Here is a 144,179-nt window from a genome sequence, read left to right as displayed (position 1 = left end):
CACTGCCCTTATTGTGAGTTAGCATCCACATGTCAGAAAGAACAATTGGCCTTTGGTTCTTTGAGATTGGCTTATTTCATTTAACATGATACTCTCCAGCTCCATTCATTTACCTGCAAATGCCATAATTTAATTATTCTTTATGGCTGAGTAATATTCCATTGTGTATATGAACCATATTTCTTTTGTCCACTCATCTGTTGAAGGGAACCTAGGTTGATTCCATAGTTTAGCTATTGTGAATTGAGCTGCTATAAACATTGATGTGGCTGTGTCACTGTAGTATGCTTATTTTAAGTCCTTTGAATATATACCAAGGAGTGGCATAACTGGGCCAAATGGTAGTTCCATTCCAAGTTTTCTGAGGAATCTCCAAACTGCTTTCCATAGTGGTTGCACCAATTTGCAGTCCCACCAGCAATGTATGAGTGTACCTTTTTCCCTACATCCTCACCAATATTTATTGTTATTTGTATTCTTGATAATTGCCATTCTGACTGGAGTGAGATGGAATCTCAGAAATGAGATGGAATCTCATTTCTCTAATTACTAGAGATGATGAACATTTTTTCATATATTTGTTGAATGATCATATTTTTTCTTCTGTAAAGTGCCTGTTCAGTTCCTTAGCCCCTTTATTGAGTTATTTGGGTTTTTTTGTGTGTGTGTATGTGTTAAGTTTTTTGAGTTATTTATATATCCTGGAGATTAATGCTTTATCTGAGGTGCAGATAGCAAAGATTTCCTCCCGTTCCGTAGGCTCTCTCTTCAGGTTCTTGATTGTCTTCTTTGCTGACATGCATGACTTGTTTAGGTAAATGAATTACTTTGTAATGGTCACCTGATCACGCCCAGAGTTAAGTTAATTTTCTGTGTCTCAATGTCCCTCTGTGTAAATTCCTTATGCTTTCAACCTCAGGGTCATTTTGTTTAAGTGGTGGAAAAATAATAGCAAACTGTGGACCTCAGAATGTGACCTCAGAAACCATTAGCCCAACTATAGGGCCATGGCAAGAAAAAAATCTTACAGGCAATTCTACCAGGCTGTGAATGTTCATTCACCTTTCCTGGGTTTGCTAAGTGCCCACCCAGGCTGCTTTAATCATGGTACCAAGGCCTCCGTGGATATTGCTGACTTTACAGACTCAAAGCCACCCCCTTTCCTCGGAGGAGAACCTAGGAGCTGTTGGGTTAAGACCTGACCTATGGCCCCAGATGCTCACTAATGTCACAGTTGGGAGGATTCAGGGAGAATGAACTCGAGTAGCTGAGAAATGCTACTGACATTTGATAAAATTGCTGTCGACATTCTTAAGTGCCTGCAATTCATAGAATCACAGAAGTTTATGGCTGCAAACATCCTTTAAAGGTGACCTGCTTTCCTCCTACCGTGGAGGTAATTGAGACGCGGGTGAACTTTGCTCAAGGTCGGGCCATGAATGCTCATCCTGGACTAGGCGTCCTGCTTCCTTGCCCGGTGCCCTGTCTGCACACCTATTGTTTACTCTAATTTATTGCAGGTTCTATTACCACAGTCCCCTCTGATTGGTTTATGTTTGTGGACAGTCTCTTGAGGATAGGATTACACTTTTTTTTTTTTTTTTGGTATAATTTTCCACCATACTCCCTGCTTCCCAATGTCTCCGTGCTCTAGGGTCACAGTTGCTGAGATTCTGGCTGAAACCAGTCAGAGAGATCTTCTTGCCAAGTGACTTTTGCCCAGCCAGCAGGTCTGAGCAGCTGGGCGCCAACCAGAGTCTCAGTTTTATTTTTTTCTGATATGTGTTACACATCACCCTTGAGCTGATTTGCTCAGGCTCCAAAATGTGCCCCAGTTACTCTGCACACCCTCAGGGTCACACCGTATCAGGTCTGGAAGGAGATTTGGAGAGAATCTAGTCCTGTGGTTCCCTAACTGTGCTCTAAGGAACCCTAGAGAGAGTCTGGGGGTACCTTTCATTTGACCTGGAAGAACAGATGGACTAGGGCCCTGAGCAGACCCAGGTTGGGGTTTTGGTCCCCTGTCCTGAATTCTTTTATTTGAGTCTGGTTCTGTGTTAGATTTCTTGTGAAGAAAGGACTTTGATGCTAGAAAATGACTAACGGGCATGGATCTAGTGTGTGGTCTCGTTTTCAAGTCGAGAAAACAGAGGCTCAGAGCGAAGAGGGCCCTGTGATCAATATCCACACAACTGGGCACCTGGCGGGTGACAGAAGGCGGGCAGGGAACTGTCCACAGATGCCCCCTCACGACCCCACAGGGATGGCCTGGCCCTCCAAGAGGTGGTACCTGGCGCTTGATGGAGACTCGATCTTCAGAAACGAACTGTGTTTTCATCTGGGAAAGAAGAGGGACCAAGTCAACAGTGCTTGAGTGATTGCTGTTTGACAGCCATAGAAAATGTCTTCTCTGACTCGGGGCAGATTCGGTCCCTGCCTGTTGGGGACTTTCTTTCAGCCCCACGTGGGGCCTGCAGAAGCCATACCCTTTAGGAGAAGGGACTTACAGGGTAACACCACATCCAAGCTGACCACCGTGTCACTCCCAGCTGGCTCTGCGAAGACACGTTTTGTTTTTTTAAGGCTCAGGAAGCTGCCAGTTGCATGTAAGACTTCCAAAGAGTTGAACTCAATGAAAAACAAAAATGGAAAAAAACAAAAACAAAAAAACCTTGAATTTCCGTTTGTCCTGTTTGGAAAATGGCGGGGTCCTCACGGCCTGCTCTGGTGGGAGGTGGACATGTGGGACGTCTTCTCTCTCTGTTCGGGCTCTGGTGACTCACTCACATGCGACTTCAGCTCCGTCTCCAGCTCACAGTGGAAAATGCTGCTCATCTTGCCACTTGGCTGCAGGGTGGGTCTTGGAGCAGCTGTCCCTCGGGGGACATGGGTGAGGCAGAGCACTGTGTGTGTGAACGCCAGAGATGAGAGATAGCAAATGTGCCGCGGAGGGAGGGAGGGCTCATTCCCATGCACAAGGGACATCGTCACCTGACCTAGGCTTTCCAACGACATTGTGTCTCCGGACAGAGGCAGCAACTTCTGAAGCCATTTCAGGTCCTATTTGTTCATCACATTTGAGGTCCTTCCCTGGTGGGCTCTGCTCAGTTCCTGGTTATAAAAATAAAGATTCTTCACAAAGATCAGGAGTCATTTGGAATAAAAGGCACAGATACGGTGCTGGGAGGGGAAGACACTGTGGGAGGGAAGGGAAGGCTTCCAGGTAAATTGTTTGGGTGTCTGTGTCAGTTTCTGGGTCTCAGTACTGAGAAATAAGATGGCCGCGCCCTTTTGAATATTTGTGTCTTCAGCCCTAGCACCTAGGATCTTCCCTCTGGATCTTAGAGGATGGGAAGTTTAATGTAGGGAGGGTAACCTGGGCCTGGCCAGGAGGTCTGAAGACTAAGGCTTGTATTTGAGGCTTCCTTTTCCAGCTCAAGTTATAAACATTACTGTCCTTCAATTTTTAAAATCGAATCAACTCTTTTTGAAAATATTTGAACTTAAGTAGTAAGCTAAATAAATTACTTCAACTGAGCACAAAAATGATAAAGGGATTAAAACGACTGCATCATTTGGCATCTTTCTCATTGATTTTGAAGTTTTTAACTTTTGATCATATTCTTTTATGATAACTTTCTATATTACTTTTTTTGTGTGTGCGTGTGTGTGTGTGTCGGGGGGACGGTTACTGAGGATTAAACTCAGGGGCACTCGACCACTGAGCCCATCCCCAGGCTTGGTTTGTATTTTACTTAGAGCCAGGGTCTCACTGAGTTGCTGAGCACCTGGTTTTTGCTGAGGCTGGCTTTGAACTCACAATCCTCCTGCCTCAGCCTCCCCAGCTGCTGGGATTACAGGCATGGACCGCCACACTGGGCTCTGTATTACTTTTAAAGAAAAATGATATACTTTCTTCGCAGGCAGCTAAATATCTCATTCTTGGAATGAGAGAAAATATTTGCCAGATATCCACATAGAGGGTTAGTATCCAGAATGTATAAAAGACTTAAAACTTAACAAAACACAAGTAATTTAATTAAAAATTTGGGAAATGATCCTGAATAGATACTTTCCAAAGTAAAAATACAAATTGCCAACAGATATTTGAAAACTATGCTCACTATCAGTGACTAGGGAAATGCGAACCAAGACTACAGTGAGATTCCGTCACATCCCCGTTAGAATGGTTATCGTCAAAGAAACATAAAATAACAAATGCTGGGGAGGACGCAGAGAAAAGGGAACACTAATACTCTCTCGGTGGGAATAAAAATTAGTGCAGCCATCACAGAAAACAGTATGGAGTTTCCTCAAAAAATTAAGAACAGATCTACCATGAATCCAGGGATCCCACTCCTGGATATTTGTCCAAAGAAAATGAAGTCAGCTACAAAATACAGACCCGCATGCCCATGTTTATTGTGTCATTATTCACAATAGCCAAGACATGGAATCAGCCTGGGTGTCCATCAACAGATGGATGGATACAGAAACGATGGTATATAAATGCAATGGAGTATTATTAAGTCACGAAGAAGGATGGAGTCCTGTCATTGGCAGCAAAATGGATGGAACTAGAGGACTGCATGTCAAATGAAATAAGCCAGACACAGGAAAGCAAGCATTGCATGTTCTTTCTCATGTGTGGAAACTATTGAGTAAAATAAACAAGTAAAAAAAAGTTTCCTTGAAAGTAGAAGAGGGATTCCTAGGAACTTAGAAGAGTAAGGGGGAGAAATACTAAATTCCATTCATCTGTACAGTAAAACTAAAATAAACACTAAAAAGTAAATAGATGTTACTTTTTTTTTTTTTTTTTTTTTTGCTCCTTACCAAAGATGAGGCAGCCGTCGGCAAAGACTCTCTAGGAAAGATCAACATCAAAAATGAAGCCTGCGATGCAGCTCGGGCGCCACGGACACCAGAAGGTGGTTGGATCTGTTGTGTTTTTGGTGACAGAAGGGCCCCTGCACCCCCAATCTCATGTGAGCACACTCTCCTTTCCCCAGGGCTGCTCGATGACAGTGAGGACACACATACCCCAGGGCAGGGGTCAGCAGTCCTCCTGGCTTTCCGTGCGCAGAGGGCCGGTGGGGAGAAGGCCTGACCCAAACTCGCCACTGGTGGGCGGCTGTTGTGCCTAGGGGGGCTTCTGTGTGGGTTTCCTCATTTGAGGGTTCCCCGTGGAATCCCAGAGAGGACAGAACAGGTTGTCCCCCACCGGGGACAGATGCTAGCGTTGGTATTGATATTCACAGGCGATTTCTTCTGATTCTCCGTCCTTTTTAGTAATGGTTGTGAATTTTAATAATTCTGTGAAAGGTCGTCCTTGTTGGTTTTTAAGGAGAGGACATCTCTATTCTCAGGCCCCGTGCTTCTTCACTGCCTCCGTCTGTGGATTCCTTCTGTCTGAGCAAACCCCTTACCTCGCAGGACCGGGACTGTTGAAAGGGACACTCAGGAGCACCGGAATGGGCCAGCCCAGAGCTCTCAGGGTGACATTCCTGAGCTGAAGAGCTCAGAGGTTTGGAGCTGGTGGCAACTGGTAAAAATCTTCAGTGTTTGGTAAACCGCCAGCATCCGGAGCTGTGGGAACAGCCTTCTTTAGCTCTTTGTTTCAGTTTGGGGTTGGAGGCTCCCAAGAAATTGGTGCATGGGAGACAAATTAGCAAGCAGCGCTCGTCCACAGCTGGGCGGCCAAGTGGGCAACGCTGAAAGACTCAAGCTGACAGCAGAGAAGGGGGCCAACCAAACAGCCTTGGGCCAACCTTTAGAGGACATTTTTTTTTTTTCCACCCAACTGCTCTGCATCTGCCTGGACGTGGGCCAAGGATCTGTGCACACCACAGCTTGGTATGCTTTGGGTGAGGCTGGTGGCCATGGTAACAGGATGGGAGAGACCCAGGGCTCAGAGACAGATCAGGCAGGCGAGGGACACGGAGGGGAGGTCAAGGTCGAAGTTGGCTGAAGAATGGGGTCCTTTGATGGTTGTGGGCAGAGTGGCTACAGCCAGGGGCTGTGTGTGGTCCACCTCAGGCTCCTCCCCAACACCAGCTGCAGCTCCAGTGGGGACCTTCTTAGATCCAACCCTTGACTAGTTCCCATCAGACAGAGTAAATGAACGATCTCAGTTTGGATCACGGACCGCTAAACTACCATGGGCTCACCCTGGTTGAAATGTTGATGTGAAAGCCCATCGTGTCCCCAGAGCCTCTGTTTTTTATTTCCCTTGGCTAATTCTACAAGGAAGGAGAAAAGATGAAACCCTACCTCAGGGACCCAGAGGTTCTGTAGGTGGGACGGCTGCTGTCAGAGCCCCAGGCTCAGCTGGAGGCAAACTCTCATCCCAGCAATGGCAACGGCGTCCCACCCACAGTGTGACCTCTGTGCGCCTGCACTTCCTCATCCATAAAACAAAGGCGTTGGTGAGGCCATCTACGGGGCCTCTCCAGTCCTGACCTTCTGGGTCCACAGACTGTAGCATAAAAGGTTACAAGGCACGTTCACCGATGGAATCTTCTTTGTGTTCCATTTTCCTGAAGGCATCAGCTGGAGTTGAGGACAAGAAAAATGAGTGGATTTGATAAAGATAAAGACTTTAACGTTTCAGAGCAGCTGTAGGTTCACCGCCACGTGGAGAGAGGACACAGCGATTTGCCACGTGATCTCTGCCCCTGCACTGCATAGCCTCCCTCGTTGTCAACGTCTCCATTAGAGCGGCACCTTTGTTGGAGCACCTGCGTAGAGGCTTTATCAGCACCCCGAGGTCTTAGTGTACACTGGGGCTCTCTCTTGGTTTTGTACATTCTATGGGCCTGGGCAAACGCGTCAGGCTATGTATCAACCATGAAGGTATCAACAGGTGGAAGATGTCTACCTGTGTGAGCTTTTCGTCATGAGGACAGAATACCTGAGAAAAACCACTCAGAGGAGGAAGGTTGATTCTGGCTCACGGTTTCTGTCCTGAGGCTGGGGACAAGAGGTAGCCTTTCAGGGCACACCCCCAGTGACCTGCTTCCTCCCACTAGGACCCACCTGCTGAAGTTTCCACCGACTCCTGGCTCCTCCCTTCAGTTAGGGACCCAGGGATGGTCCATCCTCTGATCACCGCTGCGCTGGGCACCAGGCCTTTCACACACGGGTCTTTGGGGAACATTCCAGAATCAGACTGCAACACTGCCCTAACTATCCTCTGCTCCACCCACTCATTATCCCTCCTCCCTCCCCTCCTTGGTGACCACTGACTATTTTTTCCCTATCTCCATAGTTGGTGGTTGTTCTGTCAAGGCAGGCCCTTGTACCATGTCACTCAGCTCTTCTTCTGACCCGGTACCCTCCATCATGGTCTGGAACTCCGTAAAGCCTACCTAGACCCTCTGGCTCCTTCTCCTGCCCAGAACTGGCCATTCCTCAGAAGTGCCCACTGCCAAGCCCCACCCCTTTTTCTCCACGATGACCTTCACCACAGACCCAGCACTTAGCATTTGAAACTTTTCATCTGAGGCCATAATTCTCAACTATGCCTAGGTCATCGGATCAGGTGGGAAACCGAAAAGGAAATTAAAAAATTAATTAATTAACTAATTAATCCATGCCTGGAGAGTCTGATTTAACTGGCCTTGGATGGAGCCTGGGGCTTTGGTATCTTCTAGTTTCCCGTGTGATGTTAATGTGGGGTCACTCTGGAAGCCACTCCTAGAAGAAAGTACATCTCCTGTCATTGAACGGGTGACCTCTTTGCCATACGGCCACGGGGGCTATTTTCTTGCACTCTGGGGTGGCTGCTCTGTTGAGGCATGGCCCTTAGCTTCAAGATCACTCCCTGAGCTTGGTGACCTTGAAGAAGGCCCCATGTCATCCCCGATTCCTGGTATTCAGGGCCTTCATCCCCACAAGCCTGGGCAGCACCGAGTGGCTTACTTCTAACTAGTAGCACATGGCAGAAGGGATGGCAAGTCACTTCTGAGATTGGTTTTCAGAGTCTGTGACCTGTGTCCTGCCCTGCCTGTCTCCCTCCTGTCTCCCTCCCCTTCCAGAGCTCTTGCCCCCAGGGAGACAGGCTTCTAGTTGGGAGCAGGCCAATGGCAGAGGCTTGATGACCTGCATGTCAGTGAGGCCCCGAGGCCTGCTGACTCCCAGGTAAGTTCCTTAGGATGTGAAATGTCCCTGCAATGAAGCCTTGGGATGACTGCTGAAGATCTGATTTCAGCCTGTGTCAGAGTTCCCAGGTCGATTCCTGATCCACAGACACCACGAGATAATAAATATTTCTTGCTTTAAACCACCCAGTTTGGGAGTCACTTGTTACACAGCAAAGATGACTGACACACTCTTGAGAGAAAGAGGTGGCTCCTTTGAACAGGGAAGGACAGGATTTATTCTGATTTTGAAGAGGGGTGGGTCTAAGAGTGTGCTCCTGGGGGGTGGCTGTTAGGTAGGCAGGGCCCAATTTGCTGGGGTGGGAAGGAAGTGGCCAGTGACTGCATCCTGCTGACTGCACTGGCCTGGGGAGCCTGAAGATGCCAAGTGTGCTTCGGGTCTGGTGGGGCAGGGATTGCATAAGCTCCCAGGTGCTGCTGCTGCTGCTGTCACCTGTTAGGGGACAAGGGGCTATGCCCTTGGGAGCCTTTCTCTCCATGGCTACTTGCTTTGTAAATAGTCCTCTTTATTCCAACTCTGACTGACTTGGGCGTCAGGGAGACAGGATGTTGCCCTTTGCCCTCGGGGAGTTTGGAAGGTGGAGCAGCACCCCCTAGAGGTCACAGGGTGGAGGAGGTAGGAGGATGACAATCTAAGATCTGGGTGAATCACATGATGTAATCATTGACATGGTCAAATAGTGGCAGTTTCATGAGGTTTCGATTAGTAAGGGTTCAAAGTCTGTCTACCATCCCCACCAAGAGCTCCTTCCTTCGTGCCAGTCTTGGAGCATCTGTGTTTATTTGTATTTTTTTTTTTTTTTGGCTACTTGGGGATTGAATCTGGGGGCGCTTAACCACTGAGCCATACCCCCAGCCCTTTTTATTTTTAACTTTGAGACAGGGTCTCCCTAAGTTGCTTAGGATCTTACTAAGTTGCTGAGGCTAGCTTTAAACTTTTGATCCTCCTATCTCAGCCTTCCAATGGCTGGGATTACAGGTGTGTGCCTGGCTATTTGTATTTTTTTTTTTTTTTTTTTTTTTTGGGAGAGGGAACAAGGGACTGAACTCAGGGCATTTGATCACGGAGCCACATCCCCAGCCCCATTTTGTATTTTACTTAGAGACAGGGTCTCACCGAGTTGCTTAGCACCTCACTGTTGCTGAGGCTCCTGATCCTCCTGTCTCAGCCTCCGGAGCCGCTGGGATTACTGACACGTGCCACTGCACCCGGCTAACTATTTGTACTTTTAAAAGAAAGTGTTTCTTCCAACTCTTTCCCCCAAGCTGGTTTCACAACAGAGGGGCGGGAATCCTGGGAAAGGAAAATAAAAAAATCCTGGGAAGTCCTTTCTAAAGACTGCCCATCCATGTGAATCAGTGGACTGTGTCTACTGCAATATTAATCTGATTCCCTCCCTAACTATACAGACGGAACACGGCCCAGGAAGATGCACTTGGTCTCCTGGTGTGCACCGGGAAAACGCCTCACCGGGTTTGAGGAGGGAAGCTCAGTGGACACTCCACTCCCTCCGAGTCCGACTCTGGGGTTCCAGCTCACCCCCAAGGCCCTCTGCTTCTGCACCCTCCCTGGCCTCTGTTCCTGTCCCCACAGCCCATCAGCCCCAAGTGTGGGTTCAAGGTCAAGCATTGGGCCATGCTGTCACCACCCATGCCCCAGACCTCCCACTGCACACTCTGGAGAGACCCCACCCTCCTGGAGAAACCTCCTTCTGGTGAAGACCCCCTCCCCTGGAGAGCTTCCCTCCCTCACTGACCCCACCCTCTGGATTCTGCTCTGACCTCCAGCTGAGACTCCGCCCTCCAGGCCAGACTTCCTGTGTGACAGTTAGACCCACCACCGTTTCCTCTCCACGGGCTTCTGGGGAGCAGTTTTGCCATGAAAAAGTTTGTGATACACACACACACACACACACACACAGATGTGTGTGTATACATATGTATATGTGTGTATATTTACATGTTAGTGAGGATGCATATATATATATATATATATATATATATATATACACACACCCATATATATATTATATACATATATATGTAATATATATATATTAAGAAAAGAAAATCACACCTGAATATAGAAAAACTAGGAGATTCCCCTGGATTTCACCATTCCCAGCCTCTCGTGGGCACTCCCTGGGGGTCTTCAGTTCTTTCCCTCTTGACTTCTCCAGACTTTGCCTGATGACAAGTACATGGGGAGACCATCCTACTGACATAGATTTTTCCTCCCACCCAGTTCTACAAATTGCCAAGTGTGTGTGTGGGACGTTTGGGAATCCACACTCCCTGCTGGCAGCTCCTCTCCCAGGCGAGCTTGGGAAGCCAGCTGTGGCTCAGCCCAGGAAGCCCCATCCCAGACCCCGGGGCCATTAGGACCTCTGCAGCCCTGTCTCCCAGCACCTCCCAGCCAACTCCTCGCCTCTCTCCTTAGAAGATGAAGGCCATCTGCTCTCTGGTTCCTATGCTCCCACCCCCACCCTCGAAAATTCTTTCCCTTCTCTCCTTCTCTCCTCCTCTTAGGAAAGAAACATCTTCCCACGGCTGCCCTCTCTCCCTGGGTGTGTGTCCATCCCTGCCCGTCTCCTCTGGCCCGATGCCCTATTGACCCTCCCTCTTTCTACATTCATTCTTTCACCAAAGAATTTTTCAAAATTGGACTTTTTGTCTTCTCTTCCCTAAAAGAGCAAACATGTCACAGTAGCTTGGTTTCCCTCTCAAGCTACCAGCTCACCTCCCTCCTCCCCCTCCCTGGGCTCAGTCCGTGTGTTTGAGTCTTGCTCTCCCTTGCTCTCTTTGGTCTCATGTCGTGCTCTTCTGCAGGGCCTCTGAGTGAGCCTGGGTTAAGCGATGAGTAGGGTCCCATTGCAGCGTCATAAGGCAGCAGTTGTGGTTGGAGAGTTGAGGACGAGGGGCCGGGGTGCTGCTCAGTGATAGAATGTTTGCCCAGCATGTGTGAGCCCTGGGTCTGATACCCAGCATGTGGAAGAAAAAAGTTGAGCTCTGGGCTTGCTCTTGGCCTGGGCAGACACATGGATTTTATCTTCCTGGCACTGCTGTTTTGATGCAAGCTTACATCCTTGGTGCCTCCCTACAAATACACAGGGTTTATCTTTATGTGTTAGTCAGATCTCTGTTACTGTAACAAGATACCTGAGATAATCAACTTATAAGGAAGAAAGGTTTACTCTGACTCAGGGTTTCAGAGGTTTCAGTCCATGGCTAACCCATTGCCTTAACCCCGTTGCCTTAACCCCATTGCCTTTGAGCCTGTGACCAAGCAGCACATCATGGTGGGAAATGGCTGATGGTGACAGGGAAGTAAAGAGAGAGAGAGAGAGAGAGAGAGAGAAGGGGTCAAGATCTCAATATCCTTCAAGGGCACTTCACAATTGCCCTAAATTCCTTCATCAGGCCCCACTTCCTGAAGATTCCACCACCTCCCAATAGTGCCACAGGGTGGGGACCCAGCCCTCAACACAGGGACCTTTTGAGGGATGTTTATTCAAACTACAGCAGTGACCATAACTAAGGGGAGCCTATGGGGGACGAGAAGAGGACCTGCCTGCAGGGCTGCAGAGGACAGGAGGTTGCTGAGGCCTACAAGTGAGGCTCCTTGCTGTGGTGTGTGTCCCCAGGAAGGGCCACCGGGAGCTGTGGGGCATCTGAGCCAAATCCACTCCAGACCGGGCTCTGGGACCCAGTGCTTATCACGCTCAATCTCTCCTGTGCCCACCAATCTGTGGGCAATTCTCGATGTAAAAAAATGGGCGCTCAGCGTTGCTCACCAGCCTGGAGCTCAGTGCTTCCCACATCTTGCCTGACGGTGGGGACCTTGGGGATCGTGTGACCCAGGATGACAGACGGGCTGGAAAAGCCATGTTAGTGAGGACGCCTTGCTGATTCTGACCAGGACCAAAGATCACAGCCGGGAAAACCCATTGCTTTCGTCTCTCCCCTTCACGATCCTTCTGGAAGGCCTTGGTCTTCAGCAGTTCACTGTGACCCAGGAGGTGTGGTTGGGAGAATTCTTGGATAAAGACTTTTTTTTTCCTTTTCTTTTCTGAATTCAGATTCTGAAACTAGAACAGGCATCAAGGGAGGAGGTGGCTGACTGTTCTGTTCTTCTCTCTTGTGTCATTTTGCTGACTTCATAGTCCACGGTTGGGCCAGTCCGACTCAGGGGTCTCTTCTGTCTCCCCATGGGCAGCTTATGGAATCTTCCATCGATAAAGAGCTGATCAAAGAGGAGAAGAAGAAACTTGGATTTGGAGGACAGCCGAAAAGTCTCATTAAACGAGGCCATCAAAGGAGTTGGTGCTGTCCTTGTGGTCGGTCACCTTTGCCAGAGTCCCACTGGGAGCCTCCGGCAGGGCCATCACCGTGTGCTCCTCCATCACCCCTGTGTCTCTGTCACAGAACTCCTTGTTGACCTCTGTGATCTTGTGCACTGCTGCAAGTTTAGACAGAGTTTTATGGTCAGTGCCTTTTGTGCTTGATTCTTGTTTTCATCTGTGCTAGTCAGCTTTTGGGTTCTGTGCCCCCAAATACCTGATATGAACAACTTAAAGGAGAAAAGATTCACTTTGGCTTACAGTTACAGGGGTTTCCATCCATGGTCGGTTGGCTCCATTGCTTTGGGCCTGAGGGAGACGGAGCATCATGGTGGATGGGCGTGGTGGAGCAAGACTGCTCAGTGCATGGCAGCCGGAAGAGGGGAGTAAGAGAGACAGAGAGAAGAAGGAGGAGGAGGAGGAGGGAGAGGAAGAAGAGGAGAAGGGGGAGGAAAAGAGAGAGGAAGATACCAGGGAGAAGAAAAACCCTTCCGGGGCATGTCCCCAGGGACATGTCAACCTACATGATCAGGTCCTGTCACCCAAGTTCCTGCAGAGGAGACTTCGACTCAGGACAAGTGGAAAAGAATTTCAGCATGTGCCAGTCAGAGACGCAGACAAAGGTTATTTAGGCGAGCAGAGACACATTCAAGGGAGAGATGGACCATCCAGAACGTTAGGAGCCCCTGCTTGGCTTGGAGCTCCATTATTTATGGAGGGCAGTAGTCAGGGTTTGGACTGGAGGTGGAGCCAGGGTGGAGTAGTGCAACTTTATACCAGTTCTTCTAGCACTTGTGCATTTCCCAGGGTGACTTTCTGTAGGCAAGGCATGGGCCAAGGGTGTAGGCTGGATTGCTCTGGAGTTGCAAAGGTTCATGGGTGGTTTTTGCATTCCAATGGGTCAAGGGTATTTCCTTTGAGACTCAATATTTCTCTCTCTCTCTCTCTCTCTCTCTCTCTATATATATATATATATATATATATATATATATATATATATATATATATATTCCATATTTACCAAATCCCTACCTCCTTTTCCCATTCACGTCCAGGAATCATCTTTTCAAGGTCTTTGTTAATGATCCCGGTTAATTGTATGTCTCTCATGCAACATGACCATTACTCATGGTGCTGTGGCTCTTCCGTACTTGTTTGTGTTGAAACCACACAGGTCTTCTTGCCTCTGCAGCTTCCTAATACCAGGTATTTAACGGTGGTGACCTCATCACGCACGCGGCTGTCTTGTCCTGTGTGTGTCTGGGCTACTGGCTTCCCTTGTCTCTCTCAAAGCCGCTGCTGTGCTTCCTTAGTAACAGCCATCATAGGAGCAGAAAAAGGAAGAGTCCTTTCCTGTCCACCTTAAAGGGTCATGACTGACGTTCCTATAACAAAAGACAGGTTAAGAAGAAGCATAACAATTTATTTAGTCATAATTTTGTGTGACACAGGAGCCTTCCGGCTGAAGACTCAAAGACCCAGGGTGAAGTATCCGTTTTTATGCTCAGGTTCGTGAACCGTGGACAGCCACGTAGAGGCATTATGGGACCAGAAAGGAGATGACATAACAGGCACAGACTGCGGGAGAAGTTCAATAAAGTCTATCGGTTCAGATTCTTCTTGTTTTTCTCTGTTTGGCATTTTTCCCTTGGTAGAAGGCAGGACCTTTTCTGGGATGGATGGCTTATGACCTCAAATGAAATGAGGCAGATAGAAAATTTCTCCATGACTAGTGATTATTTAGAAAAAGTCGGGGAAACTTAGGGTCGTAGTTTTAGGTTTTTATGGTTGGCTTTGAAGAAAAGTGTTTCTAGTTTCTGTGACCCACCACTCTTCAGGCTCCTTTATGACAGAAGGCACTAGAGTTCATGTAGCCCTGAGGTGACACTCTGACGGAAAATTGAGTTCTATCCCACATGGATGCAAAACGTCTCTCATCCTCTTTTAATTGAAAAGCATGCATCTTCTGGGTCAATGGCTACACCCCATGTGCTCAGGGCCTTGTGAATCCGTTCTAGCACAGATACCATGTCAACTCATATGCAGTCAGGGCTACTACATTTTTAATCTTTCTATAGACTATAAGCATTCTCTAGGGTTTATCCAATTTCTGCAGGGGCCAGACTGGTGAACTCAAGTGGAGATATGATCACTGTTTTCACCCTGTATCCTTGAGGCCTTTAATGGTGGTACAAATATCTACTGTCTTCCTCAGAATGCAATATTGCTCATTATTCACTTCCACGAGGGATGGGGATATTTCCGGAGCCTTCTATTTGGTGATCTCCATAATAGGTCTTATATTGTGGGCCAGGGACCAGGTGTTGAAGCTCATCTAACTATCAGCATATTAATTCCAAATGTGCTGTTAGGACACAGGGAAATGTCCACCGTGTGTCACCAGCCCAACTGTGACTTGGGCATTATCCAGGACTCCACTTAGTTCCTGGCCCTGGGGGGGCCTCCGTTCTAATGGGCGAGAGCACACTGTCACAATGGGTGCCCATGTGTCGATGTCAACTTAGACTTTGTGTCCAGGAGTCTTTGAATGGTTGGGTCTTCTCCTTCCGCCAGTAATCAGTCACCTGAGCAAATGTCAAAGGTTCCTTTGGGTAAGGACTATTGTAGGTTGAATTGTGTCCCCAAAAGATGGTCCGTTGAAGTCCTAGCCCCCAGAGCCCGAGAATGGGACTTTGTTTAAAAACAGAGTCTTTCCCAGAATAGCAAAAACAATGCTAAGCAGGAAATGTGAATCAGGAGGTATAGCGATACCAGACTTCAAACTATATTACAGAGCAATAGTAACAAAAACAGCATGGTACTGGTACCAAAACAGGCGGGTGGACCAATGGTACAGAATAGAGGACACAGAAACCAATCCACAAAACTACAACTATCTTATATTTGATAAAGGGTCTAAAAGCATGCAATGGAGGAAGGATAGCATCTTCAACAAATGGTGCTGGGAAAACTGGAAATCCATATGCAACAAAATGAAACTGAATCCCTTTCTCTCGCCATGCACAAAAGTTAATTCAAAATGGATCAAGGAGCTTGATATCAAATCAGAGACACGCTGTCTGATAGAAGAAAAAGTTGGCTACGATCTACATACTGTGGGGTCGGGCTCCAAATTCCTCAATAGGACACCCATAGCACAAAAGTTGATAACAAAAATCAACAAATGGGACTTACTCAAACTAAAAAGTTTTTTCTCAGCAAAAGATACAATAAGAGAGGTAAATAGAGAGCCTACATCCTGGGAACAAATCTTTACTCCTCACACTTCAGATAGAGCCCTAATATCCAAAGTATACAAAGAACTCAAAAAATTAGACAATAAGAGAACAAACAACCCAATCAACAAATGGGCCAAGGACCTGAACAGACACTTCTCAGAGGAGGACATACAATCAATCAACAAGTACATGAAAAAATGCTCACCATCTCTAGCAGTCAGAGAAATGCAAATCAAAACCACCCTAAGATACCATCTCACTCCAGTTAGATTGGCAGCCATTATGAAGTCAAACAACAACAAGTGCTGGCGAGGATGTGGGGAAAAGGGTACACTTGTACATTGCTGGTGGGACTGCAAATTGGTGCAGCCAATTTGGAAAGCAGTATGGAGATTTCTTGGAAAGCTGGGAATGGAGCCACCATTTGACCCAGCTATTCCCCTTCTCGGTCTATTCCCTAAAGACCTAAAAAGAGCATGCTACAGGGACACTGCTACATCGATGTTCATAGCAGCACAATTCACAATAGCTAGACTGTGGAACCAACCTAGATGCCCTTCAATGGATGAATGGATAAAAAAAATGTGGCATTTATACACAATGGAGTATTACTCTGCATTAAAAAATGACAAAATCATAGAATTTACAGGGAAATGGATGGCATTAGAGCAGATTATGCTAAGTGAAGCTAGCCAATCCCTAAAAAACAAATGCCAAATGTCTTCTTTGATATAAGGAGAGTAACTAAGAACAGAGTAGGGTCGAAGAGCATGAGAAGAAGATTAACATTAAACAGGGATGAGAGGTGGGAGGGAAAGGGAGAGAGAAGGGAAAATGCATGGAAACGGAAGGAGACCCTCAGAGTTATACAAAAGTTCATACAAGAGGAAGTGAGGGGAAAGGGAAAAATAATACAAGGGGGACAAACGAATGTCAGTAGAGGGGGCAGAGAGAGAAGAGGGGAGGGGAGGGGAGGGGAGGGGTGATAGTAGAGGATAGGAAAGGCAGCAGAATACAACAGACACTAGTATGGCAATATGTAAATCAATGGATGTGTAACTGATGTGGTTCTGCAATCTGTATATGGGGTAAAAATGGGAGCTCATAACCCACTTGAATCAAATTGTGAAATATGATATATCAAGAACTATGTAATGTTTTGAACAGCCAACAATAAAAAATTAAAAAAAAAAAAAAAAAAAAAAAAAAAAACAGAGTCTTTGCAGATTTGACCAAGTGAAGATAAGGTCATCAGGGCGGATCCTCCTCCAGGGTGACTGGAGTCCTTATAAAATGGTGAAATTCGGACAGACTGTGCGGAAGCCACACGGAATGCATGAGACAATGCCCCGAATGTGAGTTCCACTGAGGATGGCGGGTGGCAAATGAGTGCCACTCCCCTTTCCAGGCGCAGGGCACTCTTCACAATGGCACTTTTCCTTTGTGGGGGGAGTGACTCAGCCCCTGACACATTCTCAAGACAGGAGAGCAAGTGGTCTCTGAAATGAAGTCTTATTCCCAAGCTAGGTAGGAGTCCGGCCCTCTGTCTCCAGAAAGCTCTTTGTTGGGAGCCCCGAGGCATTTCCAGGGCCGATTCGCTAACTGGCAGCTCTGTTTAATGAGTATTCTCTGTGACTTCCAGGTATTCTGTTCGGACGCGCTTATCCAAACAGTGCGAAGCAGAACCCCAGTTCACGGGACGACATTCATTTCCTTGGGTTCTTTGCCAGTTTTTGATTGAGGGAAGTGAAGGGCGGAGGCTTTGGTAACCATGGTGAAGAGAGGAGGGAGTTGTGTGTGGAGACAGAGGGTTGGGATGGTGGGGTGGGCAGTGGAGGGGCTGCTGTTCTAGGAGGTGAGGGACAAGACCTGTACTTCTCCGAGGGCCCCACAGGGTCACTGGTCCCTGTCAACTGAGTGAAGGCTAGGAAGTACTATATCACGGTGTTCAGTCCTGAGTTACCTGTTTTTAGGCACAGAGTGAAGATAGAGGGGAAGGGAAATTTCTGTCTGCTCCTTTCTCTTTTACTCTCTCCACCAACCAGACTAACCTCGGGAAGTTCTGGGTACAATGTAAGTAGATACTCTTCAGAGGAGTCTGTGTTGGGGTCTCTGAAGACAAATGCTCACACACACACATGCAATCGCCATGAACACCCGTGCACACACAGGTGCACCCCAGTGTTTTTAGTGGGGTTCCTACAACCGGTGTTGCAAAGAGCCCGGGAGTGTTTCCATGGTCAGAGAGGCCCCAGGCTGTGCAGGGTGGTATTAATAGTTCACCCGCTGGCCTGCATGCGCACGAGCACGCGGAATCTGATAACAACACCATCTTATTGTTTTATTTCAATATTTTTCTTTTGACCAAGGGAGGAAATGGACTATCTACTCTTTCCTGTCCCCTTCCCCCGAATTTGCTATTCACACACACATTTCCCTGTTTAACTCTTTAGTGTCAAGGAAAGGGAATTTCTATAATCTTGGGGCCTACACGCCTTCTGTGTCTAATGCCTGTTGACCTTGAAAAAATATCTGGCTTGTCTTCGACAGTCTCGGGAAAATCTCTTTTCCTAGTCCTGATCCTTCCTTCAGAAGAACAGTTTGTATCACGGATGCCTTCCTCAGTAGGGAATAGTTACTCAGTTAAAAATTGAGATTTGTATATTTTTCTCATGCTTCTCTTTCCTCCTTGTAGGATATCTTCATGATCTTGATTTCTTTGAATTATTTTATATAAAGGCCCTTCTGTATTTCAAGAGGTAGTAGTAATAGTAGTTGTTGTTATTGTTCTGTGTGTGTGTGTGTGTGTGTAATAAGGGGAAGGAAGGAAGGAGGGAGAGAAAGGGGAAGAAGGAGTTTGCTTACACCCCACTGGTCAGCAATTCCTTTCTTTTATTTTTCTCTCTTCCCACATTTTTCATATTGGTGCATTATAGTTGTGCATAATGATAGGCTTTGTTGTTACATCTTCATACACACACACACACACACACGGTATGACAAGATGATTTGCTCCAGCAATTTCTGCCAGCTTTATGGATAAAGTATCCTAGGAAGAGCTTCTTAAGGTAGTGCCGAGGTGGAATAGGCTGATGAGGATTTTGGCTGGGTTGGGGTGATCTGGGAAGGACAGAATTGGCAGGATAGGTTACCAGTTCCTGAGAAGTGCAGGATAAGAGGTTTGCATTTGATGGATGGTGAAGAGCAGTAGATGTTCACACGGGGAAGCCAGGCGCAGGCTGAACTAGTGTGGAGAGAGCCCAGGTGCAGGCCCACAGGGGGCAGCTGCTGGGGATCCTCAGGTAGAACTGCAGGGATGCAGGGGAATGCTATGTGCAGACAGATGGGAAGGACATTTCAGAGGCCTGTGACTCATTCCTGATGGGATCAGGAGTCCAGGAAGAAGGAATCAGCTCCCAGGAAGAAGGGTGAGGTTTGGAAAGGGGTGGGGCCTGAAAGGGAGACAAGAAGGTCAGGTAGAAGGAGCCATTCACCAGATGAGGGTAAATTCTGTCTCAGAGGTGGGGAGCGGAAGGTGCCCTGGCATGCCTGGGAGAAAATGTCCAGTCTGACACAGCAAATGTCATGATGACCTTCAGGAGCGAGTTTTGGGCTGAAGGTGTACCTAGGAGCATCTCCTCTCAGAGGTGAAAATTGGAACTGAAAATTGGAGATGAGATTTCTGAGGGATCACTAGTAAATAAAACATTTAGGACATGTTCATTGATTGGTTATGTATCTACGTATGCACATAAATACACACACACACATACATAATACATACATACATACGTGGTATATCTCTTACAGGCTCAATCGTGTTCCCCCCAAATTCATATGTTGAGGGCTCAACCTTCTGTACTTCAGAATATGACCATAATTGGAGATGAGGTCTTTAGGGAGGTCCCTAATGCAATCTGACTCGTAACCTTTATAAGAGGAGGAGATTTTGACAGACACAGAAGAAAGACTATATGAAGACTCAGGGAGAAGATGGCCAGGTACAAGCCAAGGTGAGAGACCTCAGGAGAAACCCACAACTTGGTCTCAGATTTCAGAACTGAAAGGAAATAAATCTGTTGGTCAAGCCACTGAGGCTGTGCTATTTTATGATAGCATCCCTGGGAAACCAATCCCATATGCATATCTACACCTGAATACATACACATAGGTATCCATAAACATGTACCCACACGTGCATACATACATGCATGTATGGGTATGTATTAATATTTTTGCCTATAGCAAAGCAAACAATGCCTAATGGTATCTTTCTGGAGGTGGTATTTAGGCAATCTGGGCTCCCAGGGACTGCCTGGAGGCAAGTGACCCAACAAAGACATCATATTAGCTGTGATGATTTCCGGAATATGAAGGTAATTTAGATGATTCATTTATAGTTTTCATGTTCAGGGGGTTTTCCAAAGCCGAACGCCCGTCCTTGGCAGGACTCACTCCCTTGGAATGTGCTTTTATGAAATTAGGCAGGGAAAAGGTATTGAGGACATCTGCTCACCATTCACACCAGACGCATCCCCAAGACGTCTGGATCTTTTGCAATGCTAAAGCAGAGGTGGCCATCTCCTCAAAAGGCCCTCATGACTGGGGCCAGCTGTATAAAAAGTGCATCTTAATCCTCACATTCAACCCTCCTTGGGAGCCTGTAATTATGGAAAGCAAGGATGGACCCAGTTCTGCGAATGCTGAGCAGCGCCTAAACCCATGCACAAGCTCCTGCTCTGCACATGCGCAGAAACCGAGTCCAAGGGCGCAGTCTCCTTGATCTACAAAGGCCTCGCTGGTGCTTCCCTTCCTAATGTTCCACCTGCACTTAGGTTATTGGAAGACGAGGCATTGTTGGAAAGGGGCTAGCACAGTACCCAGCATATAGATAAGCCATGGGTCACTGCTGGCATTAATCATTATAATGTTGCCATCTCTCGTTCCCCATGGCAAGCCTCATCAGGAAAAGATTCCTTCAACCTTGGGTTGCACCCCCTACACTAGTCTGTCATGGAAGGGTCTACAGCGTTTCAAAGGATTATAGAGTTTACTTTATGATGTCACAGTGTTAGTTTTTGCCTTTACAGTGTGGGACTGTAGCAGTGGCTATAGGAATTGAAACTGTATAAAGCAACTTTAAAAAGCAATGAGGAAAATTATGCATGAACTTCATGAAGAATAAAATAAAAATTGTGGTAATTTTCAAAATTTTGATAAAACATTAAACCTTTCTTACTGTTGATATAAGGAAATTAAAGAAACATTGATACTTATTTATTTATTAATTTTGCAGCACTGGGGATTGAACCCAGAGGCTCACACATGCTAGGCAAGTGCTCTACCACTGAGCAACATTCCCAGCTCTTATTATTTTTTAAAAAAATTTGTTGTTTTTTAAAGACACATGACTGTAGAGTGTATTTTGACATATTATACATATATGATCTTTTTGTTGTTTCAAAACAGGGGCTTGCTAACTTGCCCAGGCTGACATCAAACTTGAGATCCTCCTGCTTCAGCCTCCCAAGTAGCTGGAATGACAGGTGTGCACCACTGCACCCAGCTCAAAAACTAATATTTATTTAGCATGTTGTCATTTGAAACATTAGAGATATTGAGGAATAGTTTTACTTTATTTATTTTTAACGTTAAAAGTCAGCTTTATTTTTGAGAATAATATATTAGATAATGCAGCTATGGTATTGAACCAAGACCCCTTATATTTCTTTTCAATTCTGTCTCTTAGATGGTGTGCCTGGTGGAATGGTTGGAAATGCAGCACAGACAATTCCCCAAGGTGCTGCCTTATGCAAACATACTCGTCACATTGGGGAGACAGAGAGGACTGGCCTCCAGATCTAGAATCTAAAAAGTACGTTTGTGTAGAATCTGGAATGTATAACGTATGTTTATAATCTGGCAGGTATAATGTATATCTTGAATCAAGAATGTGTAGCTGGAATCTGGCTACATATCCTCAAAAATGGAATAAGAGCTGGAAATACATCCTACTCTCTGAACAGGCAGGTACATGATAGAGAAAGAAATGAATTGGGCCATCCGTATTCCGTTAGAATTTTTTTTTTCTAAATTTTCCCAACAGGTAAGTTACTTCTCAACCCCTATTGATAAGAATTTACAAAACTTGGGATTCCCTTTGAAGAATACTATTTTCTTTTTGATTGACATTTAATAGTTGTACATATTCATAGGTTACAGTGTGAAATGTCAACACAAGCATACAGCATGCAGGGTAATTAGCATTTCTGTCTCTTTTTCACTTCTCTGTGTTTGAAGCCTTTGTGTTCCTTTCTTCTAGATCTTCATAGACTGCAAAATAGGTTATTGTGAACTATGGTCATCCCACTGGGCTCTAGGACACCAGAAGTTATTCTTTCCATCTAACTGTGTTTCAGTACTGTTATATTTCTTTGTTAAAAAAAAAAAAAAAACTTATCAAGAGTGAATTGAACAGTGCTTGCCAGCTTCTTGTCAAAAAAAAAAAAAAATAGCAGCCAGGGACTGAGTGTCTTTTATATAACTTGGCAAACTGTAGCACTTGTTTCTAAATTTGGGTAAGTTTCTAACATTTTATCCTTCATACTTTCAATACCATGAAGTATCTCCAAGAGTTCCTTAATATGAAGTTTTTGTCAACATCTTTATCCTAAGTCAATCTGACTACATATCCAGAATCTCTCAAAGGACAGCAGCATCCACAATCCCCCAGGGGTTATTTCTTCTCTAAGTTCATCCCCATCTGATTCAACGTTTGTTTGTGTGTGTGTGTGTGTGTGTGTGTGTGTGTTGCTGAGGATTGAACCCAAGGCCTTGTGCATTCGAAGCAAACACTTGACCAACCAAGCTATATCCCCAGACCTGACTCAACTTTTACTTCCAGCATGCATTACCACATTTTTGTGTCTCTGTTGGCAAATTCCCTCTTTTGTAAACTGTCACATGGCTTAATCACTGGGAGCTGAGTAGGTAGCACAACTACACTTTTGGCTGTCTGTGCATGAACTGAAGACACAGGCACAGTGGCCAGTCACTCACTGATGGATTTTAAAGATTAGTCACTGATCATGATGTGCATGTGTCATTTGCAGAGTGATTTTGGGTTTGAAGAGCAAGCAGCGGTGTTTATACAATTGCTTTCTGTGAATGTGCCCTGGTAACTGAAATTGGAACCCTGGGGTTGGGGATCAATGTTAATTAATTTTAGTTACCACAAAGTCATGGAAATTCATGAATTTGGGAAATGTGCCATTGCCTGAGCATTCCATATGTGATGTGTGTCTGATAGATGTCACATATATTATCACTGAGGTTTTCCATGAATCTTAACCTGATATTTATAGTTCTTATGGATGGTATCAGGTTGTTCATATGTGAAAGAGCTTTATTCCTCCAAGAAATGGCATTCCTAATCCTCTTCCTTGAATCCCTTGTTCAAAAGATATGAATGAGAAAATTTTGTTTACCTGGCGTTTTCTATAGAAAAACTTTCCTGAAGCATCACCCAGAATGTGGTTTTACATGGTGAGTAAGCATGAAGAGCAAGCATTTGAGTTAAAGAAGATGTGGGCCTTTAAATAGACCACTGAAGCTCAAATATACACTATTTGTGCTTCCCTGAGACCTAACCTGTTCCTTAGATTCTGAATTACTATCATTTAAAAGGTGTTTGTGTTGGTTTTCCATCACCAAGACAAAATACCAGAGATTATCAACTTATAAAGAAAAAAGGTTTATTTGGGCTCACAGTTTTGGAGGTTTCAGTCCATGGTCCGTTGGGCCCATTGCTTTTGGGTCTGTGGCAGCACATCATGACGGAAGCATGTGGAAAAGGAAGGTGCTTACTTCATGGTGCCTGGAAGCAAAAAGAGAGAGAAAGGGGTTGGTACTCCAAGTCCCCTCCAACGGCATCCCCACCCAGTGACCTATTATCCTTCCACTAGACCCAAACCCTTTAAGGTTCCACTGCCTCCCAATAATGCCACAGGATGGCTACCAAACTTTAGGACATGGGCCTTTGGCGGTCACCTACCCAAACTATCGCGGTGCCTTTGCTTGCTAGGGCTTCCATAGTGAGTAGCGCACAGCGTGTGTCATAGATCACAGACACTCACTGCCTCCCGGTTCTGGGAGCTGGAAATCCAAGATCAAGATGGCGCAGGGGTGATTTCTCCCGAGGCCTCTCCTCTTGGCTTACAGGTAGTTACCTCCTATGGTACCCCATGGCCTTTCCTCTCTGTGCAAGCATCCTGGTGTCTCTTGGTCTATATTTCTTCTTCTTAGAACACCAGTCAGATTGGATTAGGGCCCACCGTCACACTTTTAACTTAATTACCTCTTTAAAGACTCTCAGGACCTTTAAAGACCCCGGGATCTTAGGCTCATTCTGAGGTCCTGGCAGTTAGGAGGCCAACATATGAATCTCGAGGGTGGACACAGTCCACTCTGTGATAGGCAGTGAGGAAACATGGCACACAGATTTTAAGACGAATCTGATTTCAGAAGCACTGAAGGTGGGGGAAAAGCGAGTGAGAGAATCAAGAAGATGCAGTAATATACACTATTTGTCAACTTCATTTGACTTATGATACACGTTTCACAAGTCATCTCGTGGAAGTGGCATTCTGTGGATCACACTTAATTCAAAATGTTGAAATGGCTGGAAAATAGAGAGTAGGAAAGAGCTTCACTATTTTTGTAAAATAGAGATAAAATATTTACTATAGTAAGGTTTTACTTGGGGTCTTGAGTGTCTAAATGTTTACCAGTGTTAGAACATAATAAGTCAAAACTCATGATCTAGGTGTGTAAACACAAGTTTTTTTTTTTTTAAAAAAGCTCCTTCTTAATTGTCAATTCCAAGATAATCCTCCCAGTGTGCATGGGTCCTGCCTTTTGTGTCCTTACTGTGTGGAGCTGCTTGGGTGAAACATCCACACTCCATTAGTCCAAATTCTTTGGGCATCACATGAAAAGATTCTGTCTTAGAACAGTAGGGGCAAAGAAGGAGATTCATTGACTGCATATTGGATAGCTTTTGGGACCTGATGTGGTTAGTCCCCTTTCCTTCACTGTGGCAAAATACTTGAGATAAACAACTTACGAAGCAGAAAGGTTCATTTCGGCTCACAGTTTTGGAGGTTTCAGACTGTGGTCCCTTGGCCTCATTACTTTTGGGCCTGGGGTGAGGCCGAACATCATGGTGGGAGCTCCCAGTGGAAGAGGCTGCTCACCTCATGGTGGTCAACAAGAATAAAAAGAGAGCCAAGAGGGGCTCAGGGTCCAACATCCTGTTCAAGGGCACACCCCCAAGGACAAGACTCCCTCCCTCTAGGCTCTACCTCCGAACAGTTCCACCATCTCCAAACAGTGCCACAGTCGGTGACCAAGCTTTGAACACTTGGGCCTTGGGGAACAGGCTGGATCCACACTGCAGCACCAGTCTTGCCTTTCTCCGATTCACCCTCATCTTAGCCTTGGCGTCACCACACTTTGTGCTGAGAGTTTTTCCCCTCAAGTGGGCTGCCTCTGGCTTCCTTCTGCAATTGTCCTAAATCCTGGGAGGAGTCCCCTCAAGGGGACTTTTCAAGAGAAAAGGGGGAAAAAAAAGACGCTGGCCTCTCAGGACCATGGCTCTGTGTCCATCATGTGGCAGCAGAGGGGAGACAAACCTGCATGGACCAAGGTGGGAGTGGGGGGAGGGGAGATAGTAGAGAAGGAGGAAGGGAGGGGGAGGGAGAGATGAATCATGCACCGTTTTTCTAAAGGACGTAGGTAATGGTGGAGACCAGACTCCTAGGGTCGTGGATGGGACTGGAGGTTTACCCACGGTTGTGGCCTAGGGATCTTTCATATTCCCTCCACGTGCCATCAGCACACAGAGGACAGTGGTCCTTCTCAGATTATTGATCCCCATAACGCACTTGTAGAGGAGGTAGCCCATCATTCCCATTATGGAGATGGGAAACCAAGGTGAAATCATTAGTCGACCTGTAAAGCCCTACAGCCAGTCTTGCTGATTCGGGGATTACACTTTGGGCCTCCTGCCCAGTGTGGTTGGACCACACCTTTTACTGGAACCAGCTCTTGGGAAGAAGGTCTGCTGGGTTTCCTGGAAGGCAGAGGTTTGCATCTGTATGCTGTGCACGGGGGCATTCTGCCTGGGTGCAGGAGAGAGTTGCAGCTCCGTGATGCTCAAAGAAAGCACAGGGTGGGGCGGGGAGCCTCAGAGCAAGCTGGACTGCGTCATCGCCCGTCTTCCCGTGACTGTACTTGCTCTGCGGAGGAAGAGCCTTAGACTCCATCCACGCACACCGTAGGGCAGGACTGGACTCATCTCAACAGATGTGAGTCATGTTCGCGTTCTCTTCTTAAAAAAGAATACTGTTTGTGGTTGGATGCAAAAGCAAAACAAAGCACAACAAAAGATGAAATAAAATAAAAATCACCCTCAGTGTTAAGCTGTTGTTTTGTATGTGTTGGTGAAAAATATAACCCTCAAGAGAATTGGTACCCACCTAGGAATCCCAGGGGGATACAGACAAGAACAGGTTTCAAAGTTGTTTCTTTGTCTTTCTTCTTAGGGGGTTTCTTTGCGGAAGAAGGTCTGCTGAGTTTTCCATACTGCATAGGGAGTGTGGGTATAATGGGGGCCTCACAATGTACTTGGTGTTCAATAATGGCCCAGCCTCCCTGGCTTCTTAACCCTACAGCATGGCTGACTCACCCTGCCCACTAGCCGGGGGTACTCTGGAGAGTCCACAGCAACAATAACCCCAAATCATGGGCTTCTCATTTTTTGGCTTCATGCATTATTTCCCCTAATTTTTATTATGAATGCCAGATTTCTCTCCTTTCCTAAAAGTTATCTTTGGATAACTGTAAATATACTCGTTGGAGATGAATGGATAAAGAAAATGTGGTACACATTCCATTCCACAATGGAATATTACTCAGCCTTAAAGAAAAATGAAATTATGGCATTTGCAGGCAAATGGATGGAACTAGAGGAAATTATGCTAAATGAAATAAGCCAATGCCCCCCAACCAAAAGCTGAATGTTTTCCTCTGATAAGCAGATGCTGATCCACAGGGGAGGGGATAGGGAAGAATGAAGGAACTGTGGATTGTATGAAGGGGAGTGGGGATGGGGTGTGGGGGGATGGGAAGGACGGCAGAATGAGGCAGACAACCCTATATACATGTGTGTTTACACTACTGGTGTGAGTCTGCACCATGTACAGCCAGGGGAATGAGAAACTGTGCTCCATTGTTGGACAATGTACCAGAATGCTTTCTACTGTCATACATAACTAAGCAAGAATAAATTAAAAAAGAAAGAGAAGGAAGACCAGTGGAATAGAAGAAGGGGATAGGGGGAGGGAGGAGGGAAAGAGGAGGTACAAGTGAACGAAATTGATCAAATCATACTGTTTTATTGTGTGCATGTATGAATATATTATAACAAATCTCTCTCTCTCTCTCTCTCTCTCTCTCTCACACACACACACACACACACACACAAACACACACACACACAATTGGCTTGTTTATAGCAGCACAACTCAAAATAGCCAAACTAAGGTGTCCACTAATGGATGAATGGACCAAAAAAAATGAGGTATATATACACATGGAGTTTTATTCAGTCATAAAGAAAAATGAAATGATGTTTTTTTGCAGGTAAATTCTTGGAACTAGAGACCATTATGTTAAGCAAAATAAGCCAAACTCAGAAGGCTAAGGGTGATCTGTTTTCTCTCCTATGTGGATGCTGGAGAGGAAAAAGGAAAAGAAAGGTGGGGGTGGGTGGGGGTCTCAGGAAAATCTAAGGGGAAAGAAATCAGCAGGGGGGAGGGGAAAGGAGGGGTAAGTGCGGGGGAGTGATATTGGCCAATTTTTTTTTTTTTTTTGGTTATATTGGCTTCAGGTCCCACCATTATGTGCAACTATAATGCACCCATAAAAAACATGGAAAGAAAAATATAATAAAAAAGTTGAAAATAAATAAATGTACGGGTTGGAGGGCTTCAAGGGATGAGCGGAGGCATGCGACAGTGGCGCTCTTGGTGATGCCTAGTGCCCTTATTTCATTGATTCTATCGGGAGTGCATGGAGGGCTCTCATCTCCAGGACTCACCTCGCTTTGGCGGGGCGGCCCTGTGACCTAGTCGGTGCGTCTCTGGGAGCATCCAAGACAACATCCCAGAGCAGACATCAGAGGCTTGGAGGGAATCCTGCCACAATCGTGGAGCAAGTTCCAAAGCAAGAGGGCCTCCCCCAGACTCCTGAGAAATCACTGGACAGCTCGGAGGGCAGTGTCAGGGAAGACTTGGATGCAAAAGACCCCGAGTCAAAGAGTCTACTCCAAGGGTCAGATCCTGAAGGCCAAAGCATTCTAGGCCGGAATCCATCGATTTACCGACTTTTCCCTTTCGCCCATGCAGAGGAGAGACTAGAAGAGAAGAAGTGGGTCCAGAAGAGCTCTTTGCATGGATCCAAAAGAAAAGTTCTGAGAGAGAGAGAACACGTGGGCACACGTACAGGGAGGGGATGGAGCTTCTCCTTTCTCGATCTTTCATTTCTCCATCCTGCCTCCAGCCCAGATGGAGTTCCAGAAAGCACGAAATGGTAATTTTTATGCCTTATGTTTCAATGGTGGTCAATCTGTTTCTAATACATTCGTGGCAAAACATGTGAGCCATCTTGCCACTAAACAATTTTTGAAATCTGGTGGAAGCCTGCCAATGTTTCTCAGTTAGCTAAGAAACTCACTTGCATGTGAGGGGAGACGTTCCAGTAGGGTAAGGCTGTATTTCTCAATTTATTTTGGATAGGAAGGTTTTTGTTGATCCTGCCATTGTCTAGAGCAAAATAAATAAATAAATAAATGAAAGGTAAGTGCATTACAAATGTTTGTATGATAAAATAGCAATCTAGCCCCCTTCGGTGGGTGGCACATGCCTGTAATCCCAGTAGCTCTGGAGGCTGAGGCAGGAGGATCTCCAGTTGAAAGACAGTCTCAGCAATAATCAAGGTGCTAGGCAACTCAGTGAGACCCTGTCTCTAAATAAAATACAAAATAGGGCTGGGGATGTGGCTCAGTGGTCTAGTGCCCCTGAGTTCAATTAATCCCTGTCCCCCACAAAAAAATGCAATCCAAGGAACAAAAAGTTAATGGTGCCAAATTGGTAAGGCTTTTGTGAAAACATTTTAGATTAAAAGTCTTTTCTATTTGCTCCCATGTTGACTGACTTTTGATTAGACACCTTTGCTCCTTTTAGTTCTGCTAGTTTGTCCAATGGCTGTAATAATGAAAATATTGAAATATACAGTACGTTTTTCACTTTATCATTGGTGCAGCAGGTGTATTTATTTATACTATCTTTGCTTTTAGAAAAGCACTATAATATCATAAAAATATTTCAACCTTGAATTTCTTCCCACAAGAGTCAAGTCTCCTGCGGCTCCTATCTGGGCAGAAAGAGAAATCGATATCGTCTGAAGGGCAGTGGACTTTGGATTCTGCCACACTTTTTCAGATAACAAATGCCCCACGTAAAAGAGAGTCATTCTTTTCATTCTGTGCCATTCCCTCAGTACGGCCACTGCCATGTGGACCACAGACCTATCTGGGCTGATAGCAGTTTCTAGGCTTGGAGGAAATTGCATTTCCAAGAAAGCAGAATGCAGAGATCTCCAAGTTTATAAACATTTGCATTCAATAAAGTCCGCACCTAAAAGAGAGCTCCCTGACTGGGGATTCAGAGCCCCGTTGGCCTCTTGAACCAAAAACCCCTCACCCTCACCCTAACCCTACTGTCCTCATAGCGAGGTGTGAACTCCTAAACTAGTTCCTTAACTCCTCCTTCACCATCTGATTGGGTTTCTGCCTCTCCTCTTTCTCTCCCGGGTTCTCCTTGTAGATTCTCTAGCTACTTGAATGTAGCTCGCTTCCCTCAAACGTACCAGGCTTTGCCATCTCTGCCCAAGGACTAGTGTGGGGTCCACTGGCTTTTGAGGTGGTCCTGGAAATGCGACCCCCATAAGCCTCATGATTTTGATGGCAAAACACCTCCCAGAGCCATGTCAGAGCCTGGAGGGCAGGGCCTGCACAGGCTTTGTGAAGAGAATCCAGCCCAGGCCTTGCAGCTGACTCCTTCCTGATCCACGGACCTGTTTAGAGCTTTGGAAATTTCCACACAGGTAGCTCCGCAGTTCTCTTCCTGCCTGGTGGGACCTGGGTAGTCATTTAGAATCGGTCTAGGTGGACAGTGATGAGCTCCACCTCAGTCCTAGAAAAGAGCACAAGTTCCCATGAGACTGCAGGCAGGGACAAGGCCATTACACCCGGAGCCCCTAACAACAGGCACATGGCACTCACACTCCCTGGCAAGACACCCGGGGCTGGGGCGAGCTCCTTCTTAGTGATTAACAGGTGTGGAATGGGTGTTATTAGTTGTGGCTTTTCATGAGTTCCCACCTTGTTCCTGCCCTTGGCAGGGTATCTTCCCTTCCCTGGAGTTAAACAGGAGCTCCGGCCTCTGCCTCTCATCGTGGTGTATGGTGCCACAGAAGCCAAGGACTCCCAGTTGCGCTTTTTGAAATCAGCAGGTGTTTTTCTCTGACCACAACGAAAGCACAGGCCTGCTCAGGGGAGCCGGGCATGGGGGCCAGAGTCAGGGGTGCAGAGTAGGAGGTGGATGATTCTCAAGGGGCCTTGTGAAATGTTTTCAAGCAGATGAAAAAAAATAGCCTCAGGACATCTTCCCTGTGTGTGTGTGTGTGTGTGTGTGTGTGTACGTGTGTGTTGGGGGGTTCGTAGGCTGGTGGGTATGATGAGCCTCCGTCTCACTTGGCATCTTCTGGGCGTTTCCTCTGCCCTCTGACCATTTCCCAGCAAGTCTCTGCCTGCGATCCCTACTGCTTATTGGGCACCGACACATGCATACAATCTCACTTAATTGTCACAACTCTTCCCAGGTGAGGCCTATTGTCTCTCTTTCCCATAAGGAGGTGGAGGCTCCAGGGTTTTTCCCTGCTCACCCACATCCGGAAGCTGGGTTCCTCTGACGCTAGGGCACCTGAGCTGTTCTGTCACCATGCATCTCCCTGGGGTTCACAGGGACACGGAGGGGGCTTCCCGCCTGCAGAAGAGAAAGGAGACTAGGGGCACATTCTAGACTTTTCTGTAACATTCTTCAAGGAGTACTCTCAGAAATTCAGGAAATGTGGCTTGAGGCTGAGGTTCAAAGACGGAAAACATGCAACTGGAGACCTTCCAACAGTCTTCTTTTCAGGGTCACTTCTAAGTCACTTAGACAGTTACTCCCCTGCTTAAGACCTTTCTGGTTCCTCTTAGGGTTAGGTCTGCAGACCTCATTGTGACTTCCCTTGTGATGCAGTTTCAAAGTCAGCAGTATTTCCATTTTAACCAAAGTCTCTCTAGAAGGACCTGCGTTTGCATGAGAAAGACAGTTGGCTGCATCTGGGAAAGCATCTGGGTTGAGTGACTGTCACCTCTTCTCCTAGGGATGCAGGAGGCTCCCAGCTTAGACTTCTCAGAGCTGGGACCGGTCTCCCCCTGGCTCCTCCCTTCCCACCAGCCGCGGGGGAGGTCGGATGGTGTGCAGGCCTGGGCGCCGGAGCTTCTCCTGGGGCTTCCTTGAATACAAAACAGTGTTTTGCTGCTGGGAAAATATTTATCAAAGGTCTGGCGATAGCTGGGGGGGAGTTTGACAACTCGAAAGGCCACAAACATTCTTTATCTGCCGGATGAGGTTAGTTTCTGTTTGGACCCGATGTTTTTGAAAGAAGGAAATCATTTTCATAAGCATCCGATTAGGTCCAGGAAGTGTCCTCCGGACAATGAGAAGTGGACTCCCGCAGCGAATCCGGACTTTTGTCGTTGGTTTGTACCGCCATCTGCTGGCCAAACTTGTGAACTACACGGCAAGGGAACGTTTTCTTCCTCCCTGGCTCTTGAATACAAATTCTCTCCATGGTGCAAAAGGGAAATGGCAAGAGGTTTTTTTTTTTGTTTTGTTTTTGTTTTGTTGTTGTTTATTTGTTTTTAAATAGCAATTATTAGAATATTTCTTAGTTCCCGTGGTGATAAAGCAGACACAAGGTGGAAGAATAAAGCTACAGCAAACTTTGCTCATCTGAGGCTAGAGGGTGGAACAATTCCTCAGCATGATTGATTAGACCTTCTGATTGAGCCCATTCTGAATTTTTGAGACCACCTCATTAGCAAATTCAGGGAAATATAAGAATTATTTTTTAAATAACCAGTGTCAAATTAATTGATTAAAAAGTGAGAATTGCCATGTTTAATTGTAGAATCTTAGGCACACTTTAATTTGGATAATGGAACAGATAAAAGATGTGGGATCTTTTGTTTCCAAAATTTCATGTTAGTTTTAAATACAGGGCCTTAACCTCTAAAAATTTAAGTTCTATACCAGGTAAGGGATTATTGTAGCATACATATGACACACTTGCACAGACAGACTTAAAAAAACAGGTTTTTTTCCCCACTATTTTAAATTTATTCTGGGAAAATTTGCATTTTATCTTTAATCTCGAGAGAGTGGAGGTCCATATGAGAATGACTTCAGAACCACATTAGGGATACGGATATAGACGCCCCAGAACCCTTTTCTCTTCTTCTTTCTCTTGCCAAGACCCTGATTCTAGGGTTCCCCCCTGTTAGTCTGAGTCCTTTGAGAAGCAGATGCTCCCAAGGGATTAAACACGTAAGGAGTTCATTAGGGGGGGTCATCTGTTAGAGGAGAGGGGGAGGGTCTAGAGGAAGGCAAGAAAGGCCCCAGACCCCAAGGCAGGAGAGATGGAGGGAAGGAGGAAGAGGCAGGCTGGATGGGCAGGAGCATCCCAGACTACAGAGGAATTCCTGGAAGTTAGGCAGAACCGTGGAGCATCCTTGTGAAAGGACAATTTCCAAGGTGACCCCTGATGATCCCTGCCTCCTGATAGCCTGTGCCTGGTGTCATGCGTTCCCCCTTTGAGTGGCTGGCTTTCAGTGGCAAAAGTGATGGCATGTCACTTCCACGCTGTCACCTAGGACTTTCTTGCCGTATTGCCCACAGGGGAAGATTTAGGACTCCCAGTGACATGCTGACCTAGTATTCCTGATGGGCTCAGTCTGCTGGGAGCAGCCCAATTGTGAGCTCAGTGCAGATACGGTGGTGGATATCCTCCCTCCCGACCCCACTCTCTCTTCCTTTCTTCTTTGTCTGTCTCTCCTCCCTTTCTCCTTTCTTTCCTTCCCTCCCCTCTCTCTTTCTTCTTTTCTCCTCCTCCTCCTCCTCCTCCTCCTCCTCCTCCTCCTTCTTCTTCTTCTTCTCTCTCTCTCTCTCTCTCTCTCTCTCTCTCTCTCTCTCTCAATGGAGTTTTGCTTTCTTGCCCAAGCTGGAGTGCCCTAGCAGTAGGGAGGGGAGACCAGTGTCCACCTCCACCAGGTGCGATCCCACTACTGATCAGCACATACAACCTCCTGCTCCCCTGTCCCTTAGGAGGTCATGCTATTGATGGCAAACTTTGTTGTCACCTATCAGCATAAAGCACTGTAGCCCAGAACTTCTGGGCTCAAGAGTCATCCTGCCTTAGCCTCCCTAATAGCTGGGACAACTGGTGTGTGCCCCTGCCCTGTTGTGGTGAGGGATTTCAGAGAAGCCGCTGGGGCCTTCAGATCATTACGTTCTCTACCATCAGGTATCTGAAAGGCATAATCTCATGGTCACCACAGACACTCAGAGCAGAGGTTACAATTCTCATTCTCCCTTGAGGCTTGGGTGGCTCTCTTACTTGCTGAATTCTGTTTCCATAAAGCTGGCTGCCATGTTGGAAAGTCCCGTGTAACAAGGGAAGCCAGGAAAGACCTTAGTTATCTGAGATGCCTTCTCTTATATGGGTAAGTTATATATTTGACTTCTAGAAAGAGTTCCTAAAGAGATTTATCACTCCCTTGTCCTTTTTCCTCTCTTGCTGGCTGGAATGTGATGAGATCACTGGATCTGGAGCTGCCATTTTGGATCAGGAAGTAGAAGCTGTGTGTGGAGAATGATGAAGCCAGAAAATAAAAGAAATCCAATCCCCCAAAGTGATCATGGGGCCCCCCACAGACTGTCTAGGTTCACGGGAGAGAGAAATAAATGTCTAACTTGCATAAACCAGTGCTTGATTTCATTTTAATTTTTTTTTTTTTTTTGTCGTATCAGAAGTTACTCTGAACTGAAAAAAAAAATCAACATTTTATTAGGAAAGTCTGAAGGTTAAAGGAACAAATGTTTCTCATTTGCTAAATCATGGTAAAAAGAAAAGTAAAATTGCTCAGAACTGTGACTGGAAGATGATACCCGGCTCCCTGTGGTGGAGGTGGCCGCTGGTCTCCCCTCCCTGCTGCTGGGAGGTGTAACCCTTCCCTCTTCCTTAGCAAGGACAGAGAGGAGGAAGCCACTGATTGTCATCATGGTGAGGTCTTTGAAAGCAACCCCTGAGAAAGCAAGTGAAGTCCCCTCACTGGGTGCCAGGCTCAGAACATTGGCTCCCCCGAGGCTAAGAAAGTTTGTTGAATGAAAGACCAAGGAGAAACCAGCTGGGTTTTGATTGTCCATCAAATCTGTTGAAAACACTTTCTCTAAGCTCATCTGTTTTGAAGCTTTCCAAGCTTGAGAACATAATAAATATTACTTTTGTCGGGCTTGTCATTCATTCAACCCAGTCTAGTTCTTTGGTTGTGGCACGGGGAGGGGGGTTGTATTTTCTGGAAGGGTGAAGTTATCTTCTCTGATGACTTTCAAAACATGCATTTACCCATCAGGACTGTTGGGTGGACTGGGGGTGCAGCTCAGTGCAGCGTGCTTGCTTAGCCATGCCAGGGCCCTGCGTTCAATCCCCAGTATCACGGGGGGACATCAACTTTTCCTGCAGAAAGCAATGCCTCTACTAAGACCTGTGGGAAAGGAGCCCAGGAAAGAAGGAGCCGCACATCCTAGATGGGAGGGCTGGGAGGTCGGGAGAGCGCTGTGTGTGCAGGAGCTACACGTGGCTTGGTGCTGTTGCTAGGACACTGTGAGGTGGGATGGCTGGGGGCTGGAGAGAGGAGGTGAGGCCAGGTGACATGAGGGATGGCATCACATGTGGGGGCGTAAGGGCAGGGGCAGGAGGGGCTGTGCAGACTTTAATCAGGAGACACGCCTAGCTTGTGTTTTAGAAGACCTCACTGATTACATCGTGGGGCTCTGGTTCCAGGTAAGGTGATGAAATACACACCACCCTGTATCTGCTCCTCACATCAGCTGTAAAACCTGGACAGAACGCATGCAGCAGCTATTTGAGGACCCCGAGAAGTAAGTCGCAGGTGGATTGAGAAAGAAGACTAGAATTTGCGGTATGGCTGAACCAGTATGGTGTCTGCATTCTTTTTTTTTCCTGGACTCGACACAGCCAGAAACCTGGAAGGGTTCTCCGCACAGAGAAAGATCCAGGAGAGGCTCCATTCTCTTGCATCCAGTCCCCAAGGAATCCTGAGACAGCATCAGGGACAGTGGCAACAAGGGCACTTAACTAAAAGCCTCAGGGCCGGAAGGAGAGGAGACTTATTCAACTGGGGGACTGAATCCTTGTTACTTTAAAACATTTTCCTTCCATTGCTTGGCCCAGGAACCTGGTACCAGATGTGGGCTCAGATGCAGCAAATGTGTGGCAAAATGAGATAAAGCAACCCCCAAATTTCTGGTGGAGACTGAAAAGGGAAATATCAGGGACCCAGAAAGGGTTAGGGAAGAGAGGAGAGGAGAAGCTCAGGAAAACTACCTGATAAAACTGTTTATGAACTTATGGATTCATCCCTGAGCTGCTAATGCATGGAGAGGACCTTAAGCATAGTATTATAGACGTGGAGATTTGAACTATGGGATAGACAACAGCCCCAGGTACAGACTTACCACTGGTGACCCATGTGGGTCACTTCTAAGTAGCACCGAAATACTTTGGGATATAGAACTGATATCGGAATCACATCGACAAGTTCAAGCCAGAACTTGCAGCCTATAACCAACAAAGTCAGCTGAACAAACCAGTTTGCCTGCCTAAATGAAAATATCAACATTTTTCCATAGAGTTTAAATAAGACCCAGAGCCTTAAGACACAATATCCAAAACACTCAGGAAACCATCTAAAATTAGCAATGATAATAATAAAAAAGGAACATTTCAAATTTCCTAGTGGGGAAAACCCCAAAATGCTAAAGTAAGAATGTCACAGGTGTTGAAATTGTTTGACAAATATTTTAAGGTGGTTTTACAAAAATGCTCCAAGCAGTAAGGGCAAATCCTGTTGAAATGAATAGAATGTTAGAAAGTCTCAGTGAACAAATGAAAGATATTTAATGGAAAAAATATTGAAATTTTAGAAGTGAAAAATACAGTCATCAAAAATTTAAAAACCAACTAGATGGGTTCATTGGAAAATGACAGAGGAAGAATAAGTGAACTTGAAGGTAGATGAATAGAAGTGATCTAATCTGAATAATAGAGAATTTTTGACATTCAAAATTGGTTGTACAGCCTGACAATAGAATGTGGGAAAAGAAAACATATTCTCCTATTTTCAGCTTCTATTTGGTATCTCAAGAATGATGCCCGGGAGTCTTAGATCTTAGAACTCATACCTTAGTGTAAAGAAGATACCTGTCTTGGTAACGCAGCTTGCTGTGCTGGGTAGAAGAAAGAGGGAGAATTCTTCCCTTTTCATCTTGAGAGATAATTAGTGACAAATTAGAGAGAAAGAGACAGGAGAGTTGACTATAAAATAAACAAGTGCATTTGCTTTGACTCAAATGTATAATTCATGAAGTTTTTTTTTCTTTTTCTTAACAGTTGATCACTTTTTTTTTTTTTATAAACTGAAGTTTGACCTCAATTTTATTTTGCAGATTCAAAAGAGACTGTAGCTTGTGCACATGAGGACTAACCCTTGTGTGCCTCTCTATGAAGTGGGACTTTGTTCTCAAGCTAATAAATACAGAAATTAAAAACAATTTTTAGGGGGCGTTATTGGGGATTTAATCCAGGGCACTGCACATGCTAGGCCAGCACCCTACCTCTGAGCTATATCCCTAACTCTTTCTATTTTATTTTGAGACAGGGTTTCACTAAGTTGCCCGGGCTGACCTCAAACTCAGGATCTCTCTGCTTCAGCTTCCCAACTAGCTGGGATTACGATTGCACCCCACGGAGCCCAACCTGAATAATCAGAATCAACCTTAGGAGGAGCCGGTTGATAAAACAAAAAAGAATGCTGAGTTCCTTTAGTTGTTGTGAGACAAGTGACGGCTGGTGGACTGGAGTGTTCCCAGGTATGTAAGAGATGCACAAAGAGAAATTAGATCTACTTTAGCCCAAGAACCTGGGACCAGAGAAATGAAAATACTCTCAAATTTAGGTACCTTGTCCATTGCAGGGTTGGAACTCAAACATTGATCCCCACCCCCTGCCATTTTGTTCAAAGACTCTAGAATTGAGGACTCAATCTCATTCCTTCTCCTTTTCTCACACAAGAGAAGCCAAGCCACTGCTGGAAGGCTGCTTCCAGAACATGAAATTAGAATGAGAATTTAATTCTGCTTGCCAAGCAAGGAATTCTCCAGGTACTCATTTTTCAGAGACACAAATTTTGACTCCTCTTTGTCTGAGCTCCATGAAAAAATATTACTGGGTTTGCACTTGGGTCAGAATATGCTCACTGAAGCCATGTTGGTTTTGAGGTACGTGCTAAGCCTAATTGCCGTGGTAGGGATCTGGCTTGAGTGTATCCCTCAATCATTCATGGTTTGGAAGCTTGGTCCTTAGTATGCTGGTGTTGGGAGGTGGTGGAACCTTCAAGAACCTAATGGGAGGTCATTGGGTCATCAGGCACAGGCGTTTGGAAGTATCCTGGTTAGTTCTCCAGAGAAGGTTGTTAGAAAGGAGACATACTTGCTTCTCATTCTCTGCCTTCGTATCTTACTATGTGATCACTTCCCTTCTGTCACCACGAGGCCCTCTTCCACACTCACTAAGGCCAGGCAAAGGCTGATGCAATACTCTTGGGCCTTCAAAATCGCGAGTTAAATAAACAACTTTTCTTTGTAAGTATTTGGTCTCAGGTATTTTGTTATAGCAACAGAAAACTAAGACACGGACACACACCCTTGACTGGATTTGAGTTTGTCTTCTGTTGCTTAGTCACACTAATGCAGATCATTATGATTGCTTCTGTTGTTGAGCTTTGGCTTGGTCAAGGGTTGTGTTGAGCACATCATAGGCTCTGCCACTTTCTCCACATGGACTCACAAATTGGCTCTTAGGGTATATACTAGTTTCCATCTCAGAATGTGGTCGTTTCGTCTTATCTGTGGCCCTCTATGTATCTGTGTGGAGCTGTCTGGCTGCCACCCGGGACCCCACCCCCTGGGCCTTTGGAGGGCTCTGAGGACCCTGGGGGCCCTTGGGAGAGCACCCTGCTCTGTCAAGCTGGGCTTGCCCTCCCAGGGACTCATGTCCTTGTTGGCTTGTGAGCCAGCCCGGCGAGTGACTTTGGAGAGACTTCATGCTTGCTTTCTAGAAAGAGCAAGGGCAGAATGGACGCACGGAATAGAAATCGAAAGGGATTATGGGAAATTTACTCTTCCAGGGGCTACACACATCCTCCAGAGAACTGCAGCTGCCTGCTCAGGATTTAGGGCCTCAACCTTGAGATCTGGGGCTCTGTGGGGTCCCTTCATGAGAATAAATGACAGGCAAAACACCTAGTGAGGGGGGGTGGACAGAGAGAGTGGAAAAGTACAGCAAGAGACCTGGGGGAGCCCCTGAGCTGTCCTGGGGCTACAGGGAGACGCAGGAGGAAGGAGAAAAGGAACAGAAATCCTGGCTTGGATTCTGCATTGAGGACAGGCTGGCCTCTTTGTCCCCTCTGCCTGTGAGCTCTGACCATTTGGACCACCGTAGACTTGAGAAATAGAAGAACGGATCAAAAACAAACCAGGAACTGATTAAAAGAGCAAACACCTCATCCAAGAAATGACTTCAGGATTTCTATGTCAAAGGTTGACACGAGGAAAAGAAAATCCACAAAGGCCCTTTTGATTGTGGTAAAATGCATGATATAAAGCTACCATTCTGACCAGGTGTGTGTTGGTGGTATGAAGTACGGTCACAGTGTGACCATTCATCTCCATAACTCCTCCGTCCTGCTAATCCGAAACTCTGTCCATTAGACACCCCCTCAGTCCCCCCTCCCCAGTTCCTGGTAACCATCATTCTACTTGATTCTATGAATTTGACTATTCTTGGTACCTGTGTTAGTCAGCTTTTCATTGCTGGGAACAAAACACCCCACAAGAACAACTTAGAGGAGGAAAAGTTTATTTTGGCTCAGGGTTTTAGAGGTTCGGCCCATGGTTGGCTGACTCCGCCGCTCTGGGCCTCAGGTAAAGCAGAACATCATGGCGGAAGGTGGTGGTGGAGGGAAGTTGTCAGTTCATGACAGCCAAAAGGCAGAGGAAGAAGAGAGGAAAGCATCACGGGTGAAACATAAACCCCTCCGGGTGCGGTGGCATATACTGTAATCTCAGCAGCCTGGGAGGCTGAGGCAGGAGGATCATGAGTTCAAAGCCAGCCTCAGCAAAAGCAAGGCGCTCAGCAATTCCTTGAGACTCTGTCTCTAAATAAAATACAAAATAGGGCTGGGGGGGTGTGCCTCAGTGGTCGAGTGCCCCTGAGTTCAATCTCAGTACCCTGCCTCCCAAACAAACAAACAAGAAATATAAACCCAAAGGTTCACCCACAGTGAAGTACTTCCTCCGGTCACAGCCTGACTGCCTACAGTTACCGCACACTCCATTCAAATTATTAATCCATCAAATGGATTAATCCACAGATTAGGTCACGTTTTGTAACCTAATCATTTAGATTAGAACATTCCTGCATGTTCCTGCACCAACCTGGGAGCTTTTAGGTGACACCTCATATCCAACATAAGAAGATTCATATAGCACACCCTTTTGTGGACTGGTTTATTTCACTGAGCACAGTGTTTCCAAGATTCATTCATATTCCTGACTGAGTCAGAATCTCCCTCCCTTTTAGAGCTGGATAATATTCCATTGTGCAGACAGACCATACTTTATGTATTTATTCATCACTGATGAGTACTTGGGTGGTTTCCACCTTTTGGTTATTGTGAATAATGCTGCTATGCATGTGGGTGCACAGATATCTGTTCTTGTCTCTGATTTCACTTTTTTTTTGGGGGGGTGGGTTATATCTAGAAGTGAAATTGCTGGATCCTATGGTAATTCTTTGTTTAATTTTTTGAGGAACCACCACACCATGCACAGAGTTAAGACAAACCCATTACCTTTCCAGAACTGATTAGGCACAAGTCAAGATCATCTAGGATTTGCTGTTCCTCGACAGCACTGAGTTTGAATATTTTAATTTAATGAGGGAGTCATTTACTCTTCTAAAGAGCTAGACTGGGTCTCATCTGGGTTTATCCCTTTCTCCGGCTTGTGTCCACCAGTCTGGATTGGTGAGAAAGTTGGAATAATGACTCCCAGCCTAAAGTCCACATCCCTATCCTGAAACCTATTACCTTACCTAGCAAAGAGAGTTTGCAGGTGTGATCAAGCAAAGAACCGTCAAATGTGAAGAGGATCCTGGATTTTCTAATGGGACCAATGTCATTACAAGAGTTTAGAGGTGGACAAGAGAAGGAGGGGACATTCAGAGGAAGGTATGATTATAGAGAAAGGCACAGAGAGATGGAACATGTTGAAGAGGGGACCATGAGCCAAGGGACTCATGGAAAGGGAGGGGGAATGGATTCTCCCCAGAGTCTCCATAAGAAATGTGATCCTGCTTATGCCCTGATTTTCACTCAGCAAGACCCATTTCAGCCTTCTGACCTCCAGAACTAAATATGATGAATGTGTGTTGTGTAAGCCATTATATTTGTGGTACTTGTTACAGCAGCGATGAGTAGCTGATACAATTGGGTACCATAGTGATATGGTTTAAATAGGATTTGTTCCCATGAAAACTCATACTGATGCTTGGTTCCTGATATAATTGTGTCAAGGAGGGGCAGGTGGATCCTTTAAGAGAAATTCGAAGTCATGAGAAACGTTTTCCTTGTTGGAATGGGTTAGCTTTTGTGGGATTTTGCTCCCTGCCTTTCCCTCTCCTGCAGATGCACACTGCCCTTTCACCATGAAGCACTCACAAGAAGTCAAACAGAGGATGCCCCATGTTTTTGAACTTTCAGAACCATAAGCTAAACAAACTTTTTTTTTTTTTTAAATAAATCACCAGGTCTCAGGTATTCTGTGATAGTGACAGAAAACAGACTAAGACATGTAGTGTCCTGGGTTCATAACTTGCACTCATTATTTCCCATCAGTCTGAAAAGGCACTGAGATCAGACACTGCTCACATCATATCCTTAGCCTTGTTCATGCCTCACCCTCAGCCTCTGTCAAGGGCTTTCTGGGAGAAGCTTAATGGATACTTGCTGAGGAATTCCAAATGTCTGGGTTATTCTGTGTGTCAGCACAGAAGGGACAAGAGGTGAGTCAGCTTGAGCATGGGTACCATGCTGCCCCCTAAATATCCACAGGTAATGAGTGAGGCTCTACTTTCAGATTGGGGACAGCAGCTCTGGGTGTGTGGTGTGGGGGAGGCTGGCCCCTCCCTGGAAACACACATCTGGTCTCCATAATTCTCAGAAACATGTTAGGAACACACCTCCTTCAATGACTGACCAGTTACTGATTTTGGTCATGATAAGTGGGCAATTTGTTTAACGTCTTTCAACCTCATTTCTTTGAAAAAAAAATTTTATAAATGGGGATAATATTTCTTTACAGGGTAGTGATGACTTAAGTCAACTAATTTATGAGAAAGTACCTAGCACAAGGCCCTTAATCACAAGCCTGTGATAAATCATTTGAGGACGGAGTAAATGGAATAAACCACTTATGGTAAATTCAGGGTTAAGAATTCGCTCAGGTGTTATTTTCTCCCATTTTTACTCTTCCTAGAATATTTATTTGAGCCAATATTTGTACTTGCTGTGCATTAGGGCTCTCTGCTTCCTTCCTTTGTGGGAGTTGTGGGGAGACAGAGACAAAGAGAGAGAGGGGGTCAGCAGAGAGAGAACTTACTCAGTATTATGAGGCCCCCCCAAGACAAGACCATGATTCTGCGTTTCTTTGATAAGAGGTACTTTCCTGTTTCAGAGGTTCGAGACTGTTCCCGGCCTCCGTTGAAGGGGCTGTTACCCTTACACAGAACAAAGCATTTTTGAAAAATTTAAAGAATGCCTTTGAATGAGTTTTTATTATAGTGTCAATGTCTTCCAGCATTTCTGGATAAAAGAAATTTGAATAGACTTACCCGATGGTAAAGGTGTTGTAAAAAAAACATTAAGTGATGGGGAAAGGCATGCCAGTTGGGGAACAGTCAGGGATCCGTTTTCTTTTCCTTGCCCAATAAACTCAGAATAAAATGCTCTCTATTTTTCCAATTAAAACCATTCTAATGTAAATATTTTAACTATTTTACATGTTGATAAAATAATTAGAGCATAAAATTTACCTTTCAATCTCTTTTCCTCTGGCATTAAGACCCCCACAGTGTTGTGTAACCATCACCGTGATCCGTTTCCAGAACTTTCTCATCTTCCCAGACTTAATAATTTTCTAGTTTTCAAGATACAAGTTGCATCAGTGAATGTAGAACCCATATTTTCTTCTTGACTATGTTAAAAAACGTCATCATGTTCTGTATAAATAGCACATGCTTGTTTTAATGCATCTGTTTAAAAACAAAGGAAGAGGGATATAATATTTATGGAGTGCCTCCCAAGGCCCAGTGTGTCACCGATTTCACGTACAATCTGTGAGGCAGGGGTGGTCAGCCTGTGCTACAGATGAGACACAGAAAAATCAAGACGCTCTGCAAAGCTCCTGCAGCCAGGAAGTGGCAGAGCTGAGACAGCCTGCCCTCAGTGACATCACGCCCTCAAGTTTTGATCACCATTAGCACAAGGAAGGAAGGAAGGGTGAAGGGAGGGAGGCAGAGGAGGATGGTAGGAAGGGAGGGAGGTCGGAGGGAGGGCTTGTGTTCCATCTGGACTTGAAAACTGTAGTTTTGCTACTTGCTGAAAATACATTTCCAAAAAGAGTATGGATTTCACTTTCTTAGGGATTCTCAAGGACTCTGTTGCTATTCTCCTGCGCAGGACATTCTTTGCCTGAAAGGACTTCTGACTAAGGCATTTCTGTGATTTGCGGTCACGTTAAAGCAGCCTATTTTCCCTGGTCTTGGTGACATAGTGGCAGTAGAGACACAGATGAGGAGGGACGGGGTACCGAGAGCTGGTGTCAACAGAGTGCTGCAGCCGGGAGGCGTCTGGGCTGGGCAGCTGCTCCTGGACACTCCTGTTTTGCTCTGAATGTTTTCAGAGCAGAGTGACTGGGGGCGGGAGGCTGAGGAGGACACAGATGGCTCTTCCAGACATGGAGGATGGCTGTGCTTTGTCACCCTCCTCAGAGACAGAGAGGAGACTCAGGCCTTGGGTTTGCTAGTCTTTGTCACCCTGTGTGTGACTCCTTGTGTGGTAATTACTTCCACTGCATCTCAAAGGACATGAAAACTCTGTCATTGTGCCTACTTAGCAGATGAGGGACAGAGGACTTATGTCTTGTAGGTGGCAAGGTGGGATTTCCTTGAGGTCCGTCTGAACCCTAAGTCCATGCTGGTCTCCACCATGCTGTGCCAGCTATCCAGTGCTGGAGTCATGTGCCTGGGCATTGTATCTGTTCCAAAGTTACTATTCTGTGATCCCTGAGTCTCAGTTTCCTAAGACTTTGAAAAATTGAAAAAGCCCAGCGCAGTGGCACACACCTGTAATTTCAGCGGCTCAGGAGGCTTGAGGCAGGAGGATCGTGAGTTCAAAGCCAGCCTCAGCAACCTTGTTAGGCCCTAAGCAACTTACCAAAATGCTGTTTTTAAATTAAAAAAAAAACAAAACAAAAAAAAAATATATATATATATATATATATATATATATATATATATATATATATATAAAGGGCTGGGGATATGGCTTAGTGCTTGAGCACCCCTGGGTTCTACCCTAAATACCAAAAAGAAAAAAAAATTGAAGGTAAATTACTTGTTCCATGGATTACTATGAAGCTTAAATAAAAATACCCACCTGAAGGTGTTGGCCCTATGGTGGGCACTTGTTCTGGGTTGACTTCTCAGGTTGCTTTTGTCCCAGCAGAGGAGACAAATAAATAGACAAGCAAGAACAGTGGGATATGGCTAGTGTCGTGCCATGGTCAAGGCCAGGTGAGGGTGCTCCAGGAGCCAAGGAGGGCTCATATATATATGATATATATATATGTTATATATATATGAATGACAGTGGAATGCATTACAATCCTTATTACACATATAGAGCACGATTTTTCATATCTCTGGTTGTATACAAATATGTCACACCAATTCGTGTCTTCATACCTGTACTTTGGATAATGATGTCCATCACTTTCCACCATCATGGCTAACCCCCTGCCCCTCCCCCCCTTTCCATCCCTCTGCCCTATCTAGAGTTCGTCCATTCCTCCCATGCTCCCCCTCCCTACCCCACTGTGAATCAGCCTCCTTATATCAAAGAAAAAATTCTGCACTTGTTTTTTTTTGGAAATGGCTAACTTCACTACCTCAAGGAGGGCTCTTGAACCCAGTCTGGACATCAGAGGAGGGCAGTTTCTTAGAAGAAGTGACATTTCCAAACTGATGGGGGAACAGAAGGACCATGGGGGAATACAGAACCTAATGACTTTTTAAAAAAACTTGTTCTCTTTAGTTATACATGACAGTAGGATGTATTTTGACATATCATACATACATGGAGTATAACTTCCCATTCTTGTGGTTTCCCTGGTTGTAGATTGACACATGAACATAGGAAAGTTCTGTCTGATTCGTTCCACTGTCTTTCCTATTCCCATCCCCCCTCGCTTCCCTTCATTCCTCATCAAGCTAATGACTTTTTGTTGTTTGAAGAAGTCCTGTTCCAGTAAATACGAAAGCCAACGGGGAACATACAAAGTTAGAGGGGAAGCCACATGTTGGCTCCATTCAATGGTTTTGCCTCCGGAATAACTTTCAGCTGGGATGCTTCCTTTTGAGTTTGGGGGGTGATGATTGGTGGTGACTGAGAGCTGGGGCAGGAGAGCATAATGATGAGACCAGGGAGTCCCAATCAAAAAGCAGAGACTGAAGTCTTCTAGAGCAAGAATATACCCTTTATTTAGCTCTTTTCTTTAATATTTGACAAGAGGCAGAAGAAGATTCCAAAGCTTGACCTGGACTTCCAGGTTAAGTTGTCTAGGTTGTGGACTGCAGAAAGACCCCTAGTCTAGGGGAGAGTGGGGACTGAAATCCAGTATGTACCCACATGCCCAGGCCACGTGTCCTGATCTACCTCTTTTCTTTGTCCAAAAGGACCATCTGCTTTCCTAGTTGTACGTCACCAACGCCTATTCTGCCCCCAAAGGCCACCATTTTCGAATATACAAAGGTGCCATCTATGCTGGTGGGACTTAGGGTCTGGCTTCATGACCAAGCATTGTCTCATCGGAACAAAGGCCAGCTACATGTTGGAAGGCTGCCCAAGAGACCTGGTTGCACAATTAGCTCCTGGCTGCGTGGCGATGCTCATCATAGTCCCATCTCATTAGCAAGTTGCTATCTCCCTGTCAACTTGCTGGCTGGAACTTTTATATAGCTTTGGCTCATGCACCCAAAGTCAAAATCATATCTGGGTTTTTGTGGAGTCTAGAGAGTCATGGGGTCTTGAGTAATAAACAAAACTGAGTAATTGACTAAAAAATTTTAGTTATGAATATACCTATATCTCTAGGACAATGTTCTTTACAAATTTCCTTCCTATCATGTGATTAAACGTCTAATACTTCGTCAATCACCCTGAGTTTGGAGTGTCTTCTTCCCTAGATTTCACTTTTGGAGTAAGTGGATAAGCTATGGGGCCGGTGGGGGTGTGCTCAGCCCAGAAGGTGCACGGGTGGTAGGGTCTAGTGCTCATCATCGGGGGAGGGAGAAGGGGGGGACCCTGTTTGTACCAGGGCGCTGCACCCTGTCTTTCTAAGAGCAGAGGGAAACGATGCTGTGGGGGACAGTGCCTGCGTTACGAGGAGACCCAAGTGGATGTCCAGATGGCCGTGGAGGAGGGGACAGAAGGAGCTGGGGTGGAGTGCTTGGGAAGGAGATGGGATCCCCGGTCTGGTGTGGCTCTGGGGGAGGGAGATCCTGTTCACCAGCTCACTGGGATTGCTGGAGTGCCAATTGTCTGTCCTATGAAGACACTTGAACAATAACAACTTAATTAAATGTCACTGACTTGTAATCCCACTGGCGTGTGACAGACTCGCTTTAGGCTTTTCTCATGTCCGACCCTGGTCGTTACTGGGAGCCTCATGGCAGCTGAAGAGCCCTCCTTTCCTGTTGCAGCCTCTCCCCTCCCCCCAACCTCTTGTCCAGGATCATGAAGTCCCTTGCAGGCAGGTCCTCACTGCTGCTGGGAGTACCAGGGGCAGCGTGGTGCCGAGGCCCAGGTCTGGCTTGCCCTCCCTCCCCTTTGTGCCAGGGCTCTCCAGCTTGCTATGTCCTCTGGCCCTTGTGCCATCTTGTCACCAGGTTGTCATGCGATGCTGCAGCTGCCCTGGCAGCTCTCCAAATCCCCTGTGAAGCCAGGTGCAGCTTCTCTCTCCTCATGGCTGTATTGCAAATCTGGGGGGCTGGGCACTGGGACCCCAGCGTGTGCTTCCCATTCTTCCTCTGACCCCAGGAGTCCGCCCACCGCAGGATGCTGACATCATCACTTCCACCTTGAAAATACCCAGACGAGATGGCACCGTGTCTTTTGCTGAGACTCAGTTTCCTTCAAAAGTTGTGCTTATTTTTAACAATTTATTTATTTATTTTACATATCTATCTATCTATCTATCTATTTTAGTTGTAGTTGGACACAATGCCTTTATTTTATTTAGTTATTTTTCTGTGGTGCTGAGGATTGAACCCAGGGCCCTGTACGTGCGAAGTGAGCTCTTTACTGCTGAGCCACAACCCCAGCCCCTAATAATTTACTTTTGAGAACTCTTATCTAGGTACCCTTCTGAACTTTCTGAGACCAAGAACAGGTTCAACTAAGATCTGTATTGGTGATTTGTTTCAGATTCCAAGATTCTGGAAATCAGAACATGACAGTAGACTACTGAAGTCTAAGCCATACAACATCTACCAATGAAATCCAAAAATAAGCAAAAATAAACAAAACAAGGAGCAACTTCAGACCCACGGCCTTCAGGGTGTGACTGCTGTGGGGTGGGGACGCGGACACAGGCAAGGAGTTTGCTATCTTGAGAGGCAGCTGGGCAAATCCAATATATGGTAATAAAAAACTGTGACTTGGGACAAAGGCAGGGGTGACAGGTATCTTTCCCCTCCAAATAACTTTGCTAAATGACTCTTCTAAATGTCATAATATTTGCCTCCAGGCTGGAGAAAGAGTCCTTTTTCAGAGCTACAGAGAAGCAGGCCAGGTTGAGCTTTACCCCGATGTCCACGCAGGGGAGTTTTGGAGTTAGCCTGTCTCTCAATTCCTTTCATTTTGTGCCCCAAAATGAAGTGGGAAAAGGCAAAAATAAAAGGAGAAAAGAAGAGAAGAAGAGAAGTACTAACGACCACTACCCTGGTTCCTGTGAGGTTGTGGGTCATGAGTTTTATCTTTTACGGGCAACGCAGCACATTCTGAAAAGTGAACGCATGACCAAAGCAGAAGAACAGAGTCCCAGATGGCCACGACCTGGCCCTGGCCTGTCCTCCTGCATCAGGCCCATGTCCTGGATCCTCCTCTCTGCAGACCACCCCTTACAGGGCTGATTCTGGCCCCTGCTTCTCTGACTCTCCAACCTCTGCTCCCTCCGTGCAGCTTCTCTTCTGAGTTCTGATGCTGCTTGGGTTCTGACAACCTTCTCAGCCTAACTGACCCTGTCCTCAGGGGACCCTCCACAGAGCTCCTGCTCACTGGATCGACCCCACACCCTCTGCACTCTCCTGTGGATTCTGAGCATGAGTCAAACTTGAAAAGAAAGGAGGACACAGGAGATCGTGAGAATAACAGTTGTTCAGGAGGATGACAGGGGCTTATTGCCGGGGGACAGGCTTAGAGTGGGTTTGGGAGCTCTGGGTCCTCTGTAGACTTTAATACATATTTGCCAATTCATCAAGTATTAAGAATCGCAGCTAAGAATTAAGAGGAAAGCTCTATTATATACTTTTATATACTTTCGTCTAAATTATGTTCATTGCCTAATGGTAGCAGAAACACAGTGTGTCCCAGAACTTCAAATTGAGACACCAGGATTGCAGGCCAGGGCAGCACAGCTGGGACTGCTTCCTGTTGCGGGCACCTCTGACATCCCATTCACACTTCAAGATCCAGCTCCTAGGCTCCCAGCAATGATCAGAGCACTGTCCTTCTCCACCTGCAGTCAAAGTGCTCCATTGACATGGTGTCTCCATCATAAGTGAGTTTTCTTTCTTTCCTTCTTCTCTTTTCCTAAATATAAGCCGGCTTTGACCAGGGATTATATATTATTTGTTTTCAGATTCTATGTATTGTGCTTAATACAGTGCTCAATGGGTCGGAGGTGCTGAATATATATTTATGGAGGGAAGTAGGGGAGGGAGGAGAAAGTGAAGGAGCCAGAACTTTCTGGTTGGTTCATCCAGGTGGGTCTGGCAGTGAGTGACCTTAGGTTTTTGTTGACGAGCACAGGGGAGTTCCTGCAAGACACAGAACTCAGAAATTCAACATCATGATGGTCTTTTTTCCTTCTGTACCTTGCCCATGGATTAGTCTCACTGTCTACTCGTGTTGGTAGCTTGTTTTCTGCTTGGGTCAGCAAATTCTGCAAGCCCACAACTAAAACCATAGGGTGCTTTTAACCAAACAACCAAGACAACAACAAGTAGAAAGAGTGTGGATTCAGTCATTGGGTACATTGGGACAGTTACTCAATTTCTCGAAGTGGCAGCTTCGTCTTCTGTAATGTGTATCTTTGTATTAGCCACCCATAGGCTGTTAAGTATTGAGATTAAACATTAAGATGCAGGTGAAATACCTAGCACAATGCCAGACATAGAGAAAACACCTGAGTTATTGTTAGCCTTTAAAAATGTGTTTTAGCAGGGAGGGGTGGCACACACCTGTAATCCCAGCGACTCGGGAGGCTGAGGCGGGAGGATTGCAAGTTCGAAGTCAGCCTCGGCAACTTAATGGGGTCCTAAGCAACTTAGTGAAAACCTGTCTCAAAAAAAAAAATGCTGGGGATGTGGCTCAGTGGTTAAGTGTCCCTGGGTTCAATCCCTGCTTACCCCACCAACAAAAAGAAAAGAAAGGAAAAAAATGTTTAAATGCTTTATTTCTATTATTTCTGTTCTGTCTGCTCAGATGTTGTCTTTCTGCGCTCACATTTTTAAAATCACTCGAGTCCATCTTTATGTGGAAACCTGGTGGCATCTATTCTCATTATTTTTATAATATTCTGTGGCCCCTCCTCTACCTCTTCTAGGCAAGAGAGAAAAGGAGAAAATTCACAATAAAATGATAAAGGCCTGGATATTTTCTGTCTTTCTATCCTTGTTTGGATTTCAGGGGAAAAAAAATCACCTAGAGGAAGGAGTCATCATTTTTGGCCAAAGGAGTTGATGTATAAACTATTTTCCTAAGGAATGAAGAGACCAAGATACTGTATGAGTCAGCTTTCTGTCACTGTGATATCACCGTGATAATCATGTTATAAAGAGAAAAGGTTTATTTTGGCTCATAGCTTTAGAGATTTTATTCCATGATCAATTGGCCCCATTGCTTTGGGTTTCTGGTGGGATAGCACAAATAGGGTGGGGCATGTAGGAGAGCAAAATGACTCACCTATCAGCCAGGGAGCAGGGGGAAAGAGAACTGGCTGGGGTCTCACATTCACAATGATCTAAGGACTTCTCACTAAGCCCCACCTCTTAAAGGCTCCACCATCATCCTAGGAAGCAACACAGTCTGGGGGCCAAGACTTTGACATATGGGCTTTTGGGTGACACTATTCCAAACCACAGCACATGTTAAAGGAAAGCTGTGTTACAGAAAAAAAAAAAATCAGGCTGTTACATTTGAAGACAGCTGAAGGTTTCAGTTCCAAATTGAAAAACTGAAGATATATAATACTAGAGATAAAATAACTCATTCTTGACTCCTACAGGACCCCTACTTGCCTGATAAGCGACTGGGAAATTAGACAGGGGCACTGTTTTTGGCAACTGAGAAGAATCTAGCCAATTCAAATCTGAAATGAAACTGCTGAGATGGTAAGCTGTCTCCCCTCTAACAAGTCCAGATTATAATCAGGATGCGGCCCTTTCCATTCTCTCACTAGCTATTTTGGGGTTTTGTTCTTTTTTCTGAAGGCAGGCGTAATTGTTAAATTTGCAGATGTTACATTTAGTTCTTCACATCTTGGCTGTGTGTCATTATTTGCAGGAAACAAGTTTAATTAAAAGACACACACATTTCAAAGGCCCTTTTTTTGGCCTGGTTATAGTGTTTCTGTTTTGGGGGAAACTTGTCTTTCTGTTTTGGGATAAAATGTTACTATTACATATTTTGCAGAGTTATGGTCCATGCAGACAGCTCAGGGAACATGCCCCCTCCCAGGTCTGAGAAAGCTAGCTACCCTTAGGAACTGTTTCAGGACCTAGGAAGGAATGTGGGTTTATGAGCGAGGGCTGGGCTTCTATGATTATTTGCCCCTGATGTAAGAGGGCAGGAGAAGGAAACTAGGCAACCCAGTGCTCTATCTGCACAGGTGAGCACCCACCCTAATGCACTAATAACTCACTTTTATTGAATAAGATGCCCAGCACTGTACTAAGTGCTCTATATGCATTCTCGCATTTAGTTCTCACAGTTTCTCTATAAGGTTATTACAGTTGGAACTCAGAGATGAGGAAATGGAGGCTTAGAAAACATGTTACTTGCTCAGTGAGCAGCTGGAGAAGGATCATAACTCAAAAACTGGCCTGATTCTACATTTGTTCTCAATTTCTAGCATCTTTTCCCTTTACCTTCTTTGGACTCCCCGCTGCACACCCACTGAGCAAATGCGTGGCACCTCTAGCACTGACACTGATTCATCTGCAAGGGTGGAGCCTGTGACTTAGGCCAAGCCAATCAGGGAAGGGCCAAAGTGATTGGTTAGGAGTGGTCATGTGACCCAAGCTAATCCAATCAGAAATGAAAGGCGGGGCTTCAGGAGAAAGCAGGACTCTCATCTCCAGCCTTGAGGACAGAGTGCGTGTGAGGTTGGCAATTGCTGAGATGGCGTGGTTCCAGGAGAGACTGCCTGATGGTGTGAAGCCAATATTCCGGGAGGCCAGAGGCAGAAGGAAGATGGGCAGAGAAATGGAGGGGAAAGGCTAGCGATAGTGTGAACCTCCACAGCAAACCCTGGCAGCTACCTGGGTCTCCTCAGGGCTCAGAGGTCACAGGAGCAAACCAAGTCTCAGTACGTTTGACCCAGGTTGAGTTCTGAAATTTCCTTCAAAAATATTTAAAAAATGCTTTATAGACAGGGATTGAAATTTCCCTCAAAATATAAAGCAGGGCTGGTAGGTGTCGGAGTGACTGGAGCTGGTTGATTTCCACAAGAGTTCTTAGGTTCTGGGGACATCAACTAATTCTGGACCAAACTCTACTCCCCTTTCACAAGTCTATTGTGAACAAATCTTTGTAGGTTTTGATGGTGATTTTTGAAACAGCAGCAAACTCTGTGAGAAGAGAAGTAAATTTAGGGTATTGGATAGATTGGACCATTTTACCACCCCCTGGACCACCACCCAGAGGTCTGGCTTGAGCTTGGCTTGTGGTACTCACTCCTCCTGAATCCTGGGGTGCCTATTCCAAGGCCCATGACAGGACATTAAGAAAAAGCATATTTGGGGATAGAGAAACATTTTCTTTTTCTCTCAAGTCACATCCTTAGTAAAACTGCTGGTGCAGTCACTCAGCCATGCCAAGGGTCAGCTCCATGTATGGAAATCACTATTTAATCCCAACCAACAGTATCTGAATCTCCCCCATCCCCAATGTCAAATTAAAGGAGAAGTGCAAAGGATAGGGAGCAGCTGAGTTCTGCGTGTGCCTTTGGAATCTTGTAACAGCTGTCCTGTGTTGTTGGGATATGTGAGTACACAGAATCTCCTCGGGCCCTTTGCTAGTTGTAGGACTGTTTACTGAGAAGAGAGCAGGGCAAATATCTCCAGCTGAAGGGAATGGTGAAGGGTCAGAAATTGTTTGCTTTTCTTGTGTATGACAGCACCATTCCCTGGGTTTGTGTCCAGAGGTTTGCTCCTGAGCCTGGTGCAGTCATAAATGTCTTATCTGAAGGATTACAGACCAGATGGGGAAGCTGCTATCATTTTCTCTCTCAATTACCCAGAAAAGCTCAGATGCTGGTTTGGCAACCAGGAGCTTACGGCTGGCCATTCCAGGTGGTTTAATTATTTCCATGTAGGAATTAATAACAATAAGCCTTTTTTGAACTATGGGATTTTTCCTCTTTTAATCTCTAACATAGTGGCACTTTTGTGATATAAAAGATGATTAGATGGGCTGGGGATGTGGCTCAAGCGGTAACACGCTCACCTGGCATGCGCGGGGCGCTGGGTTCGATCCTCAGCACCACATAAAAATAAAATAAAGATGTTGTGTCCATCAAAAACTGAAAAATAAATATTAAAAAATTCTCTCTTTCTCTCTCTCTCTCAAAAAAAAAAAAAAAAAAAAAAGATGATTAGATGACAAAGTCAGCCCACCCATCCTACTGAAGACCAGTGGCAGGAGCAAGAGGGCCAGACACTGGACCCAGGGACAATGGAAGGAGAGGAGCGGGGAGGAGGGACTGTTGAAGGGACTGCAGAGCCTACCATGCCATCTGTACTCCAGGAGATGAGAAGTTGGGCTTCGGAGCTGGCTCTGGAAATAAGATGGGCAACTTGCTCATTTATTGAGGAGTTGAAGATGCAGATGAATTTGTTCACTGCTGGTCATGTGGCTTCTTAATATTTCAGGAACTGCCTCTTGGAGACAAGGGCAGTACCTGTTTTTGTTCTCAGTGTGCTCTAGGAGCACAGTGCCTTATATGCTAGGTGTTGAGCCCTGTTTCCTTAAATAAATGAATGAATGTAGGAATGAGTGACATCATGTGCTGAGATCAGGTATAATCATGCTCTGGGGGATGCTCTAGTTTGGATCTCGAATGTCCTGAGAGGCCTGTGTTGAAGGCTTGACTCCCTGGGGTGGCACTACTGTCAAGTGGGAGAGCCGTTAGCAGGTGGGGTCTAGTGGAAGGTCTTTAGGAAATTTGGGGTGTGTCCTTAAAGAGGACTGTGGGACCCTGATCCCTCTTCTTCCTCTTTGCTCCCTGGCTTATATGGTGAGTGGATTTGCTCTACCGCATGCTCCCACCATGATGTGCTGGCCGGCCACAGGTTAAAGCAGCAGGGGCCAAATGATTGTGGACAGAACTTTCAAAACTGTGAGCCAAAGTAACCCTTTTCTCTTCATAGGTCAATTTTCCCTGGTATTTATTATGGTGACGGAAAGCTGGCTGACACAGAGGATGAAGGGGAAACGAGCGTTTTGTGAGGTTCTCTAGTTGTAGATGGAGCATCATGCTTCTGAATTTCTTAGAGGGACTTATGCTGTGCCAGCAGGTGACACCTGACTGTATCTGGAGAAAATGACTTTTTAATGACAGTATTGTTCTACAATGTTTTGAAAAATTCATGCTGAAGACTTGTGAGCTAGTTTTCTTTATTCTGGGTAACGGTGAGGAAAAGCTCTTAAGGAATTCAAAAGAAGGTGAGTCTGAGTTACTAATTAGGGAAGAAATGACCCTAAAGACTGCCTAGTGACTACTGAGAGGCTCCCCGGAAGCACATAATTTCCAGGGCTTCATTCCATCTGTGCAGTGTGGGGACATCTGATCCTGGGGCTCAACTTAGCCGCTGCACTGCTCAGGAAGTTCTTCAGAGTCTCTCTGTTATCAACTGGTTCTTCTTACAAAGCAGGTTGAGTCTGGGGACCTTGGAGTCCCCATGAGAATGAGCTTACTGTGCTTTTGCCTGCAGGCCACAGTCAGGAGGCAATGACAGTGACATTGGCACAAGCCACTGTGGAGTGGTTTTCATTATATAGTTTCAGCAAAACCTGGTATTCTCCCTGCAAGAGATACAGGGAGAATTATTAGGCAGGGGACACACACTATAGTCAATCATTCAGCAGCCAGCCTTCTTGATCTGAGGTTTCAACATCCACAGCTTCAACCAACTGCAGACTGAAAATGTTTGAAAAAGGTTGCATCTGTACTGAACAGCTACAGACTTTTATCATGGTCATTATTCCCTAAACAATACAGTATAAAAACTATTTATGTAAAAAAATGTATATATTGGTACCAGGGATTGAATCTAGGGGCACTTTACCACTGAGCCACATCCCCAGCCCTTTTTTTATATTTTATGTAGAGACAGGATCTCACTAAGTAACTTGGGCCTTAAGTTGCTCAGTCTGGGTTTGAAGTTGCATCCTCCTGCCTCAACCTCCTAAATTGCTGGGTTTATAGACATGCATCACCACATCCTGCCTATTTATACAACATTTATATTATATTAAATATTGTATTAGGTATTCTAAGTAATCTAGAGATGATTTAAAATATGCAGATGATGTGCATAGGTCATATGCAAATCCTACACCATTTTATCTAAGGGACTTGAGCATCTGTGGATTTGGGTATTTGAGGGGATCCTGGAACAAACCCCCCAGAGGGACTGTATTTATTGAGCATCTCTTATGTATAAGGCCTGGTTCCAGACACTGGGGATGAAGTAGAAGAAGACAAACCAACTCCTTGCCCTGTGGGGCTCTGTCTTTCTGGGAGAGATGAACAAGCCACACACGAGGGACCATGGAGAGCTTGCTAAATACTGATGCTAAGGAGAACAGGGCAGGAAGGAGTGGGTGGGAGAGCTGGGGAGGGTGGGAATAATGTTGGTTTGCAGTTTTCAAAATGTTTTTATGAGTGCATCATCATTATGCAAAATAGCAGGCTTCATTTTGACATAATCATACATGCATGGATATAATTTGCTCTATGTCAGTCCCCAGTTCTTTCTGTTTCTCTCCCCTCCTTCCTCCCCCTTTCCCTTTCTATACTCTACTGGTCTTCCTCGTATTTATTTATTGTTTTTTGAATTTTTAAAATTCACTGTGGAATATTCATATACATACACAGCAGAATTTGGTAAATTTCACTCCACATTCCATCCCATCCCACTTCCTTCCACCTCTGTCCCCTTCCTCTACTCCACTGATTTCCCTTCTATTTTCAACTTGCCTTTCCCCCTTTATTTTGTTCTAGCTTCTGCACATGAGAGAAAGCACTTGCCCCTTGACTTTCTGAGTCTGGCTTATTTCATTTAGCATGATGTTTTCCAGTTCCACCCACTTATGAGAAAATGCTATAATTTAATTCTTTATGGCTGAGTAAAACTCTATTGTGTGTCTATACCAAATTTTCTTTATCCATTCATCTGTTGAAGGACACCTAGGTTGGTTCCATAACTTGGCTATTGTGAATTGAGCTGCTATAAATATTGAAGTGCCAGCATCCTTATAGTATGCTGATTTTAGTTCTTTTGGATAAATATCAAGGAGTGGGATATCTGGGTCATATGGTAGTTCCATTTCTCCTCTTTTGAGAAATCTCCATACTGCTTTCCAAAGTGGTTGTTCTAGTATGCAGTCCCACCAACAAAGTATGAATGCACCTTTACCCCTGTATCCTCAACTGGTTTGCAATTTTGAGGACAGTGGTCAAGAGAAGGACCTTTAGGCAAAGACCTGAAGAAGGTGCAGGGGGGCGCCATGCTGCTCTGGGGCTGATGGCTCAGTGTTTGAGGAGGCCAGTAGGGCTGCCAGGAGAGAAAGGAGAGGAGGGGAGAGTGGGAGCCCACAGGAATCCAGAACCTTAGGACCTCACAGGTCAGGGTGGGGATGTTGGCTTCCAGTCTAAAAGGGACTCAAGTTATGACTGTTTTCCCCAGAAGAGGGATTGCATTTGATTTATGTGTGAATAGAATTTCTCTGGCTGCCATGTTGAAAAGAGGCTGTAGTGGGAAAGGGTGAAGCCTTATGATGAGGTAGGAGAAGACTGCAGTCATCCAGGTGAGAGGTGAGCATGACTTGGTGGATAGGGAGAAGGGGCTGGGGTTGGGATAGATTTGGAAAGAAGAGCCAATGTGATTGCTGAGAAAACCCAAGTGAGTGAGAGGCAAGAGATGGATTAAAGCCTTCTGGCCTGGGCAATTGGGAGGATAAAGTATCATTTTTGAAATGGAGGAAATCCCTGTGGGGGCACAGCATAGAACTAAAATGCTCCATCATGAAGAAGGGTGCCATCTTTCAGGATTCCTTTCTAGCAACAGTACTGCAGAGAGGGCTCCCTTCATTTGCAGGTGGCATATCACCACTTAGAAGAGGCCATGAGAGCCATGCTATATGAGGAATTGTGGGAATATCCCAGGGGTTGACATGCTTCTGTCTTGTTCTCTGCACACTGTGGTAGCATGTCTGTAGACTCACCAGTCTGGAGAAGAAAACTCAGAGTGGTGAGAGGTAATGGCAAGCAGAACAGAAAAGTCAAGAGAGAAGGATGCGTAAGAAATGCCTGGCACATCTTTGAACTGCCTGTCACCCAAAGGAGGGAAGGAGTTTAATCTGTATCAAGCCAGAGGGAAGGAATAAATCAGACCATTGGATAGAAGTTGCAAGATCGGCAGCTTTTGGTAGCAGAGGGCAACTTTCTAGCAATTAGCAAAGGCTCAGGTGGAAATTGCATTTGAGAGAAGCAGGCTATGCTCTGGGTGGTTCTTTGGATGTGAGGACTGATTAGGTGATTCATCTTGAGGATTCTGTGATTCTTCAGGTCAAATGTCAAGCAACTCTGATATTAGAAGCAGTGTTAGGAATTTCACCAAAGCATTGTAAAAGTTGGAGAATGAATTATGAGTAAAGGCCAGTTGAAATTTATCTGATGGTGTTTCTTCATCACCACCATCACCACCATTATCACCATAATCATCATCATCGTTATTCTCTACTTCTCTTTTAACTCTCCAAGTGCAGGTAAGCCCACAATCTATAAAATTGTTGAAAACCAAATGAGTTTTTCATTATTGCTTTATGAGTCGAAAAGAAAATGGAGTATTTGGAGGAAGGTGCTCTAGATGATGCATTACAAGACACACATACTCTGGTAACAGTCTTTAGGCAACTGTGACAATCTGGGGACAGATGGACAGACGGCTGCAGTCTTTGTGCTCTTGAGGAGGACACTGGATTTGTGAGTTAGGAATGTGTATTTGCTTCCTTGGTAATACATGGTTCAGACTGTACCTATACTTTGTTGTCCATATGCTTTGGGAAGCCAAAGGATCTCTAAATTCTAATTAAGAAGACAGAAGGCATAAACAGATATAATATTGCATGCAAGACTTCAATTTAGGCTAAATAATTGGGTGTGCTAGATGGAAAATAAGCTATTTGTGATGGTCTGGAATGTTTCCAACACAGGATAAATGTTGAGGTGATAGACATGCCAATTTTATGACTGTACCTTGTATACAAACATTGAAATATCACAGTATATGTTATAAATATGTATAATTATTACATGTCAACTAAAAATAGTATTTGTCTATTTCTCTATCTAAAAAATAAATGAAAAGTAATACCAAGGCACTTAATATTGAGCCGCATTTTTGACCAAGCAGGGACTGCCGTTGTCCCAGGCATGAGCCTCAGAAGGGGAGGGGGCCCAGGCCCAGGCCCAGGAGACCTGACTGTGGCTTTGGCCTCACATCAGGCCATGCCTCCTTTAGCACTGCTCTGGGTTAAGGAAGGAAGGTACTGCTTTTCTTCTAAGCATAGCAAATGACTGCAATAGGTTTGGTCCCTGAGTCACAGTGGTTCGACTTAGGATGACTTGAGAGTGATATGCATCCAGTAGAAAAGATACTTTGAATTTTGAATTTAGATCTTTTCTCAAGATAGTGATATGCAGTATGATCCTCTCTTGATCCTGGGCACCAAAAGAGAACTGGGGCTTCTTTCCATTAGCCACACAATCCCAAGCGATAGCAACCAACAGTCTACAATGTACTTGTGGCTAAGCTAGGATGCTTGGTAGGTTAGGTGCATTACTTGCATTTTTGATTTAATGTTATTTTAAACTTACAGTAGGTTTACCAGGATATAGCCCCCTTGTAAATCAAGGAACACCTGAAAAGCTTTTTACATCTCTGGTGAGTTTTCTTTCAGAAGGGTTCTATGACTTTAAAAAGTCCTTTTCTATTTCACAGCGATTGCTAAGGGCAGCGAGTTAAAGAAAAAGCCAATTATGCAAAATGAAAATCAATGGTTAGCAACTTTTATGTCGGTTTCCTGTGGGGTATCAGAAGGAAAATGAGACCAAAAAAATTCAAATAGCAAAGATTTAAGGAGAGAAAAAAAAAGCTATCTGGAAGATTTTGGGCCCTGGATCCTAGAAGTGAAGAGAGGATGAGTTTTCCTTTCTTGAAAAATTTCTAAATTATACTGAAAGGCCTGAGGAGAAAACTCTGCAGATTCCAGGAGAGAAAGCTGGGGTTTCCACCCCAGCTGTGAGAACAAGAGCAGTAGGAACCCAAGATGGCCTCTCCAGATGCTGCTGTGGGACAGAAACCCAGAGGCTGGGCAGAAAGGAAGCAAACCCAGAAATGAAGCTAAGTGGAGGAGATTCCTTATGGATGAGTCTCGTCTCTTGTGGCTCTTTCAGGTTTGGGATGGCTGGTAAAATGAAGTTCAAAACAAAACAAAGAAATTAAATGATTACATTTCCACAATTGTTTTCATGTTCTTCCATAAGATTCTTGAAGGAGTAGCATATTGAAAATATATTGCTTATGCCAGAGCGGCCCGAATTCAGGCATTTCATAAATCACATTATTCAGAGTTTTAACTTTTATGGAATAAATATAAAATTCTAGTGGTTAGTTGTGAGTCTTGCCAGTGAAGGTCCAGGACATGAGCACTTTATTTAGTTAGCCTGCTATGTATGGTTCGAATGTTCCCACCGAAACCTGGGTTGAATTTAATCCCCAGTAAACAGGTGAGATCAGGTGGGACCAAGACATGATTAGCTTGTGAGGGGTATACCCTCATAAATGGATTAATCCATTCTTAATGGATGGATGGGTAGTCTGTAGAGTGGGTCTGTTATAAAAAGCAGTTTATCTCTGTCTTTTCTGTGTAGTATGTGATGCTCTGGGCTACACTGGGACCCTGCAGAGAGTCCCCACCAGCAAGAAGGACCTTACCAGATGCAGCCTCTTCTTAGAGACCTCTCAGTCTCCATGGTCGGAATAAACCTTTAGTCTTTATGAATTACCCAGTCTGTGGCATTCAGTTATAGCAACAGAAAATGAACTAAGACACAGCCCATGGATAATAGTTATAAGGGGGACATTTAAGCCTTTGTGGTTTTATGCATCTTCCTTTCTCTGAACTGCCAGCCTGTGCATGGTGCCTCCCCCACACCCCAATCAGTGTAGCCATATGGAGCCCCATAGACCTTGGCAATCCTGTGCACAAGACTCCAGCATCCTTCTCAGTGGGGTTTGTGCCTGGAAGATCCCTAAAGTTTCAATGACACGTCAAATGAACATCCAAAAGGGCAAAGCCATGCATTGAACACTTCTAAATGTCCACTATAGAGTAACAGCTTTATTGAGAAAGGGTTTTCTTAGTGATGGCCTATGGAAAAGTCTCAAACTGTTTAATTCCTTGCTTTTCCTCCTCCTCCTCCTCCTTTCTCCCCCCTCTTCTTCTACTTCTGTCTCCATCTTCACGAAATGTTCAATACAATAATTAAGTAACAACGTAAGACAGAAAACTCAGACTTACCTCAGGAACATCAAAACTAGAATTATCAACAGGACCCGCATAGTAAACTTGCTCTGAAAAATAGACACAGCACAGGTAACATTATTCAACCCCTCAACACGAGAATGATCTGCTCCATCGTTAGTGGTCACACAGATGTGGACCATGGTAGGTGCGACAATCAGGGCAGCCATCAACGTAAGCATTTTAAATTTCTGATCCAAACCCTGCTCTTGATTTAGTTATTCATTTATGCACCAACTATTTGTCAAGTGCCTACCATGTGGGAGACCCTGGGGATCCAGTGATGGTCTCTGACCTCACGTTGCTTATATTCTAATGAGGAGGCTGACATTGCAGAAATAACTGAACAAGATGATATCCATACTATTAAAAGTGTTGAAAAGCAACATGCAGGTGATGTGAAAGGCGGGGTGAAGAGGCCCCTGGAGTGGGCTGTGAGGGGTTCCAGACTGAGACCATCTCCTGTCTTTCTGTTTGGCCTCTGATAGTCATTTTTTTTCTTTGGACTCAGATTTTGTTTTGTTGTTTTTGAACTGAGGATTGAATCCAAGGGTGCTTAACCACGGAGCCACCTCCCCAGCCTGTTTTTATATTTTATTTAGAGACAGGTTCTCACTAAGTTGCTTAGGGCCTTGCTAAGTTGCTGAGCCTGGCTTTGAACTTGCGATCCTCCTGCCTCTGGAGTCTTTGGGATTCAAGGTTTGTGCCACCACACTGGGCAGACTCAGTTTTCTTGTTTTAAGACTGGACTGATAATGTGAATAAAAGGGACCACTTCATCGGGTTAGGAGGAATTAAAATCCTTGGTACATATTTGCAAGAACTAGGAACCGGGAGATTCTGTGTTTGATAGGCTGTGACTGGTCAAGGAAGCCATCTCTAGGGAGGTGACACTTGAGCTATGGGCCTTCCCACTTGGGCCTCCAGCTCAGTGTCAGAGCCCTTGCCTAGCGTATGTGAGGCCCTACATTTGATCCCCAGCACCAAAAAGCAAGACAACAAACAAAAGAAACCAAGAGGAGGCTAATAACCAACTTACAGAGCTGGGAGAAGAGAATTTTAGGGCAATAGAATAAGGATAAAGGTCCTGATGTGGGAAATTGGGAGACAGATTTGCTGGAGCACAGTGAGCAAGAGGGACCATGTTGAAAAGACCCTGGAAAACCAGAGGGAGACAGATATTTCAGCATGTTGAGAATGCAGAAGGAAGTTTGGGTTTCACTCCAGAGGCAGTGGGAAAGGTATTAAAAAGTCAAATGAAAACACTCTCTTTGTGTTTTGCTGTATGGAGAACGGAGGGGAGAGGCAGAAAGGGCAGGCCCCTCCGTGGCCAAGAGGAGGGAAAGGTTGCGAAGGGTGGAGGTGCAGGTGGTGGAGGCCAGGAAACACTAGAGAATCGTGGCCACACTCGGAGACAGGAGTCACTGATGAGTGGACAGGGAGGGTGAGGGTTGGGGGGACTTGGGGCTGGTGGGGGTGCCATTTATCGATATGGGGGAACCTGGGGAGGAAAAGCCATGTGTGTGTGTGTGTGTACGTGTGTGTGTGTGTAATGGTCAATAAAGGGTCCTTGAAAGCAGTTGGATGTATGTATCAGGAGTTTGGGGAAGTGGTAGGAATGGAACTACGGATCCTGGAGTCATTTACGTGTAGTGGGGATAAAGCCATGGGACAGGATAAGACCCTAGCTCCAGGGGACAAGATCAACAGGCAGAGAAGGGGAGAGGCTAGAAGCACTCCAGAAGCCCTTCGACTCTCAGAGGTTGAGTGTAGAAGTTGATCAAAGAGACCAAGGGACCCGCGTTGGAAGGGAAGGTCATCAAAGAAGCCAGAAGGTGAGTGTTTTTCAAACAGGAGGTGAGACCAACTGTGTTGGATGCCACCGCTCAGAGTTTGAGTGAAGTGAGGACAGAATTGTGCACTGACTTTGGCAACCTGGACATCATTTGGTGACATTGACAAAAGCACTGAAGAGGGGGAGATGGAATGCCCAGGTGGGGTGGGTTTAGAGAGGGATGGCGGTGAGGGAGTTGGAGTTTTGCAGTGCAGGAAAGCAGGGGGAAATGAGTGCTCTCAGGGAGGATGTGTGGTGGGGTGCCTGGTTCCTTATTCATGACGTGTGCAGCGGTGGCACCACACTCCTCTTGTGAAGGGAAGAATTGTGTCAAAAGAAGAAGACTGAACACACAGAAGAGAGGGAATGAAGGGAGGAGTGAGGGTTTAAGAAGGCAGAAAAGGAAGGGTTTGCTTTTGAGAGAAGCACAAAAGCACTCCCACAGTATAGGAGGGAAAGGGAGCAGAATGGGGCATAGGTAGATTTATGGGCTAGTCCCTAGGCCACGGGCAGGCGGGGCTCCTGTCTGATTCCTTTCATTCCCTATGAAGGTCATGTGCAGACAGATAGGGGAAAGTGGAGGGTGGGATCTGTGGTGTGTTGAGGAGCAAAATATACTATTCATTATGGACAGTGGGGAAGAAAATGGCTTGTGGCAGTGTCAGTGTTGTTGAGTGCCTTTTTTTTTTTTGAGGTCTGTGGCCATGAATTCAGATACCCCTGTCATCCCAGATGTATATTTTTGTCAGAAACATTCAACAACTCTGCTGTAGTTGATGGTTGTATTGTAGTTTGACCAATCAATAACGTGAAGAGACAGCCTATAGAATGGGAAACAATCTTTACCACATGCACATCAGATAGAGCACTAATCTCCAGGATGTATAAAGAACCCCCAAAACTTCACACACACACACACACAAAAAAAAAAAAAAAATCCAGTCAATCAATGGGCTAAGGAACTGGGCAGACACTTCACAGAAGAAGATATATAATAGACCAACTAATATATGACAAAATGTTCAACATCTCTAGCAATTAAAGAAATGCAAATCAAAACTAAGATTTCATCTCACTCCAGTCAGAATGGCAGCTATTAAGAGTACAAACAACAATTAGTGTTGGCGAGAATGTGGGGAAAAAGGTACACTCATACATTGCTGGTGGGACCACAAATTGGTGCAACCACTCTGGGAAGCAGTATGGAGATACCTCAGAAAACTTGGAATGGAACCACCATTGGACCCAACTATCCCACTCCTATACCCAAAGGACTTAAAAATCAGCACACTATAATGATGCAACCACGTCAATGTCTATAGGAGCTCAATTCACGACAGCTAAACTGTGGAACCAACCTAGATGCCCTTCAATAGATAAATAGTATATATACACAATAGAATATTATTCAACCCTAAAGAAGAATGAAATTGTGGCATTTGCAGGTAAATGGATGGAGTTGGAGAATATCATGCTAAGTGAAATAAGCAAATCCCCAAAAAACAAAGGCCAAATGTTTTCTCTGATATGTGGATGCTGATCCATAATGGGTGGGTGACAAGGGAAGAATGGAGAAACTTTGGATTAGGCAGAGAGGAGTAGGCCATAGGGGTGAGAAAGATGGAGTAATGAGACAGACATTATTACTCTATGTACATGTATTATTAATGCATGAATGGTGTGACTGCATCGTATATAACCAGAGAAATGAAAAGTCGTGCTCCATTTGTGTACCAAAAAAAAAAAAAAAATTAAAAAATGTTGTAGTTTGTCTTGATGACAGTGATAGAGTCAAGTCTATTGGGGACAGATGCAAAGGAAAGATTAAAATGATAGACCACGGAATCTCAGGAGAGTAGGAAAGGTAATGAAGGCAGGAGGAGGCACTTAATAAGAAAAACAGAGTGGTTGGATGGCATCTCCATTATTGCAATAAGTCCCAGGACTGGCGAGCTGGAAGGGTACAACGAAACTAGGAGGCAGAGTCCTGCACTGAGAGTTTGGAAGTGGAACATTTTTGCAAACTATGACAACACCCAGGGTTGGCATGAGAGATGATGGTTGAGACAGAAGTTGGAAATGGTTATTGGAGGTAAGGAGGTGAAGAAATGGCAACATCACAGTGCTGGGTGGTCACATCCATGGCAATATTGAAATCAGCAGGAAGGACAAGACCTTGCCCATGTCCTCAAAGGATTACTGCCTCCTCTGTGATTTGCCGGCTGTATGAACTTAGCATATTATAATGGCTCATTGCACAGACTCTGGGTTCATACTACAAGTTGGGCAGGTAGGTTATCACAACGTCCCCTCCGAGGGTGCTTGTGAGCATCACATGAGTTAATGCATGTGACTTTCATAACAGCACCTGGCACAGTGAGCCCTCAGGAAACGCTTGCTATGAACATGTTTGCTTATTCGTGGACACCACTGAACATCCATCCAACATAGGTCGGGACTGTGCAGGGTGCTAGGAGAACAGTAGACAAGAACAGGATGGGAGCCGTTTAAACCACTGGCCACCAGGATTGTTCCCAGGGCTTTTCCCTCTGTCAGACTAGGATTCTGGCCTGCTGCTCTGCAGTGTCTGACACTCAGCAGGTGCAGTGTATGGTCATCAAATGAGGCTATTGATGAGTAGAGCCAGAATTGGGACATGGGTCTGACACTCGACTTCCTTCTCGCTCCCTCTGCTGTGACTCCCTATCTGTTGGAAGAATCAGGGCCTGAGAGGGGCTGGCACATGAGGGATAGACTCAGGAATGAGTCATGCAGGGCACCCAAGTCTGGTGATGATAGTGGGGGACAGGTGAGGGCGTAAATAAGCACTTATTGAGTTACTAATGATGTTAGGATCTAAACTCTTTTCATGACAGAGTGACTTCCTGCCTGTCACCCTGGCTTTCACAGCTGCTTAGTAAATACTTGGAAACAGATCAAACTGTCCCTGTTCCAAAGGCCTTTGGACCAGGGGCATCATGGCTGGTACATCATGACATAAATTGAATGGTATTGGGGACATGAGGGCAAGTACCCCTTTAAAAATGCCTCTGAAGGGCAACCTGAGACCTCAACTTCTAACAAACCTGTTCCCTAGAATGGATTTTGGCTTCTTTAAATGCCCATGTCCTCAACATACCTTCCTCCCCTTGGCCAATTCCTGGTACCTTGCAAGTGTAGCATACAGCATGCGTGGTGGGTGTCCAGATCTAGTCATTTTTAAAAGAAAACTTCTACAGTTATGTGTTGCTAAATAATGGAGGAACATTCTGAGAAGCATATAGTTTGCTGATTTCATTGGTGGATGAATATCACAGTGTACTACACAAACAAGACATCCATGACACCACTAGGTCACATCATCTTGTAGATCACGGTTGTAGGTGCAGTCCATCAATGACTGAAATGTCATTATGTGACACACGGCTGTATTTGGTTCTGGATATAAGCAAGACTTTTCTTGGAAACTGCTGTCAAAGTTCCAGATCCTATCCGTAAGGACCTTCCAGTGTAATTGGGGAAGATGAAGTAACATGTTACACAAAAAGTTAATTGTATGAAGAGTCATCCAGATATAAGGGCATTGTACCTATGTGCACAAGGTCTGGAGGGGCTGCCTATTAGGATCCATTTGTAATGTTGGTGCTTTGCATAACCTGAGTGCACACACAAGTGCCCCTAGCTGGTGGGCAATATAGTGGCCCAGTTCAGCTAGCAGCACATTAATTCTTTTAAGAATTAAAAGAATTATCCTAATGGATATGGTGGTCCCTGCCAGGACCATCAGAGCTGAGGGACAAAGAGACCCCTGCCCAATCTGCTCTGGTGAGAGATCATTTTATTTCCACTCACTACTCACCAGAGCTGCTCCTGTCTGGTTGGCTTCCTGCTTACTTACAGATACTGTGACTCCTAGGTATACTTGCAAGAATTTCTCCTGTGTTTTAGTTGAATGGGCCTCTGTGGTCCTCAATCTGAGGGTATGACTTCTATGGTCATGAGCCATTCGAAATCACTCCTGCTGGTCATCAAGGCTGGGGACACAGGGTGGCTCCAGAGCAGAGTCCAGAATGAGGATGGGGTGTGCTAGTCCTGGACTGGTCTGGCTGGATTCCCTTGGGCTCCTTTTATGCTCACCTTCTGCTCTTTTGTCTGCTCTTTGGTGACACAGTGCAAGCAACTTGACCTAGGGTAGCAGACAGAAGGTTCAAGATCCAGCTCTCCTACTCAGTAGCCAAGTAAGGTGGGTAATTTGCTGAATCATCTGTACTCAGCTTCTGCATTTGCAAAACACAAATAGGAATGACTCCCTGGAGAGCATGAAGACCTCTGGAGACCAGGTATGTAACCTCTGAGCAGAATGCCCCCCTGAGGGTAGGAACACCCTACCTCAGTTATTAGTTGAATTATTATTAATTCACTTGGTGGGTGCTGAAACACACAGGGAGGCCAGGTTTTGGAATTTCCTGGTCCAACCAGCGTGCACAACAGTTAAGTTCTTATCTTCTGTTTTGAAAACTGTTTGAGTAGGGCTCTTTGAAGAACACCATTTGAATGGTATCTCAGGTTGGGCACTGCTCATTTAATGCCCCAGGATTTGCTAATTTGTGCTCTTCACTATTAACAGGTCCTTCACTGGGGTGAGAGATTTTTATTAAATTGGTCTCCACTGGAGCTTTTTGGAGACCCATGAAGTTCCTGAGAAGAGTTGCAAGTAGCTCATGAACTGCTTTTTTTTTTTTCTTAAACCTGATGAAACAATACCTAAAATTAAGTCTTCACTCCTTCCTTTCTCAGATCCTCTCCGATTCTGAGATTCCTTTAATTAACATTCTCACACTCCAGTACTATAAAAAGGTCCCCAGTGTATTTGCACCCATTTCTTCCTTTCCTTCATTTGAAATCTCTTATCAGTTTTTAATGTGCAAGAAATTCAACCCCCTGGTTTTGAACACATGGAAGCACTTCTGAAAAATCAGCTTTTTTTTTTCTTTTGGAAATAGGAAGTTGATTTGTATATTTTATTTTCTTTCATTTCCTTTCATTATTATTGTGTTCATCATTTGTGTGTATGTGTGTGTATGTGTGTGTGTGTGCACAGAATCTGCCCTTGCACATGCTGGACAAGTATTCTCTACCACTGAACTGCATCCCCAGCCTTGAACATTAATTTTTAAATTTTGGAAATAAAAGGCCCCAGTGCAGAGGCTGGTGTGGAAGGGATTGCTGAGTGCATCAGCTCTGCAGGCAGCCTTCTCCCCACTCCCAGCTCTTCCTAGGACCTTACTGGAATGTCCTCCAGTCTTGCACATTTATTATAAAGATGCCACCAGTATGCAAGCATTATTAGGAGATTAACAATGTAAAAATCCATAGAGTAACAATGTATGATGCCCTGTCATTTAGTCTATCCAGAACAAATATATATATATGGAACCCAGGGCCTTGCGCATTGCTAAGCACATGCTCTACCACTGACCTTTGACCCCCAAACTCTCATTTACTTATTTACTCAGCATTTTGGACTTTTTCCCTACCACCCAGTAGAGTAAGGGTGATGGACAGGGAGGCCATCTCTACCAGCCACTTGCTAAATTGAGTGATGGATGTACTTGAGGCACACAGCAGGGCTAACAAACACATTCATTCCCTCATTTACTATACATTTAAAAATGTGTGTGTGTGTGTGTGTGTGTGTGTGAGAGAGAGAGAGAGAGAGAGAGAGAGAGAGAGAGAGAGAGAGAGAGAGAAAACATTTGGGATCTACTCTGTCGACTAATTTCAAGCAAACAATGCAATATCATTAACTATAGTTACTATGCTGTACATTAGACCCCCAAACTGATCTTATAGTGGATAACAAACATCTTCCCCTTTTCCTTTACTCCTTCATTCCTAGAAAAGCCTTCTACCTTGAGTTGACAAATTTGGGGATTTTTTTTTTTTTTTTTAAGATTCCACATGTGAGTGAATTCCTGCAGTATTTTTCTTTCCATGTCTGACTCACGTCACTTAGCATTCTGTCCTCCATGTTCATTCAAGTTGTTGCAGCGACATGGGTGGTAGTATTCCACTGAGTATACAGCCTGTATCGTCTTTATCCATTCATCTGTTGAGGCTCCCACATCGTGAGTGTAGTGATAATTTTTGGAGGAAAAGGAACTGTCGCACACTGTTGGTGGGGATGTAAATTAGTACAACTATCATGGAGGACAGAATCCATGTGCCTCAAAAAGTAATCCAGCCATCCCACTTCCGGGTCTATTTGTCAAAGGACAAGAAATCCCATCTGGAAGAGATGCCTGCACTGGGGAGTTCTGTTGAGCTGGGAGGACACAGCCATGTCCTGCAGGAGCACAGTGGGAACGAGCTCTGGCCACAGGGTGGTGATGGGATGAAGAGGGAAGTAGGAGAATGTTCCAGGCTGGCCAAGTGCATCATCTTTGGAGTGGGAGGGAGGGAATGTATTGCTTCACTTTAATGAGCTTTAAATATCATCCTTTTCCTCTCCCTGCCTCTGGGTGTTTCCTGAGTCTGAAATCTGAGCGATGGCACAGGCCCAGCATAGTTATCCTGCTCCTCCCTGAGCTGCACTCTGTTCCCTTAGTCTTGGACATTCCAGGGCCTGGTGTTTCCTGTCTCCTGATGATGCAGAGCTTGTTGGTTCAGGTACCTATTTAAGAAAATGATGAACTTGCCTGAGGCCGGCTTACAAGGGTGCCTTCTGTGGATGAGGCTGTCAATAGGTCAAGCAGGTCCCAAAGACTGGAGGCTTCCTCAGGGATTCAGTGGATTCTGGGCCATGTGGGCAGGTAGCTCCAGGCTTAACTCAAGTTCACTCGTAATTTTTCTTTTCTTTCTTTTTTTTTTTTTTAGTGTCTTGATTTGGCAGCTTTGTGAGCTTTCAGGCCTCTTTATTTCTTTCTTTCTTTTCTTTTTGGTTTTGATTTGGGTCTCATGCAATTCTGGACCATTTTGTCCCACCTGGAAAAGTCCCCCCATCCCCAAATTTCACTGGGGCATAACTGGATGCAGTTATGCCTTTTCTCAGCAGAGATCCTGCAGACCCTCCCTATATGGTTTCACAGAGAGTGCCTCGTGAGGGGAGAGGAGAAATCCAAGCCAGGTCCTCTTTGCAACCCAGGACTGGGCTGGGTCCCACAGGCAGGTGGTTTTGGTGTCCTGGGCCACAGATCCTCAGGGAAAATCCCTTCAGTATATATCTGTGGCTTGGTGGGAGGCAGGGGGTATCCTCTGATGTTACTTCAGGTCAAAGGCCTGTTTATCTCTGCATCTACCTCTGTTCAGAATTGCCGTGGAGAGCAAGCTGGAAGTGTAGGGAGATTAACTCCTGCAGGAAGTTCTTGACGTAGGTGCCTTCTGACCCTGAGAAGGACAATTCTGAGGTTCCCACTGCAATGCCCCAAGGGTCCCAGTGGTATGGAGCCTGAGCTCCCCACATTGGTGCAGCCCTCCTGGCTTTCCCTCCTGCTCCCCCTCATTCCTGCTTCCTGGCATCATGTCCCAAGACATGGCCCATCTCCAAGGCCTTGTTTCCATCTTTGCTTGGCGAGGAACGATGTTGAGAGCCACAGCCAGGTCAGGATGGCGCCTGGCATTTTGCCAGAAGGAGTGGTTGAGAAGTAACGCCAGCGAGCCATTAAGATGATGATAATTGAGTTGGGTTGTGTATAATTATTAAGATAATGACTGATTGCTGTAACCGGATGATGCTGAATTGAGGCAAGCTGTGTATTCAGTTGTGTATGTAAACCTCTGCTGTCCAGCAATAAGGCGGCTCCTGCTACCTCGGGTGCCCGCTACTTTTGAGTTCTCGCGGAGTTCCCGTTGGTTCTTGCGGAGTTTCCGTGGAGTTCTGGAGAGTTCCCGTGGGGTTCTGGCAATAAAGTAGTTCCTGTTTTGAACCTACAAGTGGCTCGTGACCTCCCGGTTATTGTGTGCCCAGCCAGACTGTGGCAGAACCCAAATGAAGAACACTTTCTGGAGGAAGCTGCCTGTTACGGTTAGAATATGGAATGTCTGTCTTCACCAAAACTCATGTTGGGGCCTGGTCACCAGTATCATGGTTTAAGAGTTAGTGGGACTTTTAAGAGGTATTGGATCCTGAAGTATCCGTCCTCATGAAGAAATTAGTGCCATTTCGTGGGAGTGAGTCCTTGCTCTCTAGGACCTTGATTAGTTATCATGAAAGTGGCTTTTGCCTTTTGTCTCCTGTCTCTGTATGCACCTTCTTGCCCTTTCATTTCCCCTTTCTGCCAGGTTATAAAGCAGCATGAAGCCCTCACCAGATGAACCACCCAGCCTTGGATTTCCCAGCATCCAGAACTGTTAGCTAAAATAAACTGTTTCTTTTTCATAAATTATCTACTGTCAGGTATTCACTTATAATAATAGAAAACAAACTAAGATAGTACCTCTTTTCCTAATGTATACCAAGGCTATGTATGAGCTAATGGTGGCCCAAGAAACTTAGCTGCTAAAACATTTGGACTTTTTCTGGATAATTGCGCTACCTAGTCTAGAAACTACACAGAATGCCACGGAACCTGTTCCTTCCCTGACGTTTGTGCTGAAATTCAGGAAGGAAGTTTTCATGCCCTGTATTGTCCCTGTGAGTTATGTGAAACTCACACTATGGGGAAATACAGAGGTTGAATGGGGGAGGGGGCGATGGTAAAGATGTGAAGTTGTGCACAGAAGAACAGGAATAGGGGCAGAAGAGGAGGCCAGAAAGTTTAAGAAAAGAGGAATTAGAGGACAGGGGAGAGGCAAGTCAGTCTCTCTCAGTGTTATACATATAGAGTACAATTTTTCATGTCTCTGGTTGTACACAAAGTAGAGTCACACCATTCATGTCTTCATACATGTACTTAGGGTAATGATGACCATCACATTCTACCATCTTTCCTACCCCTATTCCCCCTCCCTTTCCCTCCCTCCCCTTTTCCTCTTTGCCCTATCTAGAGTTCATTTAACCCCCACAGCTCCCCCTCAGCATCCTTAAATCAGAGAAATCATTTGGAGTTTGGTTTTTTGGGGATTGGCTAATTTCACTTAGCATTATATTCTCCAGCTCCATCCATTTACCTGTAAATGCCATGATTTTATAATCTTTAAATGCTGAGTAATATACCATTGTATATATATACCACATTTTCTTTATCCATTCATCTACTGAAGGGCATCTAGGTTTGTTCCACAGTTTAGCTATTGTGAATTGTGCTGCTATAAATATTGATGTGGCTGTGTCCCTGTAGTGTGCTGTATTTAAGTCCTTTGGGTATAGACCAAGGAGTGGGATAGCTGGGTCAAATGGTGGTTCCATTCCCAGTTTTCCAAGGATTCTCCATACTGCTTTCCAGATTGGCTGCACCAATTTGCAGTCCCACCAGCAGTGTATGAGTGTGCCTCTTCCCCCACATCCTCGCCAACACTTATTGTTGTTTGTCTTCATAATAGCTGCCATTCTGACTGGACTGAGATGATATCAGAGTAGTTTTGATTTGCATTTCTCTAATTGCTAGAGATGATGAACATTTTTTTCATATATTTGTTGATTGATTGTTTATCTTCTGAGAAGTGTATATTCAGTTCCTTGGCCCATTTATTGATTGGGTTATTTATTTTTTAGGTGTTAAGATTTTTGAGTTCTTTATAAATTCTAGAGATTAGTGCTCTATCTGATGTGTGTGTGGTAAGAATTTGTTCCCAATTAGTAGGCTCTCTATTCACCTCACTGATTGTTCCTTTTGCTGAGAAGAAGCTTTTAGGTTTGAATCCATCCCATTTATTGATTCTTGATATTAATTCTTGTGCTATCGGAGTCTTATTAAGAAAGTTGGGGCCTAATCCAACATGATGGAGATTTGGACCTACTTTTTCTTCTAATAGACACAGTGTCTCTGGTTTAATTCCTAGGTCCTTGATCTACATGGTGAGAAACAGGAGTTTAATTTCATTTTGTTGCATATGGATTTCCAATTTTCCCAGCATCATCTGTTGAAGAGGCTATCTTTTATCCAATGTATGTTTTGGGTGCCTTTTTCAAATATAAGATAACTATATGTGGGTTAGTCTCTGTGTCCTCTATTTTGTACCATTGGTCTACAAGTCAATTTTGGTGGCAATACCATTCTATTTTCATTACTATTGCTCTGTAGTACAGTTTAAAGTCTGGTATAGTGATGCCACCTGCTTCACTCTTCTTGCTAAGGATTGCTTTAGTTATTCTGGGTCTCTTATTTTTCCCTTGTAATTGGAATGAGTCCAGTTTTTCATTCTTTTAGATGGAATTTTACTGTCATTAAGTAGTGGCCCATTGTGATATAACTTACAATGGATAAACTGAACTCCAACAAACTGGATTTGAAAACTTTTCGATTCCTTGGCATGTGTATTGGGAAGTTAATTCCTGTTGCTACTGGGAGCTCAGTAATAAGAAAGTGTTCAATTTTACACGCAAATATTTCTTGTATTCAGCATTTTGTTTGGCTCCTTTGGCTGGATGTAGGGTCATTGTGTTTTGGGTATACTTGCTGGGATCCTTTTTGGGATCCCAAATACACTTTAAGGCACAAAACTATAATGAGAGTTTGGGTTACCTTTCCTCTACATGAATTATGGTAGCTCGGCCTGAGCCAATGCTACTTTGATATCTTTCTCTGTGCATTCGGCAGGGCTTGTGAGATCTTCTTGATGGCATTTCACTACCTAGAGACATTTAATGGTATTGACAACTTGAAAACATGCATTGCAAACTTGTAATGGATTTTCTATAAAATTATCAAGTGAGAATCTTCCCAGAGTTGGTTCATTTATGCTTCTCCACTTTTCCCTCTCCAGTGATTGAGAGATGTGTTCATTGCCTATGCTCTTTTCTCCCCCTATTAATAAGCTGGTTTTCCACCAGGAATGGTTCTAACACATGGGTCATGTCATTGACTTCTAGACAAATATTTTCTCCTCTGGGTGAGGGACACAGCAGGTGGAAGCTTTCCGGAATCTGGGAAAAAGTGACAATAATGACCCAGCAAGGTAAGTCTTTGATTCAACTCTGATGTGAATCAGTGGTACGATCCCCTATCCTAAAAGCTCATATCTTGCCTCAGGCACATGAGCAAGTGCATTATCTCCAAAGTTCTCAGAGTTGTTTGACTTCTGTGAGGGCATTTTAGTGGAAAACATGCAGAGTTTGTGGTTTCCTTGGGTTATGTACAGTTATTTGGCCTCTTCACATGGCATGCAGAAGTCAGATAAGAGGTGCTGGTTTTCTGGTGGGAGTTATGCACACTATTAAATGGTCCCCCAAATAAGTCCACATCCTTATCCCCAGAAGCTGTGACTGTGTCAACTTACATGGCAGCAGGGACTTTGTAGATATAATTAAATTAAGGATTTTGAGAGCGAGAGATTATCCAGGGTTACCTACAGAGTGCCCTTCAGAATCACAGCACAAACATAATCTAGGAATTGAGCAGAAAAGAAAGTATTGGGGTTTGGGTTGGGCCAGGGAGTAAAATTTCCAATATAGACTCCAATTAATGAGTTCAGGGTAGACTGTTAAAAGTAATTTAGAACAGTATGAAACTATTACGTCAGATCTGTCCAATAGAACATTCCACAAGGATGGAAATGTTCTGTGTCCGCCTCATCAGTTATGGTAGCCACTAGCCACGTGTGGCTAGTAAGAGCTTGAAATACAGATAGTGTGATAGATGAGCTAATTTTAAATTTAACTTAAATATAAATTATTTAAACAGCCACCTGTGACTTGTGGCTATCATCCTGAATGAAGCATCCTGGGTCAACACTAACAGATACAATGTGAGCCACAGATATAATTTTTAAATTTTCTATATGTATAGTTTCTATATATATAGTTATATTAAAAAAGGCAAAGAAGACTAGTAATATTAATTTGATGATGCATTTTGTTTAATTGAATTACTAAGTAGCTACCATTTCAGCATGGAACTAATATAAGGATTAATGAGATATTTATGTTTTTTCATACTTTCCTTTTTGATACAAGTCTTCAAAATCTAGTGTTTGTTCTACACGTAGAGCACAGTTCACTTTGGATCATGTGCCCCAAGTGCTCAACCCCCGCAGGTGGCCAGCCCCTACTGCACTGGACACTGCCAATCATTAAGTCACAGATGAGGGGCTTTGGAGGGAGAGAAGGTGAAATGACTTGTTTTCAATTTCCTTCTTCCTGCAAGACCTGTTTATTTTTGTTGCCTGCGTTTCCTCTGAGATACATAACTTCAGGCAGTAAGTGAAAATTCAAGGTTGTTGTTCTTTCCTCCTACCAACCTATTTCTGCCAACAAACACTTTATATGACATTCAAAATACAATTTGTAAATTGGTGGGCTGATTGGACTCTCAGTCATGGAGATGAAGAAGATGGTGATAGGAGGAAAGAGAAGAGGAGGATTTGACTTGATCTGCAAAAACCAGGGGTGAGCCTAAGGAAAGAGTAACATGATTGGGCTCCCTAAATAAGCTTGGCAGAGGACCACATTTCTCAGACAGGGGGGCTCTGAAGGTCCATGCATACCAGAGCTCTTGGGATGTTTAGTTTGTTAAGATGCAAATACCAGGAACTGCAAGGTCAGATTGTGGGACCTTGTATGTGGGAGCTATGAGTTGTCTCTCTTAATTAGCTTCCTAAATGATGATTGCATGAAAGCATATGAGTCCCTGGGTTTGATTTCTGGAATTTCATAACAAGCTAAAAACTTGTAAAGAAGCTGGAATTAGAAAATTAAAATTGCTTCTGGGCTGAGGTCAACATTACTCTTAATAAGCTAGACTCAACAACAGAACAACAAAGGACAATTTCAACGTTATTGGCTCATTTATAAATGCACTTGACTGAGAATGGAGGAAAAGCACCCAGAACTGTTGGATTCCTTAAGAGCCCCTATATTTCCTTTCATTCTGTTTAGCTCTGAGAAAGAGTCTTCTTTTACTTGGTCATTGCTGGTGTCCTCTCTAGGGTGGTCATTATGTCTGGGTCGGGCTTTTGCTGTTCAAGAGTTGGAGTTTTCTGCTGATTCAATAAGCAAATCATTGTTTTTGTTGATTCTCCATGAATTTGCAACAGCAGTGGTTTTGCCTGGTAATCACAAGCAGGAAATGTGCAGCCGCTTGATGTCTGCAGAAAAGGAATAAAACATGAAGACAAGAAAGGGCTGAAGGGGAGGAGATGCTGCTTCACATTTGCAATTCCAGGAGGAATGCAAAAGGGACTGTCTCCCCAGAGGTGCAAGAAAGCCAGGAAGACTTCACATTGTGGACCACAGGGGAATATGCAGGATTGGACCAAAGTCCTCTTTCTGGTACTCTCCAGGATAAAGTTCTTCAATGTCTAAGCCTCAAAGTCTCCACTGCCTCTCCAGGTGCCTCGTTAAAATGCACACTTCCACTCTGAGATTGATGACGACTTGAGGGGCTCAAAGTCTTCGCTGGAGAAATCTGTCATTAGCTGCACAAAGTAGCGACCATCGATCGCTTATGGAATGCTTATTCTGCCAAACACGGTTCAGAGGGCTTAAGTACATTATCCAATTTTATCCTCGTTATTTTCCCATGAGGTCGCAGATATTTTCATTTTTGTACAACAAGGACACTGAGGCTCACAGACGTTAAGTACTTTGCCTGAAGTCACATAAGTGGCTAAGTATCAGTTTGGGTCCAGCTTTCTTCTGTCTTCAAAACTTGTGTTATCCACTAGGCTGGTGTTTCTCAAAGTTCCGTCCTGGACCTGCATCATCAACTTCACCTGGAGGCTTGGAAGACATGCAGATTCTCCAGCTTCTGTCTAGATGTACCGAGTTGTAAACTCTGGGCATGGTCCAGTAATGTGCGGTGGAGCACATCTTCCCAGTGACACTGACGTGTGCTCAGTTTTGAGAGTCACGGGGGTTGGACTAAGGATCCTACCACCCAATGACAACACTGAAGTGTGATGAGGCAGGAGGCAGAAATTCCTTCCATTCTATTGGTTTTGGTGACATTCCCCTTGCAACCGTAAAATGAGAGTGTGGATGATGATGGCAGGAGAGAAGGAATGATGTCCCACATGTCAGAGAACCTCCACTCTTTCTGTGGAGCCATAGGTTCATTCAAGGGAGGAGGAACCAAGATACCTTGTCATTTGGGTTATGTGCAGTTGCTGCTGAATGACAGGACCCAGAGGTGGGATTGGGAGAAACCAAGAGTAAAGGAAAGGGACCACCAAGGCAGAGGCAGGTGGCAAAGGAGTTTGCAGAAGCAGGTGGTCCAAAATATGGCCCAGACATCACAGATGAGCAAATAGGTAGAAAGAGGTGATGTATTTAAAATTGAGGCTTCAGATAAAGCCGCTTAATCCCCTTCTGGTATGGCAGAAATCAATAGCTTAATTTCCAGGGCTTGCATTTGCTAAATGTGTGTGTAGTGAGCATTAAACAACTGAATAATGAGGCCCAAAGTAGGGTAGTGGTGCCACATCTCTGGACATGCCTTAAGGGGGTTGTCAGGACATCAGCATAAATCAGTGCTTTTCAAGGTAGCACCTGCCTGGAAGGTTGCTGTACCCTGTCCTCTACGATAGTAGTGCAGGATATAAGGCATTTTGCAGAAAGTATTTATGGGGAATTTTCCAAATCAAGAAAACCAACAGATTGCATTTCCATCACTTCATAGACCAGTGGAAAGAAACCCATTGACACAGAAATAGAGAGAGTCCAGAAATCCAGCTGTTGAAATCTGAGTTGTCATCTAGATAGAAAAGAACTGTCAAGACTGAGTTTTGAATAGTTACAGACAATGAGATGGAGAAGGCTCTGCAGTTAGTGACCCTCAGGGGATCATCAGGTACAGGGATGCAGTAAAAATCTGGACCAGAAGGAGAGACCCTGGCTAACAGAAAGGGAGGACAGGGAGCCAACACGAGTGGCCCCTGTAGTTACAACTGTCACTAGTTTGTATATGTAAAATCAGTTCCTATCAGAGTCAAATACCTTAGTGGCTGTCAGGGGATAATATTTGCCTTATGGGTAATATCATGCCAGAATTTAAAGATAGCTCCCAGGGGATCTCCTCTGCTGTATATTGAAATTCATTTAATTATGATGTAGTCTCCACTTTGGAAAAACACTTAAAGTGGGAAAATTCAGATTTACACAAAAGATAAACCAGGGAGCAATTAATTCCTAGACTGAAGAATTCTTCCATTTGCAAGAGGTGTCACTGTAGTATTTTTTTTAAGTTACAAGCTTTTAAAATTAATGCATTTAAAATCAAGTCCAAACCCAATTTCCCCCTGTTGCTTACATAGTATATAAGGTGAGGAATGCCTATATTTGTTGTGTATATTTTTGTAATAGATTTGGCTCATACAATTTGTTTCTGCACAGGGATGGGGGCACCATGAGACAGCAGTTCCTCTGGGCATCACTGACTTCTGCCTCTCTCTGAATTCTGACATCATTAAGTTGTGTCTGCATTTCACTGTACTGCACCATGCCAATTATAGGTGTTAACATTTCCAAAAAAAGAATCCTTGAACTACAGATCCCTAGTTTATGATCACCTGTGCTCAGTGTATACACACATGCACACACATGGGATTTATTTATTTTGCTCTGCCAAGACTTCTATTTTCAGTTGCTTTTGGCAATAGGTTGGTGGGTTAGTCGGTTTTACATCACTATAACAAATAACCGAGATAATCAACTTATAAAGAGAAAAGGTTTATTTTGGCTGATAGTTTTGGAGGATCCAGTTCACGATCCATTGACTCATTGTTTTGGTAACACATCATAGCAGAAGTGTATGGTAGAGAAAACCATTTCACCTCCTGACCACACAGCAAAAGAGAAAGAGAGAGAGAGGAAGGGACTAAGGTCCCATAATCTCCCTTAAGGTCAAATTTCAATGATCTAAGGACCTCCTATATGACCCTACTTTCTAAAAGTTCAATGGCATCAACCTGAAGACTAAGCCTGTAATACATGTGGCTTTGGGGGACAGTCAACATCCAAACTATTGCAGTTGGATACAATTGATATCCACAAGTCCAGCCATAAAATGATACGTGAATTATTTTTGGAAGTTGATTACTTACATGGTGCTGTGAAACCAACACCACCTCACCCAAGTTGACCTGCCCTGGCCAGAATCCATAGAGGTTTGGCCAGAACCAGGTTTAACAGTAGATGTGTCTCATCAGCAAGTCTGAGAATCACATGTTCATTCTGTTTACTTTACGGCCTTAATCTGGCCCTTCATTTAGACCTGAAGGTTCATTTCCAGCTGAGAATCTTGTTTCTGGCCTTACGTAATATATTTTAGACAACTAAAACACAAGCCACCAACTTATTTTGAATAATTTCTTGCCATTTTTTTAGAATTTAGGTGGAGCATGTCATAGAGGGGATTGTTCCTGCTTCACAGGTGGACATTTTAGTTTCAGGGTCAACAATGAATCCTACACTTAATTTTTTTTTTTTGCTCTGCTTAACTTCTTGCTTCGCTTTCATCTTCCTGAGGTGGGATATTCTGAGAGACTTGTTGAACAGAAGGAGCTCCACTGAGAATAGACATCAAGGTGGGTTTAAATCTTAATAAATCAAACACTGAAAGAGGCTGAAGTGAACGTGACTCAGTTTCAAGCTAGACAGGGCTGTGGGGGTCTCTTGTGGTGTGGGGTAGTTATGGCGGACCTAGACTTTGGGGGAATTCCCTTGGAGAGACAGTTGTGGGGGAGTCTTGTGGGGTTGTGGTTGAGACCTCTGTGGGTGGTGTCACACTGCCTTGAAAGGGAGCAAACGTTCTCATGGGCGTTTATTCTGGGAGGAAGTCAAGTCCCCAGCAGAAAACGAGAACTTCAGAGGCTGACCTTAGCCCGAGGCAAGGAACAGAGCAGGAACAGTCACTGCCAAGTAATCTTGGGATGCTGACCGGAGTGAGAGGCGATAAGCTGTCTGCCTCCCTGGCGTCTCCACGAGCCAGAATTCCTACACCCAGCTTGTTCCTGTGGGAGAACCACTCTGAGCAGCCTTGTGAGTCCCTCAAATGATTTGATCCCCTACCTGAAGGTCCTTGAGATAGGGGAGGAAGCCCAGAGAGACTGGTTGCCATGACTTCCAATGGACCAGGCACACGCATACCTTTTCTTATTTAGTTTTCATTTGCTCAAGAAAGAATTATGTTTACTCCCATTGAAGAGCTGAGGTTCCTGAAATTAAACGCCCTTCCAGAAAGAAGGGCTTCTGTTCCCAGCCTGTCAATGGCAGCTGTGGGCGGAAAGGACACCCTCACTCTGTCTGCTCCTTCTCCTTGCTAACCACCATTCTCACTATCTTCCTGTTAGGTCTCCTTTGCATCAAATCTAATTTGTGGGCACTGTCAAGAATTAAAAGCTAAGGTGTTACATCTTCCTAAGTAACTTGGATCTCAATTTATGTTGAACTTTGGGTCAAATATTTACCATCATAAGCACCAGAGGGCCAGTGATTTTGACGGTAAGTCTGGAATTCTGACCTACCTTATGGTAGTGGTTCTCAGAGTTTAACAGGGATTGGCAAGCTCCAGCCTGTAGGCCAGACCCTGTCCCATACCTGTTTGTGACTAGCCATACGCTGAGAATGATCTTTATTTTTGCACTTTGAAATGGTTAAAAAAAATCAAAAGAAAACTAGTATTTCACTGTATGAGAAACACCTGATATTTCAATTGCAGCGCCATAGTCTTAGTCTTTTTGGATAGTTGTGCCCATCCATTTTCATCTTGTCTGTGGTGACTTTCAACCTGCAGGGACAGAGTCGAGCAGCTGCCACAGAGACCATATGATCTGCAAAGCTTGAAATATTTACTATCACCTTGTTATGGTTTGGATAAGAGGTGTCCCCCAAAAGCTCCTGTGTTAATGCAGGAGTGCTTCAGAGGGGAAATGATAAGACTATCAGACCTGAAACTCATCAGTGGATTAATCCATTTGATGGATTAATAACTTGAAAGGACCACCGTGCTGGGTGGTCATTATAGGCAGACGGGGCATGGCTCGAGGAGGTGGGTCCCTGGGACTGTGCCCGTGGAGGTTACATCTTGTCTCCCTGGCTTTATCCCATCTCTCTGTGCTTCCCAACTGCCAGGAGGTGACTGGCTTTCCTCTGCCACGCCCGTCCACCATGATGTTCTGCCTCACCTTGGACCCAGGATGGTGGAATGTCCAACCATCAACTGAACCTCTGAAACTATGACCTCAAAATACATTTTTTTTCTCCTTTATGTTGTTCTGGTCAGGTGTTTTTGTCACCGTGATGAAAATCTGACTGACTTTCTCTGTCCAATAACAAGTTTGCTGAGCTGAGGACTGAAGGGTTTGTAAAAGACAGATGGCTAATCCCCGGTCTCAGAGTGACTGGTTCAGTGAGTCTGGGTGGGGACCAACATTTTATTTTTATGATCATTTCTTAGATAAGGCTAATATTGCTCTTCAACCTTGCCTGGACACACTGGACCTAACTAGCTTGGATCCGACCCTGGAGATTTGGGTGTAATTGGTCTGGGTGTTGGGATCGTCAAAATTTTAAAGGGAGTTTATAATGCAAACACTGTCCAATAGAAATACAGTATGTCACATATATAATTTGATATTTTAGTAACCACATTTTAAAAGCTGAAAGCAATTTTAATAATATGTTAATAATGTGTTTTATTATTGATAAATAGTAGGTTGATATATTTTATTTCACTCAATTTCATGGTTTGAATATTCATCGTCTCCCAAAGGCCTGTATATTAAAGGCGTGATTCCCAGCTGATGGCCCTGTGGGGAGATGGTGGAACCTTGGGGGTGGGGCCTTGAGGGAGGAAGTTAGGTCATTGGGGGTGTGCCCTTGGAAGAGACATTGGGACTCTGGCCTCCTCTTCTTTCTTTTTACTTCCTGGCTACCATGGGGAGCACAGCCTTGTTTCCCCATATGTTCCCACCATGATGGGCCTCCCACAGGTCCCCCAAACAATGGAGCCAAGAGACCATGGACATCAACCTCTGAAACTGTGAGCCCAAACCAACCTTCCTTATTATAAGTTGATTTTCTCAGGCATTTTGGCACAGTGACAAAAATCTAACACACTCAATATATCCAGAATTTTATTTCAACATAGCTGTTTTGAATGTGTCTACCATGTTTCAAGTATTTATTGAAACTGCAAAGTCATCTCTTAATGGTATTTGGAAGTGAGTCTTTTGGGAAATAATTAGGATTAGATGAGATCACAGAGATGTGGCTCTAGTGATGAAATTTGTACCTTTATAATAAAAGAGAGACTTGAGCTAGCACTCACACTCTGTCATGGGACGCCCTGTGCCATGTTATAAGGCCCTCCCCAGTTGCTGAGCGGATGCTCGTGCCAACCTCCTAGATTTCCCAACCTTCAGAACCACAAGTCAAATAAGCTCCTATTCTTAAAATATATCCGAATATCAGGTGTTTTGTTATAGCAACAGAAAATGGATGGATGCAGATGTATAACCAATGTAACAACGTTCAAGACATTTTACATTTTTCTTTTCATGTTACATCTTTAAAACCGAGTTGTAGTTACACTGATGATATGTTTCAATTCAGAGTGGTTATATTTCAGAGGGTCAGGAGCCACATATACCTTGTGGTCCCTGCAGACAATAGCATGGGTCTAACTAATATGCAATTGAGATCCAGTGCAGTGAGGGCCCTGGGGTATCCTGTTTGTTAGAACATGCTTGTTTGTCACTTAATAACATTCTTATATTTTCATGTAATTCAATAATCTCCTATGATATCATTTAAAATCACAGCTTATTGTGTCCCCCTTGGTTTAGCTAAACAATGACCTATTTAATAAATTCCCTACAATTAGTTGGTGGCTATGGACCAGACCTAAGCTAGTTACAGCTAGACTGTTCTTGAGTATCAGGAGAATTTACTATAGCTTCCTTCCTTAGGTTTACTATTTTGGTGTGGTCATTAAAAACTTTCAATTAATCTCACTTTAGCCTTAAAATTGAGGCCAAGCTTATGGATTTAGTTGTACAACACGGAGGTGAAGTGGAACAGATCTATATGATTCAATGCTATAAAAGGAAAGAGGGTCTCAGGAAGTGTTCACAGAGTAGAAGGTATAATGTTGCCTGTTCTGTCACCTTCTCAATGAGCCCAGTGCCTGGATAAGGGGATTCTAGGGAAAGAGTACAGAGTGGATACTTCATGATTGCCCTGACATTCTATTCTAGTCTTTGATGCAGAACTTTCTATGCATTTACCTTCTGCATGATGGGCTTGCTTCCAGACCACAGCAATAAAGCAAATATCACAATAAAGTGACTCATGACTTTTTGGGCTTCCTGGTGAGTGTATATCAAAGTTATGTTTATGTTGTACTGTAGTCTATCAAGTGTGCAAGAACGTTATGTCTAAAAACACAATGTGTATACCTTAATTAAAAAGTATTTTGTGGGGCTGGGGATATAGCTCAGATGGTGGAGTACTTACTTTGCATGCACAAGGCCCTGAGTTCAATCCCCAGCACCACCAAAAAACAAACAAACAACAACAACAAAAAAAAAACAACCCCAAACAAACAAACAAACAAAAAACCTTTGTGCCAAAAAAGTGTGAGACACAGATACAGAGTGGGCATATCTGTGTCTATAGACCTGCTCCATGCAAGGTTGCCAGAATCCACCAATTTGTAAAAAATGCAGTATCTGTGAAGTGCAATAAAATGAGGTATGTGCATTCAACTGCAAATATCATTGAATATAAAATAGGTTATGATTCCCTTTTAAAAACTCTTAGATTTACCTTGTGGAGGAAAGAGAATTTGTTTCTATTCTTTTCTGTAATGATAAACTAACATTTGAAAGCATAACCTTGCAAAGCAAAGATTTCTAAAATAGGTAAAAATACAGGCCTTCAGTTCTACTATTTAGAAAGAACTACTCTTCTTTCCTAAATGTAAACATCCGGAGTTCTTTTGATGATTATAATTGCACACATTTAAATAAAAACAGGATCCAACGAGATATTCTGTTAGAGTATGCTTCTTTGTTACTTAATAATATTCTTATGTTTTCATGTTATTCAATAATCCCTATGATATCATTTAAAATCACAGCATATTGTGGGCTAAACAATGACCTACTTAATGAATCCCCTATTATTGGACATATAGGTTGTTTTTCCCCAGTTGTCAATCACCCCATTAGTAATGCTGCCAGAAGAGCATCATTTGGTCTTTGGATCCAATATACTTCCTGCTTTAGAGCTAGCAAAGGGAAGCCCAGAGGAAAAGGAGACATTATTTTACACTTGCAGTCTCACTAAGCCTGACCAATTTTGTAGTTTTCATCTGCCTTGGAGGACAGCCAGTGGGATGCAGTTTGCAGAGGAAGGCATAGAAATGTGGTGGCAATGATACCAATCACTCAACCGCAGTGGACGCCGGAGTGTGCCGCCCACAGTGGACACTGAGTTTTCTCGCCATTCTGCTAGGAAGAACCTGCAGGTCCCTGGGACCATTTCATACATGATCTGTCACAGCAGCCTGTGCTTGGGTTTGGACTGGCTTCAGTTCTCCCTGTGTCTCTGGTGTCATTTCCCCTTCACGTCTTAGTGTCAGTCACTTCTCTGGAACAGAATCATTCCTGTGGTGGATTTGTGGGTGGGTTAAAACAATTCAATTACTCAAGAAGCCTCTGAATTTAAGATGTTGGCTTCTCTGGCTTATGTAATTTACATAACTGTTTGTGCATGCAACATTTGTATATTGCTCTTCTGATTGTTTTGCACTATCTGAAATCTCCTGGCAAGTCCCCAAATGCCAGCTCCTCAGCTGCCTATGCAGTGTCATCCCCATAGCAATAAAGCAGATAAATGGCTGCGGAGCTGCCCAGCATCCAAATGAGGTAAACACCAGCTTCTGAGCTGGTACACCAAATCAGACACCCCCAAATCGTTTGAGGGCACAGTATTTCTCCTGTTTTATTAATTCTATTAAGGGCATGAATAGAGGAATAAAAGAGGTCTTCTTAAGCTTGAGGGCCCAGTGAATTTACTGTTTGCTTTGTGTCTTCGTGCTGTGCGTTCGCATCATGGGTGGTCATTTTGCGGTGGGTGGCTAGTCTGTGTTCAAGGCAGTCGTGTGTCCCTATGCAACACGATCCATGTGTTTATTACATCTTTCCTGTCAGCTCTCTATGCCCCGTCTGCAGAAAGGTTAATGGGGGACACACTCACAAATACACTTCCAGCTGAGATAAGGTCTGTGGCAGAAATAGAACACGATGCTCTGGGAGAAGTGGGAGGGAGCAATTCATTTGGCTGGGTTTGAAGGAGGCTTCTTGGGTTAGATCTGGACAAAAGAAGAAAAGTGGGAAGCAGGCTTTACAGGCTCAGGGAACCACCTAAACAATGTTGCATGTGTTAATGTGCAGGCCTTGGTCAGAAAATGGTGATATTTTGTTGAGGTGGTTGTTAATGGTGCATATGGGGAATGGAGGGAAATGTAGCTAGAGAGGAGGGATAGTCAAATTTATGATGTACTTTTGTCATCAAAATAACTCAGGCTTTGGAATAAACCTAGGTGGCCATCAACAGATGAATGGATAAAGAAAATGTGATACACACACACATATACACACACACATTCACACATTGGAATATTACTCAGCCATGAAAAGGCACAAAATTCTACCATTTTCAGCAATATAGGTAAAAGTGGAAGACACTATGTAAAGAGAGATAATGCACAGAAATACAGTTACTATTCTCATTTATGAATGGAAGCTAAAATGTCGATCTCAGAGATGTAGAGAATAGAGTAATAGTTATTAGAGCCAGAAAAGAATGTGGGGTGAGGAAAGAAGAGAGGAGGGTTAGTGGGCTCATAGTACTGCTGGATAGGAGAATGAGTCCTAAAGCTATACAGCATACTTGGAGAACTATGATTGACAATTAATTGATTATTTCAAAATAGCTTGTGGAGAGGATTTTGAAAGTTTCTAGCACAAAGTAATGATGTGTACCTGAGGGTGATAAATCTGTCAGTTACGCAGACCTGATCATGAGACACTGAGTACATGTATTGAAATGCCCCTGTATACCCCATAAATATGTAGGATCACCATGTGTCAATGAAAAAATGTATTTTAAAAATATTGATAAAAATGATAGACTTCATTCTACAGGAAAAGGAACTCTTGAAGTCCTTTGGGCAGGAGGTGACATTTCTAGAGCTTTGTCTGGAAGAGCTAGCTGGTATCTGTGTCAAGGGTGGAGAGAGACTTGATCTAGGGACTGGAAAGACAGCTAGTGTCTGTCCTTTCTTGCTAAGTTGGTAGGACTTCCAGGTGACCAATCTCCAGGTGACCAATCTCCAGGTGATCAATCCCCACATTTGGGTTCAAGATCCTTATTTGGGATAAAAAGTTGGAAATATAATCAAAAGGCTTGAGATAGGACAATGGATGCTGGCTGTAGGTGATAGCCTATGAAGTGGTTAGCCTTTCCTGGGTGGGAATTATTTAATCATCAGCTCAATATGATTTGAGTTCCTCCAGAACATTCTACACAATCAGGTCTATGTTCTGTTTTATCATTATTTTTAAGGTATATGTGTTAAAAAAAAATATATATATATATTTATGGGGCATAGTGTGGCATTCCAGATGTGCATGTAATGCATAATGATCAGATCAGCATAACTGGCATGCTGCCACCTCAGTGTGTGTGTGTGTGTGTGTGTGTGTATTTGTGCGTGTGCACACACATGTACACATACACATATTTGTAGTTAATGCTCCCCACATTTCAGACACATTTGAGATACAGTCCACCCTCTGTGTCTGTGAGTTCTGTATCTCTGGATTTTGCATCTCTACATTCAACTGACCACAGATGGAAAAAAAATTGGAAGAAAATGCATCTGTATTGAGCATGCACAAAATTTTCGGTCATTATTCCCTAAACGATACGGTATGACAACAGTTTACATCGCATCCACATTGTATTAGGTATTACAAGTGATCCAGAGATTATTTAAAACATATGGGAGGATGTGCATAGGTTCTGTGCAAACACCACCCCATTTGTCTAAGGGACTGGAGCATCCACAGACTTTGGTAATTACCAGGTGTCCTGGAGCCAGTCCTCCACTGGTACCTATGGACCACTGTAGTGGGTGACCAAGGCGATACTGCTCACACTTGGGAAGTCCATAGTCGGCTGGGGATGACAGACGGGGGGTAAACGGGTACAATACCATGTGGCGAGTGCTGCAAGTGAGTTGTCTGCCACACAGTCACAGGAGAAAGGAGGCTGAGGAACAGAGCTGTGGGAACTGTCATTTGCAAATCCCAGTGAAGTTCTGCAGACGTCCATCTGGTCAACCCTCCCCTAAATTCCCTGATTTCTTTTCTTGCACAAACATCTTTTATCTGTATCCCTGGGTCTAGGAAGGGGACTCCAATTGCTTCTAGATCTTTCACTTAGAAAGGAAAATTGGGGCCGGGCGTGGAGACGCACGCCTGTAATCCCAGCGGCTCGGAAGGCTGAGGCAGGAGGATCGCGAGTTCAAAGCCAGCCTCAGTGAAAGCAAGGTGCTAAGCAACTCAGTGAGACCCTGTCTCTAACTAGAACTAAAAAAAGGGCTGGGGATGTGGCTCAGTGGCTGAGTGCTCCTGAGTTCAATCCCTGGTACCCCTTCAAAAAAGAAAATTGGGCATTTTGCAAGGATTCTTGCTGTTTTACAACCCTGGCTGCCTTGAGGGGAAATCGACAGGAGGATGACTCTGGAGTGTGGGTTTGGGTTATGCTCCCTGTTGTCCAATGAGAATAGGAAGGAGTCCCTGGGAGGGGGACAAGCCAGTGGAGATCAACTCCTAGAGAAGGTCAGCCGTAGAGCTGACCCACATTTTAATTAAACAAGTGCGTGGGCTCTCTCTCGTCCAGCGAGGAGGTCCACGGAACAGGGTAGAGGAGAGTGTGGCTGTGGGGTCACTACTCAAGACCTCCGGAGACCAAGCAGGAAGCAGGTCTGCTTTCATTGCGCAGTTACCATGTATATATATATAGGCAGTAGCTAAGCAGATGACAGGCAGCCACCAGTGCAATTTCTTGCCAACTGTCCTTGCAGTGACCCATCGAGGAGCGGGCCATGGAGCAAGCACAGGGATTGGAACATGCAGCCTCGCGCCCAGGGCTGTGCCTACAGGGTAAGCGGTTTGCTGCTCATGAACCTAGCACGAGGGGAGTGGCCTGCCACTCAGACACCATGAATGCACTTGTCCCAACAAACAAGGAGGCTTGGTTTGACTGGCAGGTGAGGACAAGGACAGGAGGGGTGGGGACAGGCTTGCTCTTGGCTGTGTATGGAGGAAGGGTAGCAGATTAGTGAACCGAAGGAAAGGAGCTAATGTAATAAGGCTTCGGCTTCTCTGCTTCCAGTCTAGCTACCTGAAGGCCCTGTCAATCAACCGCCCACAGGGGAAAGCAGTGAGATGTGGTAAGTTTCACTGTCTTTCCTCTTTCAAAGTCCGTTGCTCTATCAACAAGACTGCACCAATCATCGAACCTCGGAACAGCATTGAATTTTCATGGATTTTGGGGAAGCTATTGGGCCCTTCTTCTTCTAGCCTTTTTATTCAGGTGCCACTAGTCACAGGAACAATCCCGTTTGGAGACCATCTTCTGTACAACGTCTCATTTTTGAGGCTCATGACAGCCCTGTGGGGAGGCGTTTCTTGTGATTTGTTTCTAAAAGGTGCTGATGAGTGAGGCTCAACTTGTCCCAGGATGGGGGAGAGGGGGTGGACAGTGGGCTCTGTCCTGGGGTTCTGACCTCGGATGTAAGCCTTGGGTCGGGCAATGACTTACCTCCTTTCCTTCTTCCACAGAAAGAAAACTTGGGTAGATCGTCCTCGCAGATAGGATAGGAGAAATTCAGAACAGACACGCCTTTCGTGAGGAGGAGCACATCCAGGAACAGCCCCCGGATATCTTCCCCTAAAGAAGAGGAGGCGCGCCATCACTAGGACTCCACAGCAGGAGACAAGGACCCTTTATTTCCCTTTGACTGCTTTGTATGGAAAACTTTATTTTTTTTCCCTAGTAAAACAACATTGAAACCATACTGAGGGGACTGTGACGACCCTGGATATGAAAACCGGCCCATTCTCAAACGCCACCTCTTTGGGGCAAGGTGGCTCCTCTGCTGTGCGGCCCAGCTTCAATGCTCTGGCCCCTTAACGAGGTGTCTGCAGGAGGCTTCCAGAACTTCTCAGCTCCATGGTGCTCTTTATCCCTAGTGGCCATGGTGGGGTGTGGTCAGCCCACACACCCCTGCCCTGATGTTGCTAGGCAGGAGCAGGCACCTCTGTGGTCTGGTTTCCCATGCTCTCTGCCTTTTCCTCTCTCTTCCTTTTTATGTTCTACCTACTCCTATTCCTCTTTTCTCTCTTTCTTACTCTCCACAAAATATTTCTTGAGATGCTGCTGGAGTCCTGACATTGTGCAAAGTTCTAGAAACACACAAATTGGGTGGGTTCTTGGTCTCTGGGAACGTCCCCTCTGTTTCTCTGGATGGTCCCACACACTAGGTTGATGGATCCTTCTGCTCTGGTTTTGATAAAACTGTTTTAGGAAAGGAGATAATTTAGTAACTAGAGCAAACATATGAGCCGATTATAATGGCATGATCGAATTAAAAAAAAAAAAACAACAGAAATTGCTGTGGCTCATTGATTGGGTTGTGAAGAAAGACTGCACATCTCCTCTTTGCCTGGGTCAAGGTCTAAGAACTTGTATTAGCTGCTCAAGACACAAAATAAGGCGAATGACAAACCATGCTGCTTGTGGTAGGGAATAGATTTGTCTGTGGCTGAGACACATAAGCAAAGGATCTCTCCTAGAGAGACAGGAATACTTAGTCTCAAAATATTTTCTTGGGGCTTGGGATGCGGCTCAAGTGGTAGAGTGCTCACCTAGCATGCATGAGACACTGGGTTCGATTCTCAGCACCACATAAAAATAAAATAAAGATATTGTGTTCACATAAAACTGAAAAATATATTTTAAAAATATTTTCTTTTTTTTTTCTCGCTAGGTATACTGATTTCAGGTGCTTATCCCATCCAGAGAGGGTATAGAGTCTTCTTAGTAGAAAAGTGGAACATTAAATGAGAGTTATACTTTACTTGGATATTACCCAGAAAGAGGATTGAAGGTGGAAACAGAGTTAATTCCAGAGAATGGTGGGGGACTACTGGGCTAGCCAGCCATTATTGTTCATATGAGTCAGTTGGTGTGTGGGGCAGGATGTTGTGCCATGCTTTATTTTGTGGTCATAATTTCTACTTACTCAGAATGATGCCAAATCTAATGCTGAGATGCGGTTGTAATTTTTTGGAACACTGGTCAACAGAAAAGCCAAAATCCTGCAAAGGATCTGCCAAGAGGAAAAAAGAAAAAAAAATAGAATATTCATGTGTATATTGTGTTAACTAACCCAAGTTCACTAAAATTTATTCAAAAGCATATTACAAAAATACTTTAAGAAAAAAAAAATCCATGAAATTTTCACCAGCAACTCCTGGTCTCTCCAAAGTCAGTGTTGGATCCACTCTTAGAGCTGATCTACCTCAGCTGGTCAAGGCTCTGTTTACATAGACAACAGGGTCCTGAGCCACAGAATTAGGACAGCATCTTGATCATTGGGTTACATCTTTGCCTGGTGAATGATTTTGTCATTCAAACTTTATCATCTGAATTTTTATCTCCGCTTGAATTCTTCTTCTTCTTTAAGAAATAGGGGGAAAAAAGCTTGCTTGAATTCTTTTGCCTCCTGAACTTTTGGCTTTAAAATTGTTCATTAATTGCAGAGAACATTTCATAAAATATTGATGATTATAATGAAACAGAGAGAAAAATGTGCAGATTATCAAAGTTAAGAGCTGCTGTTGTGATTTCATTTTATCCCACCCCATCCTACCCACTCCCATCTACTATAATAATACCCCTCCCCAAATATTTCACTGTGAAGGGTACTGTGTTAGATATGACAGAGTCTATGATGATAATGTAATTTAAACATAACTGATGCTCATTCAAAAGGCTCCGATGGCTCATCTACGTCTTAGAGTAAGTGCACAAATGTTCTACTGGCTCCAGCTTCCAAACTGCACGTCACAAATCCATTCCTTGGGACTCAGTCTCATGCATCCCTGGAGCCTGGGGTGGCCACAAAAACACTCAACCAATGCCCAGCACACCTGACTCGCTTGTGAACTCTCCCATCTCAGATGATCTTAGTCTTTTTGCTCATTGTCTAAACACTCAGTTCTGGTTCATTCCTAGCTTTTGTGAAGGCTTCCCTGATAATCCTGAAAACAGCCTTTCGTTTCTTCGAATTTTTAAAACAGGTCTGAAATACTTTTTAAAGTGCTTGCATATCTATGACTTTGTGCCTTGCTGCGTGCCAGATCCTTAGAACACTTCATCTGCACGTGAGAATCCTTAAAAAGAGGGGCCAGTGTTTGGGTTTGTTGGTTTGTTCTATTTTGTTTTTTAATCTAATAGAGGAGAGCTAATTTATTTTCCCATTTTTTAAATTGACACATAATTGCACATATTTACACAGGTATGTGATATTCTGGAATGTGTATACAATGAGCAATGGGATCAAATGTTGGTAATTGGCAAATCCATCACCTCAAACATTTATCATTTCTTTTACTGGAAATATCCAAAGTCCTTTCTTTTAGATATTTTGAAATATATAATAAATCATTGTTAACAGTAGTCACCCCACTGGGCTATAGAACACCATATTCCATCTTCTTATCTAACACTTTTCTATCTTCCCTCTCCCCTTCCTACCTCTTCTAGGAGACCAACTTTCTTAGCTTCTACATATGAGTGAGTATATGTGGTATCTGTCTTTTTGTTCCTGATTTATTTCACTTACATAATCTTCTCCAGGCTCATCCACTTTGATGCAAATAACAGAATTTCATTATTTTTACGGCTGAATCATATTCTGTGGTGCTATCACACATTTTTCTTTACCCATTCATCCATGGATGGACCCCTAGGTGGTTTTCATATTGTAGCTGTTGTGCCTAGCACTGCAGAAAACACGGAAGTACAAATATCTCTGCACATACTGGTTTAATTTCCTTTGTATAGACCCAATAGTGGGATGGCTGGGTCATACAGTGGATTGATTTTTTTAGTTTATTGAGGAATCTCTGCACCATTATTGATAATGGTTACACTAATTTCATTCCCACCAACAGTATCTAAGAGTTCTCCTTTAAAGAGAGTAAATTTTAGTCAAGGTCTCCCTCTACTAAGCACTGAGCTGTGTACTTTGTAAGAGTTTCCACTTCATTCTCCAGACCGCCCAGCACCCGGCACAGTCTACACACAGTAATCACTCCATTAATATGCACAATAATTGGACAGATGGCATCTATTAACCTATCTGTATATCAGCTCCAAATCCACTCTTCTGCACTTGCTTTGTGAAACTGGCCTCTCTGCAACCCTGTTACTCCTTTGTCATCTGCAGGTTGAGGTGTCAGAGAGAGATGGACCTTGGAGCCAGACAGGGGACTTGCTTCTGGTGCACTTGTTGAAAGCATCAGCAGCAATGGCCCATCTCCACAGGAACCCACTGGTTCCAGTGTCCAGCTCTCCTTTGTACTTTCCAGAATCAGTGGGGATCATCTCTGTGGGTCCCCAACCCTCTGCCATAACTCTTCCTCAGAGTGGCTGCCCCTTCCTCTGCAGTCGGTCTCAGCCCCACAGGTCCTTTCAAGCATGCAGGTTCCAATAACCCCAACATCTGCTCTTAGCTCTCCTAGCCCCTGGGGGCGGTGCTATTCCTCCAGTGTCCTTATTTTACTCTTTTTATTTTCTGACAACTGATTAATCAATTCCACATATTAAATTCCTTCTGTTAAAATAACTGATATGGTCTCCATTTACCCAACAGGATCCAAATTGGTAGAATAGAGTAATTGAGAGAGAAGTGGGCAGGAGGGAGGGGTGGGGGGGGGGTCTGATTTTCTTAATTTCTCTGGTGGGGAAATACAGACTCAGAGAGGTTGTGTTAAATTTCTCACATCCCAGCACTAGAAAGTGTCAAGATCCAAACCCAGACTTAAAAACAAGCAAGGAAGCAATTTGATGTCTAGGATTGTGCAGTGATACTCAAAAAGTAGAGCCTCCACTCTGTATGTCAACTATTGGATCTGTAAGATTTCCCAGAATATTTTCTGTGGAGGCGTATGGCACCGGGTAGTTCTTGTTTATAACTGATTTCTCTTTCAGCTTAGTTATGAGCTCTCATTTGCCAACAATAGTGTTCCAGACAGTTTGAGCATCTGCATTGGTGAGCTGGAAGACACATCGGTGTCTATGGTGCCTGCCCTGGAAATGATCAGTAGGCAATTTCAGTCTTGCAAATTTAACATAGCTGCACCTTCAATCAAAACCCCTTTGGACTGGTCACTACTTTTCTTGGGGGAAAACATCTTTTTTTTCCCCCTTAGGCACAAATTAGATTCCTTCCTAAGCATCTTCATGCTGTCTCAGGGCTTCTTTCAACTCAGAAAAGAGGACTAGGGGGATGGAGACAATGTTCTACTACAGACTTGGCACTCAATATTGAAAGACAAGGAGGCCAGCTAACAGATGTTCAGGAAGGTCCGTCTTCAGGGTTGTTGATTAATTTAAGTTGCCATCTGAGGCAAAATAGAAGAGGCTGAGTACGCATCGTTTGGTTAATTAGCAGTTACAGAATTCCACTGTATGTTTATCAATATTTTAAAAGTATAGATAGAATAAACTAAGGCCAGGAGAAGGAAATGAAGCTTTTCCATGGCATTAGAAAAACATTGTTAGAAAAACAATCTTAACAGGGAACAAAACCACAAAGAAAACATTAGGTTGCTTTTCACCGAGGAAATGCATATAGAAGCCCAAAGATGGATTGCTTAAAAAGTACTTGGGGATTTGGTAAACTTTCCTACTAGTTATTTCAAATTGATATATGAGTGATTTTTCTTTTTAGTATAAGCATGCAGTTTGCAGACTGCTTTGGAAAAGTGACCTCGGTTCCTCCCATCCCCCAATCCCACCCTCTTAAATCTCTGTCTTTCCTGATATTTATTTATATTTCCATTTAGGCACTTAGCAAGCTCCATATTACATTTGTTTGAATACCTCCCTCATCTCTCTAATCAGACTCCCCAGCACTAGGGGCATTGTGTCCTAAGGGCACTAAGCCCCAAGTCATTATTTGCTCAATGAATAATAAAAGGTTATTCTCAATTCACTGAGAACCCTAAAGCAGGGTTTCTCAAATCAAAAAAATTGATTTTTTGTATTAGATAATCTTTTATCGTGGGGCTGTTCTGCATCATAGGATATTCAGCGGCATCCTTGCTTTCTACTCACTAGATATCAGCAACTCCCCTTGCTCAAATTGCTTCAGGACCACCTACCAAAATAAGACATAGTAGGTTATAATTTGTAAATAGTTCTCATACAGGATGAGTAGTGGTTGGGCATGAGAGACTTTGCCTCCAGTGACTTTTAATATATATAAATCTGATCAACTGATTTTGGATTTTCTAAAACAATAAAATTGAAAGCTTAATGAGAATCAGTGTTCCTGGGCTTCGAGAGCAGGAACAAACGCCTCTTACGGACACTTCATTGTAGAGCAGCATATGAGCTGAGGAAGGAAGTCAGACTTCCTAGGGATATGGAAGCGCTGTTCTTTCTGAGTATTTTTCCTTGACCTCACTGTTAGACCCGCTTTCTGTCTGTTCTGTCAACATCGATGTCTCCAGGGTTGGAGGAGCCAGCTGGGCTCAGAGGGAGCAGGCTGGCTGATGACCAATTCTGCAAGCTGCTCTTATGAGTCCCATCTAGCTGTGCATTGATCTGAAAGTTTGTGTCTCGGGCAGCTGTGTTTTGATCGGGGTATTTTAATTTTCTTGTATGAGTGCATAGGATAACATTCAGGGGTCATTGTGGGTCTCTAAAAGAGGACGATGCTTTTTGAAATTCCATGGCTGACTATCCATTACCAGCATGTCACAAAACTAACCTTCACGTCTTCCATTTTTTGACTCCACTACGCTTCTCCTGTCCCCTTCCCTCTCTGTGCCAAAAGGAAATAACTTACAACATGGTGAAAGTATTCTAGCCATGTTTTTCTATTATTTACTCATCTTTTTTTTCCTACTTGTCAAATCTTATTACTTATAGAACGGCACAGCATGGCCCTGATGGGTCATTATTTCAAATAATAGTAGTTCAATTCCCATTCAAGTCTGCTCTGCCAGGATTTCACTGGGACTTGCCTTGCACATTCAAAGTTGTATATATGAGATGGTATCTTTTCATCTGAGATATGTAGATGCCTAAACATGGTTCTTGATAGCAAATGTAATAAAAATGGAATTAACACCATCACCATGGAATATCTACTGTTTATAAAATGAGAGATTAGGAACCCCAGAGCCCTGCAGGCTGCCTGGTAACTGTGATGAATTAATTTTTTAGTGTGAAGGTATATTTGAGTTGCTGAACTGAAATTTGGGATCCCTCATTTGTCTGCTTCCAACTACAAAAGAAATGAAATTCATTAGTAATAGCCTTTTTATTGACAGAAGAGGGTAGAAACACACACTGTCCCTTTGGACTCTGAATACCACCCCCCGCCCCCCACCAAATAACCTGTTTGGCCTCCATCAGCATGGGAAGTAGTTTTTGTGTCATAATACAATAGTCCCCTCTTAACTGCATATTTTGCTTGCTGTGGTTATTTGTGGTCAGCTCTAAGATATTGAGTAGAAATTTCCCCCAAATAAACAATCTACAAATTTCAAATTGTGTGACATCCTGAGTACTGTGATGAAATCTTGAGCCATCCTGCTTGGGAGGTGAATCACATTTTGGTCTAGTGTATCCACACTGTATACACTACCGACCCAACAGAGACTTAGTAATTTTCTTGGTTATCAGATCAACTATGGTAGTTTTTGCAGTGCTTATGTTCAAGTAACCCTGATTTGACTTAATAATGGCCCCAAAGCACAAGATTAATCATGCTACCAATTTGGATACACCAAAGAGAAGCTGTGATGTACTTCCACTAAGTGAAAGGATGAAAGTTTTTGGACTAAATGAAAAAAAAAAAAACAACAAATCATATGCTGAGGTTGTTAAGTTCTATAGTAAGAACGAACTATCGTGTCTGTGAGGTTTAGCACTATGGTTTCAGACATCCACTGTGGGGCTTGGAACATATTCCTGGGGATAAAGGAGACTACTGTAAATAGGGTTGCCCAGGACATGCTTCTGTGTTTAGGGATGATCTTTGCTACCAGTTCTCAAACACAGCTGCAGGACGGAATCACTTGAGGAGTAGTGTAAAATACCAATGCCTGAGTCTTCCTCCAGCTGTTCCAATGTAAGGCTTCCTCAGAATTGAGATTTTTTAACCCCTCCCTGGGTGGTTTTATTGCCTCACCTCATTTGAAAACCATTGCAATAATCCATAACAGGTGTTTTGCTAATTCCCTGGGTATACTATCTTATAGGTGGGCCCCTGGATCTACCATGCATCACTTCAAGCTCAAATTGTAACCCTTTAATAGATTTCCTAATAAATGTCTTTACAAAGCAGTCCACAAGTGTTATATAGAGTTTATGATGATTTAGGGAATTTCAGGGCTACATCCCCCCTCCACTCCCCCAACCACTTGCTTATATCTGTTTCGGGGTCCCTCACGGCCTCTCCTCTCCCTTTTGTCTCTACAGAAGCAATATGTTTTTCCTTGTTTCAGTGCTGGGGAGTTAGAACCACACCCAGTTACCCCAGGGCCTCAGCGGCTCCCCTAGTGGCTCCTCAGGTTCTTTCTAGAAAGGCAGGGCTCTCCTTAGCTGCAGGTCTTGCAACAGTCCCTAACAGATTTTTTTTTTCTTTTTCCTTTTTCTATTTCACTTTTTGAGCACATGATCCTAGTCCTGGAAAAATTCGAGATGGGTGTCCAGGGACCAAGAAGATAGAGCTAAAAGGACGGCAACAAAGGTTAGTGGAGACTGGCAGAGGGTGAAATATAGGGCACATCTATCTAAAAAAAAAAAAAATCCTAATTTGGAGAAGAACGTGAAAGAACAGCAAAATTTTGGCAGATCTGAGTGAGGGGTGAGCCTGAGAGAGCCAGGACCAGAGAGGCCAGGGGCACACTCAGGAGGCCCGTGCTACTTGCAGGGCTCGGGAGGAGCTCTGTGCCTGGTAACTGAGCTATAGTTTAAGGGTGTTGTTTGCTTGGGTCTGCACAGATCTTAAGTTCCCAGAGTTCCCTTCAGAAAGATCCTGCCGAGGCCAGGACATTTGACCATGTTTTTGGCTAAAACCAATAAAGTTGTCATGACTCTCCATGGGAAGGATTTTGTACGGACCCAGTTTTCGTTCTTCTGGGATAAATGCGTGAATGTGGGATTTCTGGGGCACGTGGTAAGTGTATATTTAATTTTATAAGAAACTGCCTGACTGTTTCCCACAGGGACTGTGAGATGTGAGGGGAATCTGGCAGGCAGTTCCCCAGGGAGAAGTCAGAGGGACCTTGTCCAGTGGGTGGTCTGCAACTGCTGTACCTTCTCAGCCCTCTGGGCTCTGGCAAGACTCGCTCTGTGAACTAATCAGTACCACCCGGAGCAAAGCAGCCTTGGCTAATTGTTACTGCTGTGCAGGGGAGGGGACAGCTTGGATGCCTGGGACAGTGGTGTCTTTAATTAGCCACGTCCCTTCCTTCCCAAGGCTGCATTCAGGGCCTCCGAGGTGATTCTCGCCACACTCAGAGGCCTAAAGAACAATGGCTAGTTCTTGAGATTCTGCCCCCCGCCCCCAGTGCTCCACAAGGCTTTCTTGAAGGAGATCAATTTAATTTATTATTTTTCCTCCTCCACTTCCTTACACAGAATGAGTTGTTCACCACTGCCTCCACGCCCCAGCCAACCCCCAGGAGGGAAAAAAAAAAAATCAATGTCCACTTTTCCTGGGAAGCAATCCTGCTGACAGAGATGACTCACGAAGGGCCTTCTTTCCCATGTTAGCGTGCCTCAGGGGGCCCAGGACGACTTTGCTTCCCAATGTGGCCTTCTCTGGTTTAAGAGCAGAGGAGTGCCTCTAGCAAGAGGTCACAGACTGGGTCTTCTGCAGAGAACCAGAGGCCCAATATCTCCTGAGCACAAAATCCCAGGCTCCCCAAAGCTTTCCAGAGAAGGCAACGTGGATGCCCAATGGGAATGGGTTCCAGGATGTTTTGGACCCAAACCTGGGAAATCAAACTCCTCATTCCCAAAGCCACTTCACCATTTCTTCTTGCATCTCTTAACATCTCATTGATGAGTCTGCTGGATGTCCCAGCTCAGCAAGACAGCTCTCCTTTCCAGGAAAGAGAGATGTTGTAACCCAGAATATTTGGGAGTAGGATCTCTTGGGCATGAATAACATGGGATTATAAGCCTTTGCAACTCAACGCTGGAAGAGAAAGGAAGCAACTGTTCTTGGCTTGGCTCCATTGCCAGCAAAATAAATTCCTAATCAAGGAAAGTACTCATTTCTCTGTCTCCTAAATCAACCCTCCCTAGTATTTATTATTCCCCTCTTCGTTAGAGGATTAAAAATGGTTTTGCTAAATATATAAAGAGAATTGTTTTGAGAGATAGAAAGAAGCCACGAAAACACCAAGATGGGAAAGTGACCTTCAGATGAATAAATGAGATCAGTGCACCTGCTGAATCCCCACCGCCTCCTGCTCCCTGCCGCCCCAACCCCACGTTCATCACAAAGCCAGAGTTCATCATCATCTGCTGCACAGAAAATTGCAAGAAGCCTGACTCAACACTACCCCATTCTCCTAACACCACCTCTGTAACTGTTTGGATATTGTTCAGCCTTTCCTTGCCATCTGTTCGTGTGTTTTCAGAACATAACATTTAAAAACTGCTCGTGTGTGTGGAAACATTACCAGACAGATCCGAGGATGCTACAGCAATTATTCCAAACACCTTTGCCTGGGCTTGAACTTCAAGGATGGAGAAAGCAAAGTCCTGAACTGGGAAACATTTCTGACACAGGAGGCATAAATAACAGATGTTCACAGTAGTTTGTAAGGACAAAGAATTGGAAGGAACCTGAATATTCATCCAGAGAAGGAGGGATTCAATTGTAGCCTAGTCATATGATGGAGTCTAGTCCTATGATGTCGTATTTTCAGGCCACAAAAATGAACAAACTAAGGCAGTGCATGCTAGCTACCTCCTGGAATAATGTAATAAATCAGTACCCAAATAAGTTGTTAGTGCAATTAATTTCAGTATATTGTGGGTTACGTATTTCTATGTAGGCAGTCACATTGAAATCACATAAAAATGTTTTTGTTTCCTACTTTCAAATTCTCAGAATTTTTTCTTCATCTGAGCCTTCAGTGCAAAATTGAATAGAAGTCATGGTGGGCTTTCCTGCCTCATTCTAGACTTTAAAATGAGTCCAATGTTTCCCCACTAAATATAATGTTCACCGTAGCTCTGATCATAGGTGCATTTCTTTAGAGAGCAGATAGCTGACTGTTGATCTGGCATTTCTAATTTTGTTTTAAAATCAGGTTAATTCACTCATTTTTTAATTAAATAGGATTTCTAATATCTTTATAACTATTGCTCATCTTAGTTTGGTTTTCTTTTTTGGGAGGGTACCAGGATTGAACTCAGAAGCACTCAACCACTGAGCTGCATCCCCAGCCCTATTTTGTATTTTATTGAGAGACAGAGTATCATTGAGTTGCTTAGCGCCTCGCTTTTGCTGAGGCTGCCTTTGAATTCGTGATCCTCTTGCCTCAGCCTCCCAAGATGCTGGGAGCTGGGATTATAGGCTTGTACCACCGCACCTGGCTTAGTTTGGGTTTTCTTTCATGATCTTTCTATGCTCCTTTTCAACATGCTTTTGTATTTAAAAATTTTTTTAACTAGTTTGGAAGTTATAAATTTCTAGTCTTATAGTAGTTTCCCTTCTAATTTTAGCATGAATGTTTTATATAATGAAGCTTAAAGCTCATATTTATCTTAAACCAGTTTCCCTGGGTATGTATATATATATAGATTGCTTTATTTATAGTGCAATAAAAGCACATGGCCTTAAATTGACCATCATACCTATTTTCAGTGCTTTAGAGATAAGTCTGTTCACATTGTTGTGCAAAAGATCCCTAGAACTTTTTCATCCTGCATAACGGCACATTTATCTTTACTCTCTTCCCTGAAAGATGTAAGGACAAGGACAGGACAGTTACGTTCAAGGCTTCATGTTCAATCACCGGTTCCATGTGCCATTGTTATCCTTCGGTTTTGTACTGCATTAGTCCCTTGTGTTGGGCAGCCTTGGATAAGGTCCCCCTCTGATCCCTGCTCTGGGTCTTTGCACCCTTGCAGTCTCTTTCTCTCAAGTGGCTCAGTGACTTCTAAGTGGTAGAGCATGACAAAAGTATTGAGAAGATGCTTATGAGATTAGGCTACAAAAACACAGTGACATCTGTCTTTCTTTCCCTCTCCTACCCTCTCTCAGGAAGCACACTGCCATGTGAGTAGCCGGGTGGACAGGTTCACATGGTCAGGGCTGATATTTCTGGCCATCAGCTGCAGAAAACCCGAACCTGGCTGACAGCCTCATCAGTGAGCTTGGGAGGGGGATCTTCTGAGGCCTGCCTGGGGCCGTGCACTCACATGAGTTCTGAAGCATCCCTCCCTGCCCATCAGTCAAGCTTGCAGATGATGGTTGCCCACCTGGGTCACCAGGTGTCAGAGATATCCAACTAGACCATGCCCACATTCCTGCCTGCCACCCCCCCACCCCCCCCCACCCCCCCCCGTTAAAAAACTGAGATGATAATATTTGTTGTTTTAAGCTCCTGTATTAAGGGTGATTTGTTATGCAGCAATAGAAAACGGATACGTTCCCATTCCAAACTAGATATTACCCTCTTTGTGTTCATTCTTGTTCGATTTGCCAATTCTTGCTTGCCATTCTGGCTTGGATCTCAGAACCCACCTCTGGGATCATTTCATTTCTTTCTGAAATATCCTTAAAGTTCCTTTAGTGAGTGTCTTTTGGTGGTAAACACTCTATATATTTTGTTTGGCCAAGGTCTTTAATTCACTCTCGTTATTGGATGACATTTAGCCGTATATACAATTCTAGGTTGATTGTTATTTTTCTCTGAGGATATTGTTCTTGCTCTCTATAAATCCACTCTCAGTCTAAATAAAATTTTTGTTATATAATTTCTCTTGCTCCTAAACTGTTCCCCCCCCCTGGTGATTTGTGGTATTATTTTGATTGATCTGGTATAGAATTCCTTTTATAAATCTGCATGGGAGTTGCTCTGTTTACTGAACCTGAAGATTCATATCTTACACAGTTTTGGAAATTTTCCAACATTTTTCTTCAGAAATTGCTCCTATCTAGTTTTCTCCTGTAGTTGTAGCTAAAATTTTCCATTGCATCATTTCTCTGTGATACAGTTTGAATAATAGGCCCAGACTGTTCACCCAGTTCACTCTCTTCAGTTATTTTGAAATCTGGGTTTTAGCTGTTATTTTTTTTTTATTTCAACAATGAAACATTTTATTTTAAGAGGTTTTGTTTTATTCCTGATTTTTTTATATTATATTTTTCTTCTCTCATGTTTTGAATTTCCACTTTTTTTTTTTTGGTACCAGGGATTGAACTCAGGGGCACTCGACTACTGAGCCACATTCCCAGCCCTATTTTGTATTATATTGAAAGACAGGGTCTCAGTGAGTTGTTTAGTGCCTCACCATTGCTGAGGCTGGCTTTGGATTTTCTGCTAATTCTCCCTCATTGCATGGTTTTAAATTTTGGATTGTGAGTTCATGGTTGAATCTTTAGAAATCCTGTGAAATATGAATTAAAGGTGTGTGTTCCTCCAGAGGAGATGCACATTTCTTTCTGCAAATATGCCCCAGATGTTCTAATAAAAAAAACCCACTTTAATTGGTAGGCTTTGTATTTCTTAAATCATGAAGATAGTATTTGCACATTTACACATACTATATATTATACCAAACTTATATGGAATCATATCTGGAGACTAATTCTTAAAAAAAACATTTATTTTCCCTAGAGACCAGGCAGAGTTAGATAACTCATCTTCTGTTTTGCCTAATAGTGTATTTTTTTCTTATCTATCTGGAGATTAAAAAAAAAAAACTGCACGGCTATAACTCTTAGAAGGTCATGGCTTGAGCCAGGCTCTGTGGCACTGCCCTATAATCGCAGAGGCTGGAGAGGCTGAGGCAGGAGGATTGCAAGTTCAAAGTCAACCTCAGCAATTTAGCAAGGCCCTGAGTAACTTAGCGAGACCGTCTCAAAATAAAAATAAATAAATAAATAAAAAGGGCTGGGGATGTGGCTCAGTGGTTAAGTGTTCCTGGGATCAATCCCTGGTAACCATAACAACCAACAGCAACAACAAGAAAGGTGAGGACTTGAGGAGGTGATTAGACCACAAAGGTGACACCCTTATAAATGGTATTAGTGACTTTATAATAGTCTGAGGGAGCTTTTCTGTCCTTTCCACCATGTAAGGACACATCTAGAAGGTACCATCTAGGAAGCAGAGAGTGAGCCTTCATCAGGAGGAGGAATCCTCTGGTGCCTTGATCTTGAACTTCCCATCCTCTAGAACTGTGAGCAACAACCTTCTGTTGTTTATAAATTTCCTGATCTAAGGTCTTTTGTAGCCTGAATGGACTGAGGCACATGGCATTTATTCTCACTAGAGATTTCTCCAGGGAATACTATGAATTTCTGCTTGAGGGCTTTCTCCAGATGTAGGAGTCAGTTTGCCCCATTAATGCAGTTGAACCAGAGTTGCTGAGTCAGGGCCTTCTAAGAACAGCTCTCACCAAATAATACTCTGGTTTCTCTCTCCTTCCAATGGGACGACTTTGAGGCCTATTCCACAGTGGTTAGCCAAGGTCCCAGAAGGACTGAGCCTTGGTTCCCTGGGTGATTACCTGGATTCGCTCCCTTTTCTTCCCCGTGTCTCTTCTTCACTCTCCTTTGAACTTAATATTTAAATCAGTTCCTCTAATTTATATGGAATATGAATTCTGCATACTGTTAGCACAGTATGCAGCTATGGCTTCGCCTCCACAGTAATATAGACAAAGATTTTTTGCTTTTGTGGTATCAAGAACCATTTGAACAGATTTGGGTCAGAACTGACGCAACTTCCGGGCAGAAGATCCAGGCATCCAGATGGTCTTGAGGTTGGCATGAACTAGGCATACCTGAGTACCTGACTTTGGATTTGGTGAGAACATTCCAAATAGTATATAGTATACTATATAGTATTCCAAAATAGAACAAGTGGATACATAGCTTAGGTATTTAGCACTCTTGGAGATTCTTGTGATGAAGCCACTTTGATACTAAGGATGTTGATGGTAAAACTGACAGTGAGATGTTTCTTGGAAATTTGTATCAAGGTGAGAAGGGGTAGAGTGGGGATAGCATAGAAAAGTGTTAACCAATGGCACTGCCCCCTCCTCTGTAGGACAGACTGCCAGTTGGTGGCCCGAGTGTTGAGCCTGGCTTTCAGATCTACTTTGTTGGTCTGAACAATGTTTAAAAACACAGACTAGATGCCACACATGTAAATTGGGAAGTTGCACTTGTAGATTAGGAACTCTAGGCTTCTTTTAAATAATTAGGACATGGGGCATCGCTATCCCAATATCACACATGGAAATTCCATGGAGCTAAACAACAGACTTCCTCTAAAGAGGAGGTGAATGTCGTTGTCCCCGACACTTTATTTTGTTAAGTTGAAACTGATCCTCTTCATTCGTTACAAATGCTCCTTGATGCGTGATGGGGCTAGGTCCCAATAAACCCATTGTAAGTTGAAAGTATCGTAAGTTGAAAATCTATATAATGTCCCTCACCTACTGAAGTCACAGCTTAGCAACACAGCAGGGCATCTGACAGGAGCCGTGGCTCACTGCCACCACCAGCCTCACGAGGGAGTTATACATCTCAGATTGCCAGCCTGAGAAAAGATCCAGACTCAAAATTCAAAGTGCAGTTTTTATTGAATGTGCATTTATTTTGCACCGTTATAAATGGCATTTGTGCCTTTGAAATGTGGGGGATGTTGTTTTGTAGAAAAGTATCTGTGGCTTCTCTCTCTTGCTCATTCTTCTGCTGTTGTTGTTTTCTAGAATTCTGAAGGTCGAATTCCCAGGAGGCTGAGATCAGGTAGCATGCACAAGCACCTCCTGTTCATCACGTGGTGACTGACTCTAAAGCCTCAGATGGGTTTTTGTTGGGACAGTGGATGCAAGTCCGTGCTTGGTTTAAGCACTGGTTCGAGCAAGCCAAGAGTGACTGGCCGTTTTCTCCTTGGGTGTATTTTGAAAATCTGAACACTCATTTACATACAAGTTGTCTTTTAACTTAGTCTAAACTGAAGCCAAGTGTGAGGTGGGAAAAACTCTAGAAAAATGACCTTTCTGTCCACTCTGCAATCTATTTGGGCTCCAAGCAGTTCAGTGGAGGTCAGGGCTAGAAGTTAGTCTCTGAAGCCTTGAAGCTCCCAGTACTTCCCCTTGGGAATCCCTTCCATCCAGTGATGCAGACCTGAGGCAGATGATCCTCGTGGAGAGGGAGGGAGGATTTTGACATTTCTCTGATGGTGGAAGTTGGTGGTAGCAAGCTCTTTCACATATGCAGAAAAGACCAGAAGAATCAGGTCTGGCATCAAGTTTTCAAGCTTTAGGGTCCCAGGTCACCTGTGATACTTTCATCAACTGTCCCCTGCCATGTTCTTCTGTTTACTAAAGGCTGTTAGCATCCTTAATGAAGCTCATATCACAGAATGCGGCAGCCTTTACTCTAAACAAGTGTTTGAACTTTCAATGCTTCATAAAAATGCAGTAGTCTTTATCTGTGGTTTCACTTTCTACAGTTTTAGTTACCACCACAGTCCAAAATTATTAAATGAAAAATTTCAGAAATAAACAATTTGTAATTTCTACATTTTCAGCCATTCTGAGTAGCGTGAGCAAATCTCATGCCATCCTCCTCTATCCCACCTGAGACACGAATCATCAGTTTGTCCAGAGTATCCATGCTGTATATACTACCCACCTGTTAGTCACTTAGGAGCTGTCTTAGTTATCAGATCAACTGTGGCAGTACTCTAGTGCTTTTGTTCAAATTACTCTTATTTGACTTATTAAAGGGTCCAAACCACAAAAGTAGCAATGCTGGTAATTTTATGTGCCAGCAGATTTTTTTATTCTACCTTATTAGTATTGTTGCTAATCTCTTACTGTGCCGGATTTATAAATTAAACTTTATCTTAGGCATGAATATATTGGAAAAACATAGAATATAGGTTTTGATACAACCTACCATTTTAGGCATCCCCTGAGAGTCTTGGAATTTGGATAAGAGGGGAACTGCTATATGCCAATTCCACATGAAATCTGTGTTAATAGCAATTTTATGGAATTGTTGGACCTCAAAATTATAACTGAGCCCCATGGATCTTTTGTATACACACAAAAAAAATCTTATAGGGTCCTGGGAAAGAGGGGGATGTGAGTAAAACACCTCAAAAGAAGGACTGCCTAAAAAGATCCTTTGCACATTGGAGATGTGGGTATAAAGAAGGGGGCCTGGTTTTAGTTTAAATGGTACCCTTGACCTAAAACTGGATGAGTTCTCACGGTGGTTTTTATGCTTGAAGAGGAAGCAGAGCTTGCCTGGGAGGGTCCTCTGGGGCCCTGCCATTGGCTGGCCTTGCAACCACGGTTAGGACACACAGCCTCTTTAGCTCAGAGTTTTCTCTTCTGAAGAAGGGGGGCACTTGGGTTGAAGCCCTGAGGCTCCTTCTGGCCTGAACATTCTTCAGTTCTCTAAGAGAGCCCCTAGCCTGTCTGAGGGAAGGGCCTGGCGGAATGCTGACCCCTCCGGCAGAACACCAGGCTTGTGGGGAGATGAGTCACCAGACAGCAGCTTCTCCTCATACCTGAGTGTTTCATCAGAGGCCACAGACACACTCAGTCTGTCTCATGGGACATCAAGCCAATACCCAGCAGCTGCCCTGGGCCCCTCACCCCATGCAGGGGCAGGCTTCCTTCTCCTCCAGAGCCACGGAGAACTGTAACAGGACCAACCACAGTCCTCCATTGTCTACAGTGGCCATGGTGTGGCCAACAGGCAGTCCTGTGTGACCTGTACCCTTCATCTGTGACAGGAGGGTGGACTGGTAGGATGCACTCTATCACCCCATCCTCTGCTGATGGGGTGACGGCACTAGCCATACAAGACAGTTGCTGGGAATGGGAAGAAAGACAGTGTCTGATTTTCTGAGTTCTCGAAGACCTCATCTCCTATGACTCTGTCTCTAAGAATTACTTAGCAGGTGTGTCCAGGTGCTGACGGAAGGGAACTGGGTCAAGTCTTAAGTACGAGATCCTTAGAATGAAGCCTCCTTCTTAGTTACTTGGACATTCAGGATGTTTTCATCCATGTGGATAGACCAGAGAGAACTATGTGGTTTTTCTCTTTGTCAGTAAGTAGGAGTAAGGACAAAGAGTTGTGAAGGAACCCAACAGTCTTGGGAAGAACAGAACCGAAGGACCCATCAGCACAGGTGGTCCCACAGAAAAACCTCAGTAGAATGCCGGACCACAGTCAGATCCAGACCAGAAATCACATAGAATGTCCAAGTGGAAAGATAGGTCAGTACTGCGTCCTAAGATGGAGTTAGTGAAAAATTGTAAAGATGAGCCTTGATCATGCAGATGAAATCCATCCTCTCCTCTAAGTGATGCTTCTGATTATGTGTTGATGGGGATCATGACTCAGGCATAAATCCAAGGATGTTTGCAGACCAAGGAGAAATAACAGGGGGGCAATGAGTTACAAGACAATGACCCAGCACAACAGAGAGAGCACATCATTTGAGGGAAAAGCACCGCAGTGGGGGAGCTTTGTAGAAGGACAGGGCACGAATGGTCTTAAGGATACAATAGGCAGCATTTAAGGAAAGAAATCTCAATTTGCTGACTGATCACCGAACCCAGAATTAACTGAAGGTCACTCAAAACCCTCATCCTAGCTTGATCTGAGGCAACTAATCTTTATCTTTAGCCATTCAGTAAAATGCTGAAATAAATGTTACCACATCTTTAAGAAGGTATAAAAGTTATAGGTAAGTATAAATATCAACATAAATATGCCAAGAAAATTAATGCGAATGCCTGGAATCAATATTTTTTGAAGCAAAGTTGAGAAAAATGTAAGTGGAATGACTGTGTGATAGCTTGTGTGTACTTTACTATTGAAGATTTGAAAGCATTTAAGAAAAATATGCTGCATTAGATTAATGCTTAAGATAATTCAATTACTGAATCTGTGGTCAAGTTACCCATCTGCAAAAAGTACATAATCTATTGAATTAAAAAAAGTTTGGTTGTAGTAGGTGGCATTTAATTGTTTAAAGGGATAAATTGAAAATACAGTATAAGAAGAATAAATTGAGTACTGGAACAGAGAGAAACCCTTCGAATAAGAAAGAGCCCCGCCGTGGGAAAGGATTCTAATGGTTAAGAGGCAAAGGGAATCCTGTTGGCTTGATCTGGGATTTCTTACTGAGGCTTGGGCTGTTTGGAGCTCCCCGTGAGAAGGGAGATAGATGTCAGGTTTCAAATAAGGGAGCCCTTTGATAGCTCCCTGGGTGACCAGGCAGCCAGTGTGAATCTTAGAACGACGAATTGTGCTTGGAAAGAAGACCAGGGGTTTCTGGGCTGGCAATCCTTTCCTTGGCCCTCCTAGCAGTTGGGTTGGTTACCACTCACCTCTGTTCTAAAGGCGGAGAGGCCCTGGAGGGCTCACTGGCTAGGAATTTCAAGAAGGGCCACACAATGACGCTTTCCTGGATACCACACAGGCGCTGCCAAGGGCTGACATGCATGCTGCCTGCTGCCCATAAATCACCCGTTAGCCTCACATGGGCTAATGCTTCCTGGTGGACCCCAGTGTTCTTCTTCCGCTGCCCACTTGGTTTCCCCAGCACCCCAGAACAAAGCTACTGGTCAGGGACCTGGAATAGTCGCTCACAGGGTGTCCCAGGAAGCCTACATGGCGTGTTGTTTCTGAGCCTGTCTCCCTTTACTTTCAATGTAAACTCCCTCCTGTTGCTTGGTGTTGGAAGGAGCAGGGCACGGCCCCTGCGCTGTGTCTTCCCGCTGTTGTCTACAGTACAGATGACCTCTGCCAACTGCGTGCTCCTTGGTCACTGGGCTCCCAGTGCCTGCTGGGCTCTGCCAGGTGCTCAAGTTGCACAAGCCCCATCTGGACAGTGTGGGCTCGTTCACCTTTGCTCACCTGGTCCTCGATGGTCCTCTGGCATCCTCCTCCTGCAGGCTTGGGTCTGAGCAGTGCCCAGGATTACCAACACGGGCTGCTGCTTGGGATTGTGCTGTCTGTCTTGCAGCTTTTACAAAAAGAGCTGCCGGTCTGGAGGACAGCCCTCCCTCTTCCTTCCCTCTCCAAAGAGTCTCCTCCTAACCGATGAACAGAGCTAGCTGCCCACAGGGGTCTCGGCTGGAGATTGGAAAGAACAGCATTTCAGTAGATAGTTCCTGCCTGCCCAAGAGGTCTCTCTAGAACCACCGACTTTTGGCCTTTTTCTTCTCTTTAGGTCTCTATTCTCCAGATTACTCAGCCTCTCCTTTAAAAAGTGCTTAGGAGAATTAACACTGCTTTGGTGGTTTGGATGCAAAATGGTCACCACCAAATGGAAACCAGGAGTATCCATCCAGGTGACTGGGCCCCACCAACACACACCTACAGCAATTCACTTTCAACTAGCATTTAAAATATCTGGATATCGATGTTGACACTCTTGTGTTTCTTTATCAACTTCCCTTCTTTAAATTTGAACCCAAAATCTTGTCCTGCTTGAAGCAGTCTACCATTCAGTCCTGTCTACCCAAAGCTATCACTTTGGAACTGCATCTCTGTCTCTGTGGCTATGTGTCTATTTTTCCTTAATTGTACAGTTTTATAGCCCCATTAATCTGGGAAAATAAGAGAGAAATTGCTTCCTGCATGCAGTATTTGAAGGCATGACTACATAGCCTGTGATTTTTTTAAATGTTGTTTCTTTGCTCCATTTACTTTAGAATTATTAGGTTCTTAGGAAAAATGGTTTAAGATTTTTTTTTCTATGAGCATTTTATCAATATGCCTTGTTCATTGTTTTTTGTGGTCAGGTCCTTCGCAGTTCACTCTCTATTTTGGAGGAAATGTTGCCAGCATTGTTTTGCATTCTTCAAGTCTGATCAGTTGTCCTGTTTGACAACCTGGATGGATCGATTATTCAGGTCCAAGTGACTTTGTAATTAAGAGACTTTTTGAAGGTCAGGTAGACCCCGTAGCAACCTTCAGCGACACAGGAAGCCTAGGCAGGCAGTGTGGACAAAGTTGATTGCTTTCAAGGACAGGAGAACAGGTGTCAATGGCTATTTGAAGCATGATGACCACCAGAAGCCATGGTAACCTGACTCTGGAAACTCCCAGGGGCTGGCCAGGTCCCATAGGGTTCACCCACAACAGTTTCCCCTCTGCTCCCCACTCACCAACTACTGCACAGAGGAAGCCATTGTCGGTTGTGGGAAATGGGCTTCCATACGAAATAAACACGCCAACTGCACAGAGCGCTCTGACTGCAGTAAACACTGTTTTTAATAATTAGAGAATGGCCCTTCATTTGACTCTTTGAATTGGGAGATGGTATTTCCAGATACCACCTGACAGCAGAAGAGAACTTGGTCCCTGTGGCTGAAAAGAGCAGAGGGGGAGGTCCCGCCCTGCCGCTGCTGCAGGCTCCCAGGGGATGCTGGAGAAGGAGGAGCCCAACCCGCCCAGCCCTGAATCGCTGGGCACGGAGTCAGAACTCGTAGGTTTAATGTCATGGCTCGGTTCGGCTACTTTATTTCCATACTCACTAGGCATATGCCTCAGTTTCTACATCCAGAACATGGAGATAAACATCCTGCTTACCTCAAAGGGCTGCTCATAAGGATTAAACGAGGGCTTTACAAAGGGAGGGAGTTTGTTAAATTTTAAACTGACGTTTAGAAGAGAGAGATTATTGTGGCAATGATTCTCTGAAAGGAATTCTACAATTTTCTTGTACTTATGGTGCCTATTATAAGGGCACTAATCCCATACCTGCAGCTCCACCCTTGTGACCTAATCATCCCCCCCCCCCCCAGATCTTGACTCCTAAAGCCATCACTTTGGGGGTTAGGATTTAACACGAATTGTGGGGAGACACAAGCATTCAGTCCCTAGCACCTTCCCTTACTCTTCCCCACACCCTGCGTCTCCGACGGCTGCCAATTTCCTCTTCTAATCATATGTATTTCAGTAATTCACATCTTGGTGGCCCAGAGGCCATGGAGAAGTAGATATATTGATGGGCATTTGTCCCTGGGCTTGTTGTATTATTTGACAATTAAACAAAGAAAATGCTTTTGTTTCTGATGGAGACAGTGACTTTTTGACTTCCTTCTGCTTTTTCAGAAAAATTTTGCTCACTTCCTGATTGGTATTGAGAGCCCGGAAACTGCACACGCGGCTCCTTCTTCCTCAAGGATTTTTGTAGTATTCAGGACAGCCTCTGTCGTAAGGTCTCCTCCATGCTCCTGACACACGGAAGTTAAAGGATGAAAAGAGAAGCCCGAATCCTAGGAAACAATGGCTCCTTTGTTTTGTCAGACAGCCCTCCCACTTCTGGGCGCATCGTGAGATCTAGAAGTCTCCAGTGAGCGCTCAGGAGGTCTGGACTTCACAGAAGTGTGGCCTTTGCCCTGTGACATCCATGCACAGGGCTCCGGGTGCTGCCTCCTTGAGGACAGCAACAGAGCGACAGACCATCTCCTTCTGGGCAGGGAGATGTAACCACTCAGGCCTGAACCAAAATGGCTGTCAGGTATACCCAACCCGGCAGAAGGTTCCAGAATATAGCTTGCCCTTCGACTGACCTAAAAGTGTACCAAAGAGCTCCCCTGATGTTCAGGCTGTGGAAATGATGTTAACTCACACTCTCATGGTGTCTTTCCAGAATTATCATTCTTCCTGGCTACACACCCTATTTCTAGCCACAAATAGCTTCTGTTTCAATATCGATGCTCCTATTCAGTCCCCAAAGGATCTTTCCAAAATTCAACCTCCTCATTGCCAACGGGAGGGAACCCACACCCACCCTGGTCTGGGGCTCTGCCCACATTTCCTGCCTCATTTCTCACCCCTGCCTGGTGCCTACAGCCCCTCCTCAGCGTTCTGAATGCTAAACCAGTTCAAGTCGTTGTCTCCCTGCCTTCCTACATGCTGTTCTATGAGACCAAGTTCTCCTCCCCTGTCCCCTCTCTGTTCCGTCTTGCCTACTGGACAAGCTCTAGCCAGCAGGGGCATTCAGAGAACAGGCTCTGGAGTCAGAGAGGCTGGGGGATGCATTTGTTTTAATTCCACAAATATTTGTTCAGTTTCTTGTCTTCTCTGTTCCCCTAGGGGTGTGATTCCACCACTCTTAGCTGTGTGGCCTCAGAAAAGTTAGCTGACATCTCTGAACCTCAGTTTCCGTGTCTATGAGAAGGATGCCTACAAAGCACTTAGCAGGGTCCCTGATGCATATAAGCAAACCTCCAATGAAAAGGAGATGTTGCCACTGTTACATTTTTTATTTGCTAAATTTCAACTTAAGTTTAATGATTTCTTCCTGGACAGCACCAACCTTACACTCTTCTGAACACCCTGTCCCCTGGTACCATGCCTGCCTCTGTGGCAGCCCTTCATACAAAGGATTCATTGTCTGATCCTCCCATGGCTCCTGCATGAGGACTGCATGTCCCCCTGTGGAGATCAGGTTGTGTCCTGCTCCGAATGACTCTTTGACGCATAGAACATCTGTTTTCAGGCTGTGCCTAAGCCTGAGTGACCTCATTTTCTAAAGCAGTAATTTGCCAGGAGCTACTCCATTTGGAGTTCAAGTGCCAAGGTCGAATGATTCCACACCTTGTTTGTGCAAGTCAACAACCACCACCTGCCCTGTACCACCATAAGGCACAGATTGATAGATGATGTATACATGCCAACTGACCACACTAAACCCAGGCGTACCCAGACATGTGGGCATCCCAAATCACAGCAGTCACATCAGACATGGGAATTTATCAACCCCACCAGATGAGAACCCTTCACTCAAGACATAAAAGGAGGAGTCCTCCACCCCGAAACTGAGCATGGTAGCTCCTTGACCCTGTCACCTGGTCACTCATCATAAGCCTTGTCCAGAAAGATTGCTACCATGAGGGACCTACAATTTCCTGTCCCTACTGGGCTTCAGCTAAGTGTGGTTTCTCCTGCTTGCAAAGACCACACAGAGCCGGCTCCAAGCTGACACCTCAAGCAACACTTGACACTCGACTGAAACTGCAGTCCATCTGGACCCTCTGCTTGGACAATTCTGAGGAATTGGTTAAAATCCTTATCTGACCACCTACAGTGGGCTTTTGGTTCCATCGCATCCTGTAAGCCAGCGGCCACTTTAACCCTTTCTTAGTCTTTCTGTGACCTATCTATATATCATCGTGTAAAGTGGATGTGACTTGAGTGTTTAGATATTAGAAATCAAGATGGGAATAAAAAAAAAACCTTGTGATTGCCTGGCTTGTGACAACCAGGTGACCCACAAGTATTCGTCTGTCAGAGATGAAAGTGGTGTAGCCTGTGAATTTATTATTCAATAGATTCTGACATTGTGGAGAGACACAAGGTGTTTCATCTATGTTAATGACACAGCACACTCCTGACACCTCCATTCCTTTATTCCCAGAGCCAAGAGCCGAGCTTGTACCTGAGGTTTAATGGCTCCGTGGAGTAGGTCCCCCCTCCCCAGGGGGAATCACACCCCAGATCTTCAGACTATAGGTCCTAGTTCTTTCCCTGATGTTCCCAGTCCTCATGCCTCTGGTGACAGTGATTTGGCAGTAGTGGCTATAGTCTGAAAGGTAAGTATGGAGACAGACCAGCCCCGGCAACTTTTTATATGATGATGAAATCAGAAGACAAATTCTGACGGCTCCGGGCATCTCCAGTCTTGCTATTATTCTACATCTTACACGGACAGGATACCAACGACCCAGGGTCCCATCGCCATTGTAAAGCAAGAGTGACCTGCACCATGAATTGTGTCTGCTCTGACTCATGTGCTGGGGTCCTAACTCCCCGTCCTCAGAATGTGAATGGGGGGTCTTTAAAGAGGTGGTTAAGTTTAAATAAAGCCTAATCCAATCTGACTGGTGTCCCTATAAGAGGAGGAGATCAGGACACAGCTACACATGGAGGGAAGCCCACATGTAGACACAGGGAGTGGACAGCTGTCTGCAAGGCAGGGGAGAGGCCTCAGGGGAAACCAGCCCTGCCCACACCTTCACCTCACACCTGCAGCCCCCAGAACTCTGAGGCAATGATGTCCTGATGTTAAAGTCACTACGTGGGTGACACTTTGCAGCGTTGGGGACCGAGACACACCCCAGTGGGTTGGTTCAGACATTTTACTCATTGGACCGTGACCTTCCCGTGGGCGGGCTGGTTTGGCCTTTGGGGTAACGCCCAGTCTCCCTCTCCTGTCTGTGCCGCCGTAACAGAACAGCACACACTGGGCCATTTGTAAGACAGAGATTCTTGGCTTATTGTTCTGGAGTCTGGGAAGCCCAAGGTCCAGGGTCCGGGGAGCTTCTTGCTGTGTGGAGCAGAGGGACAAAGGGGTGGGGCAGACCAGATCTATTCTTCTGTCACTCCCCTACTCCTGGATTCCTGGATAATGATGCCGATCTACTTCTGTGGGCCAGAACCTGATAGCGTCATCTTTCATTTTGTCCTGTCTCCCAACACAGCCTCCCCGGGGAAGAAGTTTCCAACACATGACGTCTGCAAGGCCCCTTCAAACCATGGCGCTCCCTTTCGTGATCCTTAGCACTAGAGAAAACCCTGCACCCACAGCTCCTCTCACAGGGCTTGCTGATTAAGATTGATGATCGATGGTGCCGCCCCAGGGGCAGCTCTGGAAATTCTGGAAGGAGGGTGGGGATCTTGGGGTAACTTGCAAACTAAACATACTGGAAGGTGAGCCCATGCACAACCTGGGGGGCGGGGAAAGCCTCTCAGAGGCATCTTTTCCTAATTTTCGGTGGGTGAGGTTCCATGATTTGGAAGACCCATTGGTCATTTTGTTCTTTGGGGGCTCCTGGGTTTTGCTAGTGAACTGCTGCTGCATCTCGATGCTTGATTTCTCCTTCTCGCTCTGGGTTACTCTCACCGGGCTCTCTTCCCTCCATCCCTCCTTCTCCCATGGGCTGCCAATCGCCCCTGCAGACTCACTGCAGCTGGAGAAAGTGGCTGGTCCCCTCTCCCTTCACCCCACACCCACTGAGCCCTTAAACAGCCCACAGCTGGAGGCTTCATCTCCCCGTAAACACAGGTGGACATCTGAAAGAACTTACCGCAGCTCTGGTAGAACACCTCCAAGCCCTCGTTCCTGCAGGCCACGTGTGTGGGCCAAATTTCCCCTCTGCCCCCGTGGCCTCCGCCGCTGGGAGAAATCAGAGTCCAGACCAGGAGGGCAGCCGTGAGACCGTTCATGGCGAGGGCCTGTGTGTGGCCAACAGAAAACCAACAGGCCCCATAAAAGGGCCCCAGAGGCGCTTCCTCTCCTCTGACGAAGGGAGAGGCCTGTTGGGTTTCACTTCTCAAATCTCAGGCTCCTGAGACCGCACTGTGAGAGCAGAAGGTGAAATCCATTCCCCGGGGGCCACTGGCACTTGGGTGGTCAGGATGAGGCTGGTCTGGGTCTGGCATCCAGTGGATGTTGACTTTATGCTTTCTCAGGGAGCAGACCAGCAAGGGATGCATGACATGGTGCCTGGGGTCCTTCAAAACAGCCCTCCTTAGCGTTCCCAGCCCCAGGTGGAGTTGTAAACCCAGGAAAGATAAACCACAGGCCTCCACGTGTTTTCCATCAGGAGCTCCCAGCCTCTGGAGGGCCCGGGATCTGGCTGGGACCAGCAGGGAGCATTTGGCATGTTGAGGGCTGCAGACTGATATTTGGAATTTGGAATGAGGCTTTGCCTAACTGGCATCTTGCTCTCTCTGGTTTTGGCTCCATTGTCGGGGGTTAGGATCTCAGCACTCCATTGTCCAGTTGAAGAAAATAGGACCTGGCTTTGGGAGCAGCAGACGTGGGCTCCGGGGGTGTTGGGGGGAAAGTCAGTGCTGTGCTGTTTACGGGTTTGGCCTGGTGGGGGGAACCTGCAGGGTGGGGATGCCGGGTGTTCCTTCTAAGTCTGGCTTAATTGGCTGGTCCTTGTTGGGATCATTGATGTGATACACATCCTGCTCTCTTTTCCAACCCAAGATCATCTTATCCTTCCTCCATATACCTCTGTCACCCTGCCGTTCTTCAACCTTGATGCCACCGCACCCAAGAGAATCTGAGACATGGGCAAGGCCTGCAGAAGTCAGGAGCAACAGAGGACACTCTTTCCCCAGGGAGGGCAGGCATTTCTTCTAGTGCGCTAGGAAAGTCGACTGTTTCTTCCAGTGGCGAAATAAGAACTAAAGTCACCTTAAAACTGCTTTTGGCCAGGCCCGGTGGCACACACCTGTAATCCCAGTGGCTTGGGAGGCTGAGGCAGGAGGATCGTGATTTAAAAGCCAGCCTCAGCAAAAAGGAGACATTTAGCAACTCAGTAAAGACCCTCTAAATAAATAAGGGCTGGAGATGTGGCTCAGGGGTTGAGTGCCCCTGAGTTCAGTCACCGGTACCAAAACAAAACAAAACAAACGACAACAACAACAACAATAACAAAATCCTCCCAAAACAACTGCTTTTGGTAGTATGTGTAGATTTAATGACCAATAAAGGAAAACAAACATATTGAATTTATTGGTGAGTAGTTGGATATTTAGGGAGATATTAAAGAGTAGTTATTTGGGGAAGGGACAAGCCTGGACTGATATTTTAAAGGTACCTGTGTGCAAATAAGTTCAGTGATGGTGGTCTTCAACAGTGGTCCTCAAAGTGGTCTGGGGAGACAACAGCATTGGCTTCCTTGGGAGCTTGTTAGAAGAGCACCTTCTGGACTCCACGTGAGACACACTGAGTGGGAAACTGTGGGCTGGGCCCAGCATTCTGGGAGGGCCTAGTGCTCTAGGAAGGTCTGATGCAGGTTCAAGTTTAAGTAAAAACTGGCTTTGACAGAACCCAAGGAGAAAGCTGAGTCCCAAGGAGAGGTGGGTCAGTTGTTCTAGAAGGAAACAAGCTAGCCCCATGCTGTGATTTAGTGTTTCCCCCAAATCTTCATGATTAACCCTTGGAAGCTTGGTCTTCAGTGTGGTGATGTTGGGAGGTGGTGTGGGACCATTAAGAGATGGGGCTTAATGGAAAGCAATTAGGTCAAGGAGGTCACTGCCTTCCAAAGGAATTAATTAGTTTTCATGGGACCCTGGTTCACTCTCCAGAGAGGGTTCTCATGAAGAAGAAGCAGACCCTTCCCTGGTCTTTCCCTCTAGCTTTTATGTCACCGTTTGATTTGCTCCCTCTTGCATATGCTTCCGCCATGATGCCACTCACCATGCTATTATGTAGCCTAGGGGGCCCTTACCAGAGCCAGTACTGTGCTTTTTGGATTTGTGGCCTCCAAAACTATAAGTTAAATAAACCTTTTTACTTATAACTTACCAAGCCTCAGTTATTTTGTTACAGTTATGGAAAATGGACTAATACACTCCACATAGTCCCAGTAAGGGGAGGTCAGCAGTGCTCTGAGCAATATCTCAGGAAGTGAGCATTTAGCCATGGGCCTTTGTGGAAGTGTTGTATCCACAGTTGATCCAGAATAGGAACAAATAAGCTTTCCCTTGGGATAACTGAATATTCTAGGAATTGTTGAGTTAGCTCTGAGCATGTGAATTAGGAGAGCAATTAAGAATAAGATCTTCCCTTCTTGTAGATTATGGCATGACCAATCCCAGTGGAAGGACCCTGGAGTGTAGGGTACGGAGTAACATCCTGATTGAAAGCTGTGGGCAGCAGGGGCAGGGATACTGCCTTAGTATATTCTGACTACCACAATAAAAGTACCATAGACTAGATGGCTTAAACAAGAACATTCACTTCTCACAGTTCTGGAGGCACCAGCCGGTGGTTCCTAGTTCAGATAGCACCTTCTCCTCTCAGGGTAGAGCAGTCAGGGATGTCTCTAGGGTCTCTTTTATAATGGTATTAATCCCAATATGAGGTCTCTATCCTCAGGACCTAATCACCTCCCCAAAGGCCCATCTCCTAACACAATCCCATCACCTTGGGGGTAGAATTCTAGCAAACACTGTAGAAAGCATGTAATCTGAGGACAGGGCCATAGATTTTTATTAACCAGCAGACTCCACACTGAGATGAATCTAATCCAAGGGACTGGAATTCAGAAATATTCAATATGGCCATTCAGAGACCCAGTGGAACAGTGTTCTCAGACATAAACGAGCATCAGTGTCAGCCGCAGGGCCTATTAACATACCAACTGCTTTCCCTGCTCCAGAGCTTCTGATTCAGCAGGTATGAGGAAGGGCCTAAGCACATGTGTTCCTAAAAATGTTCCCTGGTGCTGATCTGGTGTTGCTGGTCTGGGGCTGCACCTGGAGAACACTTCGCTTTGGGTTATAGGACTTGATCTGTTATAGAATGTACTATCTATCTATCCATGTATATATATATATATATATATATATATATATATATATATATATACACACACACTTTATTTTATTTTTAAATATGTTATTTTTAATTGATGTAATAATTACATATAGCTTTGGGGGTACCGTGTGCCATGTCATACATGTGTAATGATGAGATCAGGGTAATTTGCACGTCCATCACCTCTGACATTTATCACTTTTGCTGGGAATGTTCAGAATCCTCCCTACTAGCTATTTTACAGAAAAATACAACTAATTGATGTCAACCATCCGTTACATGGGAGAGCATGGGAGTTGTTCCTCCTATCCACCGTGCCATGGACATGTGAGCCATCCTCTCTCTGTCCCACAACCCCTCCCATGTTCTGGTAACTATTTATCTACTCTCTATTTCTGTAAGATCAGCTTTTTAGCTTCTGCATATGCCGCAGTCTGGCTGGGCACAAATCACGAGCCACTCAAGCAGGAACAAACTTTATTTCTGAACTCCACCAGCACACTCCACACACGTTCCCCCGGGAACTCTCCCGAACGACACACGGCTGGTCCAGGAACAACCAACGGGAAATCCCTCCTCCCGCACTTCCCCAACCAATGAGAACTCTTCAGGAATCCCCGCGAGAGCTCAACTGGAACTCAATGGGAACTCCGTGAGAACTCGCTGGCGTCACCTCTCAATCACTACTTCTGGCAAAAGTGCCATGCGTCATCCCGACTCCGCTGTGGCCCTCAACATGCATATGAGTTAGAACATGTGGTATTTATTATTCTGTGCCTGGCTTATTTCACTTAACACAATGTCCTCCAGGTCCATCCAGGCTGCTGCAAATGGTGGAATCCCATTCTTTTTTATGGCTGAGTAAGATTCCATTGAAAATGTATAATTTTTAAAAATCTTCTTAATAAAAGATTATTTTGTTATATTATAGCTGTAAGTTTAGATAGCATGTAGCACATTTACAGGGAAAAAAAGAGTAAGCCATTTTTTTTTTTCTAAGGAATTCGACTTATTTGTTCTGCTTCCCGAGAACCAGGGTTTGACTGAAATCCCTAGGTATGGCCCATCTTCAGGAATCAATTCCTAATGATATCTCGAGTTCTTCAACCAGAAGCTTTACAAACACAACAAAAAAAATTTTGAGAATGTCTTGTTCCCTAACTATGAATAAAATTAGAATCCATTTATGATAGTTATGTAAAATATGGTCATGTCTATGTAAATGGAAACCAAATATATCGTCAGGCTCTGACGTCGACTTCTGATGCCTTAGCAAGTTGTGGCTAAAGAAGCTGTGTCCCTGGTCTCACCCAGATCCATCTTCTACGTGGACCATCCCTTCCTGCATCTCAGGCTGGGCTTTTCCCACAGAAGTCAGGTTGATGATGGTCTTTCTTTTCTTGCAGAGTAGGAACGTTTAACAGAAAGAAAGGCTGTTGCTGAAAGTGTCCTTCAGAAGGGACTCTTGTGTTGAAGAGACTTGGAGGGTGAAAGGTGTGACTCAGAGCAGGAGTCCCACCATGAAGGTGCCTAAGGATGAGCCTTCTCCACATGAAAAAGTAGAGTGTTACAGAGGGAGAGAGAGAGAAAAGTAAGGAGTGGAGGGAAGAAGGGGGAAGGGAGTTGTCAAAGGTTGCTGCAGAGTGGGGGGAAGCCCCTGTCTGTAGGTAGGATGAAGCGAAGGTGTTTGAAGAACAGATTCTAAATTGTTTGCTGTGTAATACGCAGCGTGACAGCTGTCTGAGAATTACGCCCCTAGGGATTCTGTGTGTGCGTGTGCATGTGTGTGTAAAGGGCAGATGTTCATGTTTGCATTGGTGGGATGTGCGACACAGGGTTCTGGAAATACAGGCCCCTTGGGAAAGTGATTCAACTTCAGAGGGTGTCAGACTTCCCCAGGACGTGGGAGGAAGTTCAGGGCAGCAGAGGGTAGGTAGCCTCCTGCTCTTTAACACCAAGCATTGACGATAGAGCTCTTTGCCTCCACGGGCAGTTGTGCCTTCACCGTTATCTGTGTTCAGCTGTGGCCGTCCTCTGCTCATGCCCCTCGGGTGTGTAAGCTGTCGGGCGCTGCACAATAGTGCTTCCGTCCACACACACTGCTCATGGGATGGTGGGCAGCAGCAGCCTCACGCATCTCAACACGTCTCCTGATGGCATCATTTTGTCTTGTGCTTGGTTTCTCCCCAGGCCCTTCTGTTCATCATGGCCCCTAAGCAGACGAAATCCGTAGCTAATGCACCAGTAAGAGGCCATCTTGAGTGACTGACCTGGAAATGAAATTAAAACTGGTAAGGACCCTGAGGGGGAAGGTCACGGATGTCACGTTCTTGCTCACCAGTCAGGGGCGCCCCATTCCAACACAGCTAAGATCTTGAAAAACTAGAACAAAGTGTCAGGAACTGTGGAAGGTTGTGCTTCCCTGCAGGTCGTCGGCTAACAAAACTGCAAGAGGGCCCTGTACCAGAGGCGGAGAAACTTCTAGCACCACCACGGATTGAAGACCAGACACAGGAGCTCATTCCTCTTGGCACCATGCCAATCGTGGCCAAAGCCAAAAGGTTGTTTTCAGTGTCTAAATAGAAGGCTGAACTCAGGGATGAGTTTTGAATCTACTGCTGGTTTCGATGACTCAGGGATCCTCACTGGAGGAGCTGTGGATCTGGGAGTGCTCATGTGGAGGCTGCTGAAGAATTTTGGACTAAGAATTCCAGGTAAGCCAAGGACGGAAGAGATTTACTTGCCAGAGCAAACCTTCAATGCCGTCTAGGTCTGTGTAAGTGCGCTCTGCGATATTCACACCATGACTAAATCACTCACGACAAGTTTCTCAGATCATGTCCCCATCGTAGGGGACTCTGTGGTAGGCAACAGTTTCTCCTTGGCTCCTTTGCCCTGTGACTGTCTCTGAGGAAGGGAGGCTACTTCCTGTGATACACACAGTTTAGCAGCCCTCTCGGGTGCCTGCTGATGTGACAGTTGTCTCAACGCCTCCTTCTGTTATGTGGGCTCTGTTAAGATCTTGTCCTCCTGAACCTTTCCTCAGAGTCTCTCCCACAGCCTCTCAGACTCCTGGGGATTCACCCATGGAAAGTGCAAGATGCCCGCAAAGTTCCCTGGGCAATTGACATCACCCATCCCATGTATGTATCTGAGAAATGTGCAGAAAACAGCCACCTGCTTTCTCTACAAGTGGGGGAAAAAAAGTCATCTGTTTGTTGACTTGCCTCAAATCCATTCAATTATTTATTCGACAAATATTAAGCAGCTACAATCCCAAGCCCCAGGAACTCACCAAAACCGAGTCCTCATTTTTACAGAGCTTTCCTTCTATGGGAGGCAACATCAATAAACAAATTTGTTTAGCACAATTGTTTTAATAAAAGAAAAGAGACTTTGCTTGTTGAAAAATTGTTTGTATTCCACACAGAAAATTGGACTGTTTACTGAAATATTTTCAACAGACTCTGGCTTACAGGCAATAAACTTAATTTTTTTTTTTAACCCCAGACCAGTAGCTCATCAGGATTCTCCAACATTGTTTTCTGCCATGAACAAACTGTGGCAGGCTTATCTGATACGCTACTCTCTTCCCGTTTTCTTGTTGTCAGTCCATTTGTTATCATTATTAATGTTTAATTATTTCAAGGACATAATATACAGAGCATTTGGCTTCTCAGTGGGTCTATAAATTCTATGATAAACAACAAACAGAAATGATTTCTGTTCGAGGAGCACGTTTGCCAGGCCAGGAAGAGGTGGGCCCACTATAGATCAGTCTGATCAATTTTCCAGTGACTTAAAGGGCAAAAAAATTGCAATAGCTGATCAAAGTAGAAGAAATTGCTCTGAGTTCAGGGAAGAGAGGTTGTTTAGGTCAGCTCTTTCCTCGCCGGGACCAAAAGAAATGACAAGAACAATATTGAGGAGAAAAGGTTTATCTGGGGCTCATGGTTTAGAGGTCGCAGTCCATAGACGGCCAAGTTTATCGCTCTGGGCCTGAGGTGGTAGGGCATCGTGGAGGAAAACAGCTCAGGACACCGCAATAAGGAAGCAAGGAGAGAGAGAGAGGGAGAGAGAGAGAGAGAGAGTTTTGCCCCAGAGGCAAAATATGAACCCCAAAATCACATCCCTAGTGACATGATCTCTTCCAGCACACCCTACTTGTCTACAGTTAATCCACATCAGTGGATTCATCCACTGATTAGATCAAGGCTCTCGTCACTCAATCATTTCGCCTTTGAACATTCTTTCATTGTTTAATACATGAGTCTTGGGGTGACACCGCGTATCTAAACCATGACTGAGGTATAATCTGAAAGGGCTGATGCTTGCTGTATGAAAATCCTCTACAGCATGGGACACATTGACTACTTACAGCGAAAATCCTGTGGCTCCAATTGAGATTGTGTTCAAGATTCCGTTTGGATGAAATGGAAGTGATTTCAATACACTAAAGGAAAGCATCAGGGGTGAAACAGACATGTAGCCCCGAGTGGGAAGAATCATTTCATTTTTCATGTAGTGTGAAGAAGGGGCTCGATCCTTGGAGCTAGACCCCAGGCTCTGTCTTTGGTGTGCACCTCCAACTCCAGGTGCTCCGGAATTTCCAGTTGTCACTGCGAAGTCAGCACTAGTCACATTTGAGCCAAATTATTGGAGAGCATGTTCTGCTGGACAGACAGGTTGGAAGGTTGGAATCAAAGAACTTATTCTTTGGATCAGATGCTTGGGATTCTGTCCTTCCTTCTTTTCTTTCTGCCTCCTTCCCTCCTTCCTCCCTCTCCCTGCCCCTCTCTTTGAGCTGTAGATGGTAGCCAGGAGTTTGAATGTGGTAAGCAGGTGCTCTGCCAGTGGGCTACACCCCATAACCTCTGCGGATTTTCTTGACCTTTTGTGTTGGTGGCTGCTGAATCTACCTAGAATTCTTCTGAAAAGGTCTCATGGAGAGCTTTCTAGTCCCTGGAGTAGAAACCTAACCCACAGTAATTTTGACACATTAATAATCTTCAAAGTAGCCTGTATTTTTTCTCTTTGGTCATGTATAAGAATAGCCAAAATGTACCAAGCCCAGTTATGTGCCAGCCATTCTTTAAATGTGTACACACACACACACACACACACTCCCTTACACAATTAATCCCCACAACAACAACCTCATAAGGTGGATACAGCTCCATAAATCACTCCTCCCACACTACTTTTTCTGCAACTCTGAAACCCCAAAACCCTGAAAGAGAAAAGGTTTTCTTTTAAGTTCATTCTTTTGATGAAAAAATGCCATCTAGACTGATAATAATTTTTCTAGTTTTAATATAGCCCACCTAGGTGAACCTTAATTTGTTTCACTGCAAAAATATTCACAGGGTTGATCAGTATGTACTGGGGCCTGTACCAGACACGATGGTGGTGAGATGAAATGCAGACTCTATCACCTCTCTAAAACCAAGAAATTTAGAAATCCTAATTTCTGAAACCCAAAGATAACATTTTAGGGGTTCTGGACCTTTTGTGTGGTGATCCTCATTCTCTGGTTGAGGAAACTGAGGTAGCTAGTGAATTATCCAAGATCCTACATGTGGTGGGGTCACTGGTTGGACATATAGATTCCAGAGCCCAAGTTCTTAAACTTGGAGAAGTGTCCTCTTTACAACTTGCTTATTGTGGCTTGCTTATCTTCCCCCCTGGTGATATCAAAGCAAATTATGGCCCTTCTTGGACACTATTGGGACTTGGCCCATGTAGCTGCAAGGAGCAGGCTGGACCTAGGCTTCAGTCCATCATATGGAGTGGACAAATTGTAGTGTTGCTTAGGAAATGGGCTTGGTGGTCAGATAGGTCTGGGCTAAATCTTGGCCGGTCTCATGATCTCCATGAATATAAATTTATTTATCTATGGAAAGGTCCATAGTCATCAATAAATGGTAACTGTATTAATATTTTTATTTTTAGATGGAAACCAGATGGTGGTAGCTGCCTTGAGGCCGGAAGCGGCTCAGTCCTCTAGTTTGCAGACTCTGGTCATCAGCTAATGCTGGGTTGTGGACACTGTGACTAAGTGAATGGGCCTCTAGGCGATGCCTAAGTATCTTCTCATGAACATTGCAAAATGGCAATGGAAAACTGGGCTCTGAAAGAGAAGAGAGAATCCTTGGAAGGTGGGACGACAAGACCAGCCCATGAAGAAGCCAATGAACGGCACCTTTTTCCAATCTCCACTGGGCACTGGTGAAGCAGGGGGTCAGATAGTTCATGGTAAACTGCTTAATATTTAGACATTGAGCTCTTCCTTTGCATCATGAATATGTCAGTTCCAACTGTGAGGTTATCAGAAAATAATGAGGACAAAACACTTGGTGCTTTCCATGGCTGTGACCTCTACACTCGCCTGGAACTTCATTGTTTTTTTTTTTTTTTTTAAAGTCCCCAGCTCTAAGTTGTCACTTCTTGCCCCTTTTATAGCAGTTCAAGTGCAACACTGGACACTTCTCATTAGGGAGTCAAAGATGAAGTCACTGAAAATAATTTGGTTCTCACAAATTACAATGAAAGGGAAGTTGATTGAGTGAGGATCTCTCTTTCCACCTGTGAGTGTGCAGCCCTCTGCCGGCTCCCCAAACAGGGGTCCTCATGATCTCCTGGCCTCCAATATGGCCCCTCTGAATTCCATTCTCCAGCCCACACTCAGCGTTATCTTGTTGGACTGTGAATCTGCTGAGGGATGTCCTACCAATGCCCATCAGTGGGATCCCCTGACTGTGCCTGTCAGGTCCTTGCAGATCTGACCCTCCCCCTCCAGCTTCTTGACCCAGCACTCCAGTCTTGCCGGCCTGTTTTCTCCTGTCCCAGAACCACTGGCACATGCCCGGGGATGCTCAGAGCCGCTCCTGGGTCATAATGCTGACAACTTCCACTGGAGCCAGGTTTCATTCTTGCTTCCCGGAGACAGCTGCTCCGCTGTGTCTGGGAAACCCCTCTAAATTCAGCTTGGGACCCTACCTCCTCACAGCATTGCTCCTGATCCATCATTCAGTTGGGGTCCCTGCTATGTTTTGAATGTTTGTCCCTAAGGATTCATGTATTAGAAACTTAACCCCCAAAGAAATAGGATAATGGTATTTGGAGTGGGGACCACTGGAAGGTGATTGGGTCCTGGAGCCTCTCATGAATCAAATGGTCCATTTATGGATTCATATAATATAAGGTGGTGGCTTTGTTATAAAGCAGCCTTGCACTGTGTCACTATGTGATGCTCTTTGCCACGTTATGCTGTGCCATGCGAAGAAGAAGGCCCTTCCCCCCCAAATGACACCATGTTCTTAGCCTTCCTAGCTTCCAGAACTGTAAGAAATAAACCACCTTTTTTTTTTTTAAACAAATTGCCCAGTCTCATGCTTTATTACAGCAGCAGCAACAACAACAAACTAAGTCAGACTTTTCCATAGTATAGCAGGGAGTCTTTCTCTTCCTTGTTTTTCTTTTCTGCTTTTTCTTCTATGCCCAGTGCCTAGCACATGCTAAGGCTCAGTAAGATATTTTAGATTGAATGGATGAAATCCAGAGGATAGTGGGTCCCAACAAGCTCATCCTGGGCTGCGGGACTCCTAGACTCAGGGACTATCACAAGTAAGGTAAAGCAAGGGCTTTCTCTCAACTTTCTCAAGAAATTAACAAAGTGTGTTGTCATCTTTTTCAAAAGCAAAGCCCAGTTTCTCATTTTTCTTTTTGTTTCTCATTGTTAAAGTAATATATTTTAAGTGAAGAACCACTGGGACATGCAGGCCAACTCTCCCCTGTGGGACCGGGAAGTTGGAAGAAAGGGGAAAAAATCATCACCAGTAATCTCGGTACCTGGAGGTCACTACTGTTGTCACTTTGTGAAATGTCCTTTCAACACACACACATACACACACATTGCATGAACTGCACACTAACATTTGACATTGCTCACATTGGTCCTTTAGAATTTTTTGATTCTATAACTTTTAATGACTGATGCTGTAATATACTCCTCTATGGATGGACCATGATCTATTTAATCAGTTTTTACTTTAGACCTTGTAGATAGTTGTTAATAGCAAACTAATAGAAGATAATTGTAGAGTGAATTTTCTGATCGTTACATTTTGGTTTGGCCATGATTATTTCCTCAGGGTAAATCCTAAAACCAAAATGCTTGGTCAAAAGAATTACCAAATTTTTCAGGCTTTTGATACATACAATTATATTTTTTCAATTATATTGAGCAATTTCACAATGTTATCAGCAGTTAGGCATTATTATTTAAAAGGTTTTTGGTCAATTTAGTAGACAAACATTGATTTCTCATATTTTTTTGAAATTTCTTTTAGCAATAATAGGATTTTTTTGCATTATTATTTCTGTTTATTTGTAGTTTTTCCTTTGCTCATTCTTGCACATGGTAATACCTCATTTTCTATTACGATACCAAATTTGAATGAAAGAAATGGAAATTAAGAGACTAGTTAAGATAGATTAAGACCTTCATGAAAATTCCTTTCCACAAACATTATTGTCGCTTCACTTTTCCTGGTGCTCTTTATTCCCGACTAAATTGTTACAATCTGGTGCAGATAAATAAAATCCCGCTATGAGATTTTTTTTTGAGACTAAAGTTTACTCTCAGGATGACTCAGACTATCAGTAAAACACAGTGTGTATAATATATCCATTAAAAACAAAAATAATACTTGACATAAGATATTGTATTTGTCCTGGTCATTTCCCTGTATTTGCACAGGATTAGCTGAGAAGTTGTGGGCGTATTTCTTCAGCTGTGTCCCTTGTCCGTGAACACATTCTGGACAGCTGCTATTGTTATAACTGCAACTCAGAGGGCTTGGTCCCTTTGGGAGGCTCTGGGTGTGCGTTAAGAGCAATTGGAGATGTAGGGCCAGTTTCTTAACCTTTGAGCAAATAGGCAATGCTGATGTTCCCAAATGCTTTCTTCCAAGTCTCCACCAGAGAAGGGACATTGGGAAGGGAAAGACTGCCAAAGGTCATGGAGACCAGCAATCTGTGTCTGTGTTCTGGTCCCACCACTGATGGCTGCGTGACCTTGGCAAGCCAGACTCTTGTGTGAAAAGTGAAGCTTCATTTGACAAGTTTCAGGTTTGAAAACAAGATCCGATGGAGCACAGATGGAAAATGCTTTCTGTGGATCTGACACTAACATCCTGGTAGCCCTCATTAGGAGACAAACAGTTCTTTTGAAAAAGAATGCCAATGGAAAAAAATATATATCAAAAGCACTCTAACCATATCAAACAAGTTTCAGAAGATTTGAGCTTCTTGGTAATCAGGTAGATAACTGTTCTTTTAAGTTAAATAAGAATAATTGACTACCCATTCATTGGTACTGATTATTAGACAGAATAGCTGGGTCAGAAAAATATCCACTTTTTTTTCAGGCTGCTTGGTTGTGGTGTTTTCTCAAGGAAAAAAGATTATGAAGTATAATATGAACATCTGCATAGAGGCATTTATATTTTTACCCTTGTGCTTTGCTGTTTCTTAGCTTCCCTTTCATGGTAGCCACTTAGGTATCCGTCAGATATTATACGTCTGCCTTCCCTACTGAGGGAAAAAACTTGTCATTAGCTCTTGAATTCTTACTGTCCTGAATGGCATCTGGTCTTTACAGTTAGAGAACTGAACAACAATGATAATTAAAAAATCAATATATTTTTACATGGGCTTGAGATAGGTATGGTGTAATACTTGTCATTTAGACGAGGAAACGGAAGTTTAGAGAATTAAGTCATTTGTCCAAGGTCTTATAATGGCAGAGCCATGACTCAAGTGCAAGAGCAATATCCAAATCCCTTTTCTTCACCACAGCAAAATATTGCTCCAAGTAAATAAATAGAAGAATAAATGAGCTACAGGATCAAAGGGTACACGCAGGAGGAAGAAGACGGTTTCTTGTCCAAGCTCACAAAGCATGTGACTGGTGGGTTTGGGACCCAAACTCTTCCTATCACTCCCACCTCTTGCCCACGGTTCTCATGCCCTGTCCCCGCTGGAAGTGACGAAAGATTACTTGATCTTACCTGGAAACGCGAGTTCTCCTATCTATCCTTTGTCATTTTAGTTTCCTGCCTTCTTCAGGATTAATAATACAGTAGGTAGAGTTTCTCTGTATTGCATGTCATCTCCTCTATTGGCGTTTTTGTGATGCCTCCTGTTTCCTGTTGTTAGTTGTTGACTTAGGGCTGTGCTGCCATTGGTATAGCTGTAAGGGGCGTTGGCACTTGAAATACGGCCAAAAGAAATTGAGAGGTGCTGATGGTTTAAAATACTCACTCTCTGTTTAAGAATTAGTGTAAGAAGAACGTAACACAGCTCACTAAGGATGTTTATGTCCGTTATGTGTCGAAATGATAATATTTTGAAAATACTGGGTTAAATAAAATAGAATACTAAAAATTAGTGCCTTCTATCTCTTATGCTTTTAATATGTCTGCTAGAAAATTTGAAATCACCTATGTGACTTTCATTTGTGATCCATATTATATTTCTTGAGTTAAGGATCTGCAAGAAACTTCAAACGATTACATTTAACTGCTTTTATTCTTCATTCTGTTGCACATATATATAGCACTTCTACAAGTTATAAAAAAATCAACAATATATTACCTTTCTTTCTTTCTTTCTTTTCTTTAAATGTTTTTTAAATTATAGATGGACACAATATCTTTTTTTATTTATTTATTTTTATGTGGTGCTGAGGATGCATCCTAGTGCCTCATGCAAGTGAGGCAAGTGCTCTACCACTGAGCCACAACCGCAGTCCCTTTTCCTTCCTTCCTTCCTTCCTTCCTTCCTTCCTTCCTTCCTTCCTTCCTTCCTTCCTCCCTCCCTCCCTCCCTCCCTCCCTCCCATTTGCTTTACCAGTTTAAAACCATGAAGATTTGGAGACTGCATCCCACTAACAAGTTGATTGTTTCACAGGTGCTGGCAGAAGATATGGGTCTCCCGGGTCAGAGACTTTGTTACTCACTGCTCATGTCATCTGTAGCTTGAGCATCAGCACCTTGACATTGATTCCTCTTGCCTCCAAGTCCTGCCTGGGCAATGTGATGGGCCCAGGTGGATGCTGTACATGCAGAAGGATTGCGATACAGCTAAGGAAGCCAGAGTTGGGAGCATAGAACTTTTTGGAGCCGAGAGTAACCACTGTAGAAAGGGGCAAACAACTGAGTCTTTCTACCATGGTGAGAAGTTCTCCTGTCATCATACCTGCCTTGCTACTTAGTCACCTTGTGACCAGCTACAATAAGCTGCTCCTGATCAGAAGACAGATAAGACTTGTAATCTGGCACATGCTACAAGAACTTGCACAGATGCATGACCCACAGTGGACTGCTTCTTCTAACTAAAGTCAGTTTCTTTGAAACAAAGGAGAAATGATCGTTCATATTTATCTACATATTTACCATTTTTTTCTGCTTCTCTTCTTTTGTGAGAGATCTAGTTGCATCTACTATTACTTAAACTGAAGGACTTCCCTTAATATTTGCTGAAATGCAAATCTGCTTATGACAGTTTTTTGTGTATTGAAACTGTCTTTATTTCACTTTCATTTTTGAAAGGTGCTTTAATTTTATATAAAATTCTAGGTAGCAATTATTCACCCAGCACTTCATAGATGTTGTTTCATTATTTTCTTATTAACAACATTGAACTGATTAGCAGATAGAGATCATTTTATTATAATTACTCTATAGACAACATTTCTTTTTTCCTTCACAGCTTTTACTATCTTTGGTGTTTGGAAATTTGACTGTGATGTGTCTTGATATGGTTTTATTTGTGTTCATCCTGACTGGAGTCCTTTGGGCATGTTAGATCTCTGGAAATTTGGGGGCTATTGTTTCTTCAAATATTTTTTTTCTATACCATTATTTATCTTCTTTTGGGCTACTTGTATGTCAGACTGATATTATCACACAGATCATTGAAAATCTGTTCATCTTTTCCATCTTTTTTTATCTGTGTGTTTCAGTTTGGGAGGTTTATATTTGAAATTACAAAGGTGACATTTTTAATTTTAAATAAAATGCAGTTTGTCCCTATATTATGATTTGGATGTGAGGTGTCTCCCAAAAGCTTCATATGGAGACAATGCAAGAAGGTTTAGAGGACAAATGATTGGGTTGTGACAGCCTTAACCCAATCAGTGGATTAATCACCTCATGGGATTAATTGAGTGGTAATTGAAGGCAGGTGGGGGCATGGCTGGAGGAGGTGGTTTTGGGGGCGTGGCTTTGGGGTATGTATTTTCTGTCTGGCGAGTGGAGACCTCTCTGTCTGCCTCCTGATCATCTTGTGAGCTGCTGCCCTTGGCCACACTCTTCCACCAGGATGTTCTACCTCACCTCGAGCCCCATGGGATGGAGCTGGATGTCCATGGACTGAAACTTCTGAAATAAATGTTTCATCCTCTACATTTGTTCTTGTCAGGTCTTTTAGTCAACAGCAAAAAAGTTGATAAAGCACCCTAGGATCAGAAGCAAGGTTCAAATTCCTGCTTTTCCTATTCTATTCCACTTAGTACTGAAGTTCTAGTTAGACTAATTAGGTAATAAAAATAATAGAAGGCATTCAGATTGGAAAGGGCTCAAGAGTGTGGCTCAGTGGTAGATATCACTTATTCAGCATGCCTGAGGCCTGGTCCAATCTCCAGCCTCAGAAAAACAAACAACAGTGAGAACAACCAACAAACCAGAAATGAGTGATTAAAATTATGTGTGGTTAAAGATGACATTGTTCCATGTGGAAAACTAAGCATTACACAAACTTATAAAAATAATAAATTAATAAACTATTAATTAATAAGTAATAAAACACATTAATTCAACAAAATTTCAGGATATAAATAAATGCAAAAATCTATTGTATTTCTGTTCACTAATACTGAACCATCTGAAAAGGAAATTAATAAATTAATTTTATTTACAGCAACATCAAAAAGAATAAAATTCTTGGGAATAATTTTAACCAAGGAGATAAAAGTCTTAGACTCAAAAAACAACATTTTTGAAAGAAATTAAGGTAAACATAAATAAATAGAAAGAGATTGGAGTTCTTGGATTAGAAGCCCTAATATGGTTAAATGTTAAAATGTGGCTACTACTTGAAGGGATCTACAGATTTAATGCAGTCTCTAGGAGAATCTCAATAGCATGTTGTGCAGAGATAGAAAAGCCATCCCAAAAGTCATGTGAAATCTTAGATCCTGAAGAACCAAAAAAAAAAAAATGTTGAAAAAATATAACAAAGTTTGGGCTGGAACTGTAGCTCAGTGGTAGAGCACTTACCTCACCCATGTGAGGCACTGGGTTCAATCCTCAGCACCACATAAAAATAAATACAAAAAAAAATCACAAAGTTGAAGGACTCAAACCTTCTGATTTCGAAACCTATGCAAAGCTATAGTAATCAAAACAGCATGACAATGGAATAAAGATAGACATATAGACCAGTGGGACTTAATAGAGAGACCAGAAGTAAACCCTCAGATATATAATTATTTTAATAGGGAAATCAAGTTCATTCAATAGGAAAGGATAGTATTTTGCAGCAAATGGTGCTGGAAAAGCAAATATCCACATACAAAAGTTTGAAGTTGTATGATTAGCTTATGCCATATATTTGAAAAAAAAACTCAAAATGACCAAAGACTCAAATTTAAGAGCCGAAACTATAAAAACTCTTGGAATAAAATGTTAGGGAATTTTCACATCAATGCACTTGGCAATGATTTCATGGATATGATGTAAAATGCACAGATAATAGTCATTTTTGACAGTATGACAAAGTATCTGATGTGGGCTAACTTTATAAAGTGCAGTAGTTTATTTGAGTCATGGTTTTGGAGGCTGAGAGTCCAAACAGCATAGGGCAAGCTGGGTGAGGGTCACAATTACAAGGGTCACAGAGGAGGAGCACATCACATATCCAAGCAGGAAGGAGACACACACACACACACACACACACACACACACATGCACACCAGGCTTACTCCTTTTTTAACAATCCTCTCATGAGAACTATGCAAGGGTTACACAAAACTACTTTAATCTTCTGACAGCACACTCCCAATGATCCAAGGTCATCTTTTCTTCCTGGGCTCTACATCTTAGGTTTCTACCATCTCCCAACATTGTAACCCTAATCCATGCTTCAACACATTGGTTCTTGGATAACACCCAAACCACATCCATGCTACAGCAGTGGAAACATTTGACTTCATGAAAATCTAAAACATTTATTTATTAAAGGACCTTACCAACAGAGTGAAATGACAACTCACAAAATGGGAGAAAATATTTGCAAATCACACTTCTGAAAAGGGATTAATATTCAGAATATATAAAGAGCTTCTACCACTCAACAACAATTCAGCTCAAAAATGAGCAAAAGGCCTGAATAAGCATTTCTCCAAGAAAATCTATAACACATGGAAAGATCAACATCATGAGTTATTAGGGAAATATAAATCAAAATCAGAATGAAATACCATTACACACTCACAAACATGCAGAACGAAGACAACAAAAACAGAAAATAATGTGTTGGTAAGGATGAGTTGAAACCTGAGGTTTGACACATGCTGAGGAAATGTAAAATGGTGCAGCTATCACGTACCACTTGACAGTTCCTCAAAAACACAGCCAGGTATGGTAGGCCCACACCTGTAAATCCCAGCAGCTCAGGAGGCTGAGGCAGGAGAATCACAAGTTCAAGGCCAGCCTCAGAAACTTAGCAAAGCCCTGGGCAACTTTTTTATTTTGAAACCCTGTCTTAAAATAAAAAATAAAAAGGGTTGGGGATGTGGCTCAATGGTTGAGCACGCTTGAGTTCAATCCCCTGGACAAAAAAAAAAAAAAAAAAAGTTAGACACAGACTCACCATACAATTCAGAAATTCCACTCATAGATGTATTCCCAAGAAGCAGGCCTCAGATATTTGTGCACCAATGTTCATAGCATTCTTGACAAGAGTCAAAAGATGTAAACAGTCCAAATGAAGAACAGAGAGGCAAAATGTTGGGTATCCACACAACGCAGTGCTCTTCAGACTCTCTAAAAAATGAAACTATGATACACCATGGCAAGTCTGGAGCTAAAAAACATCCTAAGTGAAGTGAACCAGACAGCAAAGAACAAGTGTCATGTGATTCCACTTGACAATCACCTGGAATAAGCAGTTTGACAGAGATTCAAAGTAAGTAGAGGCCCCAGGGTTTGAGGGAGGGGAATGTGGAATTCTTGTTTAGCAATTACAGTTTCTGTTTGAATAAGGAAAAAAAATTCTGGAACGGGTAATGTTTATTGTCCATGTTGTGGACATTTTTAATGCCACTGAATTAATTGTACACTTCAAGATGGTTAGAATTTTTTTTTTCAAAGCTGAACTGGGATTGCTAACTTTTACTTTGCAAGAAATGACATTGGAAAAGAATTTCCAAACTACCATCTACCATTATTGTCATAATTAAAGAAAGAATAGTTGAAGTGACCCCAAAAGGAGGAAAGATGTATTCTCAGCATCTAAAGATGGCTAAAGATGGCTTCTTCACAATCCAGACAATTGGTGACCTTGCTTAGACATTGACATTTTCCTTGGGCCTGATAAAGAATGTTTTCCGTGCCTCTTCACGTCTGTGGGCAGACATTTTGGAACGGCTGTTCACCTCTACAAGGTATTTTGAGGGTTGATGACATCAGGATCATTTTCTGGTGACAGAGCCAGGAACAATGCCCAACAGGCAGTGTGGTCTAACTTCTTTACATTATCCCTGGAATATATGCTCGTTATTTTATGCTGAAAAATTTAGATGTCATTTTTCACAATAATCTGATATTCTGTGATTTTCAGGGAAGAAAGGAGTATTCTAGAAACACTCTCCTATAACATTGGCGTCTTTCACAATGACCAGATAGCATTTGTGCAACTCGAAAATTCAAAAAGAGAGCTCAATTTGTGGGTGTGGAGTAGAGGCTGTCACTTTCATTTTTAAATGCCATTTCCTCAAACCTTAAAGAAACTCCCCGGGATCTTCAAAGTCAGCTTCTTGTGGCAGTGTCACCCTATTTTTTTTTTTTATTTTGTTTAATTTTCACTCTTTCTAAGAGAAAAGAGGAGAATGTGAAGTGATCAGTTTTTGTTTTGATTTGACTGTTTTCAGCCATGGTGGGTTATCTTTGTCAGATGCTAAGATGCTAACACAGATCTGTCAGGAAGTTCTGCAACAAGTCAGCATGTCTTTGTTAAAATGTAAAGTGTGGAAATTCATGAATATTTCCTCCTTGATGGAATAAAAGGACCCTCCTCCCCCAAGCGGACCTCAGTGTTTGAATTGTCTCCCAGGACAGAGTTCTAGACAGTTGGAGACACACGGAGGGATTACTTGCACTTTATGAGGTTAACATCAGATGGAACGATGGCTTAGTCCTTGGGGAGAATGGCCGAGTGCAATCCTTTGTGCCAGTTCAGTGATGAGTCCATCACGTTTTTGATGGCTCTGAATTGTGTCTCCTGGATCTTCCCTCATCAGAGACAGGGAAAACCTGTTTGTATTGTGTATTTTTTTTTTGTCTAGAAAGTCAGTTGCGACAAGATATAAAAGCTGAAACAAATTGCTTTCTACAAACGTTTTTGCAAGAGCCTTCGTATGCAAGAACTGAAGACTCCACTTAATTCAAACTGGGAACAGATTTTAAAATGTCAGGGACAGCTGGGGAGTGATTCTTTCAAAGTCCCAGGGCTCAAAATACTTGTCAGCTTGGGAGAACAAGGAGAAAGAAGCTGTACTCCAGCTGTTCAAATAGAAATTGTGGCCTCTGCAAGATTTCCTTTTGAAACAGGCTCTTTCTCTTCTCTCCCCCTGGGATGTGGTGAAATATATATATTTGGTCTTTGTCTCTGTTTCTGTACACACAGCTCCTAGAACTCTTGGAATCTCCAGAGTGATGAGTGTCTTTTGTGTGTTAACTGAAGGCTGGCAAGCCCTGTGTAGCTTCAGGATGATTGAAGATAATTTCACTGGAAAGACCAAGGCAGGATTAGAGAATTGACTCTTTTTAGAAATTTTATTTTATTTGCTCTTTTTTAGACATACATGACAGTAGAATGTATTATTATACATACAGTAGAATGCATATTATACATACACGGAGTATAAGTTATTCTAGTTAAGATCCTATGATGGTTGCACATGATGCAGAGTTATCCTGGTAGTGTATTCAAATACAAGGATAGAAAAGTTATGTCTGATTAATTCTACTCCCTTCCCTTCATTCCCCTTTGTCTAATCCAATGGACTTCTATTCTTCTTCTCTCCACTCTCCTTAGCATCTGCATATCAGAGAGAACATTCAGCCTTTGTTTTGGGGGTATTGGCTTATTTTGCTTAACACGATAGACTCCAGTTCATCCATTTATTGGCAAATGTCATAATTCCTTTCTTTTTATGACTGAGTAATATTCCATTGTGTATACATGCCATATTTTCTTTATCTATTCATTTGTTGAAGGACACCTAGGTTGGATACATAGCTTGGCTAATTGTGAATTGAGCTGCTATAATCACTGATGTGGCTGCGTCACTGTAGTATGTTGACTTTAAGTCCTTTGGGTATATAGCAAGGAGTGGGATAAATGGGTCAAATGGTGGTTCCATTCCAAGTTTTCTAAGGAATCCCATACTGCTTTCCAGGGTGGTCGCACCAATTTGTAGTCCCACCAGCAATGGACGAGTGTACCTGGAGAACTGACTCTTCCGTCCCTACCCCCTGACCTCTAGGAGAGGAAGAGAAGCTGAAGGTGGAGTTGATCACCAATGACAAGAATTATCAACCATGCAGAATAATAAAGCTTCCCCAAGAACCCCAAGGATTGGAGGGGGGCGGGATTCTGGAGAGCTGATCCTTGGCCGTTCCTGGAGGCTGGCCTTCAGGGGGAGGCGTGGAGGTCTCGTGGCCTTTCTCCCATATCTCGCCCTGGGCAGTCCCTCGGTCTGCCCGTGTCACTGTCACACTTCCCAGTGTCTTCATGACAATGGGTCAACGTGTTTCCCCGGGTTCCACAAGCTGCTCCAGCAGATTAATGGAACTCAGGGAGGTGGTGATGGGAGCCCAGATCACGGGCCACAGTCTGGAGAGTGCAACTGGCATTTGAAGTGGGAGAGAATCTTGGGGAGTGAGCCCTCAACCTGTGGAATCTGAGGCTATCTTCAGGTCAGCAGTGCCCGACTAAGTTGAGTCAGAGGACACACAGATGGTGTCCACTGAAGAACTGCTGCCCGGGTGTGTGTGGGAAACCGCCCCGTGGCAGAAATGTTGTACCAAGTGGCTGAGTATTGTGAGAACATGGAAGAGAAAAAGAGTTTGGGTTTTCTCCTCTGACACCCCCAACCAGCTCTCTGGTGGCTCTCTTTCTGTTTCCACTCAACCTTGGCTTCTGGGCTACAAAGTTAGGAACGGTTCTTAACTCTACTCTCCCTTTGCTCATAGGGACAGAGCGGCATGAGATGGAAAAGAATATGCCCCATGGAGAGACCTGGCTTGAATCCTGATGCCTGGAGGTGAGCGTCTTCCCTGCACCAAGTCCCCTTGTCCCTATAGGGTCCTGAAGAAGGTGACCTCTGTTTCCTCGGGGTGGTTCGAAACTAAGTCAACTAGTGGGCCTTACCCTTCATTTATTCTGTAGTAGATTTTTATTGAGCACCTTCTATGCATTAGGCACCGTGGTAGCCACGGGGGTACAATAGTGAAGAAATCATTTCCTGAGATTATTTTGCTTATGTGGCCACAATTACTTGGAGCAGGACAGAAGTGAAGCCAGATTTGTGGAGGTTAGAATATTTACAATTTATAGAGCCTTTTAAAAAAATACAGTGAATGTTCAAATCTAATATATAAAATGATGAGACTATTTCATTAACTTTAAAATCATTGTATTCAAAGCACTAACAAATAACACTAACATTACAAAATACAGAAAAAAAAATGATATTTTAAAGAGCTAGCTGTCTGGTTTTCCTTTATAAGGACTTGTTTCTCTAGATTTTTGTGTGTTGGGCTTCTCTCTCTTAAGATAGCAGTTTTGTGGTATTTCCTACATAGAGATGAGGAAGGTTGAATCCAGTCTAGCTTTATTGCCTGAATTTGTTGTTGTTATTATTATTATTATTATTAGTAGTAGTAGTTGCAAAAATGATTTTTTTCATTTTCCATTTAGTTATTGGTAAACATTTGGTATTCTTATCAAACTTAAACAAACATCTATTGAATTTTTTTCTTTTTTTTTTCTCGATCCCCTTTGGTACTGGGGATTGAACCCAGGGGCTCTTAAACATGGTGCTACATTTCCAAGCCTTTTTATTTTTAATGCTGAGACAGGGTTTCACTAAGTTGCTGAGGTCAATCCATCTGCCTTATCCTCCCAGTATTGAATTTCTTTCATACAAAAACTGTAGGGACTTTTTAATGTGTTAAATATGCTGATTAATCTCTAAAAGATCCATTGAGTTGGTAACACCAGTAAACCACGGCGTCACCAAGATCCTCATTAAGTAGTTTCTTATGAGTTTGAGGTTATCGCTGTTGCTGTGAGTGCCTTGGTGCCAATTCCATGAGCATTCACTATTTTCCCATTTTGCTTATATGACTCACTCTTCATTAATTAGAATATCAAACACCCTAAAGAGCCTCTTCTTTCCTTCCACTCCACATGTATCCCTTCCTCTTTATGAGTTACTACTTTGGGTATAATATAAAGTTTTAAAAGTATATATATATATATTTTTAAGTACAATGTGCTTTCCACTATTAGAATGATTTCTACTTAGACAGAGACAGTGGTACAGGCCTGTAATCCCAGGGACTCCAGAGGCTGAGGTAGGAGAATCACAAGTTTGAGACCAGCCTCAGCTAATTAGTGAGAACCTCAAAAACTTAGTGAGACTCTGTCTCCAAATTAAAAAAAAAAAATAGACCTGAGATGTAGCTCAATGTTAAAGTGCCCCTCTGTTCAATCCCCAGTACGGAGAAGAAGAAGGAGAAGAAAAAAGAAGAAGAGTGATCAAATGATACCTGCTTGGTGAAGAGCTCATTTTTATAGTTTCTGTTCTACATTCCACTAATTTTCAGCTTATTTTTTCTCTCCCCTTTCTAGGAAATAAACCTATTGATGGCCACAATAGAAATTTCTTTTCTATATCTAAGATGGGATCCGTCATTTTTTTCCACTTGTTTTATTGATACATTCCAAAACATCTTCCAAATTGAAGGTAAAATAATACTTTGAGCTTTACCAAAAAACTACATTCTCTTCACAAAGAGTAAAAAGAAAAAGAGGTAGTTGATTTATACTTGCCGTGTTAATCAGCTTTCCATTCTACATTCATAGCCATGGGCTGCTGGAAGGCGGTGGGAACTTAGTAAAGAGGACTCAGTTGGAGGAAGCAGGTCATTGGGGCATGCCCTTAAAGGAGTTGCTGTGTCCCTGGACCTTTTTTTCTTGATCTCTCTCTTCTGCTTCATAACTGCTATGAAGTGAGTAAACTCTTATGACTCACCATAAGTGCCCCCCTCCAAAAAAAAAAAAAACAAAACCAAAACAACAACAACAACAACAAAAAACAACAACCCTGGGCCAACCATATATTGAAACCTCTGGAATCATAGACTAAAATAAGCCTTTCCTCCTTGTAAGTAGTTTTCTCAGGTATTTTGTCACAGTCACAGAAAGCTGTCTAGCACATCTACTTGTGGCCAATTGTATGTATTCATCTTATGCTGACCACTGAAGACCAGAGTGCTTCAGCCCAGTGCTTCTCAGAGTGAGTTCTGTGGAATGACATCATCAGTCACCTGGAGTTCACAATGACCCATCCCAGACCTACTGAATCAGAACTGAGAAGATCTGTAGGTGGTTCCGATGCAGAACAGTATGGTAGCCAGTAACCACTGTTAAAATTAAAAGGAAATAGAAAGGGAAATTTCTAGTGCTCAGTTGCCACATGCAGCTAGTGGATGTCAGATTGGATAATGAGGATACTGACCATCCATCAGCTCAGAAATTTCTATTGGATGGGTCATCTAGGATCTTATGTCATCCAGATTGACCCCATCTAGAATACCTTCCCATTAGGGCCCAGTTATATATTTCTATGATAGCACTTGTCAAACAGTATCCATATTATTTATTTCCATGTGTACCTCTCCATCTATAAATGGTGTGAGTTTCAGGCTTCTATATTATTTATCTCTGTAGCCACAATCCTGGCCATGGGTCTGGTCCATATTGGTTGTTAAGTGAATATGTGTACAATCAACACAGAGATGAAATATGCCAAGATAAACTATTTTTATCAAAGCATAAAGAAGTTTTGCTAAGTTTCTTCTGTGATTCTAATTTGTATGCTTATCTTGTCTCATATAAGAAAGTTATAAATTTATTATGAATGCTGTGATTGGGGGACACTAAATCTATGTTCAATTGATGAAGGCCACTGGCCCAAAATTTATACTTTTATTCCAAAGGGTAAATAGGAGACCTTCTATTTAATGACAACAACTATTTTTGAAAAACTTCTTAGTGAAATAATCTCTTTCTCTCTGTAGAAATCCTCCGTTTTTTTTGAAATAAATAACACAGGCGAGGAAAAACATTGATGATAATGCTATTCGCTCAATAATACTAAGATAAGAGCCAAATTATTCCTCCTACTTAAATCATTTTTATGTAGCTCATGAAAGGAGGATAATTTAATTTCAGGAGATTGGAAGCATTGATTGAGCTGTGAGTCCCTAAGGCATTTATTAGACAAATGAGACCAATGAAAAAGAAATGTATTTTTTATCTTTAATTTCCATGAAAGATTTATAGCCAAACTCAGGAGAGTTGATATTTAAAACATAACATTTCCCCCCAGAGTTGACACCCACAGGCCATCGTAGCCAAAGACATAACAGAGGAGCTGACAGAAGGTGGCCTTGGGTTTTATGCTGTATCATCATCACCTCTCAGACCTGCAGAGTTTGTTCTGAAGCCAAAGGCTGCAAAACCAAGGAACAGCTCTATCTCCAGCCGATTGCATTTCAAATGGCAAAGACCTTCACATATTAATTACATCCATTATTATAGGGTGCACCAGCTACGCATGATTTTTTTTCCCTCTAGGATGAAAGAGATTTAAAAAAAATTAAATTCAGTTTTAATAAATGTCTCAGCTTGGGCTTAGTGGAGATGAGAGTGCAGGGGAATTTGTCTCTGTGCATTCCAGCCTTTGTCTCTGTGGAATGACAAGAAACAGGAGCAGGTTCCCCTTGGTGCCCTCCCACCAAGTCCTATGCACACCAAGCTAGCCACTTTCCTGCCCCCCCACCCCTTCCGGCTTTCTTCCAATTCTAATCACTGTATTTGCTTGCACCCAAAGTGGGGGGAATCCTCATAAAGGGTGGGGAAGGTTGGATAGGGGACAGAGAATCTCATGCTTCCAGTATGTGACTCCAAAGAGATGAAGCTGGATGGTCAGGTTGGGGGGGTGGGTCTCCTGGTCAAGGCTGCTCAGGTGAGTACCCCACTCCTGCTCCTTTCAGGAGGGGTTGGGGCTTTCTTACACTTCAGTCCTTAGTCAACGCCTTTCCCGGTTTTAACCCAAATGCTTTGCTGTTTCCCAAATATGAATAAGGTGGTAAACCTGAATGTGAGAAGCAAGTTCAATTCTGCTCCATTTACAAAAATTGTACCCAGGGTGGACCTCAGAGACAGAGACCGGACCCTTTCAGAGATGGTGAGGAGATGCAGCTAAAGAAGCCTGGGTTCCCAGGGAGGGGAAGATCTGGCTGCTGAGCCCAGCTTCACCTCTTAGAAGCTGTAACTGGTCTCCCCGAGCCTCAGTTTCCCTGGTTGTGAATGGTGAAGTAGTGCAAGATAGTTACTAAAGTTTATAAGTCTATAAGTGTGATGCCCTTCGCCTCCCATGGAGTTAAGGTTTACTCCTACTATGGCTCCCCAAATCTATTCTGGTAACCCATAGGTCACACGGAACTTTTTGGTCACCGGGTCACTTCTCATTCCAATCTCTGCTTCATCCTTCCAAGTGTGGGCGCACCACCCCACGGCACAAGGACAGTGACTCTCTAGCTCCATGGGCCCTCAGTATGGTCTCTGGACCCCCTCGCCCCCACACAGCCCTATGAGGCTTCTGGGGAAGGTGTTCAGAACTGGTGGGATCCCCATCCAGGAATTTCCCTGACTCTATCAGGTGTGCCCACCGGCAGCAAGGTGTCCCATCAACAATAAGGAGCCAGAGGAAGCTCTCTTTCCCAGCAGAGGGGGGACTCGTGACCCTGAAGACAGAATGGAAGAATTCACCCAATATGAACAACAGAGAGAAAACTAGAAGGGAAAAAATGAGCCAAACCTCTGGGCTCTACGGGCCAAGGAGACGAGATTCAGCATGGCTGTCACGGAGCCCAAGTTGGAGAGTGCGGCCGTAAGGGGGTTTGAAAAGAGAGTGGCTGAAAGCTCCCGAGTTTGGCAACAGACATAAAATAACAGATCCAAGAAGACGAGAAAACCCAAGTGGGATAAACTAAGAGAACTCTATGCCAAGACACATTTTTATATTTTGGAAAAAAACCCAAGAGATAAAGAAAAAAATCTTGACAGGAACCAGAGATGCTAGTTTTACCCAAATGGATCTATCATTCTAACAGTATCCTTATCAAAATCAGCCAGGTGACTTCTTCTTACAGAAATCAACAGGCTTATTCTAGAATTTATATGGAAAAATGCAGGCCCTAGAATAAGTCAATCTTGAGAAGGAAGAATACGAGGGGAATATCAGTCAGTTTTACTGTATAGCAATGGTGGCCAAGACTAGCCATTGGGAGGATGACAGGCGTATAGATGGCTTTTTTATTGAGACAAACTATCTGTACATCTTTATGGGGGACATTATGGTAATTCAATAAAGACATATAGATTAATGGAACAGGACAAAGGACCTGGGAATAGATCCACAGAAATCTGCTCAAGTGTCTTTTGACAAAAGCACAAAACATTTCATGAAGGAAGGGTCACTTTCCAGTGGTGTGGGAGTAATTGGTCCTCAATAGGACAAAATAATAAATTTTGACCTAAATCTCATGCCTTACATAAGAATTAACTCAAAATGGATTATGGGCTTAAAGGCAAAGATAAAACTCAAAGCCTATTAGAAAAAAATAAATAAAATTTTGGGGACTTAGGGAAAGGCAAGGAATCATGAAACTTGTTACCAACCAGCACAATCCATAAAAGGAAAAATTGATACTTTGGATCTCATCAGAATTAAAATTTTTGCTCTGTGAAAGTCCATGTAAACATGAAAAGACAAGCTGTAGTCTTGGAGAAAATATTTGCAAACCACATATGTGAAGGATTAGTTTCCAAACTATATATATATAAAGAACTCTTTTTTAAAATTTTTTTTAGAGAGAGAGGTAGAGAGAGAGAGAGAATTTTAATATTTATTTTTTAGTTATCGGCGGGCACAACATCTTTGTTTGTATGTGGTGCTGAGGATCGAACCCGGGCTGCACGCATGCTAGGCGAGCGCGCTACCGCTTGAGCCACATCCCCAGCCCTAAAGAACTCTTTAAAAAAAATCCCAATACATAGTCAAAAATCAGTCCAATTAGAAATTGGGTACAAGATATGAAGAGATGTTCTACCGAGGGGAATCTATGGTTGGAAATCAGGCACATGGTTATGCTCCATACCATTAGCCATTGGTGCCAAACATTGCACCAATGTTCACATCAGTTTTTTTTTCTTTCTCCAAGTTAGGTATTTATTCTCTAGTCATGCTAAATTACAGTGGTATAGAGAAACCATTTACTGTGTTATTCATAAAAGAATTGTTTTATTTGCATAGTATTATAAGTTTCTTTTTTTATTTATATACGACAGTGGAATGCATTACAATTCTTTTTACATATATAGGGCAAAAATATTCATTTCTCTGGTTGTATACAAAATATATTCACACCAATTTGTGTCTTCATACATGTACTTTGGATAATAATGACCATCACATTCCACCATCATTAATAACCCCATGCCCCCTCCCTTCTCCTCCAACCCCTCTGCCCTATCTAGAGTTCGTCTATTCCTCCCCTGCTCCCCCTCCCTACCCTACTATGAATCAGCCTCCTTATATCAAGGATTGGCTGACTTCACTTATCATTATCTTCTCTAACTCCATCCATTTACCTGCAAATGCCATGATTTTATTCTCTTTTATTGCTGAGTAATATTCCATTGTGTATAAATGCCACATTTTTTTTTACCCATTCATCTACTGAAGGGCATCTAGGTTTTTTTCCACAGTTTAGCTATTGTGAATTGTCTGCTATAAACATTGATGTGGCTGTGTCCCTGTAGTATGCTGTTTTTAAGTCCTTTGGGTTTAGACCGATGAGAGGAATAGCTGGGTCAAATGGTGGTTCTGTTCCCAATTTTCCAATAAATCTCACATCAGTTTTAATGGTCAATCTTTAGTTAATTCCCTTGGACTTCAACAGGTCAGACACACGGGAGTGTGTACAAACTGTGGAACAGACCTGGCAGCCCAAAGGAGACAACTGGGGACAAGTTCGCAGCCTTAAGGGACGGTCCAACGAACTGTGTCAAGTAAAAAAACCTAATCCTGACCCTAACCCTAACCCTAACCCTAACCATTTACAGAATATTTTTTTTTTTAAATGACGAAATTTTAAAAGGGAAGGTGAAAGGGAGATTGCCAGACACTTGTCTAGGGGTGGGGATGTGAAGGGAGGTGGGTGTGGTTACACAGGACCACAGGAGGGATCACTGTGGAATTGGGAATGTCTAATCTCTTGATTGTGGTGGATGCACAATTTACAGGTAATAAGACTCTACCAAAGTAAACACACACATACACACACAAAGGAGTACAAATAAAACTGGAGAAGTATAAATAAGATCAAAAGATAACATACCAGTTATCACATATTATAATTCTGAAAAATGTTACATCGGGGGAAATAGGTAAAGTATACCTACAATTGTTTGGTTATTGATTTAAAAAATCAATAAGGCATTTTAATTAATACTAATAATCTCTATTGAATACTGCACATGAACCTGCAATAATATCTCTAAAAATTTTAATTTTATAAAAGCACCTAGCTTACTGACATATTGAGGTTAGGTCTAACAAGACTCCTTGTTCTTCAAGGACAGCACGCCCTGCACCCTGCATTTATCAGGTTGGAGGAACATTATGGTGGCTTTCTGGGGAAAGTTAGTGGGGAGGGCTTTCTGTGGTCCAGTCCCAGTCAGGTTGGGGGGCTGGCCAACATTTAATTGTATTTCTTTCCAAAAAGTAAATAAAAGCTGGGTACGGTGGTTCAGCCTGTAATCCCAGCGGCTCGGGAGGCTGAGGCAGGAGGATCACGAGTTCAAAGCCAGCCTCAGCAAACAGTGAGGTGCTAAACAACTCAGTGAGAACCTGTCTCTCAATAGGATGTGGCTCCGAGGTCACATGCCCCTGAGTTCAATCCACGGTACCAAACAAGCAAACAAACAAAAAACAACAACAAAAAGCAAACGCAAGAAAAACAGTTTCTTTCAAAGCCCCTGCTACATTATTATTGTTTTCTAAATCTCGGGGGAAGGAGAAAACAATCAAGTTGGTGAGTTGTGTGCAACATACCACAAAGCTTCAGGGACTGAGCCCTCTGGCCCTGACATGTTAGTAGGGAGCCCCCTAGTGGCCATCTGGCAGGTCCGCGGTTTCCCACAAGGTTACCAGAACTGGAGCAACCTGTTGGAGAGTCAAGTTCAGGAATAATTTAGAGACCTTTTCAATGCAGGTCCTGCTTGAGTCTGAATTTAGATATAATAGGGAGACACAACTGGGGTTAATCAAACTGAGTTTTTCCATAGCATCTGGCTTTTGTGTGAGCTGCTGCAACAATTGGCTGACGTAGCACACACAGCCCCTAGGATTCCAAAATAATTTTTTTTTTTTTTTTGTAGTGAGGCAACAGAACCAACTGTGCTGCTCCATAGAGAATGGAGGTGTCCATTCACCAAGCTGCATGAGGAGATTCATCTGACTTTGGACAGGCTCATTGACGAAACAAATGGAAATTCTTGAGCAATGTATTCACTGGACATAGGGCAGAGTTGACTGTTATTGGGGATAATGTGCTGGAAAGTCCATGGAAAGGGACAGATGGGGTGGAATACCAGAACCTGCTTTAGTCTAAAGGGCCAATAAAGGATTCTTATCCAGAAAGGAACGGCTATTAT

General features: G+C 43.9%; 1 protein-coding gene across 2 annotated transcripts; it reads right to left on the bottom strand.

Moving 5' to 3' along the window:
- Window positions 1-53,771: 53,771 nt before the first annotated feature.
- Window positions 53,772-113,776, bottom strand: Ly86 (lymphocyte antigen 86). 2 transcript variants are annotated; one of them, XM_027948094.2, is made up of 5 exons: window positions 113,566-113,744; window positions 89,234-89,320; window positions 87,751-87,879; window positions 59,981-60,033; window positions 53,772-54,196 (listed from the first exon to the last, which is right to left on the bottom strand). In XM_027948094.2, exons 1-5 carry the CDS (start codon window positions 113,702-113,704, stop codon window positions 54,113-54,115), a joined length of 492 nt encoding a protein of 163 aa, XP_027803895.2. In that variant the 5' UTR covers window positions 113,705-113,744; the 3' UTR covers window positions 53,772-54,112. The 2 variants fall into 2 exon arrangements, with proteins under 2 accessions (XP_027803895.2, XP_027803898.2); XM_027948097.2 differs by lacking the exons at window positions 53,772-54,196; window positions 59,981-60,033 and adding an exon at window positions 83,834-84,229 and having other exon boundaries at window positions 113,566-113,776.
- Window positions 113,777-144,179: the final 30,403 nt, after the last annotated feature.

Source organism: Marmota flaviventris, chromosome 6, assembly GCF_047511675.1.
Source record: "Marmota flaviventris isolate mMarFla1 chromosome 6, mMarFla1.hap1, whole genome shotgun sequence".
Taxonomy (NCBI): domain Eukaryota; kingdom Metazoa; phylum Chordata; class Mammalia; order Rodentia; family Sciuridae; genus Marmota; species Marmota flaviventris.
Note: the sequence above shows the minus strand (reverse complement) of the source record. Positions and strands in the feature narration are given on the sequence as shown.

What these genes read in the sequence shown, in the direction of transcription:
- Ly86 (XM_027948094.2), bottom strand. Translation starts at nt 113,704, where the DNA reads ATGAACGGTCTCACGGCTGCCCTCCTGGTCTGGACTCTGATTTCTCCC. An exon ending in CTGTGGAAGAAGGAAAGGAG is followed by an intron (nt 60,034 to 87,750) that starts GTAAGTCATTGC and finishes TCTATTTTTCAG; the next exon opens with AGCAAGTTTACTATGCGGGT. An exon ending in CTAGTTTTGATGTTCCTGAG is followed by an intron (nt 54,197 to 59,980) that starts GTAAGTCTGAGT and finishes TATCTCTTGCAG; the next exon opens with GGAGAATACCAGGTTTTGCT.